We start from the raw sequence: 144,179 nt of genomic DNA on the forward strand, positions 1-144,179 counted from the left end.
ACATGCTGTTCCCTCTACAAGAACTATGCATCATCTCTCTTCTTCATCCTCAGGCATCCCCAAAATGTCCTCCCTTCAGTAAGGCCTCTGCTGGCTCTCCCAGCTAAGTTAGGCCCCCTCCCCTAATTGTCTATTTTAGCCTTCTGTTTCCTTCAAGAGGCTTATCATTTCCAGTCTTTCCTTAATTAACTGTCTTTCCTACTGGAACGTGTTATAGACCCAGCACCTAGTACAACACAAGGCACATAATTAGTGCTCAGTGAAGTTGTGTTTAGATGAATGGAAGGAAGAACAAAAGATAGAGGACTGGGGTTAAAAAAATGTACAAGGGGAGTTCCCATTGTGGCTCAGCAGGTTAAGAATCCAACCAACTAGTATCCATAATGATGCGGATTCCATCCCTGGTCTCGCTCAGTGGGTTTAAGGATTCGGCATTGCTACAAGCTGTGGCATAGGTCACAGGTGGCTCTGGCACTGCTGTGGCTGCAGCATGGGCCAGTAGCTGCAGCTCCGATTCCACCCCTAGCCTGGGAATTTCTGTATGTCATGGTGGCCCCAAAAAGAAAGAAAAAAATGTACAAGGGCATGCTGAGAAGGGCCATGCAGGCACAAAAGTGAGCCTATGAGTGTGGTGGGTAGAATGGCAGGAAACTTCTGATGCTGCTTTCAATGTCCCCTCCCAGTCCAGCCCTGTCCCAGCCAACCCAGTTTCAAGGCCCTAAACTGTTCTCCTCTACATGTAGCACATGCCACTCAGTTGCAAGAGTCTCAAGGATAAAGAAGATACAAGACTTAGTTTCCTTGACCACTGGCTTCCTAGGGCACAGCCCCCTTCATAAACCTTTCCAAAGGCCAGAGAGGCAGTCCAGACAGCCCTTGGTATGAGCTCAAGTTTAAGAATAGGACTGGAGGAGTTCTCTTGTCGTGCAGTGGGTGAAGTATCTGGTGTTGTCACTGCAGCGGCTCGGGTTGCTGCTATGGTACAGATCTAATCCCTGGCCCAGGAACTTCCATGTGCTGCTGGCAATGGCCAAAAAAAAAAAAAAAAAAAAAAGAACAGAACCAGAGTTGCAACAAACAACATCGCAAAGGCAATGTTCCCCATCCACATTAAGCACAATAAATCCATGCTCAAAATATCTTAATAGAATTTAACCTGTTTTTAAAATAGGCTTTACTTTTTAGAACAGTTTCAGATTTACAAAAGAATGCTGAGAGTTACAGAGAGTTCCCACATATCTCATACCAACCCCTATTATTAACATCTTACATTTTAATGGTACATTCCTTACAATTAATAAACCAGCGTTGGAGTTCCTGTCGTTGCTCAGCGGAAATGAATCTGACTGGCATCCAGGTTTGATCCCTGGCCTCTCTCAGTGGGTTAAGGATCCGGCGTTGCAGTGAGTTGTGGTGTGGGCCACAGATATGGCTCGGATCTGGCATTACTATGGCTACGAGCATAGGCCAGTGGCTACAGTTCCAATTCGACCCCTAGCCTGGGAACCTCCATATCCTGTGGGTGCCACCCTAAAAAGACCAAAAAAAAAGTGTTGAAATGTTATTTTAAAGTCCATATTTTATTCAGATTTCCTTAGTCTTAACCTAATATTCTTTTTCTGTCCCAGGATCCCACCCAGGACACCACATTACATTTGGTCATCGGGTCTCCTTAGGCTCCTCTCTTGGCTTCAACAGTTTTTCAGACTTTGTTTTTGATGACTTTCACAGTTTTGAGGGGTTCTAGACAGTTATTTTGTAGAATGCCCATCTATGGGGGTAATGAGGGTTTGAGGGAAAGACCACAGACGTGCCATTTTCATTGCATGACATCAAGAGTGAGTACCAGCAGAGTTGCCACTGTGGCTCAGTGGGCTAAGAATCCAACTAGTATCCAAGAGGATGTGGATTCAGTCCCTGGCCTCACTCAGTGGATTAAGGATCTGGCGTTGCCATGAGCTGTGGTGTAGGTCACAGACATGGCTCAGATCCTTTGTTGCTGTGGCTGTGGCATAGGCTGGCAGCTACAGCTCCGATTCAAGCACCAGCCTGGGAACTTCCATATGCCATGGGTGCAGCCCCAAAAAATAAAAAAAATTTAAAAAAAAAAGAGTGCATATTATCAACATACTTATCACTGTTAATGTTGACCTTGATTATCTGGCTGGGGTGGTATCTCAGATCTCTCCACTATAAAGTTAATCTTTCTGTCACCCTCCCCAAATTGTACTCTTTGGAAAACAGTCACTATGTCTTTTTTTTTTTAGGGCTGAATCTGAGCAGCGTCTGCGACCTACACCATAGCTCAGGGCAACGCCAGATCCTTAACCCATGGAGCAAGGCCAAGAATCAAACCTGCAACCTCATGGTTCCTAGTCAGATCCATTACCGCTGTGCCACGACAGGAACTCCAAGGTTTTTTCTGTCTTTTTTTTTTTTAGGGTTTTTGTTTTTGTTTTTGTCTTTTCTAGGGCTGCACCCACAGCATATGGAGGTTCCCAGGCTAGGCATTGAATGGGAGCTGCAGATGCCGGCCTACACCACAGCCATAGCAACACGGGATCCGAGCTGCGTCTGTGACCTACACCACAGCTCACAACAATGTCGGATCCTTAACCCACTGAGTGAGGCCAGGAATCAAATCTACAACCTCATGGTTCCTAGTCAGATTCGTTAACCACTGCGCCATGATGGGAACTCCTGGAAAGCAGTCACTATGAACAGCCCACAGTTAAGGACAGGGGAGTTAAACTAGCCTCCTTGAGGGTGAAGAATATACATAAATTATCTGGACTTCTGCGCAGGACATTTGTGTCTTCTCCATTTATTTATTTACTCAATCCTTTATTTATATCAGTAGGGACTCTTGGCTATTATTTTATACTTTGGGTTATAATCCAACACTCAAATTCTTTTGTCACTCAAACTCTTCCAGCTTTGGCCACTCAAGCTCTTCCCGCTGGTTCTTGTCTGTCTTTGGAATGCCCCCCCCAGTCAATGTGGGGATTGGTTTCATTGGTTCTAAGCACTTTCCTACTTTCTGGCATGAAAAGAAGCAACCTGTTTCTTAAATCATGCCTTCAGCAGACCCAGATTTAAGGCAACCCCAGAAGTAGATAATTAAAAAGATGTCCCTACCTTTTATCCTCAGAAAGGAATAGTTCTAGACTGTACGGTTCCCGGGAGCTCATTTTAACCAGGCTTTTGCTTTGCATCCCAACCAGAGGTCACCTGTCAAGTGCCAAAAGGCACAGGAAGCCACAGGACGGGAGAGATGCTGATCGTAGAGTCGGCAAGACCGGGATTAGCTGTGGCCTCCATGCTAACTGAGTTATCTTAGGGATGCCTCTGAGCCCTGGAGTCCTCACCAATTCCTTGCAGGACTTTGTGAAGAGGAAAGGTAATAAGCATGAACACCCAGCACAGTGCTGGCCCAAAGTGTAGCTTTAAAAAAAAATGGTTAGCCCTGTGGGAGAAAGTATGCGAGAGCGGGTCCACTCTGCGAGGGTCCCAGGGGTTGGGAGGAAGAACAATTGCATTGCTCCAGCCTCTCCAACCAGCCAGGGCACTGTCAGTTCAAAACCAAACAAATGACTCATGAATTCTAATCCATTCTTCTACTCTCAGCTTCCCTCCTTCATGCTGGGAGGCTAAATTACAGTATTTTATTATTTTGTTCTCTTTACTGTGTATTTTATTTATCTCTTGTTGTGCTGCCTAGTTTTTGGCATTTTTTTCAAAAGGCCTACTTGTCCCTACCTGCTATTTGTATTCTTGGTAAAATCACCAATCGCTATAATGTACCTCTCCCCACCCTCAGGAAGATTTCCATGTTGGATTCTGGCCACACTGTTAGTTCATTAATCTGGAATTGCATGCTGAAATTCCACTTACTGTTTTGATTTATATGTTCTCCTCGGTAAGTTTGTCATTTTCCAGGACCAGAGCTTCTGTGCCTGGATAAGTGGTTGCTCCTGGTGGCCCCCACCAACCAACCGCCAGCTTGAATAACAGAACAGGTCTTGATAGAATAAAGGTGGGTTGGAGTTCCCATTGTGGCTCAGTGGAAATGAATCGGACTAGTATCCATGGGGATGTGGGTTCCATCCCTGCTTCACTCAGTGGGTTAAGAATCCAGTGTTGCCATAAACTGTGGTAGAGGTTGCAGATGCGGCTCCAATCCAGCGTTGCTGTGGCTGTGGTGTAGGCTGGCAGCTACAGCTCCAATTCCACCCCTAGCCTGGGAACCTTCATGTGCCACAAGTGCGGACCTTAAAAAAAAAAAAGGAATAAAGGTGGGTTGTATCAGACTTCTAATCCACCTGAAATCTGGAAGAGCAACAGTGCTGCTGTCAGCCGTCCTCTGCATTCAATGACCCTCGTATCAGCATCAACTGGTGTCTGACTTTCCTTCACTAAGCTCCAAAAGGTCAAACCACCTGTGTCTTGTTCACCCCTGTATCCCCACTGGGTGGCACAGTGCCTGACAGGTTGTAGGTGCTCAATGAATGAATGAATGAATGGGATTTTTCAAAAAGTAGGCACTCCAGCTTTTCTTTCGTTTCTCAGATAGATGCAGAAGAAGTGCCCTTTTCCTTAGTCCAAAGATTGGCTCCACTTTATGTGGCCCACCAGGATGATTATCTTCTAAACTGTAACTTGAGTTAGAGATTACAGATTGGAAGGTGGTGCTTCCACCCAGGGCGCTAGAAAGGGGAGAACCACGATGAACTTGAATAAACACACCACTCTAGTCTAAATGTGTCCCTTTAAAGTTCATGTGTTGAAACCTAATCTCCACTGTGGTGATATTTGGAGGCAGAGACTTTGGGGGGTGATTAGGGCAGAAAGGTGGGGTTCTCGTGAAAGGGGATACAGAGGGCAGACTGTATATGCTATTCTTATGTAAGGGACTTGGACAGCTGCAGATTTTCATATCCAAGGGGTTCCTGGTACCAATACCCCATGAATAAATACTGAGGGATGCCTGCAGTGGCCTTGTACAAAAGACCCCAGATCGCTTCCTCATCCCTCTATGATCCAGACACTGAATCTGCCAGCATCTTTACCTTGGGCAACCCAGTCTCCAAAAACATGAGAACCAAATTTCTGCCATTTATAAACCATGTCATCTGTGATATTTTGTTACAGCAGCCCAAACAGACCAAGACAAATGTCCTCTCACTTCCTTCTCCATTGACCCTTCCCAACGATTTGTCCCAGACATAACCTCTAGGTCTGGCCCCTACCAGACACCAAGATGTGTGTCCCCCACTCTTCCACAAGGCCTTCCGGCCCTACCCTCATCTTCCTTCAAACCTATAGCATGAATGACCCATAAGGTTCATCCACATGCCAGGCATACTTTGAAGACTCTCCTCATACTGTTATTTTCTCTCTTATAATCTCATACTTTAGGACTGTTCATTTTTCATGTGTTCTTATCTTCTCTTTTAAACCACATTAAAAACTCCTTGAGAGCAGAAGGTGTGTCTCATTCCTTTATCATTCTCTCTGTCCCAGCATCATCACCTCTAGCAAATGGAAAGTTCTTTCTGAAGTCTACCTTCAAGGTGCTAGCTTTAATCTTCATCAAAAAGTCAGAGAAAGGAGGATGAGGAAAGACAGTCCAAGAAAGGAAAGCAAGAGGATGGGGCAAGGCAAAGAATAGGAGATAATCAAGATGGAACCAGGACTAGCCCTGACCATAGGTGAATTTCACTGTAATAGTAAGTGGATGAAAAAACCCAGTGTGGAGTTCCTGTTGTGGCTCAGTGGGTTACAAACCCAACAAGTATCCATGAGGATGCTGGGTTGATCCCGGGCCTCACTCCATGAGTTAAGGATCTGGCGTTGCCGTGCACTGTGGTTAGGTCACAGATGCGGCTTGGATCTCATGTTGCTGTGGCTGTGGTGTAGGTCGGCAGCTGCAGCTGTGATTTGACCCGTAGCCCGGGAACTTCCATATGCCAGAGGTACAGCCCTAAAATGCAAAAACAAACAAAAAAATCCAGTGCCGCTAAGGGAGAAAGGGTTAAGCTTTGTAAACCAATTTACTAATCCCCTCACTGCCTTCCTCATGTGCATGTTCCTGCTGAAGAGGAGCTCTCTTTACCCAAGCTCAACAACCTGCTTTGAACTGGAATTGTGCTGAATTAAACATCATTTCAAGTAATACACACTTAGCCACTTGGAAATCATAGAACCATGGGTTTTCCAAGCTGGAAGTGCTGTAAAAGACCAGTCAAGGTTACCATATTAAACTCCAGCATTTCCTTTCAAAATACATGCGACCCTCTGGAAAATGGTATGAAATATCTAGAATAAGCCCAGGTAAACTTTTCTTAGAAGATTTATAAATTGCATCAGATTTTTAAAGAGGTCACATGGCTAAAAGGTTATAGATCACTCCTCGGGGCTAAGTCCTCAATGTTACAGACCAGAAAGGGTGTGTGAGTAGACCCACAGAAACGGGGCCAGAGGCGAAAGCACCAGAATCCTAACCCGATCCTCCTGACGTCTAGCAGCCACTTTCCCTCCTGTGCTCACCCTCCTCCCTCTTTTGTTATAAAGAGATTTTCTTTGTGACACTATTTGCTCTAAAAGGATTTGACCTGTGGTGTTCTGGATGCTTTGCTCGGTTTCATTTTAAGCGTCTTCCATTTGCCTGCTTTCCTTCACCCTAATGATGCCCACAGAGATGTAATTTTCTCACTTCTCTTTTTCTATTATCACCTTATCTGGCCTCTGCCCACTCTCTTTTCTGCTACACATGGCATGTCTCTGGGTGCCCTTTTGTCCTCCCATCCTGATTTTATGAGAAGTATTTATTTCCATGTTTTCTGTATTTGCCTGGATGTATTCTCACCGAGCTGATGGTAAAACTCTTCTGTCTCAGCAGGAAACGATTGCTCACGGCAATTACGCCCGCTGTCTTCCTTTTCATTTTCCTTCAGCTCTTGATGAAATTGTGTTTCCAGAAACCCTATGAATTCTTTCTCCGACTCTTACATAACTCAATGCATTCAGCCATTTCTTTTCCATATTTTTTTTGTTTGCCTGTTTGGTTGGCTGTTTGGCTCATTTTCTCTTCTAATAATTTGGTGGCTATTTTATCTTCAGTTTCTCTCACACTGTAGAGGATTTCCTGCGTCCAAATGAACAGCTCAAGATTCAGTCAGATTTGGTTGGTATTTGTATCATTAGTTGCAGAATGAGTCTGTGAACCTGCCAGTTGTTTGTAAGCCTGTTTTGTTGATTTGTTGTTTGGGGGGGTGTTTGTTTACTCTTTCAGGGGGAAGGCATGTTTATTTTGGGTCTAGTCATAGGGCTAAAGTTTAGAATGTGTTCTTTTTTGCCCCAAGTTATACCCCTTATACCTTTAAAGAGTTTGCCTCTTAGGCAAAAGTCAATGAGTGTGTGTGTGTGTGTGTGTGTGTGTGTGTGTGTGTGTGTGTGTGTGTGTTTTCTGGGAACGATTCTAGTAACTATTTCATTGGGGCTAGAATATGGATTTCAACATCTTTTCTACAAATAAATCAACACTTGAGGATAACCACTCAATTCCACTCTCCCTACCCTACCCAGACCCTCCCCTTCTCCCATCCTACTCTCAACCCTAGAGAGGAGCACTAGCAAAATTAAGGCAGAAATCAGGCCCTTATGTACCACACAAGGGTTCCAAAGAGGCCAGCAGAGTCATGGAAAGGGATTTGGAGATGGGGGCGGGGAGGGGGGCGCAGGAGAAGATAGCCCAAGAGTAACTCAGATACCTGAATGTCCTTTCTTTGCGCCAAGGGGCTGACTGACAGTACATGTACCTTAAGAACAAATGAGACTAATTGAGTGTATCTATCTGTTGGGACATGGAGGGAGAAAATCCATCCTAAGCCCCATTGAATAAGCAAGGGATTGAGAAAGGGCTAATACTGAACTTTGGCTACATTTCCTGGCTGGTTCAGGAAACAGGGCAGGACAGATTGTACAAGGAGTTCGTGATGATCCCTCAGAAAGGAGTTGAGGGACGAAGAGGCAGTGAGGCAGGGACTGACATCCTTAGGGCTTTCACTATGGCAACCGCTTGCATCCCACTCTGTGGGATGTGTGCATGGTACCCTGGAGAACCTTGAACCTGCCAGGGATGCCATCAAAGTTTGATCAATGTATAAACTGTATTTTTGCTGTAATTGAGAACACATACTGGCCATGTCTGCCAGATAAAATCTTGAACTGAACCGGTCACAGCATGAAGACTGGGGTCTGGTACAAGTTCCTCCAGTAGAAAGAAACAGGTATAAGGGGCATTTCAAGCCAGCCTAGAAGAAAGATCCCATATTCAATGCAACTCACTAGGCCTTATAAATGTACAAAACAGCATAGCCCAGCCAGTTAACAAATCTATGCAAACAGCATTTGGTGCTAAAAGAGATGGTAAAAAAAAAAATAATAACATGATGACTTTAAAACTTTTTTCAATTTTCTTTTTTTGTTTGTTTGAAGAGGTGTTGACCTTCAAGAGTGCTATGAAAAAATTCACGTATTCGGGGGAGTTCCCATTACGACACAATGGAAACAAACCCAACTAGTACTGTGAGGATGCAGATTCTATCCCTGGCCTCGTTCAGTGGGTCAGGGATCTGGTGTTGCCATGAGCTGTGGTGTAGGTTGCAAAGGCAGCTCGGATCTCACATTGCTGTGGCTGTGGTGTAGGCCGGCAGCTGTAGCTCCGATTCAACCCCTAACCTGGGAACTTCCATATGCCACAAGTGCAGCCCTAAAAAGCCAAAAAAAAAAAAAAATTCAAGTATTCAAAAGGTTGCCTCATGAATTAGAAAGAACCAATGGAACAGATGACAGGATTTTAGAAACCTAGAAATTAAAAAATAAAAATAATACATATACATTCTCCTCTTCCCTCTGAAGTTACTCAAAATGTCATCAATGGAACTTTGAGAGACAATATAATGAAGCAAATGGTGGCATCAGAGGGACTTGGTCACCAATACCAGTGGGAGCTGTACCTGAAGGAGATGGTGTCTGACAAGCTTGGTTGCCTTCTTGAGAGAAAGCAGTCTCTGCCGAAATGGCCCAGAAGGAGGGGATGAGTTAATATTCTGACCTTTCTCCCTACCTCTTTCCAATCTCTCACCCACATCTTCCACTGGCTGAGCCAAGGAAGCCAGGGTAGGGAGTCCTAGATACAGTTCATACAGATCAGCCTCCTGCAGCACAAAGCAGGGTGTGCAGACTTATAACGTACATCTGCAGTGGCAATGGGAGAAGAGCTGGCACAGACGGAGCCGATCTGAACAACATCATTTTCAGGTTGAGTTTGCTGGAAGAAAATAGAACCCTGAACCCAATTCAAGAATATACATTCTTCACAAGTACATGCCTGGGACATTATTAAAAACTGACCACAATTCCAGGCCAACAAGCAAGTCTCAGGACATTTCAAAAAAATCCATGTCAAAGAGAACCTGCCCTCTGCCCACAAGACAACTCAATACTGAGGGATCAGAAATCAATAACAAAAAGATGGATATATGCCCAAGAGTGGGACTGCTGGGTCATATGGTAGTTCTATGTATAGATTTCTAAGATACCTCCATACTGTTCTCCATAGTGGTTGTACCAGCTTACATTCCCACCAACATATACCGCACAAAGGAACCTTTCCACAGAAAAGAAAATCTTGGACTTGGAGGATAGACTTGTGGTTGCCAAGGGGGAAGGGGAGGGAGTGGGAAGGACTGGGAGCTTGGGGTAAATAGATGCAGAATGTTGCCTTCGGGGTGGATTAGCAATGGGATCCTGCCGTGTAGCACTGGGAACTCTGTCTAGTCACTTATGATGGAACACGTAATGTGAGAAAAAAGATTGTATACATGTAAGTGTAACTGGGTCACCATGCTGTACAGTAGAAAAAAATACATATATATATAAATAAATGATAAAAAAAAGATGGAAGGGGGAAACTACATATTTGGAACTTTTAAGAACTTCTAATGTGTCACAAAAAAAGAAACAATGAAAAAATGTTCAATTGTCACTAATTACTAGAGAAATGCAAATCAAAACTATAAAGAGTTATCACCTCACACCTGTCAGAATGGCCATCATCAAAAAGTCTACAAATACACACACACACACACACACACACACACACACAGAGTCTACAAATAATAGAGTGTTCCTGTTGTGGCACAGCAGAAGGAACCCAACTAGTATCCATGAGGATGCCGGTTTGTTCCCTGGCCTCACTCAGTGGGTCCGAGATGCGGCATTGCCATGAGCTGTGATGTAGGTCACAGACGTGGCTTGGATCCCACGGTGCTGTGGCTGTGGTGTAGGCTGGTGGCTGCAGCTCCAATTCAACTTCTAGCCTGGGAACTTCCATGTGCTATGGGTGCAGCCCTAAAAAGCAAAAAAAAGAAAAAACAAACAAACAAAAAAACTTCACAAATAATAAATGCTGGAGAGGGTGTGGAGAAAAGGGAGCCCTCCTACACTGTTGGTAGAATGTAAATTGGTACAACCACCACGGAGAACAGTATGGAGGTTCCTTAAAGAATTAAAAATATAGCTACCATATGATCTAGCAATCCTACTCCTGGGCATATAGCTAGAGAAATATGATACATGATGGACCTAGAGATGATCAAGGAGATTACCTAGAGATTATGAAATAAAGACAAATATTGTATGATATCACTTACATGAAGAACCTAAAAAAAAAAAAAAAGATACAAATGAACTTATTCACAAAACAGAAATAGGCCACAGACATAGAAAACAAATTTATGGTTACCAAAAAGGAAAGTGTGGGGAGGACTAAATTAGGAGGTTCAGATTAACATATATATAATATTTTATATATAAAATAGATAACCAACAAGGACTACTGTATAGCATAGGAACTATACTCAATATTCTATAATAACCTATAAAGGAAAAGAATCTGAAAAAGAGCATACACACACACACAAGTATGTGTAACACATATGCAGTATACATGTATATGCATAACTGAATCACTGTGCTATACACCTGAAACTAACACACACTGTAAATAAGCCATACTTCAATTTTTTTAAATGCTAAAAAGAGTCATAGAAATTTAGATATATTCAGAATTGATGATAATAATGAAAACACTATATATCAAACCTTGTGGATATAGCAAAAATAGTACATAGGAGAAATGTATACCCCTAAATGCTTATGCTAGATAATTTAAAAACTAAAAATTAACGAGCTAAGTATCCAATTTAGAACATCAGAAAAAAAAACAAAGAAGTTTGTAAAAATATAAGTGCAGAAATGAATGAAATAGAAAATAAACACAAAAAAAAAAACAGAGATGATGAGCACATCTAACTGCTGGTTAAAAATGAAAATGAAGAAACTATGAAATATCAACTTTTAAGGAAGATGAGCAAGCAAGAACACACCAAAGTTTCACCTCTGCTTCCCTCTTCACAGCCTCAGTCTCTCAATCTCCAACCGCCAGCCATCATTTCTTTTGCTTTATGTGAGCCGAAAGGGTATACGTGAAATTGCAGCCTAATTAAACAAAGTACACAACTGATTAGGTGACTTTACAGCGTCTGTCAGAATTCTACAGATTCTGCTGTTGTCTCTGAGCTGAGCAGCAACAGCTCTGGTTCTGTGCTCCTGGGTCCTGAGCAGACGCCAGAGTAGGCTTTTCTACCTAAATGAAAATTAAAATAGCGAAAGGGATGCTGAGCACCTGAGATGGGAGAAGAGTGGAAGCGAAGCTCCTGGTGGTAGGGAGACAGGTACTGACCCGGGAGGCTAAACAGGCCAAAGACAAACCAGAGATCTGCGTCACTATTTTCTCTAGAGCCAGCTCTGCCATTTGGGTGAAACTTGGGTGCTGAAGGGCTCTCTGTGGCTACAGAAAATCTGTTTGTTGTGCTGTTGGGGGAATTTTCTTTGGGTTTTTGTATTGTCCATTTTTCTTCCGCTGCTTTATAATACCTTTTCTACAGAGACAGCAAATCCCCTCACAGCCTTCAGTCATCTTTATAAAGTGCTATCTCAAGATATGTGGGCTGGAAATAAAACGTTCCTCAAACCAACCAAACTCCAGGGTTTCATATTCAAAGAAGACTGTGAATGGTAAAAAGAACTGTGAACCAAGTGCAAAGAGTCATTTCCAGCTTCATAATTACTGAGGGAAAATGACATTTCTAAACCATAGGTGTGGAAATGAGGCTAACATAGGACAGAGGTGCTATTACACAAGTTAAATAATGGCCAACTACACCATTCACTATGGACTAATAATATCAACACTCTAACTTTGAAATCTATTAATTATTAATGCACCTTAAACCACAATTGAATAAATACTTAAAATGGAAATACAGTAGTTCCTTCTCTCACATCAAAAACTGGTCAAGTCCAGAGTTCCCATCCTGGCTCAGAGGAAACGAATCTGACTAGTATCCCTGAGGATGCAGGTTCGATCCCTGGCCTCACTCAGTGGGTTAAAGATCCAGTGTTGCGAGCTGTGGTGTAGGTCGGATCTGGCATTGCTGTGGCTGTGGCCTGGGCCAATGGCTATAGCTCTGATTTGACCTCTAGCCTGGGAACCTCCATATGCCTTAAGTGCGGCCCTAAAAAAACAAAACAAAACAAAACAAAAAACCCAAAAAACCAAACCAAACCAAACCAAACAAAACAAAACAAAAAAAACTGGTGAGGTCCTTTTTGACTCTTGAAATGACTGGTCATTAATCACTAAGGTACTCCATGCAGTTTGAGAGAAATCCCTGCATTCTTATTTACTGGGAAAGCCATTCGGAATTCAATTAAAAAATATCAATATTCTCTGTTCACAGAAACATCTCCCAAATAACTCTTTTATCTTCAATTTTAATTAAAAACTGTCTTCGAATTGCATGTTCTGTTCCATTAAAAACAGAAATGGAGTAAAAGTGATGGATAGTATCCTTGTGTAATGACTTTAAAATTCTCATGCTGGTCACTTATAATCACCATAAATAAGTGAAATATATATCTCTATTTCCTTAACTAAGGAAAGAGACCACATTTGTTCACCAGTCATTTCTTCAACATAATAGAACTCTGACTTGAAAAAGAATTTTCTTATGCTTCAATATCCAGGTATCATGAGATCTCCATGGACCATTATTATTCTTTTCTATGTTTTTTAATTTTATTTATTTTATTTCAGGGTTCATTAACCATTGAGCCATGATGGGAACTCCTGTTTTTTAATTTTAAATTTGGATTATTCTTGTATATGCAGAAAGCCGTTTCCCATGCTTTTTAACTCTATGACAGAAATCAGAAACAGTATTTATAAATAATCTCTAAATTGCCCAGTAAATATAATAATTCATAATGATTTGACTGTTCCAAGGTTTGTATCATGCTAGCATTTGTCTTCCTACTTTCTATCAACATAAGACATAGATAAGGTAATAAATTTCTAGGCTAAAGCTTATTACACAGATTATAATTCTTCTGAATTTGTCTTAAGAATTACCATAAGTCAATATGAATTTTCCTTGTTTATTCTGTCTTTTTGTCTTTTAAGGCTGCACCCATGGCATATGGAGGTTCCCAGGCTAGGGGTCGAATTGGAGCTGTAGCCGTCAGCCTGTGCCACAGCCACAGCAACGAGGGATCTGAGACGCATCTGCGACCTACACCACAGCTCACAGCCACACCAGATCCTTAACCCACTGAGAGAGGCCAGGAATTGAACCCTCGACCTCATGGTTCCTAGTTGGATTAGTTTCCGCTGCGCCATGATGGGAGCTCCAGAATGTTTTCTGGTTTAAATCTATTTTCCTTCCTTTGAACCATGAGCGTTATTTTTGTTCAAAATTGTAATGTCAGTCCATGATAAGTCTTACTGCAGATAGTTTAGAAATACATACACAGGCTTGCACGTAGGGTACAAGGGGCTCATCTCATTTGATTAAAAGCATATACAAGAATATGCATTGTCCCATGCAAGGACAATACTGAATTTTCACCCAAAATTACATATAAATAATGTGTAAATGAAAAGCTCCCTGAATAAGCATTAAGAAGGAAGACCATAACACTTCATCATTTCAATGGTCCCAGCCCAAAGGTGCTTGTGTCACTTTGACATAACAGAGTGTGACATAATCATAGGCATTGTTTCAGGCTGCTGAGTCCAAACTCAGGGGAAAAGAGGGAATGAAAACAGGCCCAAGGAGGAATTCTCATCATGGCTCAGTGATAACAAACCCAACCGGTATCCATGAGGTTGCGGGTTCGATCCCTGGCCTTGCTCTGTGGGTTAAAGATCCAACGTTGCCATGAACTGTGGTGTAGGTTCCAGACACTGCTCGAATCCCACATTGCCGTGGCTGTGGTGTAGGCTGGCAGCTATAGTTCTGATTTGACCCCTAGCCTGGAACTTCTATGCACTGGAGGAATGGGCCTAAAAAGACAAGAAAAAGAAAAGAGGCCCAAAGAGTCACTGAGGGCTGTAGCCCAGGCCCTTGGCTCCAGCCCACATAGCCCGTTGCTTTCCCAGATTGGTCTGGCCTCCTCCTCCTTCTCCTCGAGGAAGGAGGCCTTTCTGTAGTTTTACTTTGAGGAAATGATGAGCAACAGATATGGAAATAAGCCAATCAGTTAGCTTTCTGTTTGAATCCAAATCTTGAGCAATATTTGTAAGATGCTCTCCAAAGGGAAGGAAGGGCCTCCTAGCCTCTCCAGCATTGCTGCTCCAAGTTTGCCTCACACACTGAAGGTCTGCAGGGTGAATACCTCCTGATTCATCTGCCACTGTGAGTGTTCAGGATAAAAATGTCCTGCCTTCTGCCCGCCAACCACTACTATTTGTAAATTGTCTCTGATAAAGGAGATCCTATACAGAGTTCCTGTTGTGGTGCAGCAGAAATGAATCTGACTAGTAACCATGAGGTTGCGGGTTCAATCCCTGGCCTTGCTCACTGAGTTTAGGCTCCAGTGTTGCCGTGAGTTGTGGTGTAGGTAGCAGACACCACTCAGATCCTGCGTTGCTATGGCTGTGGTGTAGGCCGCTAGCTGCAGCTCCAATTCAACCCCTAGCCTGGGAACCTCCATGTGCTGTGAGTGCGGCCCTAAAAACAAGGGGGGGGGGACCCTATACAACAGTCCAACTTCATTAAGAATGCACCGAATCCTATAAGAAAACAGCCCTCTATTACATTTAGAATGGATATGCAATGAGGTCCTACTGAACAGCACAGGGGCCTATATCTAATCCCTTGGGATAGAACATGATGGAAGATAGTATGAGAAAAAAAAGTATATATACACACACACACACACACACACACACACACACATATATGACTGGGTCACTATGCTGTATAGCAGAAATTGACACAACACCTTAAATCAACTTTACTCTAATAAAAATAAAATAAAATTTTTAGAAAAGAAAGAAAACAGCCCCAATGCTGTTATGGGATCTCCATACATCCCAGTACCTACTACCAAGCCTTGAGCATGGCAAAGACTCATCAAAATTACCTTCTACAAGTCAAACTTAGGCATTTTTTCATTATTGATGGTGGATTTATACCATCCATCCATGTACTTGTACCCAGTCCCCTAGGCCTGCATTTGCACCAGGTCTAGCTGGAGGTGGGAATGAAATCTGTGTCACAGAACACAATGCTACCATTCAGTTTGTGAGAAAATTACCCATGATTTGGCTTCATTAATCTCATTCTCCACTGGTATCATCAACCACTGACTACTTGACTTCTCAGTTATTTGGTTGAAGGAATATATTTTATATCTAATACAGAAATTCAATATCTAAATATTGGGATCAAAGAATCTATTTCCAGAAAATAAATACGTATACACACATATTACATACACACATATACACACACTCTATAATCATCTGACCTCGTACATGAATTTTCTACATCATTTATTTTCAAAAGAAAATCTTGATTTTTATCATTTTATATTTCTTTTTTAATATGTGAATATAACAATGTAATTTAACCTTTTCTTAATATTTAGAGTTGACCTTAGAACGATAGTTAATGTTCTGTCCCATAATACAGTGGTACTCTTGGTGACTGTCAATGTACATAAAACTCTCTTGGTTACAATGAAAGGCTTCAATTTGAGGGGAAAAGGTGTCTGGTTTTAGTTGAGGATTTTTGTCTCCTCAAACAAAAGGATGAGAGATCATCATTGCTTCTCTCTGCTGTCATGTGTCTGCCTCTCCTTCTCAACCCAACCCCTATACCCACCACTGGATTTTCTGATGCTAAGTGCCTTTGGAACTGTTTGTTCATTCATTTCTTCATCCTGCAAGTACTTAACTAGCCTAATGGTTACAGAGGTCAAAGAAGGCTTCCTTGAGCAAGTGCTGTTTGAGTTGAAAACGTGAAGCATTAACTCCATGAGAAAGAGCTTCGAGAGCCTTCCTAGCAGTGAGAAACAGAGGTGCCAAACTGCCGTAGTCAAAGAGAAAGAAGAAAATTCGTGTTATAGAATCCCCCAAGGCTGAGATCCAGGCTTTTGGGTTGCTTCTAAGAGTAACAAGAAGAGGTTGAGGTATAAGTAGTGGGGGACAGTTGACAAAAAGTTTTGCATTTTGGAAACACCGCCTTGGCCGCAGAGTGGATGATGGTTTGGACTTGGGCAAGGGAGGACACCCAGTAAGAGAGAGTGGCAGTACATTCAATAAGAAATGGTGGTGGCTTGGACTAAGGCCAGAGAGCTCTATCTGGGCTCCCCAGAAATCTGTGAACTTGGACAGGAAAACAAGCCCTTCTTTATTTTCACCCACCTCTGATTGAAATTTAGTATTTCCTTCGCTGATGAATGTAGATAATAACCCACAGTAGTATCAGCAGCACCTGTGACCGTGCAACCAAGAGGAGCCACAGGTGTCTTCAGATCACATTACAGCTGCCGCAGCTCTATCAAGATATCACTTACACTTATCGCTGCCTGAAAATTACTGTAGTTGTCAGGCCTGCCACTATACCATGTTACATAATGCATTAATGAAGGTGCACCTCTGTTATAATTCAATTTTTAAAATATTTTGATAACTGCATTTTAACATAATTGGTTTCCTTTGTAATCCTATGTACTTGATTTAATGAATTTAAGTCTTATTCTAAAAAGGGGCTCAGAGGCTTTACCAGGCTGCCAGAGGTCTCCACTACACAAAATAAATTAAGAACTCCTGAGGGTGAAGGAGAGCGAAGAGTTTGAGAGCTATGTAGGTCAATGGGGAACAGCCTGGATGGGGATTTTGGGTGAAGGAAGGATCCTGGGATAGTTCCTAGGGGTCTGGCTCATGCAAGTGGTGGACAGTGGCACACTAGTGTTCTACTCAAAGGAGAAAACACTAGAAGAAAAGCATATGAATATCTATGGATAAACTGCAAGAGCTTTTATTAATGGACTTGGGGGTATCTAGTCAGGCCAATTTTTTCCTGATATTTGGGTTCATGGCAAAGTTACAGATAATTGAGGAATACTGGTAAATTAGGCGTCACCATGAAGGGATACACATATATAACAAGAATCCTTATCAAGCAAAGTACAAACTTCTCTTCACAATGTCCAGTCCAAGTTTTTGTTCACAAAAGTTTTTTTTTGTCTTTTTTTTTTTTTTGCTATTCCTTTGGGCCGCTTCCGCGGCATATGGAGGTTCCCAAGCTAGGGGTCCAATCGGAGCTGTAGCCACCGGCCTACTCCAGAGCCACAGCAACGCGGGATCCAAGCCGCGTCTGCAACCTACACCACAGCTCACGGCAACGCCGGATCGTTAACCCACTGAGCAAGGGCAGGGACCGAACCCGCAACCTCATGGTTCCTAGTCGGATTCGTTAACCACTGCGCCACGACGGGAACTCCCACAAAAGTATTTTTAATATTCACAAATGAAACAGTTACCCAAAAATCTGCTATTTCCTCTACAAGACTAGTTTCTAGGGGATTGAATTTCTTGCCCTGGTGGAGTCCAGTTTTCATTAAAACCTTTAGTTAAGCAATGGATATCATCACCCAACATCTTTTTTTCCTGCGGTCCCAATTCTCCATTCTGTTTATTTAAGACCCCAAATTTCTACTGCAGCTCTTTCAAAAAAAATCAGAAATATCAACCCAAATATCCTCATTATTTCTATTTCTACCCATGAGCAACATATTGACTTTGCCAAAACAATTAAACAAACTTAAAGCCAAACAGTTCCCTTGGTGACTTCATCCAAGCCTCCTGCCAGCTATCCCATCAGACATCTGTTGAATTCCAGGCAAGAGAAGAGTTGCAAACAAGGGAGTACAGCATTAAACTCAGTGTATGTCTTCCATTCCTGTTTACCTTCAAAGTTGTATAAACCTTCTAAACACTTATGCATTCAAAACACAATTTTAAATATGAGAGTCCGGGGATGCACATACTGGATTGCCCTTAGCTCTGCAACTTGATGACAGAAATTTTTTCATTTTCTGCTGTTTTTCCTTTTGCTTGTGGAAAAAAATACTTCAGGCAAGAATAAATTCAAAAGCTGGTAGAAAGGGTTTGAGAAAAAGTGGTTTCCCTTGCCCCTCCTATTCCCAGGTGTCCATGCAGATTGTGACAGCATTCTAACTCTTGCAATCATTTTTTTTCTTTTCATTTTCTTTAGCTCACTCACCAGGCCCCAACTCTCTCCTGCTGAAAAAATCTCAAAGAAACCAAAGCCATGGCGATTTTATTTAAGTCTCCTCCCCATCAAGAACTCTGTGATTTACACTATGCTGTGTGAAATCCATTTCAGTTGTCTTGGCTTCAAATTTCCAGAATTTAATATGAAAGGTAGTATTTTATTTGATTAATGCAACTATTCAATCTTTCATTACTTTTGACCATGTGCCAAAGACAAAAACATTTTTCCCCCCATAGGTGTTAACTGTTATGAATAGGCTGCTTCTTGAAAAAACTGGTTCTTCTCTGATCTATAGAGCATTTGAACAAAAACGTCTGCATCAAATTGGTTAGTTTTAAAAGAAATTTTCCAGATTAAAATCTGCCTGGCTGACTGGACTGCTTGGCAACTGAATCAGCTTAGCCACGTGGCTAGACACATTCCTCAAACTTTATTTTTCTAATTTCCTATTACATAAATGATATAGAAATGCTGAAATAGGAAAGAGCTTGAGAGAAAAATATATAGCGTGCTTGAAAATAGCTGCCTCACGCAGGCAGTGTGATCTACATTCTAGGATAGAGAAAGCACATTTGCTTACTTTGTTTATCTAACAAAGCAAAACAAAATCTTCCTGTGTTAGAACTTTTGGGGTTCTAACAAAGTTTTGGTTACAGAAACTAGCAAAAAAAAAACAAAGATACCAGGCCACAGGAGAGGGGTGCCTCATGAACCAGTGAACCAGACCCTCTCACACTGTCAGAGAGCTCTCTCCTCCCTCCGCCTCCTCCTCTCTATGGCTGCTTTCAATCCAGTAAATCACCACTACGTCCCAGCGACAACTAGAGCCACTTACAGTTCACGTCGTTGTTCCACCTCCCCAGCATCTAGCGAGAGTAAAGTACCACTACCTCTCGCCTTCCGGCTTCTGCTTTTAGAAAAGCCAAGGAAAAACACTGATTGGGCTAGCTTAGGACGCATGCGCATTCTCAGGCCAATCATTGTTGCTGGGTAATAAAGTGCAGTGATTGGCCCAGCTGGCGCCAACTTTGCGCCTGGTAACAAGCACGATGCCAGGGAGTTGAGGTCGAATAAAAAAAGGGCAACTCTTATTTGAATTCGTATATTAAACTAGAAGCTTCCCGGAATACAGTTTCAGAAGAAAGGGGGGTTGCTCAACAAAGTAACAATTGCTCGTCCCATTTATGTGGCAATCGTGACGCTACAGTCTTTGCCAAATAAGATTTTGCCCTGGTTTGAGTTTAAGATGCCAGAGATTAAATTATTATATAATTTATTATTTTATATCAAAGACCTTGTTTCCCCAAGATGCAATTATAATTGTGTGAATCATTAATAATGATGTAACATGAAAAGGAATAATTCTAGGGGCTGGGGAAACAGGGCAGTGTCTGGTCAAAAGGCAGAAAGTTTCAATTAAGCTGTTTCAATTATGAATATGTGCTGGAGATCTAATGTACAACATGATGGCTAGCTGTATACTTGAAAATTGCAAGAAACTAGATCTTAAAATGTCCTCATCTCACACACACACAAATGGTAACTATGTGAGTTGATTGATATGTCCATTAGCTTGATCGTAGTAATCATTTCAGAGTGGATGTATATATGTGTACATCATGTTGTATGCCTTCAATATATCTGTTCTTATTTGTCAGTTACACCTCAATAAATCTAAAAAAAATTGATACAGATCACATTTAGCATTTCCCCAATAAAAGGAACAATCCTAGAGTGAGATTAGTTGAACTGTTTTTCCCCATTTCTAGCATGCTCTTTTATTCAAGTAGATCTTTGTAAAACAAAATGCTGAAGAGTTTTCTCATCATTTGCAATAGGCTACATTAATAATTTTAGAGTGCCATTAATAATCTTTTCAAATAAAAATAAATGCTCTAGAATTGCTCTAATTCCACTATGTCAGCAGTGCTCAGGACACTAAATGAAAGCACCATAAACATATGTTATTAGTGGAATGGCTGTTTCCTTCATCACACCCAAGCAATACTAGAAGCCAATACAGAGGTGTCTTTTCTGCTCGGTGTTCAGGACACCGGTGTTCAGGACACCATGACCACCTGACACACAGGACTCTGAACCAGACCACCGGAGGCCATTACCACAGGCAAGTGACCATACCACTCCTGACCAACATTTCCCTGGCTTTTAAAAGTGACACGATTGGGAGTTCCCTTCTTGGCTCAGTGGTTAACAAACCCGACTAGGATCCATGAGGATGAGGGTTTGATGCCTAGCCTTGTTCAGTGGGTTAAGGATCCCGTGTTGCTGTGGCTGCGGTGTAGGCCAGCGGCTACAGCTCAGATTTGACCCCTAGCCTGGGAACTTCTATATACGGTGGGTGTGGCCCTAAAAAGAAAAAGAAAAAAAAAAAAAAAAGACAAGATTGGAGTAAACTTTAAGGTGCTTTCCAGATCTAAAATATAATTCTAACAGAAAATAACATAGCATAATTGGGACATCAAAGAACCATTTGTTTTATCATTTAGAGGAAAGCCAGTTGTCATGCTCTCTTTTATTAAACATTTACACGGCCCTTGGTGTCCTCAGGGCTGGGTGTCAGGGCACAGAATGACTACACTGCAATTCTTGTCCTCAAAGAGCACACAGGCTGGAGATGCAGAGGGGAGCCAGGTGTGTAAACAGATCTTTCAAATGCAGTGTCACGGGAGTTCCTGTCCTGGCTCAGCAGTAACAAACCCGACTACTATCCATGAGGACTGGGGTTCGATTCCTGGCCTCCCTCTTAGCTCAGTGGGTTGAGGATCCAGCGTTGCTGTGGCTGTGGCGTAGGCCGGCAGCTACAGCTCTGATTCAGCCCCTAGCCCTACCTGCAGCCCTAAAAAGATAGATAGGTAAATAAATAAATGCAGTGTTGCGAGGGCCTGGGAGAAGAGCAGACAAGGAGCAGAGAGGAGGGTGTGACTAACCTACCTTGTGAGATGCAGACAGAGGAGGTGATGGTCACAAAGAGCCTGGAAAGGCAAGTTCAACAGACCATCTGTGCAGATGGCCATGTTTGAGGGAAGAAAATCTGGTCTGGGGAGAAAGCAAGTCCCAAAGCAGCCCAGGATGTTCCAAGAAAGGAAGTCTGGTAAGAGCGGGACAGGTATGGGGACTTTCTCCTGTTGACAAGGAAGAGCCACTGAAGGGCTTCTTCCCACAGGAGTTAGGCTTGGATCTGCCTTACAGCAAAGCTCCCTGTAGCACTGTGGAGGGTGGATCAAGGGAAAGGGACCTGAGGCAGGAACACTGAGCCTTTGGAAAGCTTCTGCATTAATAATTGCAGGAGCTGGTAAGGGTCTGGTTTGAGGCAGAGGCAAAGGGAGAGAAAAGACAGGTGCTATTGAAGGAAAAGATGTCTTTCCCAAGATCCAACTGAATTATATTTACCATGTTGAGGAGAAGAACTTTTCTTGGATCCTCTTAGGTTCAGTAACCAGGGACCTGTAAATGAAACTTATAGAAAACAGATTAACAGGAAAAACGGCACAGAATTTTTTTAATATTGATACACATAAGAGTGCACAGAAAAGAACTGAAACTCAAAGAAACAATCAGACTCAGAGGCTTACATATGATTTTAACAAAGGGAAGGAGAGTTGGGCTTCAAGGGAGGCTAAATCATGGGTAAGTGACTAGGAAATATATAGAGGAACTAATGGAAGAGAAATTATTTTAGTAAGTTTTATTTCTGCAACTTTATCTGGGAGTCGACGTGCCATCTTATTCTTCCTCTCCCAGTGGTGGGAGCAGGTACCTACCTACGTAGAGGAATATGTGTGCCCTCCTTTTAGGCAGACGGAAGGGTAGCAACTCTTCTGGCATCTGTTGATTCTTAATTGCCTTCAGCTCAAGATGATCCCTATGCCAAACGGGCATATTCAGGGGTGTCCTATTCTGATGCTCCATATGTGCGCTTTTGAGTTTAACCTCACTGAGCCTCACTTCCAAAATAAGGGTGAAACTTAGATTAAAATAAAATGACACAATCCATTTAAACACCTCAACACCAATTAAATGTTCAACAAATATAAACCAACATCATTTTTATTTTTTTTATTTTTTATCTTTTTGCCATTTCTTGGGCCGCTCTCTCAGAATATGGAGGTTCCCAGGCTAGGGGTCGAATTGGAGCCGTAGCTGCTGGCCTAGGCCAGAGCCACAGCAACGGGGGATCTGAGCCACGTCTGCAACCTACACCACAGCTCACGGCAATGCCGGATCCTTAACCCGCTGAGCAAGGCCAGGGATGGAACCCAAAACCTTATGGTTCCTAGTGGGATTTGTTAACCACTGAACCACGACGGGAACTCCATGCCAACATCATTTTTATGATCATGCCCCACTATCCAATCCTCCCTGAGGGAACAGGGCCAAGAGGAGCTGCCAGGCCACTCAACACTGGCATGAGGTCAGTGCAGACTGGGGCTCAGCAGGCGAGGAAACCCAGAGTGACCAGGAGTCAAAGAGCCAGAAAACCAGGGAATAGGTGTCTTTTGGGTGTCAAGGGTCAAAGCTAGAAAAGCCCAGGTCTGCTATCAAGGTTAAGGGACTAGCCCGGAGGCCAAAATAGGAAACAAAGACAAGAAGGTCAGGAAGATGCAGGGACTGAGAAAGGTTTGAGGGGAGGAAAGAGGGTTCAGAGCAATTGCTGTGTGGACAGGGCTGAAGAGCCCAGGGTGTGGATGGCCCCATGGGTCAACTTGGTTTAAGAGGTAGAATAAACCTGAGCAGACACCATTGACCATCACCCGCTGGTGACCTTGAGGACACCTCCCAACAAAAGACCAAAGAACCTTGTCATCTAGAATCTCTCCAGTTTCAGGAGTTCCCGTAGTGGCTCAATGGTTAACGAATCCAACTAGGAACCATGAGGTTGCAGGTTTAATCCCTGACCTTGCTCAGTGGGTTAAGGATCCGGTGTTACCATGAGCTGTGGTGTAGGTTACAGATACGGCTCAGATCCCGCGTTGCTGTGGCTCTGGCGTAGGTTGGTGGCTACAGTTCCGATTCGACCCCTAGCCTGGGAACCTCCATGTGCCTCAGGAGTGGCCCAAGAAATGGCAAAAAGACAAAAAAAAAAAAATCTCTCCAGTTCCAAGGTAACAGTGGCAATATTTGGTCCCTCTCATTTTTCCTAGCTTGTATCTGACTTGCCAAAGTTTGTTCTAAGCGTTTTCCTGTATGAATCCTTTCATCCCCACATGAAGTAGACATTGTCCTCATGTCCATTTTACAGATGGGTCAGGTGAGGCTTAGATATAGTGAGTAACCTGGGTGAGGTCATCCAGCCTGTAAGATCCCAGCTGTCTGACTCAGGAGACACCCCCCCACACCCCCACCCCCTGAAACTATTCCATTCTACTGCCTTGCGTGTGGGAAGCAGGAGCTGAAAACTCAGCCTGGACGACTGATGCCTCTTCCTCTGAGAGGGAAGAAAAAGTGGGAAAGGGCAAATGATCTGAGGTTTCAGTGAGAGGAAGAAATTTGAGGCTGTTGAGACTTGACAGCCTATGTTTTCTCTGAAAAGCCAAGCTTGGTTTGTGTGAAAGATTTCTGGAGAACCGGCGATGCTCAAGCCTGTGAAAATGATGCTAGACAAAGTCTAGATTTCAAGTCCAGAGAAAAGATGACATGGAACCATTCTGTAATATTCTCTGCAAGGAACAGGAAGCGGGTCTGAATGTGCAAACTCGTGCAGGAGAACATTCCTGTCTCATATCCCACTGCCTCAGGCAGTGTTCCTGGCCCCATCCAGTCATAACTGAGCACCTACTAAGTGTGAGGTGCTCTCTTAGCTGCTGGGGAAACCACAGCAAATAAAAGAGGCAAAAAGCCCTGCCTCTAAGAAGCTTATGTTCTCATGGAGAAAGAACAGAAATCAAATAAGGGAAAAATACACAGTTTGCCAGATAGCATAAGTATGATGGAGGAATGTGAAGAAGGGGTCAGAAAACATCAATGGTCGTTGGCACTTTTAGATAGTGGAGCCCAGTAAGCCTCCCTGGGAAGGTGACATTAAGACCCGAAAGAGGTGAGGGAGACAGCTAGACGGTGACCTGGGGGAACAGCATTGCAGACAGAATAACCAGACAGTGCAAAGGCCCTGGGGCAGAGTGTCGCTGACTTGCTTAAGGAGCAAGGAGCCCTGTATGGAGCGGGAGGCTTGGTCAGGGAGTCAGCACAGGGCCAGATCCTGTGGGGCTTCATAGAGCAGTTAGAATTTTTGCATTACCAGGTATGAGATGACAGGCACAGAAGGTTTTGAGCAGAGGCGTGATGTGGTCTGACCTGGGTTGTAACAGGATCGCTCTGGCTGATGTGTCAAGGACATGCAGAAGCAGGAAGAACATTTGGAGGCTCCCGGAAGGATTCAGCCAAGAGATGCTAGAGATTTGGAGCTGGATGGTGGTAGTGGTGGTGGTCAGAAAAGTCTGGAGTCTGGATATTGAACAAAGGTAGAACCAAGAGGATGTCCTGGCCAGCTGGATGTGGGATAACTCCAGGACTTTTGGCCTTGAGTAACCGGAAGATGAAGTTGCCATCAGCTGAAATGGGGAAGATTGCAGGCATAGCAAGCTAAACAAAAGGATCTGGAGCCACAGAGCCTGGTAAGAGCACGCAAGGGAAAATACGTTTAATTTCACACATCCTGGGAGCAAGTGTTTTTTTAGTTTTAGTTGGAAAAGGTAGTTAGATATCCCCCTTCCCCCACTAAAAGGATAAACTAAACTATCGGATTACCAAGTCTTTGCCAAATGTCAACAGTTGGCTGGCACCAAATGCGCATCTGAGCTAGTGCATCGTCCTGAACACAAACAGTGAAGATCCTGTTCACAGCAAGGGAAACGGAGGGCTGGATGGAACCAGGACATCAGGTTAGCACCAGCCCTCAGGCTTCCCGGCACTGGGCCCACCTCGACTTCACCCGCGCAGAACAAACCTTTAGTTAATGCCATTTGGTGCTTGGCTTTTTCAGTCATAGCTGAGAAGAGCCTTTCTTTGCCCACAGGGCCACCAATGGGGCAGGGAGATGACCTGAACCAGGCCCAAAGTGGCCAGGCTTGAAACCTCTTTTTTTCTAGCTTTATTGAGGTATAACTGATGTGTTGCATTGTGTAAGTGTAAGGTGTACCATGTGATGGCTTGATAAGTGCATGTAGGGTAAAACATTTACCACAACAAGGGTAGTTAACACATCCTTGCCTCACATAATTACCATTTTGTTGCTTTGTCAGAGTAAGAATCTCAAAGCTCTAAACTCACAGCAGCCTTCAAGTATTCAGTATAGCATTGACTGTAGGCATTAGCTCCCCAGAACTGTACATGAGATCCCCAGAACTTATTCATTTCATAACTGAAAGTTTGTACCTTTTGACCAGCATCTCCCCATTTCCCCCACCCCTCAGCCCCAGGAAACCACCATTCCACTCTCTACTTCTATGAGTTTGATGTTTTTAGAGTCTGTGTATAAATACGGTCAGATGGTATTTGTTTTTCGCTGACTGACATATTTCACTTAGCATCATGCCCTCAAGGTCCATCTACGTTGTTAAAAATGGCAGGATTTCCTTCTTTTCTCTGGCTGAGTAGTGTTCCATTGTGTCTGTACACACCACATCTTGTTTATCCATTCGGCTATCATGGAAACTTAGGCTGTGTCATGTCTTGACTATTGTAAATAATGCTGCAAAGAACATGGGAGTGCAGAGGTCTCTTTGTGATGTGTATTTCCTCTCCTTCAGATATATACCCAGAAGTGGGACTGCTGGGTCATAGCATAGCTCTATCTTTAATTTTTTTAGAACTCTCCATGCTGCACCAGTTTACAGTCCCACCAACAGTGCACCAGTATTCCGTTTCTCCGTATCCTCGCCAACATTTGTTATTTGTAGATTTTTTGATGATAGCCATTCTGACAGGTATGAGGTAATATCTTGGTGTGTTTTCAAATTGCAGTTCCATGATAATTAGTGATACTGAGCACATTTTCATGTACTTGTTGGCCATTTGTATGTCTTTGGAAAAAATGTCTGTTCAAGCCCTATGCCCATGGGATTGTTTGTGGGTGAGTTTCTACGTGTGTGTTTTTCCTTTGGGTTTTGTGTGTGTGTGGGTGGGTGGGTGGATTTTTGTTGTTTTGTTTTTGTTTGGCTATTGAGTTGTATGAGTTTCTTACATATTTTGGATATTAACCCCTTATTGGATATATACTTGACAAATATTTTCTCTGATTCCATAGGTTGCCTTTTCATCTTTATTGTTTCTTTTGCTGTGCAAAAGCCTTTTAGTTTTATGTAGTCTCCTTTGTTAATTTTTGCTTTTGTTGCTTGTGCTTTTGCTATCAAATCCAAAAAAAATTATTGCTAAGACTGGTGTCAAGGAGCTTCTCCCCTATGTTTTCTTTTAAGAGTTTTACAGCTTCACTTCTTACATGTAAGTCCTTAATCCATTTTGAGTTAATTATTGTGAGTGGTATAATTTGGGGTCCTATTCTACTCTTTTGCAGGTGACTATCCAGTTCTTCCAACACCATAAGGAAAATTGAAGAGGCCATCCCTTCCCTGTTGAGTATACTTGGCAGTTGGAGATGCCTTGGTTGAACCTTTACGAAAATCAACAAAAACACATGCCAAGGCCATCTGACATGTCAAATCTGTTATCCTCTTAAAAATTCACTGAATTTATTCACAGCTCTGTGGAGAACATTTGGCTTATATCATGTAGTTTCGGTACTAAGATCCTTAAAAATAATCAGTTTGGAGTTTCCTGGTACCCTACTGGGTAAGGGTCCAGCATTTTCACTGCTGTGGTGTGGGTTCGAACCCTGGCTTGGGAACTTGCACATGCCACAGGCATGGCAAAAAAAAAAAAAAAAAACAAATTATCACTTTGATGATTTCTACAGATGATGAAAAAGAGTCCATAGACTAGCCGGAATTGCATAGCTAGTTAGGGGCAGAACTGAAACAAAGATCCTTCCAGCCTGACTCCCATCACAGCAGAGCCTCCAGAGCCATGAGTGTGGTCACGGAGGCCAGGAGATGGTAGCAGTCCACCAGTTCTTTTTTCTTTTTCTTTTTCCTTTTTAGGGTCACATCTGCAGCATATGAAAGTTCTCAGGCTAGGGGTCAAATCAGAGAATCGGAGCTCCAGCTGCCAGCCACAGCCACAGCAACACCAGATCTAAGCCGCATCTGAAACCTGTACCACAGCTCATGGCAACACCAGATCCTTAACCCATCGAGCGAGGCTAGGGATCGAACCCTCATTCTCATGGGTACTATGCCGGGTTCTTAACCCACTGAGCCACAAAGGGAACTCATGGACAGCCTTTAGACTATGATTGATTTCCTCATGGTAAATGTTTAAAGTTGCTCTGAAGCTCTGAAATACTTCTACTGTTTCTCCAAATCTTTCTTCATTCCAAGACCATTTCTTAAAATTTCTAGATATATATATATTTTAATCTTGGGAATAAGGTTTGTATAAGACTTGAAAGATCTGTTCAATAAATGTGTGTCGAAAGCGTACTGTAATTAAAGTTTGTAAAGTCATATGAGAGAATAAGAAATGCTCATTATCAGCTTTATCCGAATATTTCAGAGGACTTTTCTAAGCTTTAAGAAAAATAGTAAATGGGTTCATTCAGTAAAACAAAACAGCAAATATTTACTTAAAAGTTCACTTTAAAGAAAAAAACGGGTTCATTGAAACTAAATTCAGCAAGCATCATCAGTGTGTTTTCATCAGTGTGATACGTAAAGTATTTGCTTAATAATCCACAAAAACAACCCAAAATGACGAAATGGTAGGATGTCTCAATCACTGCTTTATTTTTTTATCCAAGGATGATGTAACCTACATTGAAATTACTATCATATTTGGAACACTGCTAGAGATTTCTAGCTAGAAATATGCAACTGTAAATGTGATGAGCTTACACTCTTCGTACCACTGGGCACTCTCATGGATCTCAGTTGTACACACAGCACTTGATTTCTTTGGAGGGTTATTGAGTTGAAGGATTCATCTCTGTTCTTATATTTAAGGTCCTCCTTTGCTTTTCTTTTTCAGGGGAGGGGAACTAGAGGTCCACAGAGTGTTTTGTGTCGTGTTATATGGATATGCTATCAATATTCACTCAAAATAATCAAACAATATGTTTTCCATAAGAACAGCCCCTTGTTACTCTTCATACTCTGAGTAAGCAGTCACACACACACACAGAAATACTTTATATTATAAATCAACATACCTCTCTCTCTATATATATATATATGTATATATACATATGTCAAAAAAAGAAAAATAAACACATCTTAATTAAATGATGTGAGTTTCCAGGAGTGTTCACCAAATAATACCATATTCTAGTCTGGATTCCCAAATTTTTAATACACAAGCACACAACCAACTCATCCCCCCTGCCAAATGGCCAGTTTGATGCCTGTCAGTGAACTTCTGGGAATATTGTACTGTATTTATAAGTACACATTTCAATCTTCACCCATCCCTCCATCTCTTTGTGTTGTCAGAGATCATGCTAAGCTGTCCTTTCATCTGTCACCCCGCTGGCACACCCAGTGATCAATGCTGCCCTCCTTGTGAAGCCTCCCTGTTCCTTGATTGGAGCCTGCAGACCACTTCTCAGGGCTAAACCCCCTGGCAGTTGGGCATGGCCATATGACTAGTCCTGACCATTGGGCTGAGGGGAGAAGGGAGTATGCCTTCTGGAAGAAAGCACAGGAAAACCCCATGGGACCCTCCAGGGCGACGAGGGGGCAGGTTACTTCAATGGTGCAGCTATAAGACAGTGGAGTCTCTGTTACCCTGACTTTGTAAATGGCTGTGTGGAGCAGAGCCTCCTGCCAGGGAGAGGAACATGTAACAGGAGCTGGAAATGAAGGTTGCTGTGTCAGACCACTCAGCTTTGAGGGTGTTTGTTTCTCCAGCAGCCTGATGATGCCCATGACTTCAGCTGGCATTGCTTCTAAGCCACCTGGACCAGAAATTCCCTCTACAGGTTCTCTGCACCTTCTCTAGGAAGCCCTATTTTCCGACCCTGGAGAAGGACACATAAATTTAGTTGCACAGATCCAGAACTCCTCCAGGAGGCACCCGCCACCTCAGGAAACACAGCCTTTATCTGGCTGCCCCAGCACACCTCTGCCACTCTTCCCAAACACGTTCATAGGCATCCTGGAAAGACAATTGCTGGGAATCCCTGTGCAGCCAGGACTTGCTTCCAGGACCCTCCTCCTGGGTAGCTCATGCCCAGACACCAGCTCCCTAGGGAAACGATCCTGTCCTTAGTTGGCCTCCTGGCTCCTCTCCAGCCCACTCGCTGGATTCAGTTCACAGCCCACTTCTCTCCGAAGCAGACTAAGACTCGCCTCGCCTCGGTACCTATTAGAGATGCTACATTCTCCCTCAGTTCATAAGCAAACACTTGTACTTCTGCAATTCTCCCTCTCCTACCATAGAAGCAATCAGCCACTTTCCACCGGCAGCCGGAAGCGGAAATCTGAAATGCTGTCCGAGGTCACAGGGATGATCTCACACACTGTATCCTCCGGTCCAACGCAGGCAGTTCCTGCACATGCTTCCAGCTCAAACTCTTCCATGCTCCACTTCTGATTTTCCAGGGTTTCCTTGTCTGCCAGTTTAAGCCTGCCCCCTCCTGTTATTTTTAGATTGGATTTAACTCCTTATAAAAGGCCAGGGGTGGGGATGGGGAGAACACTTTTTTCTTTTTAATTAGAAACAGATGACAAAGACAACTCAGGCACGGAAAATAATAGGAGTCGCACTGTCTCTGGCTCCCATTCATGCCATTTCCTCTGTCAGCCACAACTGAGCAGAAAAGCAGCAACACCAATCCATTCCCCTCTGCCTTTTCTTGAAGATGCACATTATCTAAGCAGATGTCTACTGGGATTCCATCAGAAAACTGCATATGCTCTTCTTCCCTTTCTGTTCCCGCTCGCAGAAGGATTGCATCTTAGAGCTGGAAGGGAGCCTCTGTGACTCTCTTCACGTCACCAGGGAGGAGCCCGAGGTCAACAGAGGTCAGAGGAGGTGACCAAGAAGGTCCAGCGGCACCTTCCAGACACTCAGCCTGCCTGTCAAATGCATGTTTCTCCACTGCTAATAGTCAAAATAAAGCCAGAGCTTCTTCCGGAGAGGGACCCCTGCCTTGTAAGTTCTGTTTCCCAGGAAGCCACCCAGGCAGGTAACAGTTCACAGTGAAGCTGTAGGCTCTCGCTCCTTCTCCCAGGCTCTCTTTCCGTTGTTTACCTCCTTTCCAGTGAGTGTTTTTGTCTCTCTCAGCCAAATGCAGCCTTGTGCATACTCCGTGAGCCTTCAGTTTGTTTGCTTGCCTGCTTGTTGACTCAAAGATGGTTTAATTCCAGATTTTCTGGCAAGACTTCTTAGATTCAGTTCCAAAGTCACATTATTAAATGTATTTACAGTTAAGATGTTCTGTTACCAGATATAACAAGTCAAAAGTCCTGGTCTGTGAGCTCAGGTAAAACTCACATGGGCCAGACAAGCAGCAGCATTTGTCGCGGTCACAGCAGGGCATGCAGTTGGACTCCTGTCAGATTCTTGCCTTTCTTCCTTGTTTCCCCAAATCCAAGAAGGCCAAGGGGAAGGTGTGACCTGAGGACATCACTCACAGGCTATCCTCAGATTGCGCCAAGGAAAGCCTGAGGAGGGCAAGCGCCTCGGACAGAAAATCACGTGTTCCGACATCTTCGTGCTGCTTGCCAGGAAGATGAGGACACTTGATTGCAAAAGACAGAAACCCAAACTAGCTTGAGCAAAAAAGGCAAACTTACCACAAGGCTCACATCCCCATTTGGGAAGGGGGGTGGGTGTCACCAGATGTCAGAGACCTCTGGGCCCAGGGCCTCACAGCCTAGCATGCTCTCCTTTCTCTCCATCTCTCTCTCTCTTTTTTCCAAATGATTTTTTTTTTTTCCCATCAAGGCTGGTTTACAGTCTTCTGTCAATTTTCTGCTGTACAGCAAGGTAACCCAGTCACACACACATATATACACTCTTTCTCACATTATCCTCCATCATGCTCCATCCCAAGTGACTAGATATAGTTCCCAGTGTTATACAGCAGGATCTCATTGCTGATCCATCCATTTCTCTCAAGTCGGCATATTTTTCTCAGGCTGGCTTTGTCCTTGGCGTTGAAACCATGAACTCTTCCTCATCCCCAGTTTAACCATCGGTGAGAAACCAACTCCAGCTGCAAAACCCTCTAAGAATAATTCAGCTGCGCTGATGAGAGTAAGGTACTACCTCCACGCCTGGGCATTGAGGGTCTTTCTCTGCAGTCACCCTAGTTCATGTCCACCACCATATGGGACAAGGGGCAAATTCCTTCACTTCTCTGAGTCTTGCTTTCTTCATGGCAAAATGAAAAACCAGTTCTGGGGTGGGGGCGGGGGGGCAAATAATCCCTACTTCAAGGAGCTGTTGGTCATCTGACATGGATAACCCATGTCGATGGCTAGCGTGGAGTCCAGTATCTATGAAACATCAGCAGATGTTCATTTTCTTTCAAGGTGAATCTTAAAGTCAAGGAAGAAGTCAGCACATTAAAATGGAGAGGACAATTATTTGGAGCACAGGGAACCAAATGGAAAATGCTCTCCAATTCAGAGTAAGAGGCACTGCAGGAGTTGTTAAAAGAAGGGTAATTGAGCCTTAAATCATTCCTACCCATAAATCACACTCAAGTCCATGTTCTAGATAAAGGGCGTGGGGGCAGCGCTCGCTATTGGGAACCTGCAATGTCAAGTGGATCAATAGTCTGTAGTTTGTGAGACATCCTTTGCTATCTAGGGGCAGATGATTTCAGTCAAGTAACATTTTGGGGCCAACATAAAAAGAATTGTGAAAGATTTGGATTTTGATGCACTGAGGAGCAAAGCTGCACTTGCTCATATTCCCTTTATAACTTTTTGGAGTCAGGCCAATGCACATACCTAGCTGTGCCGCAGGGTAACCTGAATTTACTACTACTTCTACGAAAATATTCCCTGTGTTGTCTTCCCTCATACATTTCACCCTTAAGAGGAAAAATGGACCTCATATTACACATTTCTTAGGTAAGATTACTACACCAGCGGAGCACTGAAATCAATAGATTGTAACATTTCCAGTCTTCCCAAAGCTTGGAGGGTTTAGGACAGCTCTGATTTGGCGGGTTTTGCATTTGAATCACCTCAACTCATGCCCACATCTGCTCTTGATAAAATATGAAATGTCATGTCTTCCCCATGGCATGGAATCAAACTCTGCCCCTCTCTACCCCTTTCTTTGATAGTCTGTGTCATCCACTCCTCCAGGCTGTAAATGGCCATGACGTCTGACACCCACTAGAATTCACCCATCCCATGATTCCTTTTCCCTAGGAGCACATGGGCTGCTAAAGGCAGGGACCACACTCCTCATCACTTGTGATGTGTGATGTCCTGCCCAGTGGAATCTCAACACCTGTCAGATCCATCCCACCCCCTTGAGTTTTGACTCAGCCCAGATCCTGGCCCTAAGACCCAGCTCCTCAACGAAAGTGTCCCTTACTCTCCCAACACACAGATGCATCCTCCTCCAAGCTCTCACTTACAGCATAGGTACTTTGATCTTACTCAAAGACTGCCTGGTGTTGCCATTTCATCTTTAAGTGCCTATGTCTGGGGCCTTGCAGTACATTTGTTCCCTGGTACCGAGCACAAAGCAAATACATAAGAGAGGCTCCAGGAATACACGCATGCATGAATGTGTGAGTGAATGGAATGCTTTTCTACACCGCTTAGCATTTTTTAATCATTGGGAATTGAGGTCTAGGTCAGATTTAAGTCTAAACTCAGCAGATTTTGGCTGACTCAACCCTCACTGGGAACTTGTTACACATGCAAATTATCAGCAACCCCCCCCACACACACACACACATGCAGATTATCAGCCCCACATACACACAACTACTGAGTCAGAAGCTCTGGGCATCTGAATTTTACCAGACGATTTTTTTTTTTTTTTGCTTTTTAGGACCACACCTGAGGCATGTGAAGGTTCCCAGGCTAGGGATCAAATCAGAGCTGCAGCTGCTGGCCTATGCCAGAACCACAGCAAAGCCAGATCTGAGCCACATCTGCGACCTACACCACAGCTCACAGCAACGTGGGGTACTTAACCCACCGAGCAAGGCCAGGGATCAAACCCGCAACCTCATGGTTCCTTGTCGGATTCATTTCCGCTGTGCCATGACGTGAACTCCCTACCAGATGGTTCTGATGCAAAGAATGTTTGAGAATAAGTGCCTTCATGAAATGATAAACAGGGAATTAGCAAAAGTCTATTATAACTAGATACCTTTCATTGACCCACACCCCACCCACACCCCAAAACTCAGCAAGTGTTCACCTTGTATCCCTGGGTCCAACATGGCGTGGGGTTGCCGTGACAGTGGTTCCCACACATTGCTGCGTGGGAGAACCTCCTGGAGAGATTTGAATGGTCCCACTGCCTATGCAGCTCCCCATACAGGCCAAATCGGAGCGCCGGGGCTGGGAGCCAGGCACCAGCATGGGTTTCAGATACTCAGGTGATTCTAGCGTGCAGAGAAGTTTCAGAACCACCAGCAAAGCACCGAACAAAGCCCATGAGATCAGACTTGCCAGAAAAGGTAATCTCTATAAGATGCAGATGAGAGGCTGGCTTGTATAGGGCAGGCCCCACAGGGATATCATCCTTTAGAGCATAAAGTGACTAAGAAGCTGCTTCCCAGATCACGGGAGAATTGGGAACACACTCTCATCCTCTTGGCTATTCCTCCAATGTCAGCAAGAAGCAGATAGGTCAGAACAAGAAGGATGAAGCTCCCCCGCCCCTCGCCTCTGACCCTTTTCTGAACACATGTGAGCACTCTTAGCATTTTAATTAATACCTGACTGCCCAGCGGGGGCTTGGTAAATAGCTACTGACTAGGCCCCTGGTACAGAAAGATGGTGAGATGAGGAGGAGGATGGGAGGAGGGGGAGGGAAGAGGGGCAGGGGGAGGGAAGGGGGGTGCAGGAGGAGGAAGAGAGCTAAGCTCCTTCAGAGGTTCCCACATGCCAAGCTCTGGGCCTTGGTCCCTTTCCTCTTCTTCTTTTTTCTTTTTTTGGCATCTGGAGGTTCCCAGCCTAGGGCTCGAATTGGAGCTACAGCCGCTGGCTACGCCACAGCCACAGCCACATCAGATCGGAGCTGCATCTGCAAGCTACACCACAGCTCATGGCAATGCCAGATCCTTAACCCACTGAGTGAGGCCAGGGATCGAACCTGCGTCCTCATGGATGCTAGTCAGACTTGTTTCTGCTGAGCCACAATGGGAACTCCTTTTTTTCCCCCCCTCAGTCCCTGTCTTACCTCCCTTTTGCAGGGGGGAAGCTGACGTCAGGGCCAGGCGGGAACGTGCTCGTGGTCACAGCTGTGAATAGCAGAGCACTCGCCAGTCAAGAAAGAAGGCTGCTGAGGGATCAAGGATGCCAGGGGACAGGAAAGACCCAGAGAGGGCAGAAGAGGATGGCTGAGGCTCCCTGGGGCCAGATCTGTGGCATGGGGACACTTCACAAATCAGCCTCGCCATCTGGTCTCATCCAGGTGTGATAGCCTGGATCCTGGGGAAGTGAAGAGGGGCTTTCTGAGGGGTCCAGAGCAGCCGGGGTGAGGGAGAGGGTGTGGCACAGTGCCTTGGGACAGGGGCACCCACCAGTCGGTAGATGGATTTCCACATTCAAGCAACCAGCACACACACCAGTGTTATGCCAGCAAACACTGGTTTACCTGCTGCAAACACAGAGAATAAGGTTTTTGTGGTTTAGGAGATTTAAAAAAAAAAATTTTTTTTTTTTTTTGTTTGGCTGTGCCTGAGGCATGCAGAAGTTCCCAGACCAGGGACTGAACCTAGGCCACTGCAGTGACAATATTGAGTCCTTAACCACTAGGTCACCAGGGAACTCTTTGGAGATTTTAATTTTTAAAAAGCCTTCTGGCATCCTTAACCCATCTTTAATGAGATCCCAGATGTCTCAGCTGGGCCATGCACTCAAGCACACCCAACTCCAGCAGTGAGGACACGGCTTTCCCTCCCCCACTGGAAAGCCATCCAGGGGGCTCTGCTGTGAAGCCCAGGAAAAGAGTCGTTGCACATGAAGAACCTGGTGGCTAGAGTGGTAGGGAGAGAGGGGACGAGATTCCTAAAATGTTACCCAAATTCATCTCAACTTTCACATTCGATCTGGGAAAACACACCCAAAATAAACCCATAGGAGCAGCTCATTGCTTCAGTGCTGCAAGTTTTCAGGCTGCTAGGCGAGAGGCTCACAGTTTTGGCAACTTCTGAGAAAACATCATCCAGCTGGGAGGCGGGGAGAGGGGGAGGAGGATGGGGCGAGGCAGAAAGGTCAGAGGATTGTGACAGAGCTGGGAGTCTCGGGAGATTACAGTGAAAACAAATCACAAGTTGGTAACCCAATTACAGGGTTAAAAATTCCTAAATAAAAATATGGATGGACATACATTGTTTATGCAATGCTCTGGTGATTGTTTTGCACAGATTTAAGGAAATCGGAGCACAGAAACGAAGGTTGCCAATACCAGTGACCCTGGTTTGAATTTTAAGCCAAGCATCAAGCCATCTCTCAATAGGTAAAGGGTGATGGTGAAAACTGAGTGATTTGGAGGTAAAATTCACCTAAAAGCTAAATGTCAGCACTACAAAGATTCCAGTTACCGACACAGCACCTACAATAGTGACAAGTGGCACCTATGCAGAGCTTGCCTCATGCAAGCACCTGTCCTGACCACCCATGTGACAACTCTGTCCCCACATGACAAAAGGAACCAGGGAGACCACACAAGAGGTACGAGGCAGAGCCACGTTTTGACTCCAGGCAGCCTCATTCCAGACCCCATCCATTTCTTTATAGTTATGTGCTCTTTGTTTATGATAGAAATCCATAATATTTGAAGGCACTTACTATGTTCCAGGTGCTGTCCTAAGCCGTTTACAGATATTCACTCATTTAATTCTCATACTTATGAGATGTTATTCTTATCCTTTCCTTTTTTTAAAAAAAAACAAACGAGAAAACTGAGACACAGAGAAGAAATGTAAATTTCCCCAGATCTCATTGTTAATATGCAGTAAGCCAGGGTACAAACTTAGGTGTCCTGGTTCTGAGGCTCCTTCTCCTGACCAGCCAGTAACTGCTTAAGCAACACACACATAAGGGTTGAGAGAAAGCTTTACTGAGAGCTGCCTGAAATCTGATCAAGGTCATGGGTGAGGAGAACCTCCACCAGGCTGCCTGCGTGAGGACCAAGCGAATCAAGGGAGCAAGTGATGAGCTCACGCCTTTGGTGGTGCTGCTGTGGGAGCCTGGGTCCCAGTTTAACAGATGTGGCTTGGCCTGGGGAACAGCCTCTTGGCACAGGTGAGATGGACTCCATTCAGCTCAGGGCATCCCGGAACTCCTTGTTCGCAGAAAAGTTGGTCCCTCTGTTTAGTTTCCCAAACATGTGAATCTGCCCTTACTAGCATGTGGGTAACCAGCACTCCAGCTTTGCCAGAGAACCAAGCTTAGACTGGCCCCAGCCCAACCCAAACCCCTGCTGCAGGAGGTGACATTTAAGGAAAGATATACTTACCCTAGGTCCAAGGCTTGCATTTAGAGGGACCACCAGAAAGCTGAATCTCTGCGCCCTGTCACCCTCGTGCCTCACAGTCCTTCGAGCTGCATTTGGATATATTGCTCTCAGCATTCATCAAAAATCCTTTGTGAAGCAGTCAAACAAAACTCTTGGCAGCATCTGCCATGCGGAAAATGTTGAGAATATTGTCCAATGTATCACTCAGTCCCCATGAGAAAGACTCCCCCTAAAAAATTTCCTTTTTTTAATCAAGCTGAGAAAAGTTTTACCTTTCTTGAGGAAATAGTACGTTTTGTCATTTCTGAGCATGACAGTTATGCCTAACTGTCCATCTCTTTTTCTCTTTACCTCTCTCTCAATTTTTAAAGCTCCTAGGAAGCTCAGAATCAAACTTGAAGTTGTGGGCCTTGATTAGCCTGCAACAGGTACCTCAAAACTTTTTTTTTTATCTCACCCATCTCCATGGGGAAAAAACTTTAGGACAAACTCCTAGTAGCTGTATATTTATTTTTTATTTATAAATTATATGCATGTACCTGATTATATATTACAACCTGATATTGTTGCCATAACATACTCAGAGGTTGATGTGCACTGTTAACGAGTGGAGACATAAATCCATATTTCCATGGGTCCTCTAATAATTTCAAAATTGTTTTAGTCTCTTCTTTTGGCCCTGACTAGATTATATGTATATTGTATATTATATATTTTTTTTCTTTTTATGGCTGGAGCTGCAGCATACGGAAGTTCCCAGGTTAAGGGCTGAATTGGAGCTGCAGCTCCAGGCCTACACCAAGGCCATGGCAAGCCCAATCCTTAACCACTGAGGGAGGCCTGGGATCAAACCCGCATCCTTATGGATACTAGTTGGGTTCCTAACCCACTGAGCCACAGTGGGAACTCCAGATTATATTTACTTTTCATAGGGCTGACAAAGAGCTTGCCTAAGCAGCACAAGGGCCTTGTTTGCTCGAAGATGATAACCAGTGTGACATGCAAAACAAGCGGTTTCTTCGCAGAAAGGGTTTTTTTTTTTTTTTTTATCTTTTTGCCATTTCTTGGGCCACTTCCGCGGCATATGGAGATTCCCAGGCTAGGGGTCTAATCGGAGCTGTAGCCGCCGGCCTACGCCAGAGCCACAGCAACTCGGGATCCGAGCCGCGTCTGCAACCTACACCACAGCTCATGGCAACGCCAGAACCTTGACCCACTGAGCAAGGGCAGGGACCGAACCCGCAACTTCATGGTTCCTAGTCGGATTCGTTAACCACTGAGCCACGACGGGAACTCCCGCAGAAAGATTTTTAAGCTACAATCCTCCTTGTTTGAGGATATACTTAAACATGGGTAATACAAACCAGAAATCCACTAACTGGACACACGTGTACTGCGCCATGCCCCAGCCTCCGGCAAGCAACCAAGAAAACAAGGAGGCTCCGGGACTCTCTGGCTGTGAGGCTTCTTCTCAGTGTTCCCCAGATGCCTTCTAGAAGTGTCAGGGGCTGAGGGAAGCACAGGACAAACACATGTCCAATGTCACTAAATCTTAATGCCTATCATTTTAGATGAAAAATGGCTCTAACTAAACCCTCTAATATATTTTCTTCCCACACCACAATTGTTCTCCTGTACACACATCTCCCTGGAACCTGGCCACCTGGACCCCTGGCCATTTTTACCTTCTCCTGGTCTTGGCGTCCTACTCATGCTCTTCCTCATGCCCTTCCTCCATTTTTTTTTTTTTTTTGTCTTTTTAGGACCGCACTCACAGCACATGGAGGTTCCCAGGCCAGGGGTCAAATGGGAGCTACAGTCACCAGCCTACACCACAGCCACAGCAACGCAGGGTCCGAGCCACATCTGCAAACTACACCACAGCTCACGACAATGCCAGATCCTTAACCCGCTGAGTGAGGCCAGGGATTGAACCTGCAACCTCATGGTTCCTAGTTGGATTCACTTCCTCTGCGCCACGGTGGGAACTCCCCCCTCCATTTTTATTTATACCAACCATCATTTTGGCCTGTGTTCTCATTATATCCTCTATGGACTGAGAGCGTCTGAACACGCCTACACGTTGTGAACAGAATATATGAGAAACTGAATGAGAACGCTTTTCCTCAATGCCTTTACTGTTATTTTTGCTGATCATATATTTGAGAATTTGTATGTTTGGGGTTATTCCACATACCCATGTTGCCAAACAGTTCAAGGCCATGTTCGGAGGAATAAGTGTGGCCTGGCACTGATTACCAGCAGAAATGGAATCCTTTCCTTTTTGTCTTTTCTAGGGCGGCACCGGAGCATATGGAGGTTCCCAGGCTAGGGGTCAAATCGGAGCTGTAACCTCTGGCCTACACCACAGCCACAGCAACGCAGGATCCGAGCCGTGTCTGTGACCTACACCACAGCTCACGTCATCGACCCACTGAGCGAGGCCAGGGATTGACCCGCAACCTCGTGGTTCCTAGTCAGATTCGTTTCCACCGCGCCACAATGTGAACTCCCAAACCGAACTATTTCCGACATTCACGAGATGTGAAATATCTCCCTAACCAGGATTAGGTTTGCTGACAGAAATCCTGAAAAAAACTCTGCCTTTAACCCACTAGGTTTTAGTCTTTCATGTAAAAGAGGCGGGTTCTCTAGGGTCAGTCTGGCAGCTCCATCAGAAAGAGAGCCCATGAAACAGACCAAAACGTGACTCTCATCCTAGGTCACCATTTCCCTTTTTAGGTCTCATCTCAGCCACTGCCGGGCGGTCTCCGGTAGAGGGGGTCCCACAGGGACATGGCCTGCGGTGGGGGTAGGGGTCGCTACTTTCCCCACTTTCCCAGCGATGCGGGAGATGCGGGCAGAAGCCCAGTCTTGCTTTTGTAGCTGAGCATCAGTCAGGGAGAGGGTTCACCATGCGACGGCAGGCATCTCTCCTCTTTCAGAGGCCAAATGTTCCAACAAGAAAAACGCCTGGAATAAGATGGCAGTGCCGCCACCCCTGTGCTCACACCTCATAGGGCGCATCGCATGCTAAGCTGGAGGGCCTGTGCAGTTAAGAAGTCATCAACCAACCCGGGAGCTAAAGCAGACGAAGCTTCTCCTTTGCTGGGCCTCGTGCTCCCTCATCAGACCTGGGTGCTCGCTCGCTTGAGGGGACAGGCAAAGTCCGTGGAGAGCTCCATTGAACTGAAGAGGAAAACCCGCTGGGGGACGACAGGGGTTGAACCCCTGTCGCAAGGGGCGTGGCCGCCGGAAAGCTGACACCACGTGAGCACATTCACAACCCACCACCCATTACCTCCAACCCCTAAGGCGGGGAGGAAATCTCTTCCTCTGCTTTGCATTCCCCCCCACATCCCAAATTTTAAGGGAAAGAGGAAAATTATAAAATCTGGAGGCCGCCTATCCCCTGAGACATTTAAATGTAAGCTGGACCAAGCCCTCCCCTTGTATCACAGGCAACAATTTTACCCTGGCAGGGAAGTGGACTAAGTGACTTAATGGGTATTTTCCATCTCTAATTTCCATGATTAAAAGAAAGAGGTTGAGAGGGGTACATGTGGAGCCTATTGTGAGTTTGCCAATGAATCCTAATTTAGATCAAAGAGAGCCTATGTGACACTGAACCATAAACACCCTAGTGTGCGTTACTTCAAGGAAGTTGTTAGTGTGTCCCCGATGGCTATTATGGGATATGGTTGCGCTCTATAGCCTGCACCCTTTAATTACTAATATGGAAGAAAATCCCATATAAGAGGGAGGAATGTAAATGAGACCTCTGCTCTTTTGAACATTTTATGCAGTTGGCAAATTAAAATTTGCTGTGGACTTTGGTTTTCCCTGATCGCTCTTGGTAGTGATCATTGGGCTCGTGGGATTAAATCTGACTTTCCCAAAACTATTTCCGATCAGTGTGCAGATTTCCAACCTTTGCGTGTGCTTGGCCTGAGACATGGATCATCAGAACCAGATTGGGAACAATTTCTTTGAAGTTTTCAAAGGTAGGGAAGAAATCTTCTTTCATTCTCATCTTTCTTTGTGACGGGTGCTGTAATGATGCAGGTTGAGGGGGCTGCTTGGCTCCAGAGGCACGCTATTGCCCCACACTCATGCACGGCCCCCAACACGAGCACGTGCTTTAGGGACATGGGTCTGGCCGGGGCTTGGTCACTGAGTGTTACTGCACAAGATGAGGACAACCATACATATCAACGGCATGATTTCTGTTTTGGCCTTGCCGGCAGCCAGGGCCAGGGATCAAACCCACGCCACAGCAGCGACCTGAGCCACTGCAGTGACCACACTGGATCCTTAACCCAATGCACCACAAGGGAACTCCCTAGAACAGCACAATTTTAATGCTATTTCCTTCTCTAAGATTCTTCTGCCCTCAGCCATGTGTACAGAGATAGGGTTGAGAACATTTACCTAAACTAAGGGCTGAGTGTAGAACCAGGCCCTGTGCAAAAGCCAAGATGCTTATTAGACAGAATGACTACTGAAGATATTAACCATTCATGGAGATTTGCCATGCATCTTGTTCAATAAAGCAAACTCTTTCTTTGCCATCTGTCTCATACTACAAAGAGATAATAATAATAAAATCATTGCTTAATGAGTAAACTAAGTAGAGGATAATTCCCCGGTAGATCTTATTGCTGTTCTTCTCGAAAGGATGCCGTGTCCTCAATGAGGCAGAGAACACAGGGAAAAAGAGCGTGTGCTCGTGCACAAACGAGGATGCCTAAAATCAAAAACCAGCGCAGCATATGTCAGTATTTAAAGCCCCATCAAAGAAACATCCAACTTTTCAGCTGTAACCCAAATATAAATTTTCCTTACCCTGTCAATTAGCAGATTACAAAACTTCTGTAGCAGGAAGACCATTCTGCCAACAAAGCCGTAGTGTTTGGAATGGGTCCAGGTCAGACAGATGGCCTGGAAAAGGGGTGCAATGAGACAGTCCCTATCAGCAGAGGCAACTGTTCTTCCACGCAGCAACTGTAACCTGGGAAGGGTGGAGCCCCCAGGTGAAGTGCGTCTCCCACGCTGCTGGAGAAGCAGACACCGCCTGGCATCAGTGCCGTCGCTGTGGCGGGCGCTACACTGGGCTGGCGTAAGGGAAGCATTCACAGAGGGAGAGATGCAAAATGGTAAATAACTGCAAATGTGGTTTATCAGCACCTACAATGTGCCCCCCTCCCAAACCTACGCCGATGAGCGTAAAAAAGTAGAGTCGCCTCTTCTCCAGGTAAGACGTGATTGGTAAATCAGGATAATAGTTTTTGCTCTCTTTGCTCTAAACACTCCAATGATGTAACCAAGGGGGGAAGACAAAGGATACGTGCTATACTCTTATTAAATGCCACCTGTACATGTCACAGTCTATCTGCGAAACTGACTCACTTACAAACAGCACCTACCCAGCTGCGCAGGGAAGCCTGAGGCAGAAGATGATCGATGAAGTTATTATGCATGGTGATAACAATAATAGCTCACTGGATTTTAAAATCGAGTTTAAAATGTACATGCTAATTCATGACTTTTTAAATGTAAGAGTTTAAATTCCCTTTCGTCAGAATCAAAGAAGCAAAACAACTTCATTAACTGAAATATCTTTAGGTCAGTAGTCTTTGTTGTTATTTCTTTAAACTCATAGTGACCAAGCCTCTTGTAAGCGCCGACAAACAACACACCGAATGCTTTACTTGTACCAGCTTACTTAATCGTCTAAACACCCCTATGAAATAATTCTCACTATTTTGAGGTAATAAATCAAAGATCCAAGAAAGGAACCTGGCCACATTAGCAGTAATTCAAAGCACGGTTCTTCCAAACCCAGGGTCAGGCTGGAAGGCGCTTTCCTCTCCCCTCCACTGCGATGCCCCCAAGGAGGGAATGGCTGCTTCTTGCAAGTTCTGAGTCAAACTTTTGTCTTCAGTTGGAAAAGCACCACCTGTCAATGGGCAGATGAACTCACCCAACTCAAAACAACTAGTTTAGGAGTTCCCGTCGTGGCGCAGTGGATAGCAAATCCAACCAGGAACCAGGATGTTGTGGATTCGATTCCTGACCTTGCTCAGTGGCTTAAGGATCTGGCATTGCCACGAGCTGTGGTGTAGGTCACAGACAAGGCTCAGATCCCATGTTGCTGTGGCTGTGGTGTAGGCCGGTGGCTACAGCTCCGATTAGACCCCTAGCCTGGGAACCTCCATATGCCGAGGGAGCTGCCCTAGAAAAGGCAAAAAGACAAAAAAAAAAAAAAAAACTAGTTTATTTATGTCCTAATTCCTATTTTAGCGAACTCCAGGTCTTGACTAGTGCACCATGATTTTTGCACCGTGAAGTGATGTGGGACCCGGCCTATGGTGGAGTGTTACCTTGAAGCAGCCCTCCCTGAAGGTGTTCTTGCATGACCAGGAATCCGGTTCCACCCTGCTGACTGTCTCTGGACAAGGGAGAGATAGGCAATACCTGAGGTGGGCCTGGCACTCTAGATCTCCTCGATGCCTTTCGTCCCGATTCTTTTCCTTCTGCTATCAGCACCCCACTCACTTCCAGAGGCTGGGGTGGCAGGGGTGCTCTTGCTGACATAGTATAGAGTGGACGACACCAGGGCCACCGACCCTGACCATGCTGGGCCAATTTCTTTCCAGATGTCTTAGAAGAAGTGCCTGGGTTTTCTTTGACATGATCTTGATCGAACAAAAAATAGCACACGCCATGCTCTGCCTCCAACAGCCCCTGATTAAAGAGAATATAGACCTGGAAACACAGTTGATGCTGTAGATATTTCAGAACCAAAGCAAGGTTCGCCCACCAAGCCTGGAGTGATATTTCATGACTAGCACCACTGACTTCACTTCACAATGACCTGTAAGAAAGAGGAGCCAGTAATTAAAACAACAATCAACATGGTCATCAGCTTAGACTTTTCAACCCAGGCCCCTGCCCTATATCCACACCCTGAGAAGAGAAGAAAAAGAAAGCACAAAAGCCTCATAGAAATAACAATTGCCTACTTTAATGTTGGCCATGTATAAGTGACAATTTTGTTGTTAATTGATAGTTATTTCAGGGAGTTGTCATCCATGTAGATTGTTCACATTAGCAGTGTTGTTTTTGCATTGTGATTAAAGCACTGACTAGCTGTAGAAAAACTGTTGTGTTCTATGGTAGACACATGCTCACAACTCAGAACAGAAAGGAGGCCAAGCTCCTTTAAAGACACAGATGACTTTTAAAAGAGGCGGGGAGAGGAGTTCTGGTTGTAGCTCAATGGTAACAAACTCGACTAGGATTCATGAGGTTGTGGGTTCGACCCCTGGCCTCACTCAGTGGGTTAAGGATCTGGTGTTGCCATGAGCCCTGGTGTAGGTCGCAGGCGCAGCTTGGATGACCATGTTGCTGTGGCTGTGGTGTAGACTGGCAGCTCTAGCTCCGATTGGACCCCTAGCCTGGGAATCTCCATATGCCGCAGATGTGGCCCTAAAAAAAACAAAGAAGCAAATAAATAAATAAAAGAGGTGGGGAGATATAAAGTCTTGTTAAAATGTGATTTTTAGCAGAATGCTAGATTAATGAAAGGCAATGTTTAATTAAAGAAGTTTCTTTCTATGTAAATGAAGTATTAATTCAACAAAAGGCAGTAAAAGAGAGAATGATAGTTGCATGGTTAATAAGAATCCCAAGTAAAATACTACCCCTGCCTAGAATGCGGCTAATGAGCCCCTGTGTCTGTCCCTGGAACACTCTGTCATGCTCTGGTCAGGAGCCAGTTTCTTTTTGAGGGCTGAAGACCAGAGCAGGTAAAACCCCAAAGACGTCTGGCCTGAAGGAAAGATTTAGAATACATTCACAACCCAAGACTAAATAGCATTTGTTAACTCTATCTACTTTTTAAAAGAAAACCCCACATTTTTACATCTTACTTAAAAAGTTTTCTATGGCTTTCCCATCTTGCAAAAACAGATGAATTTTGAAGTGTTTCTGTTGTACAGAAGCTTACAGCCATAGCCACTTGATTAGTGACATGAAAAGTGATCTGGAAATTGGAAGGTCACAACTCGACAAGGCCTACTGGCCCCTTCAATCTCACGAGCAGACCTGTCCACAAAGTGGCAGCCGCCCCGATCTCGGGTAAGTGACCTGTGGGAAGTAAACCGTCTAGAGGCCATTTCACAGAGTTTCTACTGAATTCGGATGAAAAGTACACAGGTTATCAAGCTTCCCTTTATCCCCTCTTAAATTAGATCCAGTGAACAAGCCTGGCAATAGCTTATTAAATTGGAGGAATAGGAGTTCCTGTGATGGCTCGGCAGTAACGAACCCAACGAGGATCCATGAGGATGTGGGTTCGATCCCTGGCCTCGCTCAGTGGGTTAAGGATCCGGCATTGCCGTGAGCTGTGGTGTAGGTCACAGACATGGCACAGATCTCACATTGCTGTGGCTCTGGTATAGGCCGGCAGCTGCAGCTCTAATTCAACCCCTAGCCTGGGAACCTCCATATGCTGTGGGTGCGGCCCTAAAAAAAATTAGAAAATAAATTGAAGGAATAGTCCTTTCCTATCAACTGTACATATATAATTTTTTTTAAATTCACCTTTCTGTTGTCACTTGAATCTACGCCATATAGCTACACTTCTCCCCTCCACCCCAACCCCTCTCAGTATTGACACTGTTACACTACTGTCCCATTTGATGGTGCAATGCACAACTGTGGGTTTAACTTGCCCAGAATTATTTCCCTCACTCCTGGTCATTGGATTCTAATCTCCCGTTGAAGACCCACCCCTTGTCTACATTATTCTTTATGGTTTACAGGGAACAATCACCCCTCCCACACGCAGGAGTGGCCCGTATCTCAGGCCTGACCAATCAGGTTGTCCCACGCCTCTGGCCACAGCAAATGGATCAAGGATGAGCACAGAACCCCATCAGGGTGGCAAGAACCCGCCTTGGTACTTTTTCTGGAACTCCAAGGACATAGAGAGAAGCCCTCTTTCTTCAAAAGTTATTAGGAGGAAAGAATGCAAGCTCAGCGATGCTTACGAATTTTTAATAAATAATTTTTCAAAATGTTAAGTAGTTTTTTAAAAAATATAGAGGGTGGGAGCTCCTTGCTGGTTCCGTGGTTAGGGCTCTGGTGGTGTCACTGCAGTGGCTCAGGTTGCTGCTGTGGTAGGAGTTTGATCCCTGGCCTGGGAACTTCCACATGCCACAGGTGTGGCCAAAAAAATATATATATATAATATAAATAAATATATATAATATATATAATATATATTTTATATATAGAGAGAGAAAGAGGGAGTAAAAGTCAAGGGCCACTGAGGATTGATGGTCAAAGGCGAAGGGGAAAAGCACCAGCAGCACCTGATGCCACCCCATCTGGACCAAGCGCTGATGAAGAGAATTTACTCCAGAACTTTTGGGTTGTTCCTGGTCAAGAGTGCGAATAAGTTTACTATATCCAACAATATACTCAATTTAAGTAAGTATAGTAAATTCACAGGCCACTGAGAATAAAGAGGAGGAAAAGAGTGCCGCCAGGAAGGCAGATAACAGTTTCATTCTACCACATGTTCAAACGGAGTCGTTAGTGTTAAAAACAACATACAAAAAACCTTGACATGTTCATAAATCTGCCTCTCCAGCTTGCCCCACATTTCCAAATACCACTTTGGGTCAGGTCATCAACTGAATTCACTTCTTATGTGGGGATACTGCTCACCTACTTAAAGTAGTGTGCCTGACAAAGGTAGGAAAACGCAGCTCTGAAGCACTTTTTTTTTTTTTTTTTGGTCTTTTGTCTTTTTAGCGCCGCACCCACAGCATATGGAGGTTCCCAGGCTAGGGGTCAAATTGGAGCTGTAGTTGCCAGCCTATGCCAGAGCCTCAGAAATGCCAGATCTGAGCCGAGTCTGCAACCTACACCACAACTCGTGGCAGCGCCGGATCCTTAACCCATTGATCAGAGACTAGGGATCAAACCCGTGTCCTCATGGATACTAGTCAGATTTGTTAACCACTGAGCCACAACGGGAACTCCTAAGGCCTCTTTTTACTGGCCCTGCCTTAACATGAAATTCACAGCGTTCATCTTTCAGGATCTTGAAGGTCTCTACTAAAATGTAAATGCCGTGGCACGTGCTATAAATTTTCATCCAGATTCTATCTGAAAGAGTAATATAGTATTAACCATTAGCAACAGCACCAATTTATTAACCAGATTAATTTCTGTCCCTTGGGAGGGTCTTGGAGAAAGGGGATAGAAGGTGAGTAGGACTACGAGGGGGGCAGGATTTGGAGTCTCAGAGACCTGGATTGTAGGCTGACATTAGGATCCAGTCCACAGGTACCAGCTGGAGAGAAGAGGGAGGCGCAGAGAGAAAAGGACTAGAGAAAGAAGAAGGTCACAGTGCCAGGAACAAACACGCCTAAGACTCCTGTCAGCAGCCGCCATCTGCAGTAATCATATCAGCCTTGTTTGAGGGGCACATGGAATCAGAGCCACGCGGGATGAAACCATGGACAAGGTGCAAGTAGGTACTGAAATCCAGTCACGTCTCCTTGCCAAGCCCTGAGTCCTGGGAGGGCTGCATCTGCCCTGAGCGATGCCTTTCTCTGGGTGATGCAAATATTTTGCAGCGGCCGCAGCTGCATCAAAATAATTTTCAAGCCTTTTCCACCTGTGGAGGGACAAGAGTGTGTTGTCACTTCCCGGTGGCACAATCTTCTTCCACTTTGAGGAGTGTGACAAGGACCTTGTCACCTTCCATGTCAACTGTGCACCCAGGCCATGACCATCCAGGCACCCTCCTGACACTAGGCTTGTTTGGGATGTAGCAGAAGGCAGAGGGCAGCAGGCTATAGCCAGGAAAGGACAGCATAGCCATTATCGAATTATTTTCAGTGACAGACCCACTGGAGCCAAGTCGGTACTGGAAATGCCAACACTGATCAATTGTCAGAGCGCTCAGAGAACCACAAGGGGAGAGCTTCCTTTCCACTAGAATCCTGCTCAACAGAAATTGAAAAGGAAACATTTTATCTTCTCATTTTTCTGCTATGTTATTGACAGCAAAAAAACAAAAACAAAAGCAAAAAACTTACCAGAATCAACATTAGGGAGATCCCTGTGGCCTGTACGTTATTTCTCCCGATGCTTTCAGGACAATGTTCATTTGCAGGATGGCTTCTGTCATATTTTGACAAGGAGGAAGTCCCTCAGGATTGCTGCCCCCTTCATAGAGCCATGGGCATCCATGGGGAGCCCCGGTGGGAGCCCAGATCCCACTCATGAAGGAAGCTTTGGTGATCACTGTGGCATTTTCTTCCTTGGTTTTCCTCTTTCATTAGTTCCAACTGATGATGTCATGCAGACGCTAAACATAGAGGCAGCCACCTAGGAGCTTTTAATTCATGGCACCAACTGCCCTTAAGCTCTTCCTTCCAAGAGTCTGCCGCTGCCCTACGTATTTGCGTAGGGTTAAAGGATTGTGTCTCCCAGTGGTCCTGTGAAGGGCGAGCTTGCTACTCTGCAGGGACCTTACACGAGCAGCCCCTTCCTACAATCCTGCAACGAGTATCTGACTTCCTGTTGTGCCCAATCAGGTCTTCTGCTAAGCCCCAAGGAGACTGGGCCAACCAAATAGATGTGTGGAGTTTCCCGCCTAATTGTGCCATTCTTATCTATCTTCAGCCTTTGTCAGTCCTCTCGGAAGACTTCCAGTCACCCTGACTCTGGTTTAAATGACCCTCTTCCACTCTCCTGCAACAGTCTGTGCAGGCACCTAGGACACTCAGCTCTAAAAGAGAATTTCCGGTTCCCAGGATTTCACATAAGGGTAAAGGTTAGTTTACGTCTCCAAATCTCCTTTCATTTTCACTTCTGTCATAAAGGACCAAATAAAATCACTCTTTGAGTATCATTCTTAAGCACTTCTCAAAGGAAGGAAAAATTGATATTCATTGCACAAAATCTGAAAAAAAATAAAGTCTCTATTACTCAAAATGGCAAATGCGGTTGTGGGTCATGAATCTGGTCTAAATCACTAAAATCCATAAAAATAGTTACGACATCTTCATAAAACACCTCTTGCAAGACTTTCCATAAGCAACTTTAGCAGGTAATGAAACATCAGACAATGGGAAGTGCTAATTAACTCTGGCAAAGCCCTGAGAGGTTCGACTTTATTATATTAATTGGGTACCTCATGAACGCTGCACCCACAGACACGTGCCTTCATCACCCAGGTTTCCAGTATCGATGGGTAAAAGACCTAGAGCTCTTTCTGCCACCAGACTCATAGCCCAGGTTTTATTTTTGAGTTTCACAATGTACCTTCTTATGCCTTCTTGTACATCCCTGGGTCACTGGATAGAATAATTTCAGTAACTAGATGCTGTAATTGAGAATTAAAACTGTTAAGGGCTCAGGTCCCATGTTCAAAATTTGAAATTAAAATCAGATCTATAGGAGTTCCCTTCGTGTTGCAACAGAAACAAATCCGACTAGAATCCATGAGGATGCGGGTTTGATCCCTGGCCTCACCCTGTGGGTCAGGGATCTGGCCTTGCCATGAGCTGTGGTGTAGGTTGCAGATGCGACTTGGATCTGGCCTGGCTGTGGCTGTGGCTGTGGCATAGGCCAGCCGGCAGCTGTAGCTCCGATTAGACTTCTAGCCTGGGAACTCCCATATGCCATAGGTGCGGCCCTAAAAAGCAAAGAAAAGCACACACACACACACACACAAAAGATCAGATCTGTAAATCATAGGGAAAGATGTGAAACTGAGGTAGAGGGGAGAACAATTATCAAACAGGCTAAGAAAAACCCTTTGATGTCTAGTTTCTCTCATAAAATACAGTATTGGGGAAATTCACAGGATCTAGGATTCAGAAAGCACTCTTCACTCTTTCTCCTCTTTCCATGTAAAAAAAAAAAAAATCCATAATAGTCTTGGCCTATGTTCTCAGGTTTCCCAGACCCATTAGCTGTCCTGCAGTACTGTGCTGTTTACCATTGTCTCCTGCTCTTGACAAAAGCATAGGCAATTTTCCATCACGGTGAAACATTTGCTAAGTACTGACAAATACTATTTGCACATCTCCAAGTGGAACTAATTTTAACATGATGAAATAAAGTAAGACTACAGAGTAATCTTAGTAATAATAATCTCATTAATCATGACGACCCATTTGATTTCATAAAATAATTCAAAGCGAGGAAGGGAAATCTGCTAATGCCTGACTGTCAAAAACATATTGAGGCATCATGGCAAGAGTAAAGTTATTAGGTTTATCTACAGAAACTTGGATTTCTCTGGATTTTCCCCCTGCCTAACAATTCTTTGTTCAATATTTACTCTGTTGACAATACCCTTAATGCCTAAGAACTGCTTTAATGATTTTGAAACAGGAAAAAATAATTAGCATATATTTGTAACAAAAGGTGTACAGACATAGATGCTATAATTATATATCAAAATAAAGGATAGAACTCAATGTCCTAAAAGACAGCTTGCCTGAAAACATGTAGGAGATGAGTTGGGCATATGTGCAGGGACGGAGCAATTTGGTAGTTAGAAAATAATTTAGGCAGCAAGCAATGTGGTCTGCTTTCCCAAACCACCGAGCAAATGTAATTAAAAGGGGGAATGGAAAATATTGTGGGTTTGACTTATAAAAAAAAGAAAGAAAATGGGTCAGGACTTTTCCTGACTATAATCTTCTCTTGTTACAAACGTCAGCATAAGGAAGCATGGATGCGGAGAACATGAAAGGATGGCTGATCTGCCCAGGCGCTTCCTCTTAAACACCTAGTGTGTGGACAAACAATGAGGAAGTCAGATAACTAAATGGTAGGGTTGGTAAATTCAGATACTTGAGCCATTTTGCTAAAAACCCTGTACAAGCCTCCTTTTCGGCTTTGAGCTGAACTAACCTGTAAGCGGTCAAGGGAAGGAAAATAAAGAAACTTGATGTGAATACAAAAACAGAAAGACGTATTCAAACCAAACATGGCTATGCCCTCTGTCTTCTGCTACTGACAGGTTGCAGCAAAAATGCCAGAGGACATACATGGCAGCGCGCTAGGGGAGTCATCATGCTCCCTGTTATGCTTTATTCTACTTGGAATTTTTTTCTCCATAAAGTTCAAATTATACTAGAGACGTTCCGATAAGCATGAGGTCTTGAAAAAAATATTTAGGTCAGCATAACATGGTTATGTTTACTATCTAACAACCCCCACCCCCACCCCCGCGCCAGTGCTGGCCTCAGGAACAGAGGGATTGGTCACTTTTCTTTTGTTAAGTTCAGGTTCCCCAAGGGGAGGCAGTGAAATAAGATGAAAGCATGAGAACCAAGAGGACTCTGGCTCCAGGAGCTGAGGGTTTGGGGTGGGCTTCCACGGAGGGAGCTGGCAGTGAGCTGATGAGACAGATATGCAGAGCAGTTCTTTGCTTTGAGGTCAGACTGACCATTGCCATCAATTCATTTTTCTTTCTGGGACGGGAAGTGAGAATAGATCCCCTCTCTGTCACACTCAGTAGTCCCCCTCTCCTCTACAAGGCACAGGAGTTTGTCCCAATGGACATTCTGCAAGGTGGGGCTGCTCCTCTCCTTAAAAGATGCAATAGAAGCATCTCAGAGTCCAATTAATCATCAGACACAGTAGGTGCAATGCCTGGGCTCATAATATGTTTGGAGTCCATGGAACAGGTTTCAGTTTCTTTCTTTCTTTCTTTCTTTCTTTCTTTCTTTCTTTCTTTCTTTCTTTCTTTCTTTCTTTCTTTCTTTCTTTCTCTTCCTTCCTTCCTTCCTTCTTCTTCCTTCCTTCCTTTCTTTCTTTCTTTCTTTTTCTTTCTTTCTGTCTTTTTGCCATTTCTTGGGCCGCTCCCGCAGCATATGGAGTTTCCCAGGCTAGGGGTCGAATCGGAGCTGCAGCCGCTGGCCTATGCCAGAGCCACAGCAACATGGGATCTGAGCCTCGTCTGTGACCTGCACCACCGCTCACGGCAACACCGGATCCTTAACTCACTGAGCAAGGACAGGGATCGAACCCGCAACCTCATGGTTTCCAGTCGGATTCGTTAACCACTTCGCCACGACAGGAACTCGTTTCTTTTAAAATCAGGAAAATAATGAAGCCAGCAATTATGCTCCTAGGTATATTTCCCTCCTCCAAAAAAATAACTGAAATAGGCATTCAAATAAACACTAGCACACAAATGTTCATAGCAGCACTATTCACAAGAGCAAAAAGATTAACTACTCAATTGCCCCTCAGTGGATGAAAGGTTAAACAAAACGTGGTCATCCACATGATGTAATACTACTCAGCCATGAAAAAGGATGAAGTACTGATACAAGATGCAACATAGATGAACCTCTGAGACATTGTGCCAAGTGAAAGAAACCAGACACAAAAGGCCATGTATTGTATTATTCTACTTACATGAAATATCCAGAATAGGTAAATTCATGGAGGCAGAAAGCAGAATAGTTGTTCCCAGAGACTGGGAAGAAAGGATCTACTTAATAGAGAAGGGTTTCTCTTTGCAGTAATGTTTTGGAACTAGACAGAGATGGTGGCTGCACAACAGCGCGACTATATTAAATGCCACTGAATTGGACATTTTAAAATGGTTAATTTTACATTATGTGATTTTAATCTCAATATAAAGAAAAAGAAAAAAAAATCCAACATGATGGAGTTCCTGTCATGGCTCAGTGGTTAATGAACCCGACTAGTATCCATGAGGACTCGGGTTGGATCCCCGGCCTCGCTCAGTGGGTTAAGGATCCAGCGTTGCCATGAGCTGTGGTGTAGGTCACAGACGAGACTCAGATCCAGGATTGCTCTGGCTGTGGTGTAGGCTGGCAGCTACAGCTCCGATTTGACCCCTAGTCTGGGAACCTCCATATGCCACAGGTGCAGCCCCCAAAAGACAAAAAGACAAAAAAATAAAATCCAACCTGAATTATACTCATCTTGGTACAAATGTCATAAAACATATGGGTTTTTAGACTATTTAGGAAGGTGCACACAAAAGCAAAAGTGCTGAGAGCCCATAAAAATCATAGCGCATCCCTGACCACAATGCATCTGCCCAGAGGCAAGCCAAAAGAAGCGTGAGGTTCCTGAGGAAGTGAGAGATGGACTGTGGCTGGAGCACAGCAAGTGAGGGACAGATTCATTTGAGGAGGACCAACCAAGCCACGGCAAAGATGCAGGATGCTATTTGAAGGGCCATTAAAGAGTTTTAAGGAGATATATATATATAAATACATAATTTAAGGCTATATATGTAAAAATATAAGGATTATATATATATAAATTTATATACTTAAGGATATATATATATATAAATATATAAAATATATGTTTTCTAAGTCTTCTGGGCTGCTGTTTGGAGAGTGGAATAGTAGGGGTTCAAGAAGAGTGGTTATGGGGATCCCAGATTAGAGGACATTGCCATAATCCAGGCAAAAATGATGGCTGCTGGCCAGGATGTTGGCAGAGGAGAATGTAGAGAGATCCAGGTTTTGAGACACCTGGAAGAGAAACAGGACCAGACTAGGAGGTAAGTGAGAGAGGGCTGTTCCAGCTAACTTTCACTTTTCTGGAACCAGCATATAGATGCATATGATAACGTTATTTATTCAGATAAATCCTGGAGTTCCAGGTTTAGGGGAAGACATATGGAAACTGAGTTTCGAACACATAAAGTTTGAGGTAACTCTGCAAATTCCAACAGGGGAGCTTCACAGGTATTTCCATGTCTTGGCTGCCACTCAAGTGAGGAGGAGAGACAGAACCTTTGAAAGCTGTCCATGTCTGAAGTTAAAGAAAATCCCCCGAATGAATGAGCTCATCCAGTAGAAGAATATAAAGTGAGAAGAGAAATGAGCCGAGGATCAAGCCTTGAGAAGATCCAACATTTAAATGTCAGGTAGAAAAAGAAGAAAAGCCAGCAAAGAAGAGATGTGGGAAGAGGTAGAAGGAAACTCAGGAGGGCTGCGGATGTCAAGGAAACAGACTGTTTCCAAGAGAAACACAGCCAACTGACCTGAACACTAGAGGTCAAGCAGGATGTGAAAATTTGTGTCACCGGGTTTAGTGATGTGGCTGTCATTATCGACGTTTTCAAGAGCATTTTCAGTGGAGCAATGGGGCAGAGACCAGCTGAGAGGAAAATGAGAAGAGAGTGAAAGAAGAGGATGTGGAAAGTGTGGACCACTCTCAAGGAGCTGACATCACTCACTTGTGTGGCCTGCCCATCTGACAAGAGAGAGACCAGGGCAGAAGCAACTCAGCCCCAAACAAAGGCATTAGCAACATGGTGCTGCTAACTCTCAGAGATCTGTGATGAGCATGACCAAGGTCCTTCTGCAGCCAGAGGCCTGACTGTCTAGCAATTTGATAGAAGCCACCCCATGATCCTGCTAGTTTTATGACTGCAAAGGGACAGTTTTCTCTACCCTTGCAAAGCAAAACCAAAGAGGAATAAAAGTTTGCAGCTTACACCCCAGCACTTCTGAAGTTGTGGGAGAAAAGCCTTAAGAACAAAGACTCTGGGGCAGAGTCCCAAAAGCCATCTACAAAAAATGTTAAGACTCTAGGAGTTCCCGTCGTGGCTCAGTGGTTAACAAATCCGACTAGGAACTATGAGGTTTTGGGTTCAATCCCTGGCCTTGCTCAGTGGGTTAGGGATCTGGTGTTGCCGTGAACCGTGGTGTAGGTCACCGATGTGGCTTGGATCCCACGTTGCTGTGGCTGTGGTATAGGCTGGTGGCTACATCTCCAATTGGACCCCTAGCCTGGGAACCTCCATATGCCACAGGGGCAGCCCTACAAAAGGCTAAAAGACAAAAAAAAAAAAAAAAAAAGGACTCTAGACCAGAAGCAAGAAGGTGGCACCTGTAAATATTCAAATTCAGAGGTTCTTTCCGTACAGATGGTTAAGAGCACGCAGTGCCAAGGCTGAAGGCTGAGCCCCAGCCCCTGACTCTCCTGCACATTCCTCCGCATCAGTGGCTCTGAACTGCTCACTTCCTTCCTCCAGACCTCTTCTCCCTGTGTCCCAAGTTTGAATTCTGGGACACAAAAACTCTCTCGAAGGTCGTCCCTTTATCTGTGGCCAGTTGAAGAAGGAAGTGGGCCAGCGGAGAGGAGCCAGATAACGCAAGCTCTCTGGCTTTGGGTGGTGTTTACAGCCACTGCCCCTTCCATCATGGGTCATCAATGCCATGGTTTTACAGGGCAGGATTGGAACTCTTGCTTCTTCACCCACTGTGATTAGAAAATTGGTTGTGTGTATATGTTGCTGCCTCATAGTCTCCAATTTCCACTTGAGGGCTGATTCACTGTCTCCAGTAGTAGAAGAGATTTGAAAAGACTTGGGCCAGTAAAAGAGATTTGAAAAGATAGATCCATAAGCAACCTGTCTTACTTTTTTTTTTCCTACCCTGAATTTGGTCTATCAAGTAAGCCTTGAGCTTAACACTAGAGCCTGAGCAAGGCAGCCCCTAAATTCTTTCTTCAAAGGTCATAAAAACTTTATTAGATGCCCTCATGTGTAGAACCCCATGCCAAGGAGACAAAGGGCCTACATCAGGCACTTGCATGCTTGGCATATGATGTTCCAAATGTCACATTTGTGGACACTTAGCAGGGTTATGCTGTATCTCTTAGAGGATCATCTGTAAGGAAAAAACAAACAAAACACTAGTCTTCTCCTAACATAAAGAGAATATGTTTTTGTAATGGAAAAAGTCCAGGAAACTAGAGAAACCAGTTAGAATCTTTTTTAATTCAGAAAGGCAATTGTAGTCAGAATGTCATCAGCCTTTCTGACCATATCCTTCAGGACAGAAACTATGAATTGATCATCTTTTTATCCTAAGTGCTGAGTATATAGCAGGAGAATCAAACAGGGTTACATGTGGGAAAGGAAAGTAAATGGTAGTCAGAAATGGGACCGAGATGTCTGTTACCACCACTTCTAGTTAATATTAAGCTGCTGATGAAATCAGATATATATTTTTAAATAGAGGTATCGGTTTGGAAATGAAGAGATAGACCTTTTCTTATTTGAGGCCAATAGGACTGTCTCCATAGAAAATCTCATAGAATTTATAGGCAAAGTATTAGAACTGGCAAAAAAAAAATTATGTCTAAGAGACAAAACAGATTTACGAAATCAATAGCATTGATATAGACCAACACTGATCATTTGACACATTAACTTTAAAAAATAAAAAAGCCTATTGCCCAGTGACAACTTATAAAAAAATGATATAGGAATAGATATAAAAAAAGATGTGTAAGACCAAAGAGAAAACTTATAAAAAGGACATTAAAGTAGACTTGAATAAGGGGAGATAAAGAATGTCTACGGAAGTAACAGAAATATATCAAAGGACAGGCAAGGGGTGAGCAGAGGACTTTCCCTACCAGACATCAAGATGTGAAAGCCATGGTGTTGATTTATGGTCTCAGTACAGGAAGGGCAGAAGGAAATCAAGGAATAGACCCACACATGAATGGAAATCTAAGTCAGAAGCAGCATGACAATTAGTGGGGAAAAGTTGGGCTATTCAATACACTGTGCTAAGGCAACTGGTAATCTACATGGAAAATATTAGGAACTTCACACCATAAACAAAATAATTTCAAAGCAGATTAATAAGCCAAACTGAAAGGCAAAATCATAGCATTTTTAGAGATAAAATTTTTTTATGACACCAGGCAGAGAGTATGAGGAAGACAGGAAAATCACAACTCAGATTCAATAAAATTTTTTAAAAATACCACCACACATATTAAAAAAACACCATAAACAAAGTTAAAAGATAAAGTCTAGGAGTTCCCCTTGTGACTCAGTGGGTTAAGAACCTGACATAGTATCCATGAAGATGTGGGTTCGAACCCTGGCCGCACTCAGTAGGTTAAAGACCTGATGTTGCTGCAAGCTGTGGTGTAGGTCGCTGATGCAGCTTGGATCCAGTGTTGCTGTGGCTGTGGTGTTAGGCTGGCAGCTGCAGCTCTGGTTCAACCCCAAGCCCAGGAACTTCCATATGTTGCAGGTGTGGGCTTAAAAAGGAAAAAAAAAAAAAAAGAAAAAAAGAGAAAAGATAAGGGCCAGACTGGGAAAAGATATTATCTGCCCATTTATCTCTAAAATAGTAAGTATCTGGAGTTCCCATCATGGCTCAGCAGTTAATGAACCTGACTAGGATCCATGAGTATGCAGGTTCGATCTCTGGCCTCACTCAGTGGGTTAAGGATCCAGCATTGCCCTGAGCTGTGGTGTAGGTGGTAGATGTGGCTTAGATTTGGCATTGCTGCAGCTGTGGCGTAGGCCAGCAGCTGTAGCTCTGATTTGACCCCTAGCCTGGGAACTTCCATATGCCACAGGTGCAGCCCTAAAAAGCAAAATAAAAATAAAATAAAATGTATCTGAAGTTTATTAAGAATGCTTACAAATCAATGCAAAATAAAGATAGCCAAAAAAGCAAATGGACAAAGAATTTAAATAGTTAATTCCCTTCAGAGGAAAGAAACAGGGATTATAACTTTGTAAAAATATGCTCAACATCACAAAAATACCAAGCAATTAGAATCTGAATAAGTTATTTCATATCATCATGTAGGGATATGTAGCAATATGGGGGAGTGTCTCTGCAAGAAAGGATTTCCCCAGTTTGAAGTGGGCTTCTGGAGGTGATGGGCTGATCAATGATTACTTGATTTAGAAAAAGGGTGGGAATGGAGGGGAAGAATTTGAGCAAACAAGGCCACAGTGCAGGAGACTCTCATTCTTAGCCCCTGGATGAAGTGAACATCATGCAAAATAGCTAGCTGGGCCTGAGCCTTCTTTCCAATAGTCAATCCAAGAGGGTTGTCTACTGTGTGAAGAGACCCCTACAGTGAGAGGCCGTGGGAAGTCCCAAACCAAGGCGGGGGTTGAATGAGAGCTAAAGAGTGGAACCAGTAAGAAAAACATGCATTGTTTCTACAACAGTTAACTTTTATTATGTTGGGTTATGCTTACTGGTATCAATGTCTTTATATAAATTCATGGCTCTTTTCTGATTTTTTTTTTTTAACATCTTACACTTTCATTTCTCCCAGATGGATTTTAAATCACTTTGTCAAACTCCAAAATAAAACTGTATTTGTTTTTCATTGGAAAGAAGTATCTGCCAAGGCCAAGGATTTGGGGAGGGTGTGGGAAAATGTGTGCCTATACACTGATGATACTAAAAGGGTAACATGGCACATACACTGTGGAGATCAATTTGGCAGCATCTGGTAAATTTGAAGATAAGAATGTCTTATTGGCCAGTGAGTGAAGTTCTAGAAACATACCTCAGAAAAACACTCACACACATGCACAAGGAAACATGTCAAGTATTTCATTGCAGCATTGTTTATAATAGACAAAAGTAGGAAATAACTGAAATGTGCAACAAGAAAATGGATAAACTGTGGTATACTCATTCAATAAACTACAGCATTTAAAATGAGTAATTTAGAGAAACATGTGTTAACATGGATACATCTCAAAAACATGAGTGAAAAAAACAAGTCCCAAAGATTATTATGTACAGTATGATACCATTTATATAAAATTTCAAAAACATGAAAACAACCCTATTTATGCACACACAGTAAGCATATAAAAACATTCATGGTATCATTCTGATAAACATCAAATTCAGAGCAGCAGTTACCCTTGTGGGTGAAGGGCAAGAAATGGAATGAGACAGGACATATTTCAACTATAGCTATAACCATTTCTCTTTAAAAGAAACAAGCAGATATGTATAAAATGATTTAAGACTATATAAAAACTGGATGGTGGATACACAGGTGTTATATTGTTCTCTGTATTTTTGCTATATATTTGAAATGCTTTGTCATAAAAAGGCACAATATAAATACTAGCAATTTTGTTAATGTTTGCTGACAACCAGGTGGATCTAAGTGAATACGAGATGGAGATAGTTATTTCCAAGTGTAGGAAGAATATTGATTTCTCTAAGGCTAGCATTTACTAATACTAAACTATGTGCCAGGCACTGTGGGAAGTGGTTTACATGCATTAACTTAATCTCCTCCATCACCCTTATGAAGATGATGCTACTATTATCCTCATTTTACATTTTAGAAAACTGAAGCCCAAGTTGGAAAGGTAGAGCCCAAGATCACATAGCCTAGTAAGCAGCAGAGCCAGGACATAGACCTATGAGTGCTCAAGTTCAAAATCTATGCACTATGTTATATTGTAAAAGTCTTCACCTTCACTTAATGATTCAAGATGAAAAAGTTGCACAAAGCTACAACAGTAAAAATGGGAATGCTGTAATTAAGAATATTTAAAGGCTCAGGATGTAATGAAGCTAAGTAATTGGGTATACACAAGTGAAGCCCAAACTGAACCTGAGTCCAAATACATAATGAAAATACAAAGACAGTGTGCTGGGAGATAACGTTGGCATAAAGTCAATGATCCTTAAGACCAAAAACAGACACAAACATTTATACACAGTGTCCTTCAACTGTAGATGGACTTGGAGGCCTTCTAATCAGTTCTCCTGAGCACATTTTATTGGCCCTTCAAAGCTCACCCTTTCTGACTCATTCAAGCTCTACACCAAGTCTCGCACATTTAAACCTGACTCATCTGGCACTAACCATGGCTTTTTGTTGGTATTTTCTACAGCACCAAGTTATCAACTATTTCAACCAGTGTATATCAATTATTCAAGAAGGAACTGTATTTCAGATGTTCTAGTTGGCACTATTTGGTAGTAAGTAACAGCCTCCCAAACTTAAGAAAACACTAAAGGTAGAAATGGGAGAGTTTCTGTACAGTTTGGAGGTTATCTTAGGGAACCAAGACCAGGGAAGGCACAGGCACGAAACACTGGAACACCAACTACAAAGTTACCAATAATCAAGGCAGCTGCTCTCATCTTTTTCTGCTGGGATTGTACAATCTCTCATCTTTGATTTATTCTTTCTGCTTCACATTCAGGTTCCAAGTGTAACCACCCAAGACATCAGTTTTCCAATTCCAAACTCTCAGGAGACAGCATCTAATTGGCTCAGATTTGACCAGATGTTCACTCCTTGTCTGATCATCTAAACAGCATGGCCCTGAAAGTGGCAGGAAGTAATACTCAGAAAATAGGACATAAGTTGGGACAAATTTCCTAAAAGCTACCTACTCTTAACATTTCCTGTATTTCACTACTGCCTATTAATTGAAGGCTTAGACTTTTTTTTTTTTTTAAACAAGCTGCATTTTTTTGATGGCCTTTTCCAACTTAAGGTTGGAACTGTAAATTCTAAATGTTACCTTTCAATCAAAATGAACCTAAATATTTTTTGGCTGATTCCTAGAAATGTTGAAATAGGTAGAATTCTCTATCAGGGTATAATTTCTATGCTTGATTCTTTTCTTCATATTCCATCCTTTCTGATGAGGCAGCCCCTTCAGACACATTGTTCACTATCAATTTAGAAATCAATGCATGAACCATGTCTAAAAAATGCAAACTCCAAAACCATTGGTCCCTTCAGTACAGAAAAGTGAAATCTCCAGTTTATAAACAGATGTTGGAATGTGGGGGGAAATACCACTTATTAAGTCCCTACTAAAAAGCCAGTAACTATGTTAAATGCTTACATTTTAATTCTCACAACAATTCTATAAGGGATACTATTGTTAGTTATCCCCTTTTTATGGATGATGAAAACTAGTTTTTAAGAAGGTAAGAAACCTACTCAATATTACACCATCTATATAGTATGTAACTTAACATGGATTTAGGAGAGAACCAAGGTTGTTAAAAAGCTGGGGAGTGGGGAAAAGAAGGCTAAAGGAAATAGACTCCTATGTCACCACATCATTTTTAACACCAAAGAAGCTGTATCTTATTAAATATACGATAAAATGGTATAAATCACATTGCATGACAGCAAATCATGCAGCTTTTTTAAAACTTCAACTCCCAATTTTGATATTTTCAAAGGAAAGAAGTTATCTCTGGGTAGCTTAGAAGTTACTTAAATTCCTTCATGCTCTTATTTTTAAATATTTATCAATATAAGTTAAACTTTTCCAACAATTTCAATCCTAACTCAGCCATCTTTCTTTTCTTCACCACTAAACTTAACATCCTACACTTGCTGTCTCCACAGTCCTCAACCCAGTCTTTTACCCAAATATTCTCAACAAAGATCAGCTGGCAACACCTTATTGCAAAAATCAAGTCTTTTCTCTTTCATGACTTAACCTCTCTACCACATTTGATGTTCGTCACCATCTTAACACTTGGAGCTTCTATGTCAGCCTCCTTGAGAACTCTTCTTCCTTCACCAGTTCCTTAAGGGTGGCCATTTCCCAAGGTGCAGGCTTCAGCTGAGATAGGTCCCCATGAGTGTTGAAACATTAGAGTAAATGAATTAAATTTGCATTTTCTAAGACCTATGATCCCCAAAAGATCAAGAACCACTGATAAAGATTAAACTCTGAGTTTTGTTTTTGTTTTTTTGTTTTTTTTGGCTTTTCTAGGGCCGCACCCACGGCATATGGAGATTCCCAGGCCAGGGGTCTAAATGAAGCTATAGCCATTGGCCTACACCACAGCCACAGCAACTCAAGATCTGAGCTGCATCTGTGATCTTCACCACAGCTCATGGCAACACCAGATCCTTAACCCACTGAGCGAGGGCAGGGACTGAACCCACAACCTCATGATTCCTAGTTGGACTCATTAACCACTGAGCCACGAGGGAAACTCTTGAGCTCATTTTCAATTTGATAGCCACTCCTCCAAACATCCCCACTCATTGCTTAAAATTTCCCCTATTGTCCGTAATGAGTCATACTGTACCTTTGCTAAAATCATTTCCTCTGCCTTAATTTCCCAAACTTCTCCATGCGGAATTCTCCCTCTTCTAAGTTTCTAGAGTACTTTGTATCTGCCACCAGCATATATTTACAATATATTTGATGACATATAAATCTGTGAACAAGGAACCCAATCAGTATTGTGCCTCCAACACTAAACAAAAACGAATTTTACTAAACCATCAAATCTTGTTCCCAAGAAATCAACCAATTTGTTTTGTGTTAATTACTAAACAGGACTTACTACTCATTCATGGCAAAGTTTTTAAAACACTTGTTTAGGGCATTATGACCAACACATGTATTTTAAAACCAAATGTTATTAGTAATAAAAACCCCAAATTTCAAACTACATTGAATAAAATTTGTAACAAACACTTTGGCATCACAAGTAGTCAGTAATAGGATCCTAACTACAATCTAGATACTCTACTACAAAGGGATGGTTGATCTAGGTAAGTGATTCTAACCTGAGTGTTTATCAGAACCACTTGAGGAGCTGTTAAAAATACACAGTTGAACAACACTGGGGTTAAGCCACATACAACATAGCTGGCCCTCTCCATGCCTTGTTCCTCCACATCTGTGGGTTCAACCAACCATGGACTACACTGGTACTACAGTATTTACCATTGAAAAATATCCATGTGTAAGTCAACTTGTGCAGTTCAAACCTACCGCTGTTCAAGTGTCAAGTGAGAATTATGACTCTACAATTCTCCAGAATTTTAGATTTAGGTCAAGGATAAAGCTAGGCCTGTGGGTATTTTTGAATGTCCCCTGCATTTATTTTCTGGTGAAAAATACTGGCTAAGAACTATTTTCTATGAAATATGTTTGACATGCCTTCAACTTATATGTATATGTATTTTTATTATTTAAGCATTTTCATTATTCTGAAATAACTTAAGTATCTTCACTATCTTACCCAAAGTTACTTATAGGGCACCGCTTTCTGCAATATGGGTACTCCTTTAAAGCTTAATGTGCCTCTTAATTCTCAAAGTCATTAAGTCTCAATCTACAGAAAATAAAATTTCCTTACATGGTTTTTTTTCTTTAAATTGAGGTATAGAGAATGGACACCTAGTTCACTAGATGAGTATGTTTTGATAGAGGAATTATTTGTATGTAAATATATTGAATATGCACTAACTCCAGCCTTTACAAAAATAAAAGCAATTGTCACAAACACCTATTATACTAACACTAAGAAATATTATACCCATACACAATACTAATAGATTTTATAACTAGATAAAAAAATTACTTCAGGGTAATTCTTCAAATATTAAGTTTCCAGAGGATATTCAACATTTTTAAATACAAAAACAAGTACTTAAAATCACCTAGGTTGAGGTTGAATACTTTCATTTCTTTGTTAGGTAAAGATCCAAAATTCACTGATATATTCCAGGTGGTCAATTCAAAAAAAATCTAAAAACTTATTTAAATAAACATTAAGACTACTAACTTCCTTCATAGCATTCCTATTCTAGGAACTGATAAAATTTGCTTGGAAACTCAGGGATCAAAAACTCTCTATAAACTTACCACAAATTTTCAATATTAAAAACATCTTTGCTATCTCACTTGCAAGTTTTTCAGTCTCTTGACTTAATGGGTGTTTTGCTCAAGTGAGTAACCTCACATAATCTTCTTCATACATCCTAAATACTTTTTAAAACTCTAAAAATTTAAAGGAGTCTGAAGATTCAAATTTTAACCTTGTAGCTTCAAAATAAATGTACATTCCATTGATTTCTATAATTCCAAGTAATTCTTAATTCACATCACAAGCTTAAGTCTCACATTTAGAAAAACTGTGTTTTTATGTGTATCCAGAGTTATCCTATGCATTCAAGATATTTATTGACAGTGTCAGACTGGGCCTGGAAAAAAAAACGGAAATCTTTAATCCCACCGTATCCTCGTAGAAAGTAACTGGATTTTTAAAAAACATCTCAAATGCTCATATTAATATTGTTGATTTTTCCTTCTTTTATGATTAAACATACATAAATTCAAAACCAAAATCTTTTCAAATAACTCTTGCCATGGTTAACAAAACTTGTCTTTTATCAAGAACCTTCATATAAACTCACATTTCTGATAAATCAAAATATTCTGCATTGCTTTAAAAGGGGAAACAAAAAACAAGGTTTGTAAAATGGCATCGATAAAATCCTTAGTGATCAACGTGAGCTAACAGTTACAAGTTTTTTTCCCAAAAGTTCTACTTAATAAGAAAAAAAAAAAAGTAATCTGCTAGAACTCTACCCTTCCTTTTTAAGTAAATATACCTCTTTATGGTAACTTCAGTATCTGAAATTAAGAATCGCCAAATAAAATGCTAAGAAAAAATAAATCACACAGATTTTCCAACCCCATATCACTGCAATTATTTTAAATGCATAGGAATACAACAAACTCAAAAGAAAAAAAAATAGTGTTTTATTAACTACCACACTGTTATAATACACTTTCAACGTACAATAAGGTAGCCTTTAAATTTGAGGTGGTCTTAAGAATAACAAATGAACAGAATTCCAAATTTCTGAAATAGGTGAACTGCTGCAGTTACAGGTATACATTTAGGAAACTTGTATAGCTCTTATAAGACCAGCAATGAAACTTTATTTTGTACATTTTTTAATAATTGAAAATATAAACAATAATTAAAAAATAAAAAGAAAATACAGCATAATAAAAAACATACATTTCTCAATTAATTGTATTGGATACATATAAATTTTAAGGAAAAAGCAAAAAAGAAAATGGTTGATATTTAAGTGCAGACTACCTAGACCAAAAACAAACAAACAAAAAAAAGACTTAAAAAAATATCATAAAACCTCTAGTTTTCTATGACTAATATCCATATGGTTGGAGTATCGTCACTATGGAAGTAATTTTGTTATGTTTGCATATGTTATACTTTATTGGTAATTTACATGATGGCTTTTAAGGCCCTGGCAGACATATGGGTTTTGGAAACAAGATTGGATTTAAAAATCACTGCTAAGACGCAATACACCTTATTTTTTGGTCCTCCAATATTCAAGAAAAGGGATAATACACTATAACATTTTCTTACCACCCAAATGCCTCAACCTATACATTTAAACTTTTTTAAACATTGGTTATATTGCCCAACTTGGTTACTGAAAGAATATTAACAAGACATTATTTTGGCAAATTAAATCTTAAACATGGCTTTTCGACAGGATTTAAAAGGTGACTATCCCTAGAGTTCCATGTTAAAATGTAGTTTTCAAAATCTTACAAGAGTAATGCTTAAAATATTGTACATAGTTAACCTAATTAAAATAATTAGCTTCAAAATGACAAATTGATAAGCTAAGTAAAGCCTACACTATGTAACATTTGCTTGGAAACTTGATTTGTCAGTTATGCATAATAAAAATTCCAGTCATCAAGAAAATTACAAAAATTTTTATCATAACATGATTTCTTTCACCCACCAACTTTTTTTTTTATCTTACAATAGATAAATACCAACATGTTCTCATTTTTACACTAAACCACACAGGATTGATGCATTTGGTTAGACTACCATTCGCATTGTTAAATTCAATTTTCTCTTTATATAACTTGGTAAAATTTCATTTCTTCTAGATTCCAAAAGTACCTACAAAACCCATGCAATTTTACCATTTTTAATATACTATGGAATATCATACAAAGTAAGGCATTTCAGTGTCATGTATAACCAAGTTACTGTCAATCCAAAAATTTTTGCACATCAATAAAAAGATATCTAAGAACTTAGGAACAATATTCTTCTCACTACTGTATAAAAATAACCACAATGAATAAGTATTTGTGTAATATTTACTCCATTGTCTCATTTCCAGAAACTGTGACAAGCTGTAAAGGTATTTCAGTGTTGGTAAGGATATCTTGATTGCTGGTGGTGGAAGTATTAACAGTTCCTATCCCTGAAACAGAACCTTGTTGAATATTTGCAAGGATAAGTGTTGTTCCTCCTGCAGTAATCAAAGTATCATCTCGTGCAGCTTCCACAGATGCCAGCACTGTACTGCTAGAGTGAATACCTTTCTTATTCTGATGTGTTTTAATATGTTTGGCAAGGTGATCACTTCTCATAAAGCGTTTTGAACATTCTGGACAAACAAATTTCTTCTCACCTGTTAAAAAAATTAAGTTACTTAGTTTTAATTCACCATAAACAGACTGATCATTTCCTGAGAAAGAAAATAAACCATCACTGACAGTTAGGGACAGGGAGCAGAGTTCAATTAGAATTGTATTAGTTTCATGAGCTTATCCCTACAAAATCTCTCATAGAATATTCCTCCTCAAAATAAATCTGTCAACTCTATTTTTAGGGGAAAAGCAATCTTCAAACTCATTAGACTATACACTGATAGATAAGGATTCAATACCTCAACTACACTAGTTTGTTTTGAAACATCTGTCACAGGATACCAATTTTAAAATGACCATCTAGAACATACTTTCTTCTTTAAAGAAAAATACAGTTTTAAGGTATTAACATGTCAGAGCTTTGCCACTTAACCTTCAACCCTTACTGTGAATTCAAGTAACTACACAGAGTACTTCTAGATTAAAACAAAGACACAAGCTTAAACTCCAATAAGGACTGAGTAATCCCAACAATAATGGATATGGCTGGCTGACTCGATTTCAGCTGGAATGATCAAAAGCAAGCCTAATACATCATAATGTTTAAGATAATAAGGCTCTTTTGCCTAAATTTATTGCCCAGCATGACTAAAATGCCTTTTTAAACACAAAAGACAGGATGAACTTCTATTATGGTGAAGACCTACTATGCAAAAGGGTTACTGGAATACAAGGCAAAGGCCAACCTAAAGGAATCCAGAAAGAATTCAATCAATAGGCAAATCTAGTGTTTTCTTAATTTATTTCAAAATGTCTTCCCTATTTCTTATTTCAGCACCCTTTCTCTGAGCAGGTCCCCATCAGACCTCATACCTGAACTATATTTCAATGACACGCTAGACTTTCCCTCTCCAATCCAACAAATCAATGTCAAACAAATCTTCCTTAAATGACCAATTTTATTACAGTACAAAACTTCACCATGGTACTAAGCAGTACGGGAATGCAAGAGTAACCAAACAGTTTAGACTCTCCATTACCTAACTTGTAAGGACTTCTATAATGTGGCTCAATCCTACTTAACAGAAATGTTTTAAATAAAATCTCATCTTCAACTCATGACAAATTGTCTCTCACTCCATCTAGTCACATACTATTCTATTCTTCTGGGAAGGCACTTCCCAAAGTTCCTCTTGAACCATGAGTCCTGAGAGATGCTAGCATGGCAAAAGGCACACTACCTCCCACAACTTAAGAGATTCACATTCAATCAAAGGTCCTAAGAGGCACTCCTTGAAGGTACTTGTATCTAATAACCTTCTTTAACACAGTGTTCTCCACACTTATTTTATCAGACCTTTCCCCCTTCTACACTTATTTTATCACAAACCTTTCCCCCTTCTACATTATTTCTTTTTATATCCTGTTGATCAAATTCCACTGCAGAAAATTCTATCATAGGGCCATCTTAAGGTCTATCCCAAGCCCACTGCCCCCAAATATTTTACTATCCCAGGTAATAATGACCTCTGCCTGAACATACTTTATCTAACTTTCTTATATTGTTTGTTGCTAGACACATCAAACAGGTTAAGCTTATCTGATGAGACAGAAATTAAAACAAATACAATATATGTGTACTACAACATTATTTCATAGGTTGTTTTTTATATATTTAGATCTAGGAGACTTCAAAGTCCATACTGCCCTCTGTTTCACCATAGTTCTTTCTTCTAAGCTCTCTCAACACTGTACATGCATTAATACATTTTTCAATTCTTCAGTGCTGAGCACAGACTGATGAACGACTTGATCATTAAATGGCAGTGGGAGAAAACGAAGTGTATAAGTTACATTAAATTAGGATTCAATTTGGGGTCATTCCTAGATCCATTTCATATAACCACCACATAAGACTATGCAAAAACAATTAAATGAAAGAGGCCTGACATCAACAATGCCTTGGTTATTCCTCAAGGAAATGTCTTTTGCTTATCTCACAGATATTAAATGGAAGAAAAGGTGAATTTATCAGAGGAAAAGGAATTATTCTTTTTTTCCCTTTCTTTTTAGTTCCCGGGTTAGGGGTCAAATTGGAGCTGCAGCTGCGAGCCTACACCACAGCCACAGCAACACCAGATCCAAGCTGTATCTGTGACTTACACTGCAGCTTGAGGCAATGCCCGATCCTTAACCCACTGAGTGAGGCCAGGGATCAAAACCAGCATCCCCATAGATACTAGTCAGATTCTTAACCCACTAAGCCACAATGGGAACTCTGAATTAGTCTTTATTGTAGAAGAGGAAAATAAGACACACCAAGACTAAAAGCAGACAACTAATTTAAAACGCTAACATAATTAATAATTAGTGCAAATGTGGCTTAAGACATTCAACAATGTGAAAACAAAAACCAAAAAAAGCTAACTGAAAAAGAAAAAAGAAGTTAAGCAAAGTCTGCATAAACAAAACATTTTTTAATAAGATAAGCCATAGTAGCTTGTTCGGAATTAGTAGTTTTAAATTGGTGTAAGTTGATATAATTGGCTGTATTTTAAAAGATTCAGTTCAGTAAGGTATGCTTTAAAAAATGTAAGGTAGTATGTAGTCTTATACTTCATTTTTGTCTGTTAAAAGTAAATATTAGTAACCTGTATGTGTTCTTCTGTGCCTCTGTAATTCATCACTTCGAGTAAATCTTTTACCACAGAACATCCAGTTACAAATAAAAGGGCGCTCCCCAGAATGCCAACGCAGATGAGCTCTCAGATGTGAGGTCTTCCCATAGACTTTACCACATCCTGGTATATGACAAATGTGTTGCTTCTTTTTCCCAAGATTGGTACCTCTAAAAAACACACAGAGAATAATATACACTTATATGATAATATTCAAATGGACATTACCACCATTCATATAATAAATATTCCCCATGCTGAATTTCAAATAAAGACATTATTACCATGAGGTCAATCAGAAATGAAGATCATTTAAAATCAATTTAAATAAAAATTTATAACATTTACATACTAATTTTACTCCAAAATTAATGTGATTTCTGTCCAAATGTAAATTTGCTCAAGAAATATATAATTTAAAAGGCTATTTCATACATAAGTAATGTATAATAAAGCTATTTATTATTCTGTCAGAACCATTCACAAATTCCATGCATAGGCCCAATTCAATTAAGTTAGTTACAGGGGAAACTAAACGGTCTACTCATAGTCATGATATCAGCTAATTTAAAAATAAATAAAGCAATAATAAATGCATAACAGGTACAATAAGGGACCTTAAGCAGACTTTAACATGATTTTAAGCATATTTTTTCATATATTTATATGGCCACACTCTGAACATAGACTGACTTGGAGAAAAAAATCAGAAAAAAAATCTAGACAAAGCTATCATCTTAGATCCCTAGCACTGTATGAAAAAACAAACAAACAAAAAAACTATAGTTAAAATTCTCTTCATATTAACCATGTGAAGATAGCCAAAATTATAAATCAGAGATAATAAAATACAGTTCTCCACACTACGATACTTGACATCTGATACATTTCAGTATTTGATACCAAGAATAGGGTTTAGAAGGTATGTGCTTATTAGATAGGTGAACGCAGGTATCTTAGCGTAAGCAAAAAGAAAACCTTTTTGATTTCAGAAATGATATTCAAATTTTATTAAACATTACAGAAAATGTTATTACCCAACCTCAAAAAAATTAGCTAGTTACTGATAAAAACAAATGAGTTTATTAAAAAACATGACATTTTAGACTCATCAATCGTCAAAATTGTATTATATAAACTGTGCAGTTTCTTTGAGATTTAAAAAAAGGTACATTTAAGATCTCCCCCCAACTTTCCCTCCTCCCACAATCTCACAGTCCAGGTATAGTCTGCAAACCTTCCATAAGCCTGCAAATCTTCCTGTATAGAATATACCTATCGCTTTTTAAATTTTACTGGAAAAAAATGCATATTTCCCCACATTTATATTTTAATGTACTCACACTCAGTAGCATGTGAAATTGCCATAGGACAAACAGTGCTAAACGGTGCAGTGCTGGCTGTTAGATGCAATAGGTGTTCTGAACAGGGAGACATCAATGTGGACTCCAGTAGTTAGAGAAGGCTTCGTGGAGGAGGTGGGTAGGATTTAGATAGAAAGGAGGGAAGGCATTCCAGGCAGAGGAATAGCATAAGTAAAGACAAGGAGGAGTCATGCTGTTGTCTCAAGGGCAAGGACGTCATAATCTAACACAATTCTAGTTTCTGCTCCAGTCCACCCCCAATTTCTACAACTCTCTTCAAAGAGCTGAGTTGAGTGAAACAGGTTTTTCTGGCTCACCTGTGATGCCAAAGTCTTATTAACCCAAAGCCAATATTATTTCCATTTAATTTAGCTTTTTAAAAAGTTTTATTCTTAAACAGCCCTAAGAAAAAGAGCAATGTTTGAGGCTATTAGTGTGTATAAACCAATTTTACATATTGTGTTCACCATAGCAATTTCACAGAGAACCCAAGTCAGTCCACTTTACACTCATAACTTCTTGCCTCTCTTCTAAGCGTACCACCCAGGTGAATCAGTGTGCTTTTTATAAAAACTGCTTATTCTACTAACAACAAAATTTAGCTTGAGAGCATGAACAAAGCACAAGATTGTAACAAATTATAGCAACAAATCTGAGTTCTCAAAGAATCAAGAATCCAAAGGAAGATGTTTCCAAATGAATTATAAGGAAACGAGACATATTCACTGTTTGAAAATGAGACAGGCATCTAAGAAAGAAAAAAACAGATGGAGAGTGTGAAAATATATAAGAGAAAAAGCTTAATACCCAGATCCAAGTATCTATTAAAAATTTTTTTTTAGGCAAGATAATATCTAGATAGGCTAGATATGAAAATTATGGCATGTGATATGAAGGAAGTAAAGAACTGAAGTGAATTTCTCAACAAACCTCAAATAATGTAAGATTTGCCATGTTTTCTTCTTAATTTATATAGTCATAACACTAATACCTATTATATGACCTAAAAAAACTAACAAATTTAAGTTTCTGTTTTTCACTGATTAAACTTACACCCAAAATTTTAATAATGCGAAGACAGTAACAATAAATAAAGGTCACTTCTGAGTAGAGGAGTTAATAGGGAAAGTTAAGCAAATTGAGTCCTTTCTTTTGCTTGGGGTAGAAAAAATGAAACACAAACTGAAATGCCGACATGGAAGAAATTAGATTTTGCAAAATGACTTAATTTTTAAAAAATGGACTGAGATCTAATTCACACAAAACCCTTATAACAGTAATGGCTTTAGAATTTTTACTTTATAAAATGATTTGTCTCTTCTATTAGAGTAAAAAGGTTCTTAAAGGCTGGTCCTACTTAATAAATATTGGCTAAATGCTCAAATGAATACAATTTTTAAATATTTAATTATATTTTTCACCTTGCTCACAAGGTAAATAAATAAAACTTCCTAAAATGCCACCTTTCACATATTCTTTTATTATTTTTTACCCAAGAATACTGCTGAGGAAAAAAGGCCAATATTCTAAAATGTTTAAAGTACCACCTACCTCACTATTACAAAATAGGATTTACTGTATGTTATGCTTCTATTAATTAGATGTAGTAATTGTCAATGATACAACTGTGCCTACAATGTATGGATTAGTTGAATTTTGTTCAAATGAGCTTAAGAAACAATAGTTTTTCCTTAAGAACTTCAAATTGCTTAGAGTAAATTATTAAAAATGAACTCACAAAGTTCTAGAAAAACATGAGTATTCTTACAATCCTCAGGATAAAAAAGACTTTTAATAGAATAATAATAAGGCATCTCATAAATACTGAACAACTATTATTTTTGTGCTTAAAAAAAGTTTGCAAACTTTAAGTGACAGAAGTCTTTCTTTACTTATATAAATGCATTTTGCAAACCAATGTATAAAACTAGGAAAAAATACCTGCACATATGACAAAGTTAAACACATAATTAACATTCACAAAAGACCAAAAAAAAAAAAAATTCATGAAAGAAACTCTGAAATGGTCAAATAACACACCAAAAATGTTCAATCTCACAAGGTAAAAAAAAATATAGTAAATAAAACAATAGTGAGGTACTACTTTTCATCTGTCAGACACTAAAAGGTTTTTAGAAAGGATAAAATCAATTGTTTCCAAGGGTGTGGGAAAGCAGATACTCTCATATACCACTGATGGAGTATAAATTGACACAAACTTTTCCAGCAGATAATTCTCTTTGGTCCAATAATTCCACCTCTGCCAAGTTATACTGATGAAATAATCAGACAAATGTGCAAAGATGTATGTGTAGGATTAGAATGACAACATAAACTCAAAAAAGATGTTAAATTCTTATATACTCATACAATAGAATGCTATACAGTCATAAAAAATTGATGCAGACTCTACACAGACTTTGAAATATAATCACAAAATTTTTCAAAGTAAGAACAGACATGTAAAACAGTGTGAGTAAGATGATTCTATTTTAGGGAGTTCCCATTGTGTCTCAGCGGAAACGAATCTGAATCTGAGTAGCATCCATGAGGATGCAGGTTCGATCCATGCCCTTGCTCAGTGGGTTAAGGATCTGGCATTGCCATGAACTATGGAACAGGTCACAGAGGCGGCTCAGATCTCGCATTACTGTGGCTGTGGTGTAGGCCGGCAGCTACAGCTTTGATTGGACCCCTAACCTGGGAACTTCCATATGCTTCAGGTGTGGCTGTAAAAAGACTGAGAAAAAAAAAAAAAAGATGATTCTATTTAAAATATATTTAAAGTCTGGAAGGATATATAAAAAATTAGTCATCTTGAAGCAGGGTAGGAGTTTGGTATCCTTTTAATACTCTTCTATTATTTTTGCATTTGTATGAGCATGTATTAGTTTAATAAACATAAATTTAAAAAATTTTCAATTTAAAGAATAACCAAAATATAGACAAGGCCTTGACCCTCAGATTTAACTTTCATGAACACCTTATCTTTAAAATCCCTCTTTTCCTTTCAGGAAAGTTATTGCCTAACCAGAATTCCACACTAATTTATTTAAATTGACTAAAACATTTCAAAGAATAAATAAAATTTCAAACAACTGAATAACTACCAGTAGTAAATACAAATGCCTAAGGGTCAGACAAAGAAACAAATCCACTTGGGAGGCAGTACAGTATAGTTGAGGTTCTGGAGTGAGAAACTGGGTCCAAATCCCAGTTGTATATGTTCTTAAGAGTCATTTGACCTCTCCATGCCTCACTTTCAAGACCATCCAGAACACAGTAAGCTCATAGTTACAATATTATTATTGTGAATGGGCTAGCCAAGGTACAAATCAACTCAAAGGGCAGGTATCTATCTGATCAAACTCATTAATTATATTAATAGTTTGGGGGAATCTATTTAAATAGTTCATTTCTGAAAGAAGTATGTTAAGGTCTTTTACAATGACTGGAGGGTATGGTTACAGAATGTCTTTAGAGTTCCATCAGGTTTTGCTCCATATCTTTCAAAGTTGTGAGGGAAAGGGACCATGGGCTATCAAAGCTTCTTGGTGAAAATTTCACATTATTAAGAAATATATCCCTATCTATCTATTTGATATTTTCACCTTAATCTTACCATGTCTGATATTAACACTAATATCTAAGTTTTTTCTTTTTTTGTCTGCCTTTTCTAGAGCCGCTCCTGCGGCATATGCAAGTTCCTAGACTAGGGCTCCAATAGGAGTGTAGCCACCGGCCTATGCGAGAGCCCCAGCAACGCGGGATCTGAGCCGCGTCTGCAACCTACACTACAGCTCACGGCAACACTGGGTCCTTAACCCACTGAGCAAGGCCAGGGATCGAACCCGCAACCTTGTGATCCCTAGTCGGATTCGTTAACCACTGAGCCAGATGGGAACTCCTCTAAGTTTTCTTTTTGTTAACATTTGCCTAATAAATCTTTTCCATCCCATTATTTTCAACATTCCTGTGCCAATTTAAGATGTTCCTTAGAATCAATATAAGGCTATGTTTTATGTTTAAATATGATCTGAGTCTCAATCTCTTTATTATTAAGCCTAATGCATCCACATTTAATATAATTACTGATCTGTTTTGAGATTTCTTCCCTATCATCTGTTATTCTTTCTTAATATTTATCTTTAAAAAAAACCCTGAACTATTAGTTGTACTTTAAAAAAAATTCCATCAAGCCTTATTATTAATTTCTGTTGAAAATGGAAAATACTTATGCTTTATAAACTCTCCTGAACTTCTAATTTTTATATTATATAACTGATTCTCAGGATAAGAATCAACTTTTTAATCAGTATTTAGCCAAATCCCATTGCTGGTTTGAAAATATACTAATTTCTGATATGGGCCTGTTGCAATGGCATCTTGTTACACTTTTTTTTAACATAAAACTAAGTAACTTTAGGTTTTTTTTGGGTTTTTTTTGTTTTTTTTTTAAAGCATTTAGGTCGGAAAATTTGGTTTCATATATTTTGTTCTCTTTTTCTGCTACACTCATAGAGACAAACACATAAAATGATCATGTAATGAATAATTCCCCATAATTAAGTGACGTGCATGAAGCATTGCAAAAATCAGGATGATGATATTAACAGTCTTAAAAAAAAAAAAAAAAAGTATGTTTCATGTGTGCATACCTCCCACCACCTTCTTTACAGTTGGGACAGGTGCAAGCTACCCTCCGAAGTCTTTTTCCTTCTTGATGTTGTTGGTCCCCTTCTTCATCTACCACCTGTACTCTTAAATGTGTTAGATCATTGGTATTCAATGTAGAATCACCACTGAGCTGCCACTCTTCAGGATCAGGTTCTTCTTCCTTGATCCTAATATCTAAAGAAAAAAACAAATACAGATGAGAAGCAGCCCATTGGCCCAAAAAGATAGCATGAAATCTGAGCCTCTCTAAGGTGAAATGAATACTACATAAAAGTCAAAAATCATCTGTCTGTGGAGCATAATCATTGCTCCTTGTTGTGACTTTTTCTTTTAAAACAATCTATTTTATTCTAAATGAGATTAAGCCAAAAAGGGAATAAAGCCAGCATGAGAGCTTGCTTTTTAAGATTAAGAAAAACTTTTGAGCAAGCTGAGTCATAAAACAATCTGAAACTCAAATTTTAATTGTTCAAATAGTCAATGAATTCAATGGTCAACTCAGATTGGAACAAATTCTATTGCTTTAAACTTCTCTTTTACAGACTGCATCAATTATGCCTGCTTGTAGGTACTATGGGAATGCAATTATGCCTAAATGTAGGCACCATGAAATTACTACTTATAAACTTGAGCCCTAAAGTCACATTATCATTAAATATCTATAATGGCCACACTACAGTATCACTGCGGAAGGAGGTGCATAAGTAGAGCTTCTATTTTCAAGGAGTTTTACTATAACCCAGACTGGGAAACAAAATGAGCATGCCATGGTAAGGAAGTGTGGATATGGCAGGAAGCTATGTCATTGTCTCAGTATAGCCAACCATCTTTCTTTAAATCAATAATGATATAACATCATTTTCTAGGTGAAACTAAGAACTTCTTTCATCTCAGAAAACTAATTCTTTTTTTTAAAAAAAAATGATACATGATTTAGAACACAGAATATAACTATCTTTGGTAAAACATAAATTCCTGCAAATTTTTATTTTGATGTATGTAAAGTAAAAACCTCAGTGGAAATTTATCAATTTAAACGTATATTAGTCACTAATAATTAAAGAAAAAAAGTCAAGTGTGTTCTAATTTCTGAGTTTATGCTAATAAAAACTAGAACGTACAACCATGAAAAATGCCTCAAACATTTTAAAACTAATTTATTTTATCAGATAAACTACAACTAAGAAAAAAGGAGGTAAATGGGAAGAAAGGTGACTCTGGCCTGGGCAACAGGGTAGATGGTGGTACCATTCACTAAGATAGGAGGTACTAGAGAGGGCTCAGGCGGAGGTAAAGAAGGGCAAAGACAGTTAATGCGTTCAAAGGTGAAGGTCATAAGGCTGAACAGTGTGTGAGACGAACCAGCAAAAAAGCTAGACCTACACAGAAGGAGCCCACCCAGAGAAGTAGGTTAAATCACTCAAGGGCTATGAGTAGAATGAGAAGAGAAAGTGGCCTGTGAGGAATACAGACATTTAAGGAACAGGCAGAAGAGGAGCCTGATAAGGAAAGGAGTACCCAGGAAAACATGCAACATTAAAGAAAGGAAAGAAAGAGGAAGTGATCAACATCACACACTGCAGAAATATCAAAAAGGAAACTAAGTAAATGGGCATGAAGTAGAAAAGTGTTTAATAGAAAGGAGAGATAAATTTTTCAAAACATCTAGCTTGAGGGAGACAGAATCATGACAGTAGAGGCTAAAGGGGACCAAAGAAGAGAGTCTGCAGGAGGGAGTGTTTTGTTTTCTTTTTGAAGATAGGAAATTCTTGAACATGTGTACATGCTTGTGAGAAAGGTGCATTACAGAGGGAGAAGTTGAAAACACAGGAATGAAGTCCCTAAGAAGTCAGAAGGGGATGGTGATCCGGAATACTTACAAGTTTAGCTGATGGAGCACAGCCACCTCTTCCTCTATTACATGAGGGAAAAGAGATAAGGGCACATTCACTCAGTAATTAGCTACTATGTGCCACAAACTGTGCTAGACTCCAGATGCAGAGAGAATTTGATGGCTAGAAATTAAGGGAAACTGGTTTCCATTTCCCCAGTGTAAGGATGAAGAATTAGATATGTATAGAATTCATCCAGATACACAACATAAATGGATACTGACCTCTTTTTCTTTATAATCAGGTGTCTACCAACATCATGTCAAAACATTTAAGTACTTGCACAAATAATGCATAGTAATAGCTTTTTTTTTTTTAACAAGTTATATAAAAGACATAACGTATGGGTATCACATATCCAGATTTGGACAATTTTAAGTCCATAAAATGAGAAATTTTATTAGATGTTTTGAAAGCTGCTTATCTTTATACATTTGTGACAAGACAGCAAGAAAAAAGGAGGACAAAATACTATCAAGAATGAATAAAATTTTCCACCGTGGCACAACGGGATCAATGGCATCCCTGGAGAGCTGGGATGCAGGTTCAATCCCCTGCCCAGTATAGTGGGTTAATGATGTGGTGTTGCCACTTCTGTGGTGTAGGCCAGAAACTCCACATGCTGCGGGCGGCCAAAAAAGGGGAAAAAAAAAAAAGAAAAAGAAAAAAAGAATAAAGAATGTAGAGAGATAGAAGAAAGACAACAAAGAGAACAAAACAAAACAAAACAAAAAAACACAAAAAACAACCAATGAGAGCAACAATGAAATGCAACCTGACTGAGGAGATAAAGATATTATAGGGCATGCCTGCTCTTACTGCTAATTCTCATACTGGAACCTAGAAAATATTCTCAAAGAGTGTGTCATGGGCATGGATACTTATAACCTAGTTCTCTTTCTTATTGAATACAAATACAACATGGCACATAGAATTCAACATGTCCAAACTGAACACACCTTGTTCACTCACCAAAACCTCTCCCTGCATCCATTTAAGTAATAATTACAAGCCACCTAATTGCTCAAACTATCAACTTCAGATGGAGTCCTGTCAGTTCATTCCCAGCCTCTCATCATTCTTCTGCCTAACAATCCATTTCTACACGGCTTCCGGGATTTTCTTCCTAAATAAAAATCTAACGGCAACACTTTCCTGATTCATTACCTGCATTAATTCTCTATTTTCTACAGTATTGAGCCCTAAATCATTAACTTGGTATTCAAGAACCTTCTCAATGTGGCCTCAACCTGTTCTTCCAACTTCAATATTAAAATACTGAAATTCTCATCATTTTCAGAACACAGTCCTTTCTCAACATCACACCCTCTTGCTTCTTGCTTGGCCTGTTTTCTAGCTCTTTCCCTTTTCATCTAACTAACCCCTACTATCCCTCGAGATTAGTGCCAATGTCATCTCCTTTATTCATGATTATAGTAGAATTAATTCTATTTGTTGACTCCTACATCCCTTTAGATAATGAATGCTTCACACCAAAGTGCTCAGAAAACACAATCAGGCTAAATGAGCAAACCCTTCCCTAAGGAGGAACTTCCAATATAGGTAATAATCTACCTAGAAAGACTTTGCCCTCTACTTTTCTATGTTCCTTCTATCTGCAAATAATACATACAGAGATTTTTAAAAAATTAAGAGTCAATTCATATGGATAGGACCACAAAGTGCTCACTTAAGACAGCAAATTTATTGCCAAACAAGTGTTACATGCAATTTTTAATCATTTTTCTTGCTCATAAACATCTAGATATTCTAGATGTTATTCTAGAATCTTAAGCATAAATTTAACTAATCTAGTAAATCCTAAATAATCCCCCTTTGCCAGCTTGCACATCAATTTAATAGACAATTTATATTTTCCTCAATAACTTAGTGCAGATAATATGAAGATATTTTTTACCATGCTACACTAGTATCCTACATAGCACCTAATTATTCTTAAAAATCTGTTCATAAAGCTCAGGAGAAGGGAAGTAATACCCATCAAAAAGCCCATAGTGTGAAAAGGTATTCAATACTACTAGATATCAGGAGGGTTAAAATTAAAAATCACAGTGAAATATCCTACACATATACCAACATGACTAAATTTGAAAACAGACCAGACCAATTATTCCCACAAAAAGTAGCACAGCAACTATTCTCTACGACTGCTGGTACTCTCCCACACCACTGGTGGGTGTATAAATCGGTATAACAACTTTGGAAAATGTTCTAACTGTATCTTTTCAAGATAAACCCATGTATACTCTATAATCCAAGCAATCTCACTCCAACAGAAATGCATACATGCATGACACCAAAAGTATAAAAACCCATTCTAAACTGGAAGCAACTCTCATATTATTAGCGTTGGAATAGAAAGTAAATCACGATATATTCATTCGTACAATGGAATATGTTAAAACAATGAAAATTAACAACTTATATGCAACAGGAACATCGCACACAATTTTAAACAAAAGAAGACACAAAGTCTCTCATATATATCCCTATCTCTCTATATGGATAGATATTCCATTTAAATAAAGCTCAAAACAACAGAAAATACTACTATATACTGACTGCCTACTTTCATGAGGGGTAATGACTGGGTACAGGGAGACTGCTGAGTTGCTGACAATGTCTTTTTTTCTTGATCCAGGTGACAATTTTCCCCATGTGTTCATTTTACAAAAATTCATCAAGTTATACACATGATCTGTACATTTTCTGGAATGTATACTTCAATATAAAGACTTCTAAATAAAGTAATCCAAGATTACTTAGGATATGCTAAAGAAGTCAATCAATTTTTGTTGTGGTTTCATCTCTAGTTCCTATATAATCAACTAGACCCTTGCCCCACCACTGGAATTAAAAACAAAACCACAAACCAAAAGAAAAAAAAATTTAAGATGCCTATGCTCCAAAAAATTAAGTCCATAATTTGAAGTTTAGACTATAATGTTATTTCACTCAACAGATATGTGAGTGACTACAATATGCTAGTCACTGTTCTAGGTTCTAAGGATAAAAGTTAACAAGAGTTAGGCTCATGCCTTTATCAAGTTACGCTGCATTTTAGTTGGAGAACAGAGAACAAATGTACAAGTAAATATGGCCCATCCTTAAACAATGCAGGGCAGGGGTTAGGAGTGTCATCCCTCTGTTTAACTTAACAGTTGCCCTTCCATATACATCGGCAGATTCAACCAAATAGTACTGTTGTATTTACTATTGAAAAAAACTGCATGTAAATGGATCCAAGCAGTTCAAACTTGTGTTGTTTAAGGGTCAACTGTACATGATATTTCAGGTGGCAATAACTATTATGGGGAAAAGCAGTATAAGGCCAGATAGGAAGTGAAAGGAGAGAAGTACTTGCTGCTTTAAATAGAGTGGTCAGAAAAAGCTTTGCCAATATGGTGACATTTGACCCTCAAAGAGGAACATGAAGGTGGGGCAGAAGTAGAAGAAGATGGATGTACACTTGGTTTGTTGAGAGAAATGAAAGGAAGCCTGTGTGGATAGAATGAAATGAATGTGTAAGAAGAGTAGAAAGTGATAAGATAGAGAAAAAAACGTAATGGTGGGATAAGATCATGAATATGTTATACATTGTGCATTACTTTGTAGGCCATTTAAAAAAAATTATTCAGTGAGTGAAGCCACTGAGAGTAGACTAGTGATTTAATGGCCTAAACTAGCTGTTAATGAGGAAGTAGTGAGAAATGGTCAGTCAGTAGATATATTGTAGGTACCATCAAAGACACTAACAGATTTGATAACAGGGTTATCACATGTGAGGTGTGAGAACAAGGTGTTAAAGAAAACTCCAAGGTTTTAGTCCTAAGCTACTAGAAAGATGGAGGTGCCATTAACTAAAACACACAGTAGATCGAGGTGGAAAAGATTATGGGAAAGGGGTGCCAATCAAGGGTCTATTTTTGGATATTAAAGTTTTGAGATACCTACGAAACAGGTCAGATAGAAGTATGACCTACAGAGAGTTCCCATCGTGGCACAGTGGTTAACAAATCCGACTAGGAACCAAGAGGTTGCGGGTTCAGTCCCTGCCCTTGCTCAGTGGGTTAACGATCCAGCGTTGCCGTGAGCTGTGGTGTAGGTTGCAGACGCGGCTCGGATCCCGTGTTGCTGTGGCTCTGGTGTAGGCCGGTGGCTACAGCTCCGATTCGACCCCTAGCCTGGGAACCTCCATATGCCGCAAAAGCGGCCCAAGAAATAGCTAAAAAGACAAAAAAAAAAAAAAAAGAAGTATGGCCTACAGATATTCTCAACACATGCAGTTTGCTACTGAGAGTCACCTGGAGTGGTGCATATACAGAAAAAAACCTTGGGGTGCCTCAAACCTAACAAGCAGAGATTAAAAAAAAGAAAAGAAAAGAAACCAATTAGGAAATTTGGTGTCTAGAAGCAAAGACAATTATTTCAAGAAGAACAAAATCATAGGTGTCAAATACCTGTTAGTCAAGTAATATGAAGATTGAGAAATGACTTCTGAATTTAAAAACGTAATCATTGGTGATCCTGATAAGAGTTGTTTTAATAAAAAAGAATTGAGGGTACAACCCCGCCCAGAGTGGATTAAAGAGAATGGAAGGAGACGAACTGGAAAAAAGTATATACAACTCTGTCAAGGAGTTTTGCTGGGAAAGCAAGTATTATTAAAAATGGCAGTGAAGTTCCATGGAGTTCCCATCGTGGCGCAGTGGTTAACGAATCCGACTAGGAACCATGAGGTTGCGGGTTCAGTCCCTGCCCTTGCTCAGTGGGTTAACGATCCGGCGTTGCCGTGAGCTGTGGTGTAGGTTGCAGACGCGGCTCGGATCCCGTGTTGCTGTGGCTCTGGCGTAGGCCGGTAGCTACAGCTCCGATTCAACCCCTAGCCTGGGAACCTCCATATGCCGCAGGAGCGGCCCAAGAAATAGCAAAAAGACAAAAAAAAAAAAAAAATGGCAGTGAAGTTCCAAAACTAGCCTACAAAGGTATAGTATATAAGACTACCTGAAGTAGTGTAAACTCACCTTTATTTTCAGCAGCACTATCTATACAATATAAGCTAATATAGAAAATGAATATGCTAATTTAAAAGACTTTTGGTACTTAATGAAAAGCAAGTTTGCTGTGTGTGTGTGTGTGTGTGTGTGTCCTTTAGTCTTTTTCTAGGGCCGCACCCACGGCATATGGAGGTTTCCAAGCTAGGGGTCTAATCAGAGCTGTAGCCACCATCCTATGCCAGAGCCACAGCACCTAGGGATCCGAGCCGCATCTGTGACCTACACCACAGCTCACAGCAATGGCGGATCCTTGACCCACTGAGGCCAGGGATCAAACCTGAAACCTCATGGGTTCCTTCCCTAGTTTTTAGTTAGGGTTTGGGGGTTTTTTTGTTTTTTTTGCTTTTCAGGGCTGCACCTACAGCATATGGAACTTCCCAGGCTAGGGGTCGAATCAGAGCTGCAGCTGCTGGCCTACATCACAGTCACAGCAATGCAGGATCTTTAACCCACTAGGCAAGGCCAGGGATCAAACCCTCACCCTCATAGATACTCGTCACATTTGTAACCCACTGAGCCACAATGGAAACTCCCAGGAAAAACAAGTTTAAATGCAAGAAAAAAATGTAAGCAGTAGAAACAGAAATTCTCAAGTACATTTGCATGTACATGTAAGAACTTTATAAACTAACAGCACTGGTTTATGATATCTATTCTCTACCTCAAAATGTTTAAATTCCCTTTTCATCTGGTCTGATACATGATTGACAATATCTATGTCCCATAATTATGGTCTTTTCTAGGCCTACCCCAATAAAACAAGTCTGTGAAAGGGACATACAAATGCAAAATTTTTTCCCAATTTCTTACATACCTGGGTAAGAACTGAAGAAAAAGAGAGATAAACAGGGACTTCAAATGATGAAAAAATAAAAATACAAACACACCCCATACAGTATGGTCACAAAGGTAGGGCTAATTTTCTTGTATAACCAATGAAAAAACACAAAATTAAGAAAGATACAGCTTAACAGGTTTTTGGTAAATTTAAGTAGAGAAATACCAAAAAAGCAGAGAGCGGCATACAAAAGTGTGATGGTGAGGGTGTAGGTGGATCCAACATCACATAGCTACTAGTGACCTCAAAGAGTCTGGCTGTTTTTGTGGATTAGGAAAAGGATGAAGCCAGTGGGCTGCAAGTCGTCCTGACTGCTTGACATTGTAGTAAAGTTAGAAGAAACATGTACTCCATGAATGTGTTTATTAAGCATATACATGCATTACTATTCTGACAATTACATATTATAAAACAAAGAGATACATAAAATAAATAATTGTATTACTGACAGCTCAGTATTAGATAATATGTCCCAACAAAATATTTAGATTAGATTCAGTATAATCAATAGCAGATAGAAACTGTCTACCATTTTCAGCGATACTTGCATTTCTCTCCTATTCAATCCATGGTTTCTTTACATGAATATTAAAGCCACTTGTCCACTTTGAAGGTTATTCAGTTAAAACCAGGAAATACAAATCCATTTAATCCAATCATATCCAAGCATATATAAATAAACAGCAATATGCAACAGCATGCTAAAAGCACACAAAAAGTGTGCAGTAAGCAGGCATAGCATATGTAACACAAACACAGCTGACATGGAATTAGTGAAGGTACAAATCTCTATAATCGATATTAGTTAAGCATTAGCAACTAGGCATGCCTAGATTTCTATTAAAAATATTACAAGAAAATGCTAAATGTTTCTTCCTAAGACTAATTGCTAATTATTTGTCAATAGAGCTAATAGAATATTTAAGATAAATTCTGTACTGGTTTATCAAGTCTGAAACACACATATTTAATTTAAATAACTAACACTGGATAAATACGAATTATAGTACTGTTGATAAAATGAGACATTTTCCTTTATCAATAGTGTATCATTAGGATTTTCTTGTTCTTATCAAAGGCTTTCACCTTCTCTGCCTTTAAGTTTTATTAAAGTACTGTTGAAATTATTTCATTTGATTCTGAAAGTTTATTTACATTTTCTCTTTAATCAGTTTCACCTGCCATAAAAATCACTAAACAGAACCACAAGATAATCCTACAAGATCTCATTTATTATTTAGATCTTCACATTCATAACTATTTAGATTCCTATGGACATTTCAGAGATAAGACTTTTTTTCCTGACTTTACTTTGAAGGGGATAGTTTTAAACTACAGACATGGATTCCTAAAAATATAACTTTGCTAGTCTGATCAAAAGAGTTAACACTTTAGGGGAAGATTTTGAAACCAAATTTTATTTATTAAGTATAAACTTTATAAATATAAAATCTTTGCTTTAACATGGAGCAATCTCTTTCCCACACACCCTATCTCTTTAGATTTGGATCATCACTTGTCTAAGACTGCTCCCTTCCCCTGATTTACATTTAATCTTTGATTTTATCTCCACTAATCTTTTACAAATCCAACCCCCTTCTATTTTTTTTTTTAAAGCAGTTTCTCAAATTATTTTGAAAGCTCTTTTACTCACTTGGAGATTATACATTAATAGGATTATCATTCCTAGTAAATCCAAACAACTCAAGCTTTTATAAGATACACACACATAGATATAAACATAACTGGAAATGACTGATTTTCTAATATGCCCTATAAAGTAAAAGACCTCATTTTACAGACAAATATATAAGACAGACTTTGGCCGGCAATTAATACACTGTAAACAGTGTTAATATTAACTTTAATCTGAAGTACTAGATAAGGCACTGTTAAAGGAACAGTGTTCTACTCTATTGGATGATGATGATGATAGCATATACATAAGATTTTCTTGTTGGACACTATTGCAAGCACTTAACATACATTAACTTACTTCAAACTCCCAACTACTCTAAGCTTTTAGTAGTATTTTTTTTCCTGCTTTCTAGATGAGAAAACAAAGTTAGTAGTTTACCTTAAGTCACAGAGCTGAAAATGGATGGATGGACATTAAGACAAAGTGTACCAAATAATTCTTAGAAAAATAATACGAATTTTAAACAGAGGATTGAGAAAATCAAGGGACTCTTTTGTTTTGTTTAAAGGGAATGTTTGGCGTTCTCATTACAGCTTAGCAGGTTAAGAACCCAACATAGTCTCCTGTGAGGATGCAAGAGGAAGCACAGGTTCGATTCCCAGCAGAAGCAGTAGGTTAAATGATCCGGCATTGCTGCAGCTGCAACATAGGTCACAGCTGCAACTGAGTTTCAGTCCCTGGCCCAGGAACTTCCATATGCTGTGGGTACAGCCATAAACAAACAAATAAAATATCTCCTAAATTAAAATTCTTCAGGGCATGAGTCATTTCAGATGGTAGTTTACCAAATAACTACAGGTTGCCATACTTTGAATAGAAATCGCTCCAGAATTAATTATACATTGACCTACTTTCTTTAGCAGGAATCTCAGTCTACTCATAGCTCAAATTCACTATTAAAAATAATTTATGGTATTAAACAAGCCCCAGAACACTATACTAAAAACATATAGAATTGTTTTATTTATTTCTTATATCTACTTGGAATTTCATTTGTTTGTGTGCTTTCTTCCCAACCCTGCAGATAACAACTCTTCTATCCCCAACCTCCCAGGCCACCACAGACATTGTTCATTCTACTGTATATCTTCCAAGCCAGTTTTAAACTTGGAAATCATCCAGGAATGTTAAAACTGATTAGGTAAAAAAAAAAAGAACCTAACACTTTCCCTAAAAAACCTAAACCCCAAAACAATAATGATGACCACAGTGGATATACCTGCTCCAGCATCGGGATTTTCAAACTATAGTTCCTTAACGGTCACATCAGCAGAAAAGATGACTATATACAGAGTCTCAGGTTCTCATATTAATCAGAACAAGCCCATAAGATCAGTTTTAAATACTGGGGTTCTACCTAAGGCTTCATTTGAGTTCTACTCCACCACTAAACTAAAACTGGTGTTGCTGCCATGGACACTAAAGTTAGAAAAAAAAATAAAGGTTTGGGCTTTTTCCCCTACCCCTGAATTTAAAAAAAAAAAAAAATTCATTTTTCCTTCTTTATATGGCTGTACCTGTGACATATGGAAGTTCCCAGACTAAGGATCAGAGCTACAGCTGAGGACCTACAGCACAGCCACAGTAACACCAGATCCGAGCCACATCTGCATCTCTACGGCATGCCAGATCCTTAACCCACTGAGCGAGGCACCAGGGATCAAACCCGCATCCTCATAGGAGACTACTTTGGGTTCTTAACCTGCTGAGCTGTAATGGGAATTCCAAATATTCCCTTTAAACAAAAGATTCCCTTGATTTCCTCAATCCTCTGTTTAAAATGCATATTATTTTTCTAAGAATTATTCACTACACTTTCTATGGAGTCAACATTCTTGATCTGAGGTGCTACCACCAGAAGCAGAAAAAAATGCTTTAAGTGATCCAGTAAACCATTTCCACATTATAGCTTTGAACAATTATTTCTAGTTAAAATGTTACAAGTTTCTTTGTTTTCTATTTTTTCCTGTGTCTTCTACATAACTGATTTTCCACATTACCTACAAATATAAGATGGCACTCAGTCCAAGTGTGGGCTTGGCTACTATAAGGAATATAAGCTAAAAAGGTGTATCTTGGCAGTTTAATTTGTACATTTTCTTTTGCTCTCAAATTTCAATATCGCCAATTCAAACATTTACTGAGCACCTGAGACAAAATTATAAATTACCAAACACATCAATAAGAACTAGTGAAGTAGTGCTACAGTAACAAACCATCCCAAAAATCTCAGTAGCCTGACATAAAAAAAGTTTACTTCTTGTTAATTTTATGTGTCCAATTCTGGTTGGCAGGGGAGACTCCTTATCACAGTGCCTTAGGACTCCACTTGACACATGCTTCCAAGACTGTCTTGCCAAGGAAGGTAAACAGTAAGGTGGTAAATCACATTCTGCCCTTAAATTTCCATTCACATTTTATTGGCCACAATAAGTCACACAGCCATGCCTGATTTCAAAAATGACACGAAAGGGCAATCTTATATGTGCTTAGAAGGGAAATGGTCTATTTATGAAGAATCATGACTCCAAAGTCCCTGTGCTAGTCAAACATTCAATTTATTCTTCCTTTCACATTCAGATACACCTGTTCCCCCTCTGTGCAGAAGATAACCCTAAAATCCCAGCTAGTTACAGCATCAAACTCAAAGGTCCAGATGCGGCCCTTCTTCAGAGACCTATTTATTAAAACAAGTTATCTACCTCTCTTCCTAACACAATACACAGTGATAAAGATAAGTATAAACAAGAAAAGAACAAAAGACACAACACTCAAAAGCTCATAGCAATTCATAACAGGTAACGTTATGCTGAACAGATAATGTAAGTGCTCTCTGCTCTGGGGGCAGGAAATCCTCTGGCTCATCACTGGGAGGAGTTTCTCAGTACAGTGTTCTCTTGTCTCTTTTGGTTCTACCTTCTAAGGAGGTTTTTCCTTATCTGCTATCCTCCTCTATTGCAAGTGAGGTGGGCACAGGGTGTGTTCCTCCCTAGCTAAGTAGAATTCTCAACCTGCTGGTAAAAGGTTAGAGGTAACAACCAACTCAAGCAGTAACATTTTTTCACTTTTCATGCTGGTTTCTTTGGCTGCACAACTCCGTGAAAAACTGAAAGTCTTATCTGTTTGATTCTAGCCATTTCAAGTGCGAGTATCTAGAAACACAGAATTTTTCTAGATATGTCTTTTACACTTTTTACAGTGCTTTCTTGCTACATGAGACTGTTTGTTTGCTATTTTTCTCTACTTAATTGTTGGTGCCTTGCAATTACCTGGCTTCATTAGGGAATCCATACCTGCAGTCTCTTTTCCCTAACCCAACTGAATGGCACCATCCCCTTACATAGACCTTTACTCTGAGCCACCTTAATCCACTCAGACATTTTAACAATGACAGTGATGGTTATAACCTTGGTTGCCATAAAACAGTTTTAATTATCTGCTCAAAATGCCTGTTACATCTCTTACTGACTGAAAAGTGAGAAGCTGCAATTAGAGATCCTCATATTAAGTGAAGTAAGTCAGAAAGAGAAAGACAGTTACCATATATTATCACTTATATGTGGACCTAAAATATGGCACAAATGAACCTATCTACACAACAGAAACAGACTCACAGACATAAAGAACAGACTTGTGGTTGCCAAGGGGCAGGGAGGAGAGGAGGGGTGGATTGGGAATTCAGGGTTAGTACATGCAAAGTATTACATGTAGAATGGATGGGCAATGAGGTCCTACTGTACAGCAAAGCGAACTATGTCCACAATCTCTTGGGACAGAACATAATGGGGGATGATATGAGAAAAAGAATGACTGGGTCACTGCTGTACAACAGAATATGGCACAACATTTTAAATCAACTATAATTTTAAAAAGAAGGAAAAAAATATTCTGAATGTACCAGCAAGGATCCTGGTACTCAGGCTTGAATCCACTGATCTACATGATTCCAGAATTTCCATTATTAATCATGCATTCTGACATATGAAATGAACATGAATTGCATGTTCAAGTATTTGTAAGTATTTAAAAAGTCATAATTTCATCTCTTTTGTATAACGTAGTTGAGAAGAAAGGAAAAAAAGAAACTAAGATGGAAGTGTTTTGCCAGTCCTAAATTCCCCAAGTTTCTGGATCTATTGCATTTTATTCCTACTTGCAAACCAGCCAATCATGTCTCAGCCCATCTGTTTCTTATATCTCATCAAATGGAGCCAACAGCAGCTAAAATACAATTTGTTTTCCAAACTCGTTATCTAAAGCTATAAATGCATGAGGTACACTACTGGCCTTCCAAGTTATTGTAGGCAGGTTTTAATAAATGGCTCTCTGCACTGCATCTTCCCAGCCTCTAATATCAGTTTCCTTGCTGCCTGATCCCTGACCAATGCCACATTTGACAGTTTTTGTTAGAGCATCCTACTGCTCCTATCAACTTTAATAACTGCCCAAGAGAAATATAATTCAAGTCACATGTGCAATTTTAAAATCTGTAGCTGCCACATTAAAAAGGCAAAAAGAAACAGTGAAGTTAATTTTAATATATTTCATGTAACCCAATACACCCAAAATAACTCTATTTCAACCTGCAAGCAATATGGAAATTGAGATATTTTACATTTTTTCATACTAAATCTTTGAAATCCAGTTTGTATTTTACCCTTAATCACATCTCAATTCAGTCTAGCTACATTTCAAGTGCTTAACAGTATCATGGAGCGAGCATCTGCCATTATTAGACCATGCAGGGCAAAATAAAGTTGCAACAGCCAGAAGCCCCTGAAATCTCAGTGGTTTAAAATAAAGGCTTATTTCTTTATTCATGTCCATCATAGTGTACTTCATGCTTTCCTCACTTAAGAATCAAGACTAGTAGAACAGTAAGAATGGCAGAGTTCATTGGCCAAAGCAAGCCACACTGCTATACCCAACTTGGTTGTGCCCAGAAAGAAATCCAGAAATATTAGGTAAATAGCACTAATGACTATTACATTTAATTTTTAAATCATAATTTAGAACTTTCAAATTATGTCTTTGAGGAATTGTATCTTTAAAGTTTTCCTTTTTTCCCAATAGATACCTACTTCAAAAAGCAAATAAAACAATAAAGTGGTAAACTACTACTACTTTATCTAGTTAAAAAGAATTCTAGGACAAATGCAGTTTCTTTGCTATTAAACATAATTTTCTCAATAAAGTCTCTGAAGATTCAGTAAAAGCAATTTAAAAGACGTAACTAGACCTCAAATACTATTCCTTTTACTTCATTTTGGCAAACCAGTATTTCAAATTCTCTTAAACTTCTTTTAATAAGCCTTTCCAAGTGACTACTGCTGCTGAAATAAGGCAGAAGGAAAATTAAATTGAAGGGGAAAAGCCACATTTATTCCTCAAAAGTAGATGAGAGAGAGGAAAATAAAGAAGGAAATAATGTTCATCAAAACTAAAGATATTTTCACTACTTTTTCCAAAAAGATTTCCTTATTGCCTTTATAAGTTAATGTTCTGCCACTTAACACTGCAACATAAAAATCAATTGTTTATTCATCCAAAATAAAGGTATTACTTCAAAGCTTAAAGCTTTCACAGGTCTAAACTCCTTCCTTCTAAAAATAAACGCTTACACCCTATCAACACAACTGAACAAAAGTTAATTATTTCGGAAGCAAACAGGTAAAATTTACATCATATGTTATCACACAAACTTGCTATGTTTATTCTGTATCTATTACTGATATTTTATTTATTCACTCTCCAAAAAAAGCAGAGATATAGAAAGATGAATTAAGAAATGACTGAACTTCAAAAAGAAACAAACATGTTAATTACAATTACAGAAGAGACAGGTTCTATTAAAAAAGCAGTAATTTAAAGGAGGCAGGAAACAATTAAGACTATGGGATAGGAGTTCCCATCATGGCTCAGTGGTTAATGAATCCGACTAGGAACTATGAGATTGCGGGTGGGTTAAGGATCCGGCATTGCCATGAGCTGTGGTGTAGGATGGCAGCTACAGCTCCGATTCGACCCCTAGCCTGGGAACCTACATATACCGCGGGAGCAGCCCTAGGATGGCAAAAAGACAAAAAAAAAAAAAAAAAAGACTATGGGATAAGGCAGCATCTGAGCTAAGCACTGAAAGCTGCCAACTCAAAGCTTACTCCTCTGCTCCCTCTAACAGTAGTTCAGTGTCAGTATACCATTTACCACATTACATTAGACTCTTCTACATGACTGCCTAACCCAATGGTTCTCAAAGAAAAGGGGGAATTTTGCCCTGCGGCAAGACGTTTGGCAATGTCTGAAGACATTTTTTAATATCAGGAATGAAGGGTTGGAGTGTAACTTGCATCTGGTGAGGGATACTGCTCAACATCCTAAAATGGAGAGGACAGCACCCACAACAAAGAATTATCATATCTAAAATATCAATAATGTGGAGACTGAGGATCCCCAGTCTAATCCTTAGAGTACGAATAAAATTCTGATGCAAGAACTATCTTATCCTTGTATGCCCAGCATTGGCCATAGCAGGAACTCTATTCATATTGGTAGACTCAATAAACCTCAATTTAAAGGCAATGGAATACAATTTTATATGTCAAATATACCTCAATACAGTTGAAATTTAAAAAATAAAAGCAATGGAAGAGCCAGTGAAGGTTTTAAAGAAGTCAACAACATGACCTGTGTTTAGGGAGAATAACTGATGTAAAGGATACACTAGAACAACTTCTAAGATCTTCTAAAATCAAAGATACATATAATCCCTAGACATATATCTATTCTTCAAATACACATACTTTCCCTAAGGAAAAAAAGTATATATTTGTATAAGGATAATGATTGAAGATTAAAAATAAATAACCATCAATAAAGATCTTATTAAATGACAAAATACTTGTGCAACAGTACAGTGTTACTGACATTGCTAAGAATGAGAGACCTCTATACTTATAATATTAAGAGATCCAACACAAACATTTTTAATGTGAAGAATGAGTACAGTTTCAGGGAATGGCAGAGAATATACAGGTATGGTAATGTATGTAAATGTATGCTTCCACCAGAGATATTCCATACAGTTAAAAAAAAAAAAACAAAAAACAAACAAAACAGTAACAATGGCTACCTCTAGGGAGAGGAACTGGGGGGTTAAGATAAGGAGAGCAACTCTTCAATGATTATTCTTTTATATATTTTCTGAATGTATGCCTTACAGGGGTATTGCTTATTCAAGAAATAAATTTTTTAAAAAGATTTTTGACATGCACTAGAAAGAGGAAAGATTAGTGGCATGGATAATAAATTATTACAACAGTAGCCTAGGTGAAGAATGAAAGCCAGACTAATGAAATGAGAATAGCCAGGAAGAACAGATCACAAAAACATGGCACAGATAAAACCAAAAGGACTTGGAACTTTCTACCACACATAAAATAAAACTGGATACAAAATCTGTCCTGGGAACCAATAAAATGACCAAGCAGTTTAAAGACTGGCTTTACTAATTATTCTATTAGATTAAAAATAATATGGAACTATAGAACAATGTGTCAAAGAAAGCATACTAATGAAAATCACACATTAATTACATGGTTTCAATTCTGCTGCATTCATCAATATTCTAATTTCCATCATTACTACTACATCCTGGGGGTAAATTTGGTTAATAATAAATTATACGATCTCAGAAAAAAATATTTAAAAACAAACACTGAGCAGCCGTTTGCTGAAGTTGCATCTAATCAGCTGAATTAGCTTGACTTCTCTGATTCCATGGTTTAAATCAAGTAGATAGATAATACTGCTTTAATATACACCAGTATTATATATATCATATATAACAATAATAGTGTTATATTTACCAATGTTAAATAGGTATTTGAGACTTCTGTAAGTACCATCCTCAAGGGATTACTCATAGCTCTGTGAGCACTAACTTTCCAGAGTACTAAGAAAATAACAAATATGACCACAAACATAATTAAAATGATTTAACTTAAAAGGCACAAAATGTGTTCTAGATATTTTTCTAGTCCTAAGAATTATAATGTGAAATTCCCAATTTTTGCACAAACTGTTGAACTGCATCAGATGACTTGTAAATCAATACAAACTAAGCTCAAAAACTACGGTTCAAAGTTTCTACATTATTTTTATTCAAAAAATATCCAGTAAGAACTTATATGAACTAAAACTCACCACTGACCAAACTTAATGCAAATGAATGGAGAAAATACCTGTGGTGTGTGACAAAAGACTAATGTCCTTAACATATAAACAGGTCTTAAAAAAAATAAAAAAGTCTTACAAATTAGTACGGGGGTGGGGGGAATAAGCAAAACAAACAAACAAACATTAAAGGGAACTGATCAAACACAAATAGCCAATAAACACACAAAAATGTTCAAGTTCCCCAATAACAAATGAATGTATTAGTCTATTTATACTACCCCAAAATTTTGCCACTTGATAAAATTATATCCTAGTACAAAAAAACCTATGCTTGCATACAATGCTGTTGAAAGAACATTTCTGTAGTATATATAAAAGTCTTAAATATTTCTGCATAATGACATAATCAGTAGGGTGAGCAAAGCCTTCTACATAACGGGAAAAAATGAGAAATAACCTGAACATGTAACTATTGTTTAGGAATAGTTAAGTCATGAAATATTTGCACAAAATTACTTACCAATGAAAACAAATAAACATGTTCTGGAAAACTGATGATGTGGGAAAATGCACACAATATATTATTTGGAAAAAAAGTTACAAAGCTGTTGTATATATGACTCCATTTCATAGAGATACTTAAGAGTATATAATATGCACAGGAAAAGGACTGGAAGATCATATAGCAGAATACTAGCAGATAATTCACTAATTTTACTGGCTAAGGGACTAATATTTTTTTTCCTGTTTCCTTGTCAGGGATGTCCTGAATTTCTACATCTGCTATTACTCTTTTTCTTTGCTACATGTCTCCTTTCCTATTTTCTGTTGGATTGACCATTTTCTACCTCCCGCCCTAGTTTAAGAAGTTAAAAACGGCATTTTTGGAATAGACAGAGCACAGCTGACTTTCAAGGCAGTAAAAATATTCTGTATGATACCATAATGTTGGATATACATCATTATACATTGATCCAACCTCAGAGAATGTTTAGCACCAAGAGTGAACCATTATGTAAACTATGGACTTTGATGTATCAATATAGGTTCACCAGTTATAACAAATGCACCACAATGGTGAAAGATGCTGAAATGGGGGAAGCTTTGCATATGTAGAAACAGAAGGTATATGAGAAATCTTTGTACCTTCTCTTCATTGTTGCTGTGAACTTAAAACTGCTCTAAAAAATAAAGTCTTAATTTAAAAATATATATAAAGTTGTATTTTTGTTCTCTTGATAATTACTTATATCCAAATTATACACAGATGTAAAGGCTAAAGCCATTCTCCATATAAATGATCCTCCTAAATATGACAAGAACACTAGGAGTTCTGTGGTTCAGTGGGTTAAGGATCCAGTGTTGCCACTGCAGCGGCTTGGATTGCTGCTGTGGCTCAAGTTTGATCCCTTGCCCAAGAACTTCTGCATGCCACAGATGCAGCCAAAAAAAAAAAAAAAAGACAGGAACCTTTACCCAGAAACCAACTCCCACCCATTCCACACCTCTATTTCTTGTTTTCACACTTAGCATTCCATGTCTTAACAATATAAATATTAAAAAATAAATATTAACTACCAAGGATAATGACTGCCAAGTATTAAAACACAACTGATAAAAAATGAGTTCACAAATAAATAAATAAAAGAACCCCTAATGGCAGCTAAGACACCAACTCAATCTGAAAACAGATGAATAAAAGCAGTGGATTTAATTGCTTACCCTCCCTTTCTTATACAAACTGTGATTTGGGGGTAACCAAATAGCTAACAAGAGAAGACTCTTTTCAGAAGAGGATTGAGAATATTAGAAAAATCACCATTTTGCAAACCTTAATGAAATAATGAATCCAAATGACAATGGAAAGCTGCTAAAACCATTATTTGAAAAGCTGAGACTTGGAAGCACATAAACCAGTAAAAGACAGTCCTTGTTTGAATCCCAATTTGATTAATTCTAAAAAGACTTTTTTTTCTAAAAAGATGTTTTTTAATCATCTGAGGAGAACTAAACATCACAGGATAATAGGTAATATTAAGAAATTACTATAAATTTAGGGTACTATAAATATTGATACTGTGGTTGTTTCTTAAAATCCTTATTTATTACTGCAGTAGTTTTCAAACTTCTGATATTAGTATCACTTTAAGTCTTAAAAATCACTGAAGACTTCAAATCATTTTCGTTTATGTGAGTTACACCTATTTGCCAGAGGAGAAGGCTGAAGAATGGTTGACTATGAAATGGCATATGGAAATGGGAAGGAGTGATAAAATAACACTATCTTTTTTTTTTGGGGGGGGGGTGCTTTTTAGGGCCGAACCCACAGCTAAGGGTCAAATCGGACCTACAATTGCTGGCCTATGTCACAGCCATAGCAACGTGGGATCTGACTGCAACCTACACCACAGCTCACAGCAATGCCAGGTCCTTAACCCACTGAACGAGGCCAGGGATTGAACCTGCGTCCTCATGGATACTAGCTGGGTTCGTTTCTGCTGCACCACAAGGGGAACTCCCAAAATAACACCATATCTTGACTATGGTGGTGACTGTACAACTGTGTACAGTTTTTAAAACTGCAGGAACTGAGCACTAAAATTTTACAGTGAACTTTACTGCATGTAAATGTCTTTATAAAAAATGAGGAAAAAACTTTTTTTTACAATTTGAGGATTTCAAAGGGCCTTTGTTCACATAAGTATATCAATATTTACTATATTAGGAATCAAAGGTGGAAAAATTTTAAAGGTGTATTTATTAATTTTAAAGTAACAAACATTGTTAACATAAGTAACACCTTTATGAAAAATATACATTTTTTTAAAATTAGTAAGAAAGGTTTGACATTTTTGCAAATACCTTTAATATCTGGCTTCTTAGAAAATAGCTAGATCATACCAAGTAAAATAAGTCAGACAAAGACAAATATACAATTATCATTAATGTGTGGAGTCTAAAAAAAATGCCGTAGAAGTTCCTGCTGTGGCGCAACAAGATTGGCAGTGTCTCTGCAGTACCAGGATGCAGGTTCAATCCCCAGCCCAGCACAGTGGGTTAAAAGCATCTGGTGTTGCCACAGCATAGGTAACAACCATAGCTTGGATCTGATCCCTGGCCAGGGAAGTCCACATGCTTCAGAGAAGCCAAAAAAAAAAAAAAAATTTTTAATTAAAAAAATAGTACAGGAGTTCCCGTCGTGGCTCAGTGGTTAACGAACCCGACCAGTAGCCATGAGGTAGAGGGTTCAATCCCTGGCCTCGCCCAGTGGGTTAAGGACCTGGTGTTGCCATGAGCTGTGGTGTGGGTTGCAGATGCAGCTCGGATCCCTCAATGCTGTGGCTGTGGCGTTGGCCAGCGGCTACAGCTCTGATTCTACCCCTAGCCTAAGAACCCCCGTATGCCACAAGTGCAGCCCTAAAAAGACAAAAGATTTAAAAAAAAACAAAAAACAAAAAACAGTACAAGTAAACTTATTTACAAAACAAATAGACTCAGAGACATAGAAAACAAACTTATATGGTTACCCTAGGGGAAGGGTGGGATTAACACATACATACTACTGTATATAAAACAGATACACAATAAGGACCTACTGTATAGCACAGGAAACTATAGTCAGTATCTTGTAATAACCTGTTATGGAAAAAATATGAAAAAGAATATATATGTATAACCAAATCACTTTACTGTACATCTGAAATACAGTATTACAAATTAACTATACTTCAATTTAAAAAAAAAATAGAATTCCCATCATGACTCAGTAGAAATGAATCTGACTAGCATCCATGAGGACCCAGGTTCAATCCCTGGCCTCGCTCAGTGAGTTAAGAATATGGTGTTGCTGTGAGCTCTGGTGGAGGCCAGAGGCTATGGCTGATTCGACCCCTAGCCTGGGAACCTCCATATGTCATGGGTGTGGCCCCATGAAGACAAAAAACAAAAGAACAAAACCCAAATAACAGCTAGACCTTCATATCAGCTTCTGTGTTCAATTTGTTGTTACCATATATTACACAGCCTCTGAAAAACCCCACTGTGTATCAACTCTGAGGCAAAAGTGAAATAAGCACACAGCATCTGGGTATTATTATGAAAGTAACTGACTTCATGAACCCCTATGAAAAACATCTCTGGGATTCCCAGGCCACACATTGATAATCACTCCATTAGCATTTCTGAGCAAAATTATACGTCTGGAATGTACTTTAAAATACTCCAGCAAGAATAAGTTAATTTTTTACCCACTGTAATTACTATTATGTCATTTCCTCTAGATTCATTTTTCTACTTAATCCTTCAGTAGTTAGTTTCGTAAGGGTCTTTGAGTAATGAGCTCATAGTCCTTGATTATTTTATTTTTGGCCACATCGGCTGCAAGCGAAAGTTCCTGGGCTAGGCATCGAAGTTACACCATAGCAGTGACAATGCTGGATCCTAAACTGCTAGGCCACCAGGGAACTCTAGTGCTTGATTAAGTTAAGTGTCTTCATTATACTCTCACTCTTGAGTAGGATTTTAACTGCATATAGAATTCTTGGATGCTGGTTATTTTCTCTCAGTACTATGAAAATATTACTACATGATCTTCTGGTGTGTGCGTGGCTGATGAGAAGTTTATAGGTCTATAATTTCTTTGTTAGCAATCTGTCTTTTCTGTCTTAAAATTTAAGATTATCTTTCTCTATAATTTTAGTTTAAGATGGGGTGGACTTGTTTATCTTAATACTTGAAGCAAAATTTTCATCTGCAGACTACACATCTTCAACACAAGAAAATTCTCAGCCATTATCTCATCAAATACTGTTTCTCTTGCCATTCACTCTATTCTCTTTTTCTGAAATTCCTAACTGGTGACAATCTATCCTTCAAGTCTCCTCACTGCTTGTTCATTATCTCTAAGCTTTTTCTGGGCAAATTCCTTAGTATTTTAGTATTCACTCGTTTTTTTCTATGTCCCAGCCTAAATGTTCTCCTGTTTGACCCATTTTTTTCTATTTCACCTAGTCTAAGGTGATGCTAACAAGACACCCTACTCACTACCAGTAAAAGAGAAAAAGCACTGTAAGTTAAACACTGACGTGCCATGGATTGTAAGATATATTCAGATCTCAGAAATGTTACACAATGTGGGTCTTAGAATCAATGACATGTTTCTTATTTGTAGGACTTCTGGCTGCTTTTACACATTTATGTTGTTTCACGACTTTCTAATGATGCTACAGCTTCCTTTATCTCACGGACATATATAAATATACTGATTTTAAAGCCTTTAACAGATTTTTAAATTACCTTTTTTTTAACCAGACATAATCTCTTGATTGTTGATTTTACTGGCTTATTTTATTGTTGATTTATTTGCCTTCATCTTATATTTAGGTATTTTTGATTTTCAGGTTTATATTGAATACAATTTTCTCCCTATGCATTATACCTCCACACCTTGCATTTTTCCAAGTGTCTCCACCAAGTCTCTCTTACGCTAATGTAGACCCAGGTCTTTTACTGGCATTAGAGGCAATACTGGTGATACCATAAATCTAGACACCAAGCTAATAGCTCAATACTTCAGTCTGGTTCAGAAGCTGATTACAAGAGTGTGTTGATGTCCTATTACAAGAGTGTGTTGATGTCCTTTGTCCTCTTCTCATCTAAGTGTACAGCCTCATTTAAAAGGTGAAAGATTTATATGATCTGAAGAGAAACTAGAGTATCATACAGCCTCATTTAAGCTGTGCCTTGGAGTAACAGAGTTCAAGCCCCCCACCTACCCCCCGCTTTTTAGGGTTGCAGTCTCGATATACCAAGATTCCCAGGCTAGGGGTTGAATCAGAGCTACAGCTGGCAGCCTACACCACACCCACAGCAATGTCAGATCCAAGCCGAGTCTGCAACCCACACCACAGCTCACAGCAATGCCGGATCCTTAACCCAATGAGCGAGGTCAAGGATCGAACCTGGAACAACCTCATGGTTCCTAGTTGGATTCGTTTCCCCTGCGCCAAAACACTCCCAAACTTTTTTAAGCTCTCCTCTACAAAAAGGAGCCCTACTCTAGGCCCTAATTTGAAGGAGTAAATTTGAATCTCAGCTTTCTCCTGTGGGGTCTATCTATATTAATAGATAATTAAATAGCATATAATTCTGACCTAAATACTTACCAGGTATGTTCATCCTACCAAAATAAAAAAAAGTAAGGAGTTCCTTGCTGGCCTAGTGGTTATGGAACTGGAATCATCACTGCTGTGTCTCTGGTCACTGCTGTGATGCAGGTTCAATCCCTGGCCTGGGAAATTCCATTTGCCATGGGCTTAGCCAAAAAATAAAGACATAAATTTAAAAATTAAAAAGTAATTACAAATTAAGAAAAAACTGTACAAGCAGTATAATTATGATAATATTTTAAAATGTATAAGACATAAAGTTTTAAATATGCCCGGCCTTCAAAGCACAAGTCAAAATGTGACAGAGGACTTAAATTTGAGAAACCTAGATGTCTTTGCTTGAATTTGGATGCAATTTTCTGACTAGAAAAAATGTTGGAAAGATAATGTAAATTCATGCTTTGTCATCTCTCACTCAGTTTCAAATACACAGCAAACAGGTGACAAAGTAAAAATTAAACTTTGAAAACAGCATGCATTTCTCAGTGAGCAAAGAAAAGAAATAAAAGGAGTTAAGTAGGGTTGCAGCTTTAGGCCTAATGAGCTCTATGTTCCCAAAAAAATGGGGTTTGGTTTCTAAAGAGTAAGAGGCACTAAACATACCCCTCATGAGGAGGGGTCCTGAGTCCTTATTCACGTCTTAAAACAGGCTGGAATAGAGGTCATTTTTGTTAGAAGGGAGCTTAAAAAAAAAATGTCGAAGAAATTCCCAAGCCCTGGTTAAAACAAAAACAAAAAACTGTGCAGTCTCATTTATTTGGGAAATGCGTTACATTATTTCCATGCTCACCAAAAATAAAAACACAAACCAATGGTGTCAAAGTTTTAAGCATTTTATCTGGGCATACTATGCTCTAACAGAGACAAAAATTTTTTACTCTGATTTTCACATAAGAAAACACATCCCAAAATAATTTCTCCTTGCCAATTAAAAAGAGGGTACACGAAGGGACAGTTTTCTTATTACCTAATTATCCCCAAATTACAAATCTGGTTTTATTTCTCAATATGCTACTGTGTACCATGTAGCGTTTTTATTCTCATTCTCTTTTAACTTTTATTTTCCCAAGTTCTTTCCCCATTTTTTTAAAAATTGTGGAAAAATTCAAATTTAAGGGCCTCTGGAGTGCTTCTTTATTTTACTCTTCCTTGCCAACATTCAATAAACTAAATGATGTTCCTAGAAATTCAAATTTATATTTAATTCAAACAGTTTTGCTATCTTGATAGTATTTGGGAAATAAATTACTACTGAGCACCTGGTACTTTATATCATTCTAATTTCATGACCAACATAAACTCACAAAGTCACAAACTCTCTAGAGGTGTTTTTCTTATACAGATCTCCTCCATAACCTTAACTTTATGCAGGCTTTAAAATATGGTATCTAAAAACTACTCGCTGGGAGTTCCCATCGTGGCTCAGCGGTTAACAAACTCAACTAGCATCCATGAAGACAAAGGTTCAATCCCTGGCCTCACTCAGTCGGTTAAGGATCCAGCGTTGCCATCAGCTGTGGTGTAGGTCGCAGATGTAGCTCTGATCCTGAGTTGCTGTGGCTGTGGTGTAAGCCAGAGGCTACAGCTCTGACTGGACTCCTAGCCTGGGAACCTCCATATGTCACAGGTGCCGCCCTAAAAAGACAAAAACAAAAACAAAAAACAACCAAAGGAAAAAAACCTACTTGCTATTTTTCAGAAGTCTTCATTCCACCAGCATTCTCAAGTATTCTCAAACTTTCTGGTCTCAGGACTCCTTCTAAACTCTTAAATATTACTAAGGTCCTAAAAAGCTTTTGTTCATGTGGGGTATACATTTTGATATTTACTGTATTAGGAATTAGAATAGAAATCTTTAATTTTTTAATTCATTTGAAAGTAATAAATCCATTACATGTTAACACGAACTAACATTTTATGAAAAACAACTATTTTCTAAAACATACACATAAAAGTTTAATAAGAGAAGACGTTTTATTTACATTTTTATAAATCTCTTTAATATCTACGTTAAAAGAAGACAACTGGAGTTTCATATTTGCTTCTGCAATCTTTTGCAATATGTGGTTGGGCTGAAGCACATGAAGAGTGGCTAGTCTCACAAAGATAGGTAGCTGGAAAAGGAAGAAGTAATCTGATAGTCTTTCAGCCAATTATGGGTATTCCTGATACTATACCAAACCCGATAAGTGGTAGTTTCTTAAAGGTCAGTTGCAATGTAGAATCTGAAACCATACTGGTAAATTTTCCATATGCTTGTTGTTGGTCTATCTCAAACTTTGAATGGATCTTTTACCCCTGTATGATTTTGTAACAATGAATGGGTCATCTGAATACTACTGGTTTACTGGGTTATCATAAATATCTTCCAAATGTTGGCATATTTCATTATAATACAGTATCCAAAAAAATCCCATTTATTAATATATGAATATCACTGTCAGAAAAATACTTTTCTGATGAGACACTGGATTATTATTATTAACAAATATTATAAACAAACTATCAAGTTTGATAATTAACAAGTTTTCAAGCTCTTAGTAGACTGAAGTTTTCCAAAATTCTAATTTTCAATGGAATTCCCAAATTTTATCATTGATAGAAAATAGGCTTTTTTTCCCCTTTAAGAAACAGGTTCACTTAATTCATTTTTTTTTAGAAACTATCTGTCACTTACATGAGTCTCTCAATAACCATAGTTTGTGAGTCAGTCTCTCAAGTAAAACATGTTTCATGAAAATAGCATCTAGTTCAGTTTGCAACTCACACAATTACTCAAGTGAAAATGTATATTTTTTTCAAAGACAATCATCTTTTTTTGGAACACAGTATAAGTGCTTTATTAAAGTATACTTCCCATTTTGTCACAAAGAATATTACAAAGACATGCTGCAAGAACTGCAAATCGGAAACACAAAAATACTTCACACCCATTATTAGAATGGCTAAAATAAAAAGGGAGAACAATGCTAAGTGTTGGCAGGGATGTAAAAAAACTGAACCCTTTTGCTTGAGAATGTAAAATGATAAAGTCACTTTGGAAATACAGTTTGGCAAGTCCTCAAAATGTTAAACATACAATGCAGTAATTCCACTAAGTATATACCCAAAAGAAACAAAAGCATGTCTACACCAAAAAACTGTACAAAAATGTTCACAGCAGTATTCTTAATAGCTAAAAAATGGAAATGTCCATCAATGGATATATGAGTAAAATATGGTATATCCATACAGTGGAATATTATTCAACCACAAAAAGGAATGAAGCACTGATAAACAATACAGCCTTTATCAATACAACCTGAAAATACGCTAAATGAAAAGTCAGACACAGAAAACTACATAGTGCATAATTCCACTGATATGAAGTAACAGGCAAATCCAAAGAGACAGAAAGTAGATTAGTGGCTGCTGGGGACAAGGGGGAGGGAGAAATGTGGCATGACTGCTAACAGGTATGGGGTTTGGGGAAGATGCTGAAAATGCTGTAAAATTAGAGTGGTGATGGTTGCAGAAGTCTGTGACTTTATTAAAAACCACTAAATTGTATACTTTAAAGGGTGAGTTTTATGGTATGTGAACTGCATTTCAATAAAGCTATTATTTTAAAAAGGACATGCAGCATTCAAGGGTCAAGATTTAGTAAAAATAACTATTTTGACTGGTTAATCAAAGTCATTCTTCAGTGAAGCTAGCAGTTTTAACTATTAAGTGCATAGTCATAAAGAATACAACAACTAACATAGTTTGGAATCACAGCTTTGATTTGTGCTAAGACACAGCAGTTTTAACCACCATCAGTGAAAATGCCAACACAACTAAAAAAGCAAATAATTTTAATATTATTATGAAAAAGCAGTCTGACATCAAGAATCTCAGACGGACTCACATACCACACTTTTAGAAATGCTGCTCTAAACTACAGCTTCAGAAGGCTCAAATGCAATTAAAAGCTTTCCAAACACATATCTGAGGCTTCAGGACAACTCCAATTTTCTGAGTATATATCACAAATTTATCAAAAGAAAAAAGGCAATACCATCACTCCAATAAATTAAATCCAAGTGTCCCAATTTAAGAGTTTGGAATCACTTACTCAGTGGAAGGTATGTACAAGCACAATCTCCACAAAAACCCAAATAATAAAGTAGAAGAGTGAAAGTAGGATTTAATGTTCAATGAAACATTCAATAAATCATTACCTAAATAAACACATTATAAGGTAATGATGATACCATCTCTTTTAAAACTACACTATTTAATTTAACAAAGAGCAAATTTCTGAAGTTTCTACTCATCCTATCAATAATAACATATCCAATATAGCAAAGTTTAAGGCCCACTTCACCTTGTAAGAATAAACCATCAGAGAATTGAAGAATTTTAGGTCAGAAAGGTACTCTAGATTTAGTTACCTAGTTCAACAACACCATTTTACATGATGAGAAAACTGAGTTAACAAGAGAAAAAGTAACAGCCAAAACCACACAGCTAGCTAATGGGTGAGACAGCATAAATGAGAACTACTCCCAGTACCATGTTTTCACTGAGCCAACCTGATTGCCCAACCAAATATAATGCACAAAACATTTAATTTACATCACACCAAGGTCAGCCAAGACACCTTACCTGCCAAATAAAAATTCTGTGATGTCTGACAGTACCATTCAGATGTGAAAAATATATATATATAATTGAGTGATGAAAAACTACAAATTGGCATAATAGAAAAATGAATCCTAGACTTGAAAAATAACAAACTTTCAATGAAGAACAATGTGGAACACATTTTGATGTTGACTCTTCATACTGACATAGGGAAATGTATTATCACCTTTAAAAGGAAGCCAGATGCTGATGGACACCTAAGGCAAAAACTTTCCCTATATATTAGCAAGTTACGGAACTTATCTATGGCATGACATGACTTAAGACTCACCTGCAGGACTGTCAGCATTCTCTCCTGGGTGTAGCTGTATACCAGTAGAATCTATAGAGTTTACTGTAACTGTCTGTAGATTTGGCAACTGACCAGTGCTTAGACTAACTGGAGTTGAAGTCAAGGCTCCACCTGCTGCAACTTGACCAAGCGTGAGTGTCTGAACAGGCGTCAAAGTTATTTGTTGGGCAGCAGTATTCTGTATTTGCAAATTCTGCAAGTTCTGGACCCCTTGCACTTGAAATGTCTGCCAGGTTATCTGTCCAGAAGGGGTCACTGTCTGTGCCTGAATTAAAAAGGTTCCAGGATTCAGCTGCAACTGAAGATTTTGCAAAGCTTGTTGTGATATATTTTGACCACCGGCTTGCACACCATGGATTGTCTGTGGTGTAATACCTTGCACAATTTGGGCTTGACTGGTTGGCTGCTGAGACTCTTGAAGTTGTAGATGTTGTACAACAGGCTGTGCTGTAGAAACCTGAATATTCTGAGCCTGTGTCTCTTCAGAAACAGGCGACTGGATATAATTTCCCTGAAGATCTGAAGAATGGACTTGCCCACTAGTAGTAGTCAAGCTATTTGTATTTTGTTGTAATATACCTGTACTATCTATAGTAACAGGCAACTGTGATGAAGAGGACGTTGGCACAAATAAATCTGTATCAGTATTAGTTTCATTAATATCAGGAGAAACCCGCTCACCAGTCCTTTCTGAGTTGTCTGAACTATCCATAGCTTGTCCTGTGTTTATCAAATGTCCATCAGCATTAATGCCTGCAGTCATTGTCTGAGAACTGCCCGAAAGTCCCAAAGAATCTAGATCAACACTATTGATTGGTACAAAGGTAATATTTCCCGGAAGACCAAGAGGCACATTAGCAACTACTTGGGTTTGGCCAGGAAAAGATGAACCACCAATTGCAACTCCCTGAACCTGGACTTGACCAGTCTGTGGTATGAGATTCTGGATATTAGCAGGAGGTGTTCCAGAGGCAAGCAAGGTTTGATTAGAGCCAGGAATGATCTGAATTTGACCACTTTCTTGATTTATACCCCCATTATCTGAAGAGCCTGTGAAACCAATCTGAACCTGCTGACCATCTGATGACTGAATCTGTGGTATTACTTGATATTGAACATTGGACACTGTACCATTTGATGAATCTGATCCTGGTGCAACTGAAAATATTTGCTGATTCTGCAAATTCTGAAGGGGAAGGACATACTGCCCACTGGAAGTAGCAGCACTTGGAATCTGTACTAGATTACCAGCTTCATCTTTTATAGTTGTAGGTGTGGCTGACAAAACCTCCCATCGGTTTGGTGCTCCTCCTAACTGTGTAGAAGCCAAATCACCTGTCTGGATGAAGAAAACAAAAAATGTTACATGATATGTATTTGTGGTGTATTTAATTCAATCCTCAAAACTCTAAAAACGAATATAAACCCTACCATCTGAAAATAAAAGTTCTCTCAAAAACATAAGTTCAAATAAAGAAGTACTGAACAAACTATAATTATCATGTAAAATGTTATTAATTACTGCAAAGATAACCCACGCTATTTAAGCAGGAAAAAAGTTCAATTAGATTATCCTTTATGACTACAAACTTATTTTCAAATCCCTCACCTATGATCTCTAATGCTATACAGTTAAAAATAAATAAAGTCAAAGTAGCTAAAAAAGGTCACCAACAGTTCAAACCAAAAATACCTCAAACACTGAATAGAGTTGATAAAGTAAAAAACCCACTGAAAACATCACTAAATCAGATGCATTATATTTACTTAAAAGAAACATTAGTGCTATTGAGTTATTTAGAAAAAGTTAAGATTTGTATATTATTGCTATCAACTTTAAATCAATTAATGCTACTCTTTCATAGCCTTTATTAATGTACTCCAGAGTAAATTCATGGTGAGGGTGACTCCACTACTGAGCCATCAAATTCTTTACTTGTGCCCATAACTACTAAAAAAAAAAAAAGTTCTTAAAAAATTTTAATGAGGGAAGGTTACTTGCCTGTGATATGTTGAAAGGTTTTTCTAGGAGTTCCCGTCATGGCTCAGTGGTTAGCGAATCCAACTAGGAACCATGAGGTTGCCAGTTCAATCCCTGGCCTTGCTCAGTGGGTTAAGGATCCGGCGTTGCCGTGAGCTGTGGTGTAGGTTGCAGATGAGGCTCAGATCCCGCGTTGCTGTGGCTCTGGAGTAGGCTGGTGGCTACAGCTCTGATTCCACCCCTAGCCTGGGAACCTCCATATGCCACGGGAGCGGCCCAAGAAACAACAAAAAGACAAAAAAAAAGGTTTTTCTAGAATCTAAAAGCTAGAAGATATAAACTGTTGCTTTGCCTACTATTTCTATTCAAGTTTACAGGAGAATATTAGACACATATATTTTGCATTCTGTAATCTACTAGAATCTAAGGTATTAATCCCATATTTTATGGATTAGACAAGACTGGAAATACCAATATAGGAAAATAGAAAGCAATAAAACCCAACATATCAATGTCAAAGGGTACATTTTTTAAGGGACTAATAACAGTAACGTCTAACATTTGAGCCATTCTTTTATATGCCATTTTTTTATACAGTACCACCACAAGGGGTTGGTTCTAAGATTACATCATCTATTCTTTATGACAATTCTATGAGACATTAAGTAGTTGTTGTGATTACCCTCATATCACAGATGAGAAAACTGAGACAAAAATCACATACCTATCAATGGCCAAAACGGGATTTAAAACTAAAGCAGTCTAACTCCAGAATCCAGGCCTTTAAATACTATACCAAACTTGTCTCCACTAAGACCAGGGGGAAGATATGGGGAATGAGATCCTATATGAATTACCACCAAAATAATGCCATTCTTATCCACTTCCTTCTAGATCTATACATGATTTTCTAATCTCCACATACCACTCAACAATGAAAACATGAGCATATACAGCCCAGAATTTTCAATCTAAGATCCATGCTTAGGGTTCAAGGGATCTTTGAATCCTCTAAAATAGCATACACCTTTTTGAGAAAGTTCAAATGCAAGGGCAGGGGGTGGGGGGTGGGTGTTTTACCTAGGGTTTCATCATATCCTCAAAGGGGTTGAGAATTTTTAAAAAGGGATTTTTTAATTGCATTTTATGCAACCATTAAAAAAAGGTTAAGACAAATACTGTTCTCTCAACATAAATCATTCTCAAAATTTAATACAAATACTGTAGAGCGGAAAGAACTTAAAAATTTCTTAAAGAGACTCACAACCTAATTCTCATGTAGACACAGTTGAAGAGAATATATTTCAAAGGATGAACTACAGTTTAATGACTCAATTTACAACATTTGAATATATCTGCCAAGATGAAATAAGCATACGGGTAAGCCCATGAGATATACAATCTGTCTTCAAATGGTTCACAATCTAGCCAAGCAGACATACACATTCATGTTACTACTATGTGAATAGTGGTGTGCACTAGGCATATGACCAAAACATTTTTTGGGAAACAAAGAAAAGAGATTCCACATAAGAGATTTTTAAGGTAATCTTGAATAAAAATTAAGATTTCATTGACAGGCAGTTAGGAAACTGAGAAAGAGGCATTAATAAGGTATAGAAATAATAGTCACAGACAGAAACTCTGAAGAATAATACGTAGTTCGGAGTTCAAGAGAAGATCTAGAAAGACTCATATTCATAGAAAAAAGCAATGGGGAAAAGGACTAGACATTCTTATCAGGGCCTGTAGTAAATGGCTTCATAGGTTCTACTAAGGAGTTTGGACTTTATCCTCCAGATAGTGACTAGAAGCCATAAAAGGTTTTAAGGCAAGTGAGTGGTGCAATCAGATCTGTGTCTTATATAGATAAACTAAGACCTAGTGAAGAAGACAGAAAGGTGGAAGACAATAAAGGCAGAGAAACCATGGGACACAGTACAAATTTCTAAGCCTAAACTAAAATAATGATCTATTTTTTTAAAGATAAACACTTAAACTTATCAAACTTAAATTGTTAAAATGAAGCACCAGACATTAAAGTTGCTTATCATTTTTCAACTTCTATATGGTATAGCAAGCTTATATCATCTTATCATTTCCCAATATTAGAGTATTAATTCATGTTTCATTTCAGCCTCTTGACATTTTAAATAAACCAAAGATATTTAAATCTATGCTTCATACTGAAGTCTACACTAAAATACAGTACTTCAAATCCAATTCTTATCTTTACAGGGTTACTGCTCGCCTTTGGAGAATCGATCTTGAATTTTTTCTCACCAGCATTAAACTTACAATGTTTCTACCTATATCAAAAAATATAATATAAATATCTCAGTTTCATAAGTTAGTCTCACAACACAGCTATCCCTAGGTATCCCCAGAGGATTGATTTGATTCCCAAGGATACCAAAATCCCCTATGCTCATTCTCTTATATAAAATGATGTAACAACAGGTAGCCCTCCAGGATGCAGAGCACACAGATAAAGAGGGACAACTATATTGGCATTTTGTCCCTTTTTCATCCTTAAAATAAAATATCAAATTTATGGCATCTAAAGTTTTTTTTTTAACAAAATCGTAACAAGAACAAATATTCAACCTATTAGTGAACAGCTTTCCAGTTCACAAAATTCCCTGAAAATAAACCAACTACTTTATTTACTAAGACAAGTCTGAGTAAATACTACCCAAACACTCCCTTCTCCAGAAGCTAAATAAAAATAAACTACAGTACCAGTTTTCCTAACAATACTGGCCATTAATTGAAGGGAAATCCCCAAACCTAAGACAAAATGATGTATTTGAACTTTTTTGAGTAAACTTAAGTGAAAAGCATATACAAAAAATATTTATGAACACTGAAACAGAAGAGTACTAGATTTTCATGATTTAAGGTAAGACTATAAATGCTTGGAGGAGGGAAATACATTAATACTAGAATGGAAAAAACTCATAACTAGGATCGAGCCCTAGCTAGAACTGTAGAATTACATGTGATTTAGAACAGGACTCAGTTTCCTTATGGGAAAAATATTACCTTGCATGATCATACGTACCTAAAGAAAGTGTTAAGCTTTATAAAGTATAAAGTACTACACAGTCCTAAAGTATCCTAATGATGACTAAGATTATGAGGACAGATTTGAAAACATCCAATTGTGCCCAGCACAATGATCAATAAATATTGACTGAATGAATAAAAGTATTTTACTTTAAAATCACTGCAAAGAAAATAACAGAAAAAAATGGATCAATAAAACTGACCTTGAGATATTAAAATCTTCTATGAAAAACTCTATACCAATTTTAAACCAATTCTTTCAAAACTACAAAGCCTACTAAGACCATTCATTTATAAGAAAAATTTCATCAGCAGCATTCCAGCAAAAGAGATAAATTAGAAAATTATCTGAGACCAAAACAGTTGTAAAAATGTCTGATGTTAAGCTACTGGAAACTCTACAGACAAAGGGAGCGAAACATACAAACACATAACTAGTATTTGGTTTGGGTTCAAGATAACCCTCTACATTAAGCTTACACACTAAAAGAAAAATCCACCAGTGTTTCTGTCAGTAATTCTAACATCCTAATTGACAAAACACCAATTAACATGGACACTGGTATTATTGTAAAAAGTTATAATTGAAGGCAGCCAAGTTTCCCTCTATATACAAACACATAATCACACAGTAAAAGAAAAAGACCACAACCAAGAGTAACCATGGGATGCTGCTACTGCAATTTATTACAAGTGCATTCTCCACTGCAATCACACATAAAAGAAGGGCAGGGGCAAAGAGATACTTTTCTAAGATATTACTTATAGAAAGTAAAAAAGAAAAAATTCATACTGATTTTTTAGAGATTATTAACCTCTCAGTTCCCACAAATGGCTTTATGAAAGCCAGAAATAGGCAAGGAAAGAGTGTAACTGGAAACAAGTGTAAAGCTAAGATGGAAACAAACTAAGACCCATTCTTAAGCAAGTACTCAAGTTTCTTAAAATCTTCAAAGAAACAGTAAAGAACACCGTCTGAAAATAAAAACAATTACCCAATGAATTTCTTAACAATGACAATGTAGGTCTTATTTTAAGCAATAGCTGCAATAACCTTTTTGGAAATAAGCTATTATTCACTTTGTAGCTCACCAATATGTATGTAATAAGCGAACACTAAATTTACAAGTTAAAATGAAATCAGGCAATGCTTTTCATATTCACTTGTACAGTTCATTATACTAAAGTACAAATGAATTAAACAAATTAATAATCCACAGGTTCACGCAAATGTAAACTGGATATGGTGATATTGCATTATGGGTCTACTTTTTCTATTTCCTGATGTATTACTAAAACTAACCACATAACTTTTAATAACAAAGCACAGAAAAAGTCTTGCCATCAAAACAACTTTGAGAGTCCACACTGTGGGACAAAGCAGGTGAGACTGCTTTATGATTAGACCTATTCAGCACTGTACTGAGGGTAACCAAACATTATCTTGGCCAGAATTCAGGATCAATGCACATCACATTATAACAAAATATAAACTGAAAATATTTAAAACAAAGCTGAAGTACAGCTGATTGGCTTTCAATGCCCTATTAACTCTAAAATACCAAACTAAACTAGAATAAAGTTGCATTTTCTGTATATACTTCCACTTGATTTTAAACATAATACTGTATACAATGCGGTATCCCAAACTGAATCCTGGGATAGAAAATGGACATTAATGGAAAAACTGGTGAAATCAGAATAAAGTCTGTAGTTTAGTTAATAACACTACCATAGTTAATGTGCTAGTTTTGACAAATGTACCATAGTTAGAGTAACACTAGGGGAGGCTGGGTGAAGGGTCTAAGGTAAACTCTCAGTTCTACCATTAAAATTTTTCCATAAATGTGAAATTAGTCCCAAATAAAATTTTTTAAAAACACAGCTAAAAAAAAGCTCTCCCTTTATCTCTCGTAATTCCCAGTAATTTGAGTAATTACTGTAAGATTATCTAAGCATGTCTTTTAAGTGGGGAATAAAAAGCCTATGAAATCACTGAAGTTCATTTTCTGAGGTGTCCATATCTACATTTTTGAACTGAAAAAATAATTTTCTCACTTACTAAAGGCAAACAAACTCAAACTAGTTTTACTAATTATACACAGTGAAAAATCTTATGCATAGGTACCAAACAAGCAAAGAAAAAATGCTCTGATTCTGGTTCATGTTCATCTGGCGGGAAATGAGATGTCAGTAGATTTGGCAGTTCGGAGGAGGAGCTGAAGGGCTGCAAACAACTTCCCTACAAGTATATGGATGGCTACAGTAGGCTAAGGATGGAGAAAGTATTCTATTCCTTGGGCTGAGACTCACATATACATATTTTTTACCCCTAACTTCCTCCTTTACTTCTCCCCTCCCCCATTCACTGAACTGATATCTAAACTTGTTAAGTTGCAGTTACAAAGTTTTTTGTTCTATTCAAAATATTTAAAAAGATAAATAGAAACAATCTGCTTTGCAATTTTACTCATGCCATGAGGTTTTTTTTTTTTTAACGTAAACTATCTGTTTTAGTATGGTGGGGCTTATAGGAACATAGTTCATAAAAAAAGGTTTACCAAACCATAAACTTGTTTAAAAAGTAACAGCTTCTCACAATCGTAATTTTATGCCTTCTGCTTACAAAAGAACAAAACCTAAAACCATACTTTTAAGTCATTATTCACATTCCTCTACAGTAAAATTCCAAGCACTAAAATCACAAATACAATATTTAATAAAAAGCTGAACATTAGTTCACTTTTAATGCCTCCTAATACTAAGAATTTCCTGCAGACTATACCAAATATCAAACTTTTTTTGGATGCAGTGACAATTCAAAATAACACTACACAACCAAATTCCTAGAACTCACTTCAAACCTCAAAAAAAAAAAAACCCAAGTGATGTGGGTTTCAATTATTTTAATATCTGAACACATCTACATGTTTAACTCCACAGCAAAGATTCAAATTCAAATAAAATTTACAATAGTCTTAAAAACTGTTTCTAATCTGTATTAAGCCCTCATGTAACACTAGCCAGCTTCTCCCCCTGCCTCAACCTAAAAACCCTACAGAAAGAATCCCACCATAGCCCATGAGACGCAATCACGATAAAATGAAAATACAGTTTTGCCAACCAAATTCAACTGTAAGTATGGTATGCATGAGCATACATGTAAATATAATTCCTTAGATGTACTTTTGTTTCTAACACTGGTATTCACATTCCATTTCAAAAACCAAAGTACTACCTAAGTAACTTCGCCGATTTCAACGGTCACTTACTCCATTTATGAAAAAGTATTGCAAATTTAAGCGGTCTGCAAAGACTAAAATGGCCAAACAGAAAGGCCATTTAAAAAGCACTCAAAAAGTGTTCGAGTTCACTCCCGTATACAAAAAGGCGACTGAAAAAGTAAACCTTCATTCCTTTTTTTTTTTTTAAACCATTTAACTGAGTGAGATCTACTAACTTCTGGCAGAAAAAGCCCTGGGTTCAAAAAATATTAGAAACTAAAGACACCGCCTGGGTAGTTGATACTATCTATGGCCGATAGGCTGTGCTTGAAATTTTTGCGGTGTTCGGCGAAGGAGTTTGCAGCACTGATATGAACTGCTCAAACATCCATTTTGGAGTCCTCTACCCCCACCCTCTCAGACTTCATTTTGTAGTGAATTTGGCTGGAGGTGCCGCAATGACAATTCCGAGAAAGCCTGAGCTGGCTTCTGATCCGAAGAGGCACGCGAAAGAGCAGGAAAGGGTGCCCTGGCCGCGCGACGGGCGTCTCGGGGAAGGCGCGGGCGCCAGGGAGGCCTTGCGGGCGGGCGGGCGCGCCGCGGGCCCGGGATGGCGGGCGCCGGGCCTCGGCGGGGGCGGGCCGCGCGCGCGAGACTTACCGCTCCGGCGGCGGCTGCGGCGGCGGCGGGGGCCCCGGCTGCGGCTGCCGCCTCCTCCTCGTCGTCGCCGGGCGATGGCGGCCCTATCTTGCTGCAGGTAGCGGCCAGCAGAGCAAGCGGTGACGGCTGAGTGTCCTACCCCCGATGGGCGGGTTCAGAGAGGGAGACAGGGGGAGGGGGTGGCGGTTAGGGCCGGGCCGCCGCTCGCACAGGAAGTGCGACTCGGGCCTCGCAGGCAGCGCCCGGGCGAGCGCCAGCCCGCGCTCTCCTCCTCCTCCTCCTCCTCCTCCTCGACCCCAGCTCGCGCCCTCCCGCTCGCACGCACACCGGCTCCACCGTCCGCGGGAAGGCGGGCGGCGGGCTGCGCGCCGGGCCTCCACCTTCCACCCGGAACCCACCCCCGAGAGGGCGCACACACTCTCACACACACATACACACGCGCACACACACGCACTCACACAAAAAGGCGGCGGGCGGGGGAGCGCGGGCGGGGTCGGAGCGTTGGCGCCTCGGGCGGGCAGCTCCCGGGGCGGGGGGAGGGGAGGAGAGAGGCGCGGAGGGAGGGGAGAGGCGAGGGGAGGAGAAAGCGGCGCGAGGGGGGAGCCCGGCCGGGGCTAAGCCGCTCCTCACCTGGGCTGCAGCCGCCGCCGCCGCCGCCGCCGCCACCACCGCGCCGTTTCCGTGCTGCTGCTGCTGCTGCTGCTGCTGCTGCTGCAGATACTCGCCGTGGCCGCCGCCGCCGCTGTCCACGTCCAAGGCAGCCATTTCCTCTTGTTTCACTGGCTTTTCGGGAGCTGCAGGCACAGCGCGGGGGGGGGGGGGGTGTTGGGGGGGTGGGGAGGAAGGCGGGTGGAGGAGAGGGAGGGGGCCCGCGGGCCGAGGCGAAATTATTCCGAAAGCCCGGACCGAGTCCCCTTCCCCTCCCCCACCCGCCCCCCGGCGGCGGCGACGGCGGCGGCGGCGGCGGCTCCCTCCTCCCCTCCTGCTGCTGCCCCCGCCCGCCGCTGCCTGTAACCCTCCTCCTCCTCCTCTTTCCCTCCTCCTCCTCCCCGCGCTGCCCCTGCCCCCTCTCCTCTCCTCTCCTCCCCTTTCCCTTCGCGCCGCTCGCTCTCACTCGCGCTCGCTCCTCTCGCACCGTCAGTCACTCACACGCCCGCCCGCCGCCCGCGCCCGCACACAGGGGGATGCGCTCCCGGCGGGCCGGGCCGCCCGCCCCGGGCCCGGCGGAGACACGGCATTGCTGGGGCTTGAGGGTTGGACGGTAGCTGGCGGGGAGGGAGGCGGAGGGGAGTGCGGCTTTCTGCCTCTCACAGACACTCGGTCGCACACAGGGGGCCGGGAGCCGGTGGCGGCGGCCCCGGGCTGGCTCTAGTCGGCGGCAGCGGCGGCGGCGGCAGCAGCAAGGGTTGCTCTCTCGGCTTTACGTACCGGTCATAGTGTGTTTAGGGCACCTCAGGCGGGGCTCCCCGCCGCCTTACACATGGTGAGGAGCGAAGGCGGCGGCGGCGGGAGAGGATGCGGGAAGCGGCGGCGGACACGGCCGGAGCGGTCCGGGGATTTTTTTTTCCTATTTTGATTGACTGTGCGGGAAACACAAAAGGTGGAGCCTCCAGCCCAAAAGGGGGGAAGAGGGTGACAGCCCGCCCGGAAGTTCCGCCCCTCTTCTCCGCGCTTATTCGCCACCACGGTCTCCGTAGTCATTGCTCATTGGCCCGGACGCCCGTCCGTCATTTGGCCAGGCATCGCGCTTCCTGTTTGCCCCCGGGTGGAAGGGGAGAGACAATGAGCGGCCGTGGCGGCGTAGGTTCCGGAGAGCGGCTGCCGCTCGTCTGTTACCCGCTGTGCCCGCCTCGTTCGCCGGCTGCCGCTGCCAGGCCGAGGCGCAGGCCTTTTCTACCTTGCAGGCGCTCGCAGCAGGCCCCGGCAAGCCGTAGGGGAACTGAGATGGGGAGGAAATCCGTCCCCGGAGGCTCCGGCTCCTCTCGATGCTTCCTCCATCCCGGCGGCAGCCGGATCTCCCCAGGGCCTCGCGCTCTCGGAGCCGCCACTTCCCTGCGCTGCCAGGAGGCCGCCGCCGCTCAGCCCCGGGGCTGCTGCTGCGGCCGCTGCTGCTACTGAGCAAACCAGGCCCGCCCCGCGAGCCCGGGGGGAGGGAGCTGGTATTGGGGGAGACACCCCCTCCGAGGCTGGAGGAGGATTTTCTCTCTGACACATTCAGCTCTTAGATTCACAATCGAGCCGTCCCCCGTAGCCCCTGTTTCCAAACCGTCTCCCACTTTTACGTACCCTTGGAAGCAGACATTTGAAACAAAACAAAAAGACCTCAATTCACCTCACAGGAGAGCTTTCATTCTGGCCAGTGGTACCAAAACAAAGTATGTTTCTTTTAATACATTGTGTGTATATTCAAACAACCTTTTTTTAATTCAGTCACAATTATTTTGCTGCACAAACGTGTTGTTTTCCCTGCTTCTTAATCATCTTAGTAACAAGTGAAATACCTAAAAAAGCCCATCAACAATTGCCAACATGAATAGTGAATCTAAGCGAAGTGTTTTCTTGTTTTTTTTTTTTTTTTCTTGGAACATTTTAGTTATACTTTAAATTCTCATTTCACTTACTGGATTAGGTTAACACACCTTTGCTCTTTGGCATTCTTGATATATTGCTGTCATGGGGGGTATGCTCAAGTTTTCTGTGTGTGTGTGTGTGTTTTGCTGGCTAAGAGACTCTGCCTGTTACCTTTAGATCTAATTGCCAAGAAAGAGGTTAAGTTCAAGAGGTGGAAATGCTGTCCAGCATACCCTTTTTTGTTAGAAATCTGACTCCAACAAGAATTAGTGTTTCAATTGTGATTGTTATATTTGTTTGATAAAGTTGTGCTGGAGGCTGGAACTGTGAAGTCCAAGCACTTGAACTAGATTTTGTGTGCACTGAAAAGAATTCTTAACCCATTTATGAGACAGGATTTGCTTCTCAGTTCTTATATTTTCGTCCTATGCTTGTAGGATCAGACACATTTTATGATTACTGGGCAGTTAATTGTGCAAAAGATAGAACTTTCAGGGAAATGACCTAAAAACCACAAACATGCAAAAACAAGACAAAATTCTGAATCCAAGAATGGAGTTGATCTCCAATAGTAAGAACTTTTAGTCTCATACAAGTAGAAGAATCACTTTTAAAAGTAAATAGTAGGAATTCTCTTGTGACATTGCAGGTTAAGGTTTAGGTGTTGTCACTGCATGCTTGGGTCACTGCTGTAGCACAGTTTTCATCAACTGCCCAGGATCTTCCACGTGCCGTGGGCAGGGCAAAAAAAAAAAAAAGTAAATAGAATAAACCCTGTACCATTTTACATTTAAATTCTAAAGGAAAATTAAAGTATCATAGAATAAGCTGATTTTGGGGGAAAAAATAGAGAAAGGAGAATGGGAGTCTTGAAGGGTAGGACAAGTGAAAAAAATGGAGTGGGAGAGAGAGGGATGTCACAGTATTCTCTCTACTTACATGGATATTTGGATAGAGGATAGTTCTTTTCCTGGAAGAGATAATTCAGATATTTTCAGGTGTTTTTCTAGGAGTGAGGATGTGTTTTATGAGTCTAAACGTACTACCTCCATGCTGCTTTTACAAAATCTTAGTCCAGCCACCCATAGAAAGCAAAGTACATGGCCAGGGGAATTCATTTCTTCATTGATCCCATCTGACAAATGAGAAATCATTTTCAGGAGTTCCCATTGTGACTCAGCGGTAACGAACCCAACTAGTATCCATAAGGACGTGCCTTCGATCCCTGGCCTTGCTCAGTGGGTTAAAGATCCCGTGTTGCCACGAGCTGTGGTATAGATCGCAGACGGGACCAGATCCCCTGTGGCTGTGGCTCCAGTTCCACTCCTAGTCTGGGAACTTCCATATGCCACAGGTCTGGCCCTAAAACGACCAAAAAAAAAAAAAAAATCAGGAGTTCTCATTGCGGCTCAGTGGAAATGAATCCAGCTAGTATCCATAAGGATGCAGGTTCCATCCCTGGCCGTGATCAGTGGGTTAAGGAGCCAGCATTGCTGTGAGCTGTGGTATAGTTCTAAGAGGCAGCTTGGATCCCGCATTGCTGTGGCTGTGGGTAGGTCGGCAGCTGTAGCTACGATTAGACCCCTAGCCTGGGAACATCTGTATGCCTAGGGTGCGGCCCCAAAAAGTACACACACAAAAAAAGTTTTTTTAAACTTTTTTGGTTCATAGACCATTTTGACAAGATGCAAAAACACTTCATCTAATCTTCCTTTAAAAAAAAAAAAGAAAAGAAAAGAAACCTACCAGAGCTAACATTTCTGCTTTTAGTGCGATGCTTTTAAGAGAGAGCGATAGCAAAAGTACATAATCAGTTTCAGAGGACCTACTCAGACACACTGAAAAGAGTTAATTGTTGTGGAATATCTTAAAAAGGCAGGAAATGAAGGTAGTCTCGGGAAAGATCATCTTGTCTAACCCAGGAGTGTAGTCAAATCTCGAAATATGGTTTATTTTAATTAAAAGGTATTTGTTTTCTTGGTAGAAGACAGCCTCTCGATGGCACCAACTGCTCTGTGACTTGGGAACTCAGAAATTGCAGTTGCTTATCAGGAAGGGAAGCACTGTGCTGGATATTATTTATACTTTCTCCTTTCTAAAGATGATTTGAGGAAGCTCAAAGCTGGCCACTCTTTACATCACAGGAGGAGATTTGGATGTAGCTTTATTTTCCCTTGCTCTCAATTTCCTCACTTATTTTTTTAATCGTAGGTATGTTTTCGTAAGTTTTCTTAAATCTTTTGGAAACTGTGGTGAATATTGAAGGGCCTCAAAGACTTCTATAGATCCACTGGCATGAACTCTTTCAGACCCATCTTCAATCTCCTTTTGTCTCTCCAAAGACAAGAGGCCACTAAATAATGCTCGATTGACATCTACAAGAGCCTAGTCATTCTGTATTAAAAACAGCAACTGGAGTTGCTGTTGTGGCTCAGTGGTAATGAACCCGACTGGTATCCATGAGGACGAGTGTTCAATCCCCAATCCCTGGCCTCGCTCAGTGAGTTAAGCATCTGGCATTGCTGTGAACTCTGGTGTAGGTTGCAGACAATGGCTCAGATGGGCCTTGCTGTGGCTGTGCTGAAGGCTAACAGCTGCAGCTCTGATTTGACCCCAGCCTGGGAACTTCCATGTGCTTCGATGCGGCCCTAAAAAGACAATCAATCAATCAATCAATAAGTAAATAAAGATAAAAACAGCAACAGCCCTGGTTAACTGTACCACACCTGAAGGGCTCTGCCCTTTTCCTTCACAGTCTCTGCTGCCTTCTTCCCTCCTGGACATTTATTAAGTGAACAATACAAAATTGCCAATATTCAACCATTTTTATCTAAAAAGGTGGCAATTGTGTATAGTTCCACCTAAATCAATGTCTATTTAACATAACCTCTGTTGCTATGATTATGACCCTTCTTTTACCCACCTCTGAATCTCTTTAACCTGTTAATTCTGGATTTCAAGAATCTTCAAATTTGTTCTCCTTACATAATCACTATCATATTTCAGAAGCATTCTAGCTGACACTGACTAGGTATACTTAACCTCCTTCATATTTCATATCTTCCCTACTTTCTCAAAAATATACCTCAAAAGCCATATCTCTTGTCTTTACTTAACCTACAAAAAGGAAGAGATAACATTTTTGGACTTTTGATATATGCCCGCTCCTTTGCATTTTCAATCCTCACAGCCCTAAGAGGTAAGTATCATATGTTCATCATTTTATAGATGAGAAAACTGAGGCTAGCAAGGTTATGATACTTGCACAGTGTCATTTTCAAAAAAATGGCAGAGTCAAGCTTCAAACCCGTGTGTCAGTCTCACCAATCAACATATCAAGTCTTAAATATCAGTTGAAGAGACACCTACAATAAAGAAAAGAGAAAGAAAACATAATAGATACATATGTATAAGGAAGATCATTTTTAAAGTAAATCTTCTTAGAATGTGAACTCTTTGTGTTAGGGGTCATATATTTTCAATGCTGTAACCAATACTGAACATGCTGTGGTTGTTTAATTAATGTTAAGCAGAAAGACTGTCAAGACAATTATCTTGTGGGAAAATGAATGATGAATTTAAAAATTACAATTAACCAATAAATGCTGTATGATAAAATTTCTTTGACCTTATAATAGTTCACCTCTTTCAAGATCACCTTTCCCAAATGAGTTAGACCCTCATTTTCATTCACGCTTCACACTAAAGATATCACCATGATACAAAAGCACTGATGTTTTTATAATTCGAGGAATCCCATTCTCTTTATCCAGGCTATTGACATCCCTGGGTATTATAAATTTTCTAATTATCCGTAACACTTTTGAAGTCATCTTCACGACAGTCCAGGAAGCTTAGTCTACTGACATATTTCTGAGTTGTTGCAATCTTCTGAGAAAAGATAGGTTATGTATTTCTACCTTGTTAATAATCTGTCTTAGAAGAATATAGAATGCTAGAAAGTATCTTGTTAATTATCTTTTCTAGAATAATATAAAATGCTAGAAATTCTCTTGGCTATGAATTAGTAAACTTATGAGATAGCTTTACTTTATTTTTTTATTTATTTTTGTCTTTTTGCCATTTCTAGGGCCACTCCCGTGGCATATGGAGATTTCCCAGGCTAGGGGTCTAATCGGAGCTGTAGCCGCTGGCCTATGCCAGAGCCACCACAACGGGGGAACCAAGCCACGTCTTTGACCTACACCACAGCTCACGGCAATGCCAGATCCTTAACCCGCTGAGCAAGGCCAGGGATCAAACCCGCGACCTCATGGTTCCTAGTTGGATTCGTTAACCACTGAGCCACGATGGGAACTCCTAGCTTTACTTTAAAATAATATTTGTAAATATGCTTTAATAATATTTTACCTAAAAATAAATAAACTAATGCCATTAAGGTGTGGTATCTTTAAATGATGAGCAATAATCTTCAACATGAATTTTATTCATACTATATTTCATGCTTAAGTCTCTATCTAAAATTCTAATAGAATTTTTTTCTGGTCTTCAATCCTATAAACGAAACATATCTTATCAACTATTCTCAAAACAGCCAACCATGCCCATGGCCTACTTAGAAGAGGTAAGAGAAGGGAAAAAATGAATGAAGTGGCAGAAAGTTGGATGGAAATTCTATTCCTTGAGAAATAGAATTTTTCCAGTTACCCCCAAAATGGCTAAATGCTGCACCATGCCATTACTCCATTTCGATTGAAGAGATGGAGTAAAAAAATAAAAGCAATTATACACACACACACATATATATTTATTATATAAATGTGTGTGTATGTGCACACATATAGAATAACACACAATGGTTAATGAAGTGTGGTGTATTCATTAAATAACATTTAAAATAAGTGAAAAGAGATGATTCATCATGGATAAATCTCCAAAATAACAGCAAAAAAGTTATAGCAGGATAAACAGTATACCACCTTTTATATAAAGTTTAAAAACATACCAATTTATATTCTATACTATGTGTGGATACACACATGTGGAATAAAACTATAAATCTTGCATGGCAATGATAAATGCTAAAATTTACATGGTGATTGGTATGGAGAAGAGGATGGGATCTGAATGGATTTTCAAGGGGCTTTAAGTTTTGCTTAAGCTGGGCTGAGTATATTATCATTATGATGTTGTTCTCTATTACTTCCCTGTTTGCCTGAAATATTTCATAATCATTTTAAACAAACAAAAAGAATAAATTAATAAACGAGTCTATGGCAGAGGTAGTAAGATAAGCATGCCCAAGCAGCTGACTGACTAAAGGAGTGGAGGGAAGGGAGAGAATGATTCACATATGACTAAGTTTTCCAACTTTAGTAACTAGAAAGATGAGCTGGAATAAGGAATATAAAAAATGGGAATGGGTTGAAATGGACAATCATGAGTGTGGTTTTAGATGTGTTGAGTTGGAGGTGCTGGCAGGGTATTCCTGAGATACCCAGCAGACTATTGTAAATTTGAAACCATAGCTAAAAAGAAAAGCAAATGCAGGGCAGGGATTTAGGAGCCTATGAAATAACAGAAAAACATATATATATTGCTCTCTGCCCCCCCCCCCCACACACACACCTCTACCCCCATTCCTGGCACAGAGCTCCTAAAACTTTTGTGATTCCCTAAGCGATAAAAGTACCAGGGTGCATCCTTTGTTCAAATATTTGGTCTGTGACCCTGAATCTTAACACAGAGTTCCTAAATCCCTTGGAATTTCCCGGATGATAGAAGTATCTTTTGTTCTAATGAGATGATTTTAGGTGGTCTCCTGGATGAGGGCTGGATGATAGAAGTATCTTTTGTTCTAATGAGATGATTTTAGGTGGTCTCCTGGATGAGACCAAGCCATGGTTAGAAACAGAACTTTCAGCCCCACCGCATCCTCTGGAGAGCGGTTGGAAAATGAGTTAATAATCTGTCATGGCTACGTGACGAAGCTGCCATAAGAATCCCTAAAGTATGAGGTTCAGAGAGCTTTCGGGTTGCCAGGTGCTGGGAAGGTAGCATGCCAGGAAAGGGGATGGGAGTACCTTACCCCTTCCCTGGACCTCTCTCTATATAGCTCATTCGGTCAGTACTGGGAAACTACCTACGAGCTTCGACTGGTGTCTGAAGTGGGGCAGGCTATGGGGCTGAGCCTTTCACCTGTGGGATCTGACACTAATTCCAGAGAGACAGTGTCAGAGCCGAGTTGTAGGACACTCAGCTGATGGTGGAGAATTGGTTGATGTGGGACTAAACACACACACTGGGTGACGAGAAGTGAAGTGTTCTGAAGATTGTGAATGTGAGAATAAAAAGAGAAACAGGGAGTTTCTCCCAGACAAAACCCTTAGCATCTTCACTGGCCTCTGTCCATGCTCCAAACATAAACAAGTCTCCCATCCTTAAAACCCTCCACTGATTCTGCCGTTTTCTCTAACTGTTGTCTTGCTATCTCAAAGGACTCTAATGGCTTCCTTATGGCCAAATCCATGGATGGCCCCTAGTCCGATTTCATTCTTTTTCAGCATTTGACACTGTAAGCTCTCCTCTGCTCTTTGTTTTTTTCTCAAATGAGAATTTCTCTCTATCTCTGCAATACTGTCCAATAAAACTATGATGAGGGAAACATTCTGTTCACACTGTCATTACAGTAGCCACTATCCACATAAGGCTAGTGAGCACTTGAAATGCAGCTCTTGTGACTCAGAAACTGAGTTTTAAATGGTATTTAATTTTAATTAATCTAAATTTAGATGGCTGAGTGTGGCTAGTGACTACCATGCTGGACAGTGCAGGTTTAGGGTTTCTTTTCCTCCTTCTAGGCCCTATAAAAGGAACATCGCTCCTGACTCAGTTTTTGATTCCCTGAGCTTTTCTTTACAAGCTCCTTCTCTGGCAGCTCAACCATTCCGGCAACTTCAGCCATATATAAATTTCAATGTCACATCTTCTCTTTCATTGTCTCCTGTCACCTGAATTCCAGTTCCATATCCTCAAGCACTATAAACTCCTCTGGAATGTCTCACTTTTACCTCAGACTCAGAATGTTCAAAGCTGAACCCGTAACTTTCTCTACAGAACCAGCTCTCTTCTCTCTTGTGACATTCCTCTCTCTGGCAGCAGTGTCCTTTTCGTTTTCTTAGATGCCCCTACATGAAATTGCCTTTGACGCATTTCTCCTTTTCCTCTCCCACTGGCAGCCAGTTACCAGGAGCTAATACGTTTTCCCACAGAATCTCTGTCAGCTACCCTTTCACCGACACCACAACATTCATTGAATCCTACTCTGTAAGATACTGCATGACCCTTACTTGCAAGAAGCAGATAATCCATTTAGGAGACAAAATAGAAATGTACAAAAACTCAGAAGAGAAATAACAAAGTCTAAAGTCCACTAGATGCATTGCCAAAGGAGTATCCTCCAAACTCAGAAAACACTGAGGGTTAGTCAGCTCCTTCTGATCAAGATCAAAGCATGTTTTGCCCTGTCTGGACTTCTGCAACTCTAGATGGTACATCTGCCACCTTCTTTTCTGTATCTGCCACCAAATGAACCTTCCTTTACCTCATAAAGCGTTAGTGAGTCCCATGATCTAATGCATACAAAAGTCTCTTTGGAAACACCTCACTGCCCCGTATTTATTCACTCCATCACCAGGACTGTTCTTCCCTCTCCCCTGTGCACATGCAAATTCTAACAAGCCTTTAAGCCTCAGTTCAAGCCCTAACCTCATTCCATAAAGCCATTGCTTCCAGCAGTTAGTAATTCCCTCGCTTTTAACTTTCTGTTACACTAAGAGTATGTACCCTTAATATCACACTTAATTGATGACAGCGTTTTCACCACGGTTTAAATCATACGTATTTTGTGCCCAAGCATGATGTCTCATCCTTCTTCTGTGGCTCGTAAGCAGTGATTCTCCAGGAAGGAGAGGAATATGATTTGAAAAGGAAATGGCTGTGTGTCCCATGGGGACTTTTTTTTTAAACTATAACATCATTAACTTTTTGAATTTCAGAGATTAAAGGAACATGTTATATTTCTATGCTTTATCAAAAGAGGTATGTTTAATATAAGTTCAAGAGAAAAGTCTGTTGAGAAAACAGAAGATACTCAACAAACATCTGTTGAATGGTTCATTGATTTTAGTAAGCCATAAATTTGGATTCTGTTAGGATTAAGGTTTCAGGCATCTTATTTTGATGGAGAAACTTCCAGTAGTATGACCTGCTGATTGTAAAGGGGCCACAAAACTGGTATTCACCAGCCAAACAAATCATCAAATACCTGTGAGGAAATCTTTAAAGTTTTTATTACATATCCTTGATATATATAAAATATGTGCAATGTATAGTAAATTATAAAGCATAATAAATAATACATTAGGTGACTCTACCACCTAATTTAAAATATTTCTGGTATTGACAGACTACCCAGAATGCAAGTGTTCTTTCATGCTTGACAGCAAGTGTCATTATTTTTGCTCTAATTTTATATATTCTAGTGAGTTATTTTCATAGGCTAGTACATTAAAATATACTTAATATTTAAAATATTCATATTTAAATTCTATAGTCAATATTCCTCTTAGTCATAGCATTTAATTTATTTTTAGCATGCTTATTTACTTACCTAATGAGTTTTCACTCTTTTACTCTTTTTTTGAACATTGTGATTTCATATTACTGTGGGATAATCTTTCTACTTCATATTTCCTCTACCTTGAATTGAATAAGCCACTCATCTGCTTATGTTCCTAGTCTACTCAAGTCATTTCATTCCTTCTTTGTATTGACTGTCCCTCCCTCTGGTTTTGTAAAACAAGCTTACTGCATGTTCCTTCTTCTAAGTCACTGACATATAAAATGAATAAAATTGGTCCTAATATTGATCCCTAGAGCTTTGTAATCCATCCATTCCAAACTATTCCACACTTTGATATCAAAGGCAATGTTTAATCTTCTTAAGTAGTTCATCCCTCTACCATACTTCTCTAACTTCTAGATTAGTTGTTTTTATAGTATTCTTTTCATGATGCTTTATCCCAGGTTAATTGGTTCATGGATTCTCTCAGCAGATATTTGTCATTAGACCCAGAGGTTATCTCACATAACTGAATCATGTTAGATGTGAATCCATGCTGACTTTTAAAATTAAATCGTAACTTGCTTATACTTTCAATCTTTGATTTCCTACCAAATCTGCCAATGTCTTATCCTCCATGAAATTTAAACTTAATGATTCTGAATCTTGAACTCAGGAGAAAAGGAATATTTAGGAAATGAGCAATAATTTAATGAGAGTTTTATTTATTGTAACTGGTATAGATATAGTGTATAAGTATTTCAAGTCACCTTTAACTTTACTGATAAATTCAAACATCTATTAAGAATCAAGAAAAGTATTTGATTATAATTGTAAGAAATCTGGTACAGTAGTCAAAAATTCACAGAATTGTGCCTGAAAAGGGTGCTTTACTGTATATAAATTATATCTTGATTTTTTTTAATGGAAGAAAAAATAGAATTTTCAATTTAAAAAATCTAGTTGAGTGCCGAAAGGGAAAGACTCCATAAGACCAGTACAGGGACCTGTACATAGAGAGGTCCATTAACTAATCATGGAAACTTTTTTGAGGAGGAGGTGAAAACATATGAACAAAGGCTTAGGAATGAATATTTTGAAAGTAGGTAAAAATCCATGGATAAAGCAATGGAAAGGAAAGAAGTACCAACATTCAAGAGCTTATTTAATGTATGCTAAAAATGAATGCATAAAAAGGCAAAATGAGTAACCCCACAGAGTTTGCTGCAAACAGCTATCTCTGAAAATGTAGCAGCAAGGCTCCCTCCCAGGCACACTGAGAGGGTTGGTCACCCTGCAGTGTTAACATCTTACATTACCACGGTACAGTCATCAGAATTAAGACGCCAACATTGCTGAGTGACTACCAACTAAACTCCAGACTTCATTTGGATTTCACCTGCTTTTCCCACTAATGTTTCTCTGTTCCAGGCCCTAACTCAGGATACCACACCATGTTCAGTCGTCCTGTCTTTGTGTCCTCTGGCCTGTGACAGTTTCTCGGTCTTTCCTTGCTTCTTGTGACCTTGACTCTTTTGAGGAGTATTTTATAGAATGCTGCTCTCAATTTGGGTTTTTCTGATTTTTTTTTTTCATGTTTAGACTGGTGTTATGGGCTTTGGAGGCCCTAATTTATTTTGCAAATGTCAGTGCTTATTTTCATGGTTACATTAATCATTGCAGATTTTAATTTCCTCAGAACATCATTTTAATTTTTTAAAGGGGATTAAATCACTTGTCCAAGAGTCGGAGTGAATTTTTAATTCTAGATAGAGTTCTCACATTACCATTCCACAAAGAGCAAAGTCGAATTGTTTCGAATTCAAAAAAAGTCTTATTTAAACTTTGAAAATGACAGAGCTCATTGCCCAAGTTACCTTTGAAGCTGTGAGGCTTCACCACTGGCACCATCCTCAGAGGGTAAAAATACATTAGCATTTTAGCATTTGGCTAAATGAATAATGCTATGAAGGTTTATTTTTGAAAAGAAAATACATTCTCTGATGAAAATTTAGAAAACAGAAATGATGACAAGGAAGAAAATTAAATTAATTGCAATTCTACTATCCTAGAAAAACCATTGGTTATAACTGTTAACCTTCTTTTATATCCTTTTAGTCTTTTTTCTATCAGATTTTCTTTTGTAAAAATTGGATTATACTATTGTATGCTAATTTTAATTAACTTTAAAATGTGATATATTATGAATATCCTTTTATACAATTAAACATCTATGACAACATTTTTAATACCTACATATTTCATAGTATGTATTATTTAATATCCTTGTAGCTAAAAAGCTACACAGATCCATGAAAATTTCCTAAAGTTAAATTCTTTTGTGTGTGTGTTTGTCTTTTTAGGGCCACACCAATAGCACATGGAAACTCCCAGGTTACGGGTCGAATCGGAGCTGTAGTTGGTGGCCTGCACCACAGCAACATGGGATTCAAGCCACTGCTCACAGCAACACCATATCCTCCACCCACTGAGAGAGGCCAGGGATTGAACCCGAGTCCTCATGGATTCTGGTCAGGTTCATTACCACTGAACCATGACGGGAACTCCTCAAGTTAAATTCTTAAGTGGACTTGCTATATCAATGGGTAACGTAATTTTCTGATGTGCACTGCCAAATTGCCCTCCAGAGTCGTTATACCAATTTATATATTCGCAAGCAACTTATAAAAGTAAGTACCCATTTCTCCACGGACACACCAACTCAGTCTTTTGTGGTTTTTTTTTTTTTAATTTTTTTTTTTCCTTTTTGAGGCTGCACTGGCGGCATGTGGAAGTTCCCCAGCTAGGGTTTGAATCAGAACTACAGCTGCAATCCTATGCCACAGTAACACCAGATCTTAACAGCATCTGCAACCCACACCAGGCTGGAGGCAATGCTGAATCCTTAACCCACTGAGTGAGGCCAGGGAGTGAACCCACAACCTCTCCAAAACTATGCTGAGTTCTTAACCTTCTGAGCCACAATGGGAACTCCTCAGTTTTTATTTTTAATCTTTGCCAATTTGATAATCAAAAATACAGCATTTTTTGTTTAAGTTGCATTTCCTTGATTACTAGTGAGGGCGGGCATTTTTATATGGTTAGTATCATTTGTATTTCTTTTTTTTTTGTCTTTTTTGTCTTTTTTGTTGTTGTTGTGTTGTTGTTGCTATTTCTTGGGCCGCTCCCGTGGCATATGGAGGTTCCCAGGCTAGGGGTCTAATTGGAGCTGTAGCCACCGGCCTACACCAGAGCCACAGCAACGCCGGATGCGAGCCGCATCTGCAACCTACACCACAGCTCACAGCAACGCCGGATCGTTAACCCACTGAGCAAGGGCAGGGACCGAACCCGCAACCTCATGGTTCCTAGTCAGATTCGTTAACCACTGCGCCATTTGTATTTGTTATACTGTGCATTATTGGTTTATACTCTTTATCCAATTTTCTATGAAAACATTCACCATTTTCTTATTGATTTGAAAGTACACTTTCCAATACATTGAACTTCTCTTGTATATGTTTCAAATATTCAAATATGTTTCAAAATCTATTTTTCCCAGTTTTCAATTTAATGTTTTAAAGACAATTTTAATGATATTTTGATATTCAGAGATATGAAATGTTATTTCTTTTCTGCCTTTGACAGCTGGTTCTGGTTTTTGGTTTGGTTTGGGTTTTTTTATATTTTATGTGTGTGGGTTTTTTTTTTTTTGGTCTTCATGTCTTTTCTAGGGCTGCTCCCGAGGCATATGAAGGTTCCCAGGTAGGGCTCTAAATGGATCTGTAGCTGCCGGCCTACACCAGAGCCATAGCAACACGGGATCCAAGCCATGTCTGTGACCCACACCACAGCTCAAGGCAACTCCAGATCCTTATCCCACTGAGCAAGGCCAGGGATTGAACCCACAACCTCATGGTTCCTAGTCAGATTCGTTAACCACTGAGCCACGACAGGAACTCCATGTGTGTGTTTTTTTTGGTCTATGCCCACAGCATGCAAAAATTCCCCAGCCAGGGATCAAACCTGCTCCACAGCAGTGACCTTAGCCACAGCAGTGACAACACTGGATCCTTTACCTGCTGAGCCATCAGGGAACTCCTTTTTTTAAAAAATATTGAGCTCATTCCTAAATCCTGCTTGTTCCTATTCAGGGCACCCCACGTGAGTCTAGGCATCCTATAGCACAGCAGTTTCAGCACAGGTTGATGTGTTCCCTTCCTTAATGAGGCAATGCCCTGAGTCCTCACAGCCCCAGGCTTTAGGAGAGAAAAAAGAAGTGCAAGCAAATTTAAAAGCACACTGCCCTGAAGGGGAAAAAAAGACAAAAACGAAACACAAAACACTGCCCTGAAAACAGCCAAATTCAGGCTGCCACCAATTTCCAAGAAAATAAATTCCAAAGATAGTAATAACTTTCGGTTAAAAATTAAAAACCCACCTCGCAAGACAATTCCGCTCCCAAATATCAAAATCATCTCTTTTGGTAGCATCAGTACTGTGTAGAGTAGAGCTTCCCAGCTCACTGTTTGTGAGCACCCCTGCTTTCAAGTCTTTCCCTGGGGTTCCCTGCATCCTTCTGCACAGAAAGACAGGCTGGGCTCTGAAGTCAGGCTCAGGGAGACCAAGAGTTCTCTTCCTGCTTCCCCTTCTCCTTGCCTAAAGTCATGACAATTTCAAGGCACATATCAGGACTGAAAGTTATTAGAAAGAGCTAGAAAGATTTAAAAGCCTTCTTCTCCACCCCCACTTTCTTTAATGAAAACATTTGGCAGCAAATGCTTTACATTAAATTTAAGCCAAGAAAATAAATAGAAAAGAAAAACATAAGGCAAAAAGAAGGCCTGGCCCACAGACAGCAGACATAGTCACTTTTGTACTATAAATCAAGGAGCCTGGGGAAGGCCTCCTCCTCATACATTCCCAGGAATACCTCCCTACCACAGACTCACCATAAATTGTTCCTTTCTGAAATGCCTGACCCAATACCCACATAGAGTGGATGTTTGTGAGTAACTGTTGGAAATGCAATAATTTGGGGCAAGTACTGGGGTATATGCACTGGGTGTTTGTCCTCAACTCTTCAGAGACACAGACTGCCCTCCAGGATAAGGGGGTCCCACTGTACCTCCAGAGTAAAGTTCTGCCTGATTTGCCTTTTCCAGTTGAGAAGGGGATCTTGATGGGGACAAGAACCCATGTGGCTTTGATTAAAGTGGGAGGAGGAACCAGGAGAGGGGTGCTGCCAGGGCCTTAAGCACATGCTTCCTCTGCCCACCGGGTAATCCAGCTGTGGTCTTGAGGGAAATGCCACACTGATGTTAAAAGGCATAAAAACTAGGAACGGGGATGTGGTTTTCACCCCCAACCTACTCACTACTCCCAGAAGTCTATCTTAATTCTGAAGCTGCAGATCAGAACAACTCAACATTCAGCCACCAAGCCCGGGTCATATCCCTGACTCTGAAAGGCTCCAGCCCAGCTTCTGCTCAAGGAACCTGTAATATTTTAACACTTGTAAACTGCCCGCTTCTAGAGTTTCTTTGTTGGTGACCTTATTTTGCCATCTAGCTTCAATATTAACTCAGCATAGAAGGAGAGTGGAGGGATGTCCTGGCTTGAGCTTAAGCTGGGCACAGAGCCAGGATTCAGATTCGCCTGGGCACGTCTGATGGGCTTGCCAGGCAGGCAGGAGTCTCTCAGCATAAGAGATGCAGGAGGCTTACAGATAATAACATCCTAAGGCAGTGGGTGTGGAGGGGCACATCACAGGTATCAGAATCACCATGGAAACGTTAAAAAATATGTACACCCTACACAAATGCATTCCCCATTCTGATTGTGTGTTGTGTGTACATGGGTACACACTAGCAAGGAGCACTGCTTTGACACCAAAATTGGCCCTCAGAGTTACACAGGTCAGCCTGCACCAGGAGCCCTGAGAACTCCAGAGAACACAAGGTGGCTTCTGTACCTAAGCGCTCCTGACACACTGGCAGTGTGACTCTGCTATGTAGCTCTGAAAACTGATGGCTTCCACGCTTCAGGGAATGTCTGCCTCAGGAATCTTTAAACCGGAGACCACAGATTTCTGGGAGTCCAAGAAGAGGCTGCAAGGGTCCACGAACTCCTAAAAACTGCAAGCAACCAACTGGGTATATATGTTTATTTTTCTGGAAATAGGTTTCTCAGATCCTGAAATGGTTAAGAATTGGCAAGTGCCAAAAAAATTGGGGGGCTGGATAAGCAATGAGATCCTGCTGTATAGCACTGGGAACTATATCTAATCATTTATGATGGAGCAAGATAATGTAAGAATAACGAATGTATATATGTATGTGTGACTGGGTCACCTTGCTGTACAGTAGAAAATTGACAAAACACTGTAAATCAGCTGTCATGGAAAACAATTAAAATCATTAAAATAAAAAAATAAAAAATTGGGGGGCAAGCAGGTTTTGTAAGGTTGGAAGAATGCCACTATAGTAGATTTGGACCAAAGACAGGAATATACTGTTCTTTTAGTTACTGTGACTTATTTTTACCTTGAGGCATCAATGACCTAGTGAAATATTGAAAATGTGAAATCTCACCTATGCTCCAAGCTCACCTCAAATACCTCCACCTCCTCTGCAGCCAAAAAATATTGCTCCCTTGCCTAAGCCTTGTTTGTACACCTCTCGGAACTCTGAGCAGTTTTTGCCTCGCATTTTATACGGGCATGTGCACACATCCTGTCTCTTCTACAAACATTACCTTTGAGAGTGGGAATCATGTCTTACCCATCTTCTTGTGGTTACCGTGTCCAACATAGCATATTTACTTAGTTATCACTGGATAAGGGAATGAGCAGATCACAAATCCATCCTATCTGCCAGACCTTTTACTCTCTCTACTTAAAGCACCTAGCCCTATTTTCTGGTAAATTGTGCATTTTGAATATATTCCTTAGAATTTATATTGTCATAGTTAATTGACTTACTTCTTTACACCTCACGCATTGACCTGCCTTATCTATTTACTTGGCTGTAAGTTGCTTAGAAGGCAAGGATCGTGTATAACTCAAATTAGGTAAACCCACCTGCCTCTTGGGAGGAACACATGGGGTTAACCCATGTGTTCAGTGCCCTGGCCAGCACAGCCACAAGGAAATCTTTTCATAAGAAGGCACCAACTCAGAGAGAACAGAGGTTTGCAGAAAAGAGAAACAGAAACTATTAGCAGGAACTAAACAGCAGAGCAAAATCATCAGGTTGTGGAACTGAATTCTAAAGAGGAGATAAACCAAAGAGAGCAGCCTGGATCTGCCTGAGGAAGAAGAGTATGAACCAGAAACATCCCCGCCTCAGAGGAGGTACGACGGGATCGAGGTTTAGAGCTTTGGCCCTGATTCCATGAAGGTTTTGCAAGACCTGCTGCGTTTTTCTTAGCTCTGTTACCCTATTTGGATTGTTCTCTATTCGTGTCAGGCTTTTCTTCTGTTCAAAAAACCCTGATGGCCGTTATTATACGTGCAATGATGTTAATGAAATCATATCATGAAGTCAAGTCTGTTTTCGGAATGGAACACAAGCCAAGCAGACAAATTCTCAACTGCTCTGAGCCTATCCCTGATGACCAGGGCACAGGCAGAGACATGGCAGCTCTCTCCTCTTTTTCTCCTCTTCTCAGGTTAATATTTATTTACACACATATCCACCCACACGTTACCACACCCTTAGTTGTCCACAATCAAAGTCTGGAGGATTGTGTGATCCTGCTGACCATTTTAGCTTAATGACTGAATTGTTGTGCTATGATTATTCTGGGGAAGTTTATTAACTGATGATGGGCAGAGCCATAAATGTCTGACCAACCGTTCCACAGGCAAGGGTCATGCCAGGGGAAGTGCAAGTAGGAGGAAAGGCCAAGACAATTAGTGGCTACATGGATAGTAGCTTAGCTAGTGATTCAGAATTATCCAGAGACCAGCCCTAGGACACAGGGGTCATTCTGGAGTGAATGCAATTAGATAAATTAGATAATCTCATGTTGCTTATTTAGCTTATCACACTTTTAAAGTATTTATTCATCATTCAACAACATGGATTCAGGGTCCAGGTGTGGGATCCGTCATTAAACAGAATGAAAATCCCTGCCCTGGTGAAGTTTATGTCCTCAAAGTAAAGAGGAGCATCTGGGTATCATCTGTCAATCCTTATGGTAATTTTGCATCTTCTCTAGGTCTTACCTCTTAGGGGGTCATTATCTTGCTTATCTCTGTTATTTGCATCTCTGGCCCTAAATGAGTTTGTACTCAGCTCCCGGTCTTTTTTTTTTTTTTTTTTTTTTCACGGCAACACCCAGGTCCTTAGCCCACTCAGCGAGGCCAGGGATCAAACCTGCGTCCTCATGGATCCTAGTCAGGTTTGTTAATAGCTGAGCCACGAAGGGAAATCCCTCAGCTCCCTAAGTCCTTAGAGAAGCAGGGTCTCTGCATTTCTGGGTCCCAGGTCCAACTCCATCCTCTCCCATACACACATTTAAATCCAACATTTTCCTCACCACCTCAGCCTGGTCATTGGAAAACTGACTGAGAGAAACTTCCAAAGGTTGGGGACAATGTGATAGATATCCAATTTAACCCATGTACTCCCCAGCCATGGAGACTGAGACCCAGAAAGGCAAGGTGACTTGCCAGTGTCACACGTGGGGACCTGTCTTATCCCCTGGCCCCTTCCTCCCAGCCTAGTGCCTTTCTATTATATTATAAAATACATAATCTGTGGGATCAAACAGGCCAAAAGAGCTAAGAGTGGCTCCAGAACAGAGGTGGAGCAGGACGGACTCATGGTCAGAGAGTGCTCACACTTGGGAATAACACTACAGAGGACCATCTGGTCAGACCTGGAATCCACCCTAGGCTGGGTGTTGGAGTAACTTGGTATCACCCCAAATGGGATGAATTGGGTGTCTGTCTTGAAAGCTAATACAGCTATAGGCCAGACTATAGTTAAGTTAGAATTTTAAAATCTATGGTCTATAAACTAATTCATGTATGTATTTTTACAAATTTTCTCAGTTTTCTAGGATGAGCCAGTTTTGAGAGGGTCCTATGTTGTCACAGCTGGGCTGGACTCCGATTAGAGAAGAGATAATTTTTCTAGCTCTCATTCAATATTGGGATGAGGAAAAACAGTTGCCTGAGCCAACAAGCCTGACAAATATGGGACAGAGAGAGCAGAAGCCATAGGAAGCTTAAGCCTGCTTACCTGCTAAGTTTTCTCTTAAAGATCCCTCACAAATTTAAAACTTTAATAAGAAACCATATTATCCAAGGCTCTTATGCATAATTCATTAGCTTTTAACAGGACTTACCAAACTGATCAGTTAGCAGTTAAGGAAAAGCATGGGGGTGGGACCAGAAGACTTAGACTCTTCCTGCATCAGGTTGGTTTGTTTGTTTTTGGCCACACCCACAGCAAGTGGAAGCTCCGGGGCCAGGGGTTGAACCCTGGCCTCAGTTGCAGCCTGCGCCACAGCTGTGGCAACACTGGATTCTTAACCTGCTGCACCACACGGGAACTTCCTCAGGTGCTAGTTTTATGACTCGGAACAAGATGCTTAACTTTCGTGAGTCGTGGCCTCTCCACCTATAAAATAGAGAGAGTAAAACCTGCCTCATCTTTCTCTCTCTGTTTCGAGAATTTAATGAGCAAGCATGTGAATGCTTTTTATAAACTGTAAAGAAATATAAAATTTTAATTATCATTATCAATTAACATTCACATTTAAGACTTTCCGAATTAAACTCAGTCCTAAATTTAGCGACAATATGAACTTGAAACTCTGCTTTGGGGGAAGGAGGAGGGTTTACATGTTACCAACATCATTATTTTAAAATTCAAATAAACAAAACAAATTCCTACAGAATTTGGTAGGAATAATCATACGAATAAAAATACTTTTGTAAACCAGCCATAGTGGAAAAAAAAATCATTAAATAAAAAATACTTTTTCTTCCTTTTTTAGATAAAAAATACAATATCTTTCTCTTATCAAGGAAAAGCAGTTGTTTGTTTTTTTAAGGGCCACTGGGGTGAATTTTTTAATATACACTTTATGGAGCAGATAAAATGTTGTTTACTCAATTGCTGCATGCTGGAGCAACGAGAATCAGTATCAACTGCCCATCCTTCAAAAGGGCTCACATTTTTGACTGCTGGGAAAATCTTGTCCCTTCAGATCCTCTACTTTCATTTTACACCATGGAAATGTTTGTTACTTGGTCCCAAATTGCATGAAGACCTTCTTTGCTGAGATAAGCAAAGCTTTGCCATTTTTAGTACCTCTGATCCCAAACTGATTCTACAGATTTGGCTGCCCAGACAAGCCTACTGATGGGCAGATATTTATGAGTCTGCACATAACTGAGGGATGCCCTTACAATGCAATAACTCTTAGCCCACATCTGCCAACCTCCAAGGCATAATTAACATTATTTCATTTTATTTTTAAAATTGCACCCTGTGTAACACAGCCCCTGGGTACTTGTAGAGAAAATGAACACATTATAACAAATAAAATATTACAGAACAACAACTAATAGCTTAAACTCATTAAAATTAAGAACCCACAAAAATAGCTTTATTGCCAGGCCACTGGGGAGGAGCAAGCTCCTTTAGCGGCTAAGACTTGGATGCATTAGAAAGAAGAGGCTTTTCTTAGGCAATGAAGGAGAAGAAGGGTCGGAGGAGGAAAATGGCAAGCTTTATTCAGAGGGCATTCTTTCCCAGCAGGCCCACCTAAGGTCCCTGCATTATGGTGATGGGTCAATACTGTCCTGGTGACCATGGACAGTAGGGTCCTATTTGGTTTCTTGAGATGTGAGCCCAAATTTAAATCATTAGCTAAAGTGTTCCCTGTTTCACTTTCCTGTCAGACTTAGAACTTGATGTCATATCCCTCGTTTTTCAAACAAGAAAAGTTCTATGTTATTTTAAAACTTAAACAGAACTTATCTAGTCCATAGACACAAACTAGAACACGAAAAATGTATAAATAAGTGTACACGTGCATACACATACACACGTGCATACTCATGCATACCCACATGTGTCTCTGTGAACTTACAAGCTCTTCCACAGATGACAACACAGGATAATGTAGTCAATCCACCAGGAGTTCTCCTCATGGCAGAGTGCAAACGAATCCTACTAGGAACCAGGAGGTTGTAGGTTCGATCCCTGGCCTCGCTCAATGGGTTAAGGATCTGGCATTGCCATGAGCTATGGTGTAGGACGCAGATGCAGCTCGGATCTAGCATTGCTGTGGCTGGCAGATGCAGCTCGGATCTAGCATTGCTGTGGCTGTGGTGTAGGCTGGTGGCTGCAGCTCCGATTAGACCCCTAGCCTGGGAATCTCCATATGCTGTGGGTGTGGCCCTAAAAAGACAAAGAGACAAAAAAAAAAAACCACACACACACAAAGCCACTAGGCATTCTTAAAATAAGGGTGCACTCTAACTTTTCTTTAAGCCTCCACAAAGTTTTGCATTGCTATCAAAATATTTTTGGAAATTCTGTAATGTTGCTTCTTTTCCCTTGGCTTCTTATTTCTGGCAAGGACTAAACCCCAAAATATCTTTCCTCTGGGACACTGAAATAAGTGTCCCAAAGCAGCTGCCAGAGCTATAGATATTCAGAATTTTAGGACAGATTTCCAAGGAAGGCCACTTGCAATTTTGATAGAGCGGAACACCCCCACCTTCTCAGATTCGCAAAGAACAGGTGTGTGAGGGGCTGAGGGGCGGGGCTGGTATGCTTCCTGGATTCTCTCATTTCGTTCATGACCAAATCTGCTATTTCACTTCTGTTTCTTCCCTCCTTTTGTCTTGGCCCCACCCCTCCTCTGGGTTTTATTTTAGACGTAAAGGAAAAAAAAGAAAAAAAAATCAATGAACCACTCCCTCTCCCCCGAGTGCTCTGAAGTTGTATTCGTCCTCTGCTGATTTTCCAAAAGCTCTCCCTTACTATAATGGTGACACAGAACTGGGTTCTTTTTACCCAGGACCACCTCCATCAAGTTTAGAACAATTTAGAGGATGTATCTTGTAGATAAAGAGAGGAAGAAAAAGGTCTCCCCCCACCAAGCACAGCTGCCTGACTGGCCCAAACTGCGGAGCTTCCTGCAGACAAAAAAGGTTTGGATCTGTTATGTAGCACACAGAGACCTTGGCTGTGCCCATACCCAGGCTACCCATCTTTATATCAGTGGTTCTCAAGCCTGGTTTTGCATCTCAGAATCACCTGGGAATGGTTCCAAAAAATACCTTCATTAAAAAGAACAACCACAACAACAAAAATTTGTGCAGGTCTGATGCACTGAATCTGGGCCTGAGCCTGGGCCTGAGTGTCTCAATGTTTTAACAGCTTCCAGATGATTCCATTGTGCAGCAGGGTTAAGGTTCTGCTCGTGGAAGTTATCCAACCCTGAGCTTACTCCCTTCCTTCCAAATGCACCCCAGGAGATTCCTCTGCCTGTTCTCACACCAAAGATTTCTGGGAGCCAGGAAATAGAATACAGCAGCCTAGGGAATGCAGTTTAGGTTTTGAAGGGGAGGGGGTTGAAAAGAGAGGTGGTGGCAAGGCGGGGAGGAGCCTGGTCTCAGTGGTCCTCCAGCCCCCCTGGATGTGACGGCACACAGCTGGTGTTCAGGAGGCCACCTCCTCTCCCCGGGGCCGGATTCTCTTAGGACTAGGAGCATGAGACACTTTAGGCATCACAATACTCAGTTTCTCTCTTGCCTGGCTGGATAGGAGAGTGGGAAATGAAGTTGTGGAGGACACTGGAGACTCAGGAAATGAACACAATCCCCAGCCAGCAAAACAACAGTTTAAAAATGAAGTCACATTTATGCCGAAAAGGTTAGGCTACAATAGCAAGTATGATTTTACATGCAGATCGTCATGAGAGAGACACACAGCTGCTGCCGTGACGCAGTCCATGCTGGGTCCCAGGACGCAGCTGGCCAGAGGAAAGTGGCTCCAGGAGCCACAGACAGCCAGCCCCTTTAGACCCTCTAGCTACTCACCACTGCAGCTTGGAAAGAGTAAAGAGGCCCCTTCTTGGAACCCAGAGTTCTAACAAACCCCAGGGAGGGGGGACCCAAACACCCCCTGGTTGCTGAGGCAACTGGTAGGCACCCCCCACTCTTCCAGGCCAGTGACTATGCTGGGAGAGGGGCCTGCCCTGCTGCTCAGCTCTTGCTCAGAGATTCTTGGCTCTCTGCCCGCCCTCCCTCTGGCACGTTTACGGCTGCTGTTGAGCTCTTGGCTTATTCTATACAGAGAAGGTCTCCCTGCCTCCACCCGTCTTTCTTCCAGTCTCGCTCTCTCCCCAGATGTCTCAGAGTTTATGTGGGAAAGCATGTCCTTACAGCCTATTAAAGAGACTTTCAAAGTCAGGCCTTCCCCTGCAGCCTCTGGAGTCCACTGCATCTAAGCGCACGCGTAAAGGGGACCAGAGGGGGTGGCTATTTGCATTCTCTGGTTAGTGTTGCTAAATATTTCTGGGTTTCCCCTGGCACCGTTCTGATTTGTGAGCTTCCAAAACTCAGCTCCTTGCCCTCAGAAACAATCGTGAACAGTACGGGCAGCGAGATTTATGCAGATGTGCAACATGGGTGAGTTCCAGCTAGGAAGGAGCAGGGTTTGACATTTTCTTGTTCAATTAAAATCCTCCCAGAGTTCCCATCATGGCTCAGGGGTTAACGAACCTGACTAGGATCCATGAGGATGTGGATTTGATCCCTGGCCTCACCCAGTGGGTTAGGGACCCAGCATTGAGGTGAGCAGTAGTGTAGGTCGCAGATGTGGTTTGGATCCTGAGTTGCTGTGGCTGTGGTATAGGCCGGCAGCTGCAGCTCCAATTTGACCCCTAGCCTGGGAACCTCCACATACTGTGGGTGTGGCCCTAAAAAGCAAAAAACAAAACAAAACAAAACAAAAAATCCTTCTCCTCCCTATTCACCCAACCTTGGTGCTTCCAACTTCATGAAGTTCCATTACCTGGAATTTAGGGCATCTAGCTTCTTTCCTTCCATCCTTCCTTTCTTTTTTTTCCCCCCTCAAGAGTGAATGACCTCTTTCAGATAATGAATCTCCAGAGGCTAGGCTGAGCTGTGCCCCACCAAACCAGCATGTGTCAGCCTGTGCTGGTCACTACCACTCCTTCCAGACTCAAGCCATCCAGCCTGACTCCTCTGGGGCTTGGGGAAGGTCCCTTTTTAAAGGTGCAGCTTGATATTAGTAAGCACGTATATCTCTCAACTTCAAGAATAGGTTTTTTTGTTTTTTTTTTTAATGAAATGAAACCACGTAACCTACTGTATTTGCATTCTAATCCAAAAGTCGGATCTGGACAGTGAATATGATGTATCTTTAAAACTTATCAGAGTGATTACATACCAAGGCTGGGGAGTTGGAATGCCCAAAGGCAGATCCTCTTACAGGAGGAGGCTGGCAGGAACACCCTGCCTGGAACAAACACTCCTGCTGCAGGGGTTTCTCACCCTGTTTCGTTTTTAGAAACCAGAAAAACATGAAATGTAAAAAGGGCTCCAATTCTAACCATCCCACTCAAGCCTGGCCCCAGGCAAAAGGAGGAAACAGGCCAGCAGGGCCAGTCCAGGCTTCCCACCCCAACTGCCCCTGTGAAAGCCAAGAACACAGTCAGGGACACCCTGCTCCCCAGCCCAGAGCACACAGAGCAGCTCAGGGGCACATGCATTCCAGAAATCTCTGTGTCTGGGACAGAGAGCAGAAAAACCAGGGGAGTATGTCAGGGAGTCAATATAATAACCTGTATGAGCATAATAACAAAAATAATGGCTCCTAGGTTTCTTATCCTAGTTCTGTGACTTTAAGACTTTGTAACCTTGGACAAGCATTTAACCTCTCCCTTTCTTCACCTGAAAACTGGTTATGGTTATCTACTCTGCTCTTCTCCCAAGGTTGTCATAAGAACCAGATGAGATCATACGAAAGTTATTTTGAAAACGATAAAGTTGATTTGTAGCCTGCTTAGAACATTCATTCTTTCTAAGACTACTTAGCCAGATACCATACCTAAATATTACACCTAGTAGATAACATCTTAGTTATCTGTTGATGGCTAAATATTCAGGGTTTGGTGGGCACATATGCTATATATTGCATTTTTCTTAACACAGTCCGAACTGTTACTAAGGACATGTAAATAGCCTCACTGCATAAAACCAGCTATCACGGCATTTGCTAAAGTGGGCTTCTACCAAGAGATGTGGTATGGTTTCAAGGGTCCCTAAGGGGTGCTCTGCACAACTCAGAATGGGTGGTGCATGTCTTTAATGAGACCACATAAAAATTATCTCTATTCTCAAGGAGCGCAGCTATCTCTATGATTTGTGGGTAGGATGCTCAATGAGTTCAAAAAAACATTTCCCTCTAGCTCCAGCTGGCAAGGTGTCAGGATTGAAAAACACATTTCCTGGTTCTCTTTCTTGCCCCAATTGGGATGGATGACCCTAATTCTCACCACCCCATTTCCTTAAGCCATTAACAGTGATTGAATCTCTGCCCATCCCAATGAGCCTCACGCAGACAATTTTAATGCACAGCAGCACCCGTAATAGAGAGAACTATGTTGTGAAACTTCAAATTTACTTTTAATTCCATCTTTGACAGACCAAATTGCAGCCATGGGTTATACTTTGCTATGGCTACTTAACACAGGCTGGAAATTCAGGCATCCTCTAGTTTGTAAAAGGTGCCCTCTCCCATTAGCCTCAGATCAAATAGAGGCATTTCCGTTTCTATCTTGATGGCGTTCAGTCCACAGAAAGGGCTCATCTTGACAGAGAGGTGGTACAGACAGGACAGACAGAAGCCAGTGTCCCTAAGGAACTGGGGACGCAACAGGAAAGAGACGGTGAGAGAGCCCCGTATCCTCTTACCGTACGTCCATTCATTCTGCACTTGTTAAGTACTGCTGAGTGAGAAAGGAGTTCCACGAAATACACAAAAGCACTACAAGTAATGTTCACTCATTCTTTTTTTTTGTCTTTTTGCCATTTCTTGGGCCGCTCCCGCAGCATATGAAGGTTTCTAGGCTAGGGGTCCAATCGGAGCTGTAGCCACCGGCCTACACCAGAGCCACAGCAACGTGGGATCCGAGCCACATCTGCAACCTACACCACAGCTCACGGCAATGCCAGATCCTTAACCCACTGAGCAGGGCCAGGGATCGAACCTGCAACCTTGTGGTTCCTAGTCAGATTTGTTAACCACTGAGCCACGATGGGAACTCTAATATTCACTCATTCTTAAGTGACCAAGCATTATTTATCTGCTACAAGGTTTCAGAGAAGAGAAAGATGATACCAGCAATACCACCACTGACTATAATCTCTCTTTCTCACAGCAACCCATGAAGTACCATGATTCCCATCTTATAGATGAGGCAACTGGAGGCTTAGAAAGGTTGAGTAACTTGCCTAATAGTCACAGATACTGGGCAGCAAAACAAAAATTTCATCCTAGATTTATTGGATTCCCAAGCCTTTACTCTCAATCAGTACACTCGGCTGCCTATCACTGTCCGGGGGATCAGCCAGAAAAACTTTAGGGAAGTGAGGCTTGGATTAGCTCTTGATGGCAGTGTGGGTTTGGATTCCCTTGGATTGAGGGAGAGGGAAGAGGGCATAATCCAAACTGCTGAGTCTGTATCCCCAGGACATAAAACACTGCTTCATATAAGATAGATGCTCAATATATCTGATGAATGAATGAGAAACAGTAAAAACAAAGGCAAGGAGATGGAAATCCTATGAAATTGGATTGTGATGATCATTATACAACTACAGATGTGATAAATTCATTTGAGTAATAAAAAAAAAAATAAAGGCAAGGAGATGAGCACAAGGATGGAAAGCATGGACTGGGAAAGGGAGAAGGAGAAAGAAGATCAGAGAGACTAGATTGGAGCACAGTATTCACTGTGCAACAAGTGGAAGCTGAGGTCTTCTAAGCCACATGGAATTTTCTGATGGAAAGCTTAAAACTCTGGGGTAAGGAATCTGGATTTAGTTCTAGGCATATTGTAAAATTCATTCCTAATGAGGGGCCTGATAAGGTGAAAGCCATGATTCATTTGGCTCTAGTGAGCAGGAGGGGCTAGAGGGGGAGGCACCAGAGACAGTAAGACCAGCAGATAATAAACCTTGGGGAACTCATGAGGGAGGACCAGGGTTCTGACTGGTGAACTAGGGTAAGAGTTGAGCACAGACTTGAGTCTCAGTTAGACCGGAGACCGAGGTGTTGACAGCAAGCAGAAGACAGCAGGGAAACATACAGGCTCTTTACCCCAGGACGAGTCCATGTGGAGAGTCTTTAAAAATATTCAGCTAAGGGGAGTTCCCGCCATGGCTCAGCAGTTAACAAACCTGACTAGCATCCATGAGGATGCAGGTTCAATCCCTGGCCTCGCTCAGTGGGTTAAGGATCTGGCATTGCCATGAGCTGTGGTGTAGGTCACAGACACGGCTCAGATCCTGTGTTGCTGTGGCTCTGGCATAGGCTGGGGAGCTACAGCTCCGACTGGACCCCCAACCTGGGAACCTCCATACGCCATGGGTGTGGGCCCCCAAAAAAGACACCAAAGAAAGAAAGAAAGAAAGAAAGAAAGAAAGAAAGAAAGAAAGAAAGAAAGAAAGAAAGAAAGAAAGAAAGAAAGAAAGAAGAAAATTTTCAGCTAAGCCTCCTTGTACAAAATAACTACTTTTAAAATCTTTGGTTACCAGGTCAAAGGAACTGGCTGTTGGTGTTAGTAAGTGGTTACATGTGCTCTTAGTGATCTTTGACTTGAGATGTTGGTTGTTTGTTTTTTAAGTCCTCAAATTGGAGCAAACTTTGTTAAACTTAACATGCATCCTCTTGCCAATATGAGTCATGAACCATAGGTAGTCGTTTCTACAGAAACTTTCCCAGTGAGATGGCCAAGTTGTTGAAGACAAGGACAGGCCCTTCTCGTTTTGGAAGAGCCTCACCATGGGCTGAGCACTGGGCACACAGAAATGAATGCTTCACAAAGAACACTGTCTTGACTTCCTAGTCACTGAGAGCTCTCTCCTTATGACCTGTACAGACCTGGCACTCAGCTGCTTCTAGGAAATGCTCAAAGAGCAACTGGAGCACCAAACGACTGTATCCAATATCAGTTCTCTGACTACATCGTGGTCACATGTACTCACAGGGGTTGTGCCTTTAAGAAATGCACCTTAGGGTTCTTACCCTAAGATGTTAGTACAATTCTATGAATAGAAAACGTTTTGAAAGCGCAAGATATATAGATGCCCATCAATCATTCAACAAACATTTGCTGTGTGCCTGCTATATATATACCGGGCACTGTTTATGGCACTAAAAATATATCAGTGAACAGCACAGGCAATCCTGCCTTCGTGAAGGTTAACTTCTAGTAGAAGGCGAAAAATGATAAATAATAAATATAATGAATAAGTAAATCGGTAGATTGGAAAGCGGTAAGTGCTATGGAGAAAAGAAAGAATATGTTGGGGATGGTATCGAGATTTAAATTAAGGTGGTCAAAGGCCTCACTGAGATGGTGACATTGATCAGTGACCTGAAGGAGATAATTGTCTATGCTATCCCTCAGTTGTGATAATTAAAGTTTTCTTTAAACCTAAGCTAAAAATAAAGCATTAGCTTATATCTGGTATAAGCAGGATTGGGGACCGGCCTTATTATTTAAACTAATCAGACACATATTTTTACACGCTTGGATTTTAACAACAAAAGCAGTCAGAGGACTTCACCTTCTGAGGGAAACTGTGTTAAAATACTGTCTCCAAGATCTTTCTGTGTAACAAAACTCCCCTCATGAAAACTCTGGCCCTACCTCTCGGTGCCACTCTCTCTTGGGTACCGTTCCTTCTCTGAAGACCACAATAAAAACTGCTCTCTTATCAAGATACAGAAACCAAGTTTTTGTATGGGATAATTTGTAGCCAACAGCAAGTTTTAGCATTAATGCAGCAGCATATGAGCAAATTATGAAAATTCCCTTTGCTAGAGAAACAATCAGCTATCTTACCAATCACCCAGCAGTTTTTACTTCCCACTTGATACTAAAGGTATGGCTTTTGGCGGGGGGAGAAAAGAGGTTCAGAATTATATGTTGAATAAATTTGATATCTACCTAACCAATGATAACAATTCACATTTAAGTGCATATCATTAAAACGGTAATCTTTGTTTCAGATACTAATCTATTGTAATATGCTTCTTTTCAAGACTTTTAGATTTCAAATGGCTCCCAAATCTAGAAAATTATCTTCCTGGTCCACTAGCCAGGGGGCTGACCTTGAACAAAACCAGTTTTGGAGACTGTTCCCATGGGGACGTTTTAAGAATCTTGAAACACAGTGTGTATCAGAAATGAGCAAGTTCACAACATGTGTTCCTGGTACATGATTGGAACTGGGTTTGTGACACTAAGTGGTTCGGCTCAAAGATTCACCCCCAAGACCATCCCCACATGTCTACCTCCTGCCTGCACTCCTCTGTGGTACACAAATCTTCACATCTGACTTCGCTCGACATAGCTCGGGCCTTCCCCAATTCTGGGCTGCCAAGACCAGAGTGCGTGGCCGAAACATTTTTGAATACTCATGTGAAAGGAACTCAACTTCTGCTTTGGGGTCATTTAGTAACAGTTGCTCTATTTCCTTTTCTTCTATTAAGCAATTCTATTTACACAGGAAAATATAACCAACAACTGATTTTTTTTTTAAACCAAGTAACAAAAACAATGATAATAAACCAAACTATGCCAGACATTTACATAACCTACTCCAAGCTTGCTAGTCACATCTGGCAATGTGCTGTGAGCCCTTGCAGAGGAGAAATAACAAAGAACTTAAAAGACAAAAAAAGAGTCTCTGCAGAGAAAAGGAAGCATAGTTTAATTGTGACTTGACCTGATGAGAAACACTTCCTG

The 144,179-nt window shown here is 40.5% G+C and overlaps 1 protein-coding gene across 1 annotated transcript; it reads right to left on the reverse strand.

Moving 5' to 3' along the window:
• Positions 1-64,825: 64,825 nt before the first annotated feature.
• On the reverse strand, positions 64,826-114,555 carry SP3 (Sp3 transcription factor). Its single transcript, XM_047772906.1, has 7 exons — positions 114,416-114,555; positions 113,618-113,781; positions 112,988-113,122; positions 104,033-105,392; positions 75,226-75,418; positions 69,177-69,373; positions 64,826-66,566 (listed from the first exon to the last, which is right to left on the reverse strand). Exons 1-7 carry the CDS (start codon positions 114,420-114,422, stop codon positions 66,250-66,252), a joined length of 2,373 nt encoding a protein of 790 aa, XP_047628862.1. The 5' UTR covers positions 114,423-114,555; the 3' UTR covers positions 64,826-66,249.
• Positions 114,556-144,179: the final 29,624 nt, after the last annotated feature.

This window comes from Phacochoerus africanus, chromosome 3, assembly GCF_016906955.1.
Source record: "Phacochoerus africanus isolate WHEZ1 chromosome 3, ROS_Pafr_v1, whole genome shotgun sequence".
NCBI lineage: Eukaryota > Metazoa > Chordata > Mammalia > Artiodactyla > Suidae > Phacochoerus > Phacochoerus africanus.

Bases quoted from the DNA above. Each gene is read 5' to 3' on its own strand.
- SP3 (XM_047772906.1), bottom strand. The intron at 113,123-113,617 runs GTGAGGAGCGGC...CATCGGGGGTAG, and splicing joins CGGCGGCGGCTGCAGCCCAG to GACACTCAGCCGTCACCGCT. The intron at 105,393-112,987 runs GTAAGTCTCGCG...TTCTTCATCCAG, and splicing joins CCGCAGCCGCCGCCGGAGCG to ACAGGTGATTTGGCTTCTAC.